The sequence below is a fragment of the Bidens hawaiensis genome, unplaced genomic scaffold (genome assembly GCF_021521415.1).
Source record: "Bidens hawaiensis isolate Kalapana, Puna unplaced genomic scaffold, B.hawaiensis_p1.1 tig00034647_1, whole genome shotgun sequence".
NCBI lineage: Eukaryota > Viridiplantae > Streptophyta > Magnoliopsida > Asterales > Asteraceae > Bidens > Bidens hawaiensis.
Window position 1 is genome coordinate 31423 of NW_027496001.1, and position 129633 is coordinate 161055.

At 38.4% G+C, this 129633-nt stretch overlaps 2 protein-coding genes and 1 pseudogene across 2 annotated transcripts; 2 read left to right on the top strand and 1 right to left on the bottom strand.

Annotated features, from left to right (window-relative positions):
* The first annotated feature begins 8170 nt into the window (after positions 1-8170).
* LOC143586408 (F-box/kelch-repeat protein At3g23880-like) lies at positions 8171-9318 on the top strand (annotated as a pseudogene).
* A 13176-nt stretch (positions 9319-22494) lies between these two features.
* Positions 22495-70297, top strand: LOC143586409 (glutamine synthetase, chloroplastic-like). The gene is made up of 8 exons (XM_077067965.1): positions 22495-22589; positions 22702-22762; positions 24102-24156; positions 24259-24295; positions 24386-24542; positions 39387-39391; positions 70016-70071; positions 70164-70297. The coding sequence occupies exons 1-8, from the start codon at positions 22495-22497 to the stop codon at positions 70295-70297; spliced, it is 600 nt and encodes a 199-aa protein (XP_076924080.1).
* A 19712-nt stretch (positions 70298-90009) lies between these two features.
* Positions 90010-92373, bottom strand: LOC143586410 (uncharacterized). Its single transcript, XM_077067967.1, has one exon. The coding sequence runs from the start codon at positions 92371-92373 to the stop codon at positions 90010-90012; it is 2364 nt and encodes a 787-aa protein (XP_076924082.1).
* Between the last annotated feature and the right edge of the window lie 37260 nt (positions 92374-129633).

The window sequence follows — 129633 nt, forward strand, 5'->3', positions numbered from 1 at the left end:
CTCCAATTTCACCAACTACACGTCGATTGATTCGTCTATCTGTTGCCGATTCATATTCAGGAGAACTTACAGTTTAGGCGAAGTTATCCATAACTTCGCCTGAGGTTTAACTTCGCCTGACAATTCATTAGGTTACAGTATATGAGGCGATGTTGTGGTTAGGCGAAGTTATCATTAACTTCGCCTGGACCTTTTTACTTAACAGTTAACAGACGATATTCAAGTTGAGGCGAAGTTGTTCCCAACTTCGCCCCACCTCTAACTTCGCCTATACAGAATAAATCACAACTTCGCTCATGGTAACAGGCGAACTTGTGATTTACGTTAACGTGTATCTAACTTAGTCTGTTTGATGCAGATATGGCAGCTGTAGGTGGTGCAGGTGGAGATGACGGTGGTGATAACCAGAGACAGTTCTTCCCGGGTCACAACATGTATATAACATTAGACCCGGAGGCGAGCGGAGTTGATGATTTCCACGAAATCATCACATTCTTACTACGCTCGCGTATATTCCACGCGATCACTACAACACTGCCGATATCCTTGCCCAACATTGAGGATTTTTGGCAGACCGTGGAATATGACTGTAGAGTCGAGCCCCCGGTGATGCGCGCAACAGTCAACAATCAGATTGTTCAGTTCTCTTCTGAACAAATCCGGGCGGCTTTACGATTTGGAGATGAGACGAGGGATGACCCGACAGATTTTGTGGCTCCTTTCCGTGATGGAGCGTTTTTGAGGATGGGATACTCTGGTCCCTTGGGGGATACGCAGAGAAGGAAAGGGTTTTTGCTTGACCAGTGGCGCTTTCTCATGCATGTCATGATAGTATGCATGTCAGGGAGAAAGGCTGGAACTGATGGCATGGGCGCGACCATGCAGTCGGCGATGACTGCTCTGACTTACAACAAGCGATACAGCTTTAGTCAGATGGTCTTCTATGAGATTGATCGTCAGAGAAGGGCGATGGCGCGTGAGAGATTCATCATGTATCCAAGATTCCAACAAATGATCTTGAATCATGTTGCTCCAACGCTACCTCAGCGCCGTCCGATCAGATACGTTGAAAGTGTGAATAAACGGATCTTCGCCCAATGTAGATCTTCGAGTGCGAGGAGCAAACCTGAGCTCCGTCCTCGCCATACTCGACTGTTTGGGTACTTAATCAACCCAGGGTATGTGCCTGCTCGTGGGGACGAGTTTCGGGACCCGACACCACAACAGGCAGGAGCACCTCAAGTTATACCTGCTGCACCTGTTGTGTCACCGGAGGAAAACGTGGACCTTGATGCTGAGTTTGGAGGTCAAGGCTACTTTGATATGGAACGGGTGGACCCTGGAGAGTATGTGCAAGTCTCGGTTGAGAGGGTGTCAACTGTGAATGTTACTAGGACAGCTGCTACGGTGGTTGGTTTTGATGAGGCAAGAAGGATTATGGTAACTCGAGAAAGACTACATGGGAAGAGAAAGAGAACTGATGATGATAGCGACTCAGATTACGAGGAAGAGGTACAACAGTTGATTCGGAGATCAAGAAGGGAACGGACAGGTGCAGGATCGGGAGCCGGTGAGAGCTCGAGGGTGGTACGTTTCACCGCACCCGCACTATCCAGTATGACAATGGTTCCCTCTACATTACAGGTTACAAGGCCAAGCGCCACAGACGTTCCCGTGGTGGCTACCTCATCTGCCTTTGGCCTCCCACCAACTTCATTCCAACTACCGACTCCGGAGATCGTTTCGTTGCCGCCTCCAACTCTTACTCCAACGGAGGTCGTGGCACGCTTTATTGAGTCGACGGTTGTGGCCACTGCAGGGTTATCGATGACAATACCACCTGCGGTTATGTCTATTTCTACTTCTGAGGTCCCGGTGACATCGGAAATCCCTCCTCAGTACACTCAAGATATATCACATCTGAGGTTTGATTTCAATGCAACCTTATCAGACTCAGAATGAATAGCAGCACTTGAATGGGTCGTGGCAGAACAATCAAGGATAAATCTTAACCAGACCCAGGCTATTCAACGCCTAGTTGCAGAGAATCAGATGCAGTCGTCCCTGCTGGTAGAACATGGCAAAATCATAGATGCTTTGAAGGAGTTCTTGGCATCTCAGGGGGAGACGAGATGTAAAGGCGATGAGTTGAGGACCAAGAGACGAAATGATAGAGACGATGATCCCAATGCGTCAAAAGATGCAGGTGGTGAGTTGCCAAGAACTGATCAAGCTCTTGGAACTTCCACAACTCAGGGGGAGTCGACAACTGCAGCTGATGATGATGATATGGTGGTAGTGGACGTAGAGGAGATGGATGATGAGTTGGTTGGTGATGATGATGTACTACCGAGTGATGAGATAGAAAAGATTGGTGAAGAGATAGTTATTGATAATGAGATTGAAGAGGGAGAGATAGTAGAGGAGAATGTGGAGCATGAGATACCGCAAGTCGAGAACGCAGATAGGAGTCAAGAGATTGGGAATGATGAGACTGAATGGGAAGAGCAGCCTAGATGGAAAGAAGGCTATGCTCAGTGGTTCGTCAAAACGAAGAAACCAGCGGTCCCTACAATGTTTAAGAAGAGTTACAACATTAGAGGCTATGCTGAAGCGAGAAAGGGGATTATTTGCTGGATATACGATGAGTAGTTGAGGCTCTTCATGATTAAGAGATATGATGGCGTTCAGTACTTCAAAAGATTGTTGAGATCATTGAATACATTGCCAGAATGTGAGGTGAAAGACTTAGCCAGATTGGGATTGATAAACCGAAGTGATGATAATATGGCTAGAGTTATTGGGAAGATTGTTTGGAAGGAAAGTATAAAAGAGAAGAAGTTTGAGCTGTTGAAACCACAAAAGGGAAAACTTATCGAAGACAAAGATCGTGGATTGAGAGCAGATGGTAAACCTTGGATGATTATGAAGTATAAGCCGATCCGGTGCCTTAAAGAAGTGCCGATGAAACAGATGCCCAATGATGTGCTCAAAGATCTAAAGTGGTGGTATGTTGATTGTGAAACAGCTGAAGCAGTGATGGAATACGAAGATGAACAAGAGCTGCTAAGAGTTTATGATCCGTTGCATCTAGTGAACTTGTCGCAAGTAGATCTGTAGGTGCTAAATGAGAAGAAAATCTTTTATATTCCTGCTTGGAAAGACGAAGCGAAGAAATATCAAAGAATTGTATCAGTTTGTGTACGTGAAGGAGTTCATGCTTAAAGATAAAGATACAAGATTCTTGAAGATTACAAGACATGTGTTTGAAGATAAAGAGTTGAAGCTACTGCCAAGGGGGAGTCTGTTGGTGCAAGATGTCAGTAGTTCAGTGTCAACTGTCTGTAATCGTGTTAGTTAGATTTATGTTTTGTATGTAAACGAAGTTGCTAACAAGTTCGCTGATATGGGCGAACTTGTTAGACAAGCGAAGTTAGGGACAACTTCGCCTGAACATGCCAGGCGAAGTTGTCGTGATTATATAAACTTAGGTTACGGCTTAAGTTTTTATAATTCAACGAGTTTCAGTTTTAGTAACGAGTCAGAGAGTCCTGTAATCAGTGATTGATATCACGTGTTTAAGGTTGCAATATAACGAGTATTTGTTTATTGTAACGTGTGTTCGATTGTGTTAACTCGTATCGTTTTCTACGCTCATAACGTATTACGTAGGGATTCCGCACCTACGTAGAACGAGATATCTCGTGTAGATCCAGCTGGGAACCTATAAAAGCATTCTTCCCAACCGATTTCCTCTTCTTGGAAACTACCAAACCCTGCTCCTTCTCACTCTCCACAGATGGACCTTGGTCTTCGACAACCTGAATGTCATCACTAACCTCAACCGGTTCGTGAGAAGATGAGGGGCCAACCGACTTCAGTAAACGTCGTGTGGAACGACGAGTAGAAGACTTCGGAGCAGCGGTCTTGGTGAACCCTTTAACGTTTGCAACCCCAACATACTCAGCATCCTCAAACCGAACATCCTTCCCCCGAGCCACCGAGTCATCCCCAACAACAGCAGCAACATCAGTAAAACCAACATCAGAGGTATCATCGCTCTTTAGGAAATCCAAAGCTGACATGACTGCAAATACAAAAGAAACACATTAACAAATATATTAACGAAATAAAGCAAATACGGGATAAACAAATGCATACCCTTATTATCCCTCACAAGCACGGGATCCCTATTAGGCTTATCCCATAGTTTGCTAATTCCTAATAACACGAGAAGATGTTTGGGAAAAGGACGAAGACGCGATAGAAATTTCCTAATTGATTTCAAAAAGGCTTCATTTAACTCGGATTCAGCCGGCTCCGGTTCATTCAAAACAGCCTCGGGTTGTCGCCAAACAGGTTTAAATGGAAGGATAGAGTCGGAAACAAAGAAAAACCGGTCCTTCCAAGTACCGAGGGTTGTAACCGCCGAGGAAACCAAACAAATGTCGACCTTGGTATGTTCAAAAGTATACCAATCACCGTTCTTTGCTAAGCAAAAGAAACAGCGAAAACTCAACAAGGAAGGGTCATAACCTAGGGCTCTACACAAAACCTCAAAATGCAAAACCCTAGCAAGCCCTAAAGGATGGATTTGACGGACCGATACACGGAAATACTCCAAAACATTCAAAACAAAAACCTAAAAAGGGTGCCGGAGATTAGAAAATTCAAAATGACGGCAATATAGAGCAATGAAGCCTGCCGGACAATGATCAATAGAAGAATCGACCGGCGGAGCAATCAGCTTATACTTTAACCCTATTCCCCACTCAACACAAAACAATTTGACCTCTTCTTGGGTCAATCGAGAAAAACTGACCGAAAGATCCTTTTTGGCAACCATAATTTTGAAGGAAAGATGAAAGATTGAAACTAACCTGATAGAAGATTGAAAGGAACTTGAATGTGTTTATGATAATAACTTTAAAAGAAATCTGGAAGAAAGTGAATAGTTATCCCATTGATAACTATTAATGAAAAAGCAGTTATTGGGAACTGCAATATGGCAGTTACCATCACATCAACTGTCACATCAGTAATTCAAAAAACAACCAAAACTGAACAAAGCCTCGAAGCTTACAATCCTTGAAGCCTTTAAGCAATAAACAAAATGTGTGCAAAAGTCAGAAGCCCTTGAGCTTATCTCTCAAACACCTCTGACTTGGGGGGCTGATGACGGGGGTAGCCCAAGGAAATAATAAAATGGTTGGAACACATTAACGCTAAAAAGGTTAAAAGGTTAAAGGCTTCATTTCCCGCCTAAACTTATGTAAACAAGTACCCACGTGCTACAGTACGATGTCAACTCAAGACTCACATCACTGTTCCCTCTGAGCAAGGGACATGCTTAGATAAAGCATTATTATTTTTAATCACAGACCAACGGTCCAAAGCTTCCCGCCCATAACGGTCAACCCTTTAAGAGAAATGGAGGTCAATTAGTTTGTACACTGGATAAAGGGCTTGGTCTCTCCTTCTATAAAAGAGGGACTTAAGCCATAAACATGGGATCATCAGATCTGGAGATAACACCTTCTCCCTGATATTCTCTTCTTCCTTGAGAAATATGCTCTTAGCTTATTTCTTTCTTACTTCAAAAGCTTTTATAGCTTCACCAAGAACATCATTCAAGAACCGATCCCAAACATCACGGTTCTTGATCCTCGGTGAACTATAAAAATCAACAACAAACTAGTGAACCTCCTTCTAAGTTTTGCAAACGTAGAGGGACACCACGACCTGCGTTAGGCTAACCTAAACCCTTGAAGCTTGTTAGCCTAACCAGCCCATTCACTATCATTGGTCTTATCTTTGTTGTAGCAACAACCAGGTTCCGATTCTTAACCCTTGGTGGCAATTCAGTCGTATTAGTGTTTACCGACCGTGGTTCAGTGTTTTACCGCCGGCTTTATGGCCTACATTTAGTTAGTTTGGTTGATAATGGATATGATCGTGGATCTAGGCGTATGATGATTCTTTTTTTGTTCGTTTAAAGGTTTATTTTGAATTTTTTACTGTTATTTTGGACACATGAATGCAGTTTGAAAGAAGTTTGGTTGTTAACGGCTATGATGATCGTTTTTCAGAGCCTACGATGATTGTCGTCTACCGTTGTCGGGTATCAATTCGGAAACCTTGGTGGCAGTCGAAATATCGTTGACTACCGGAATTGACCGTCCTAACAATGTGGTCATTGGTTTAGTTAATTTGTGTATTGCATCGGTTAGTTGTGTTTTGTTAGCATTGAAATTAAGCGCCTTGATTACAATGATGCCACTACACGGCCCAATTGCCTCATTATGCTTAAAGCCATAGTTGTTGATTATCATAACACTATTACCATATGTATATACACACAAAAAAGTGTAGATGTGGGTGAACTGAGTTAATTGAAGTTGTTAAAATGTATTGCTGAGGTAAAATATTAATTCTGATATTATATGCTAGATTTAGGTTTGATTTCTCGTATTTGCAAGAGTACAAAGAGTTCTAGGTAGGTGAGTTATATGATTAATTATTGAGTTCTAACCTTCTTTGATGGTTAATTTTGTAGGAGTTTCAATGCCTTTATGGCCCTATTTGTTGGTTTTTCCGGTCAAAAAAATACATGTTGCTGGTGCAAGGTCGAGGTCAAATGATCAGCACAAGTTCAGAAAATGTCTTTTATGATTATGATTATAAATCATATATTTATTGCATAATATTTGTACCAATATATATGATTTTATGAAGTCTAGTTATTCACCATGGTGTTCATATGTTAACAGGATGTTTACAACTTCAACGAGTTGTTAGTTTTTATCGTCTTTAACGTTCCAACACGAAGGAATTGATGTTTCGCCTTTGGCTTCTTTCTCCCGAGTTTGCGCCTCCACAGCGAAGCGCGGGTCAAAAAACTTGTTAGAGCATGTTTGGGATTGAGTTTGAAAAATGTTTATTGGCTTATTAGTATTTTCAAAAAGCCAAAAAGTTAAAATGTGTTTGACAATCATAAAAATCTTTCTTATTTTAGCTTTTTGTAATGGTTGAAAAGCAGCTTTCTAAAAGCCCCAAATCCTGGCTTCTCAAAATGGCTTTTTGAAAAAGAAAATAAGCATTTTTTAAACGCAATCCCAAACATGCTCTTAGAGATTAAAATTTAGTTAAGTGTAAGATGTTAGTTAAGTGTATGTTGTTGTTGGTTAAATTGTTATTAATAGTATTTTGATTATTCACAAGTTATGATATTCTATTAGTGTTTTCATTGTAATTAATAATATTAGTATTATTAATATAACTATATAACCATTCCACCTTGGTGGAGTGGCAAGGCTGATGAAGGAAAAGAAACTCACCTCTTTGAGGTCGCAGGTTCGAATCCGGAGGCTGACTCGAGTTTTCTATTACAGTGTACCTTCCCAGAGGGCTTGCTTTTGTGGGCGTACAACATCTGTCAAGTGGCAGGTGGCTGGAAATTTTCTCGAGGAACGCCTTGCCAAACTCGGATGGCAAGCGTGGGCCCGGTTAAGATAACATAGTCTTGGCCGAGTGGGGCGATAGGGTGCCTCTTTTGAGGCTGTGTATAACTTAACTGTGAAATTCGCCATTAAAAAAAATTAATATAACTATATCAATAACAATAATAATAATAATAATAATTATTATTGTTGTTGTTGTTGTTATTTCATTGAGTATGTAAAGTTTATGACATACTAATGCTATTGACTCGAAATTTAATTTAAATAAAACAAAATAAGCAAATAAGGAAACTAACATATTAATTTGCAGCATATCGCAATATGATTGAAATATTAACATAAACAAGTATCGTCTTGTAAATTGTCTTGTGCTGACCTTAAACACCTCTCACTTTTTTTGTCTCACTTGCCTTGTTTGTTCTCAACCTCTACTAAAATCTGTTGCATTGACCTATAAAAAATTTGTGAATGCCTCAAATATTAATATCCCAAATAAAGTGTATTTCTCAAAACTAAAACATATCAAACAATAAATCCTTGAAGCAACCTAAAGAACAAAATTAAAATCGAGTCGGTCCCATAACAAATAATAATAATGTTACTTATCTAATATCTATATTAAAAAAAAATACCCTATATTATTAGTTTCCAAAAGGCTCAAAGTACATTATTGGGCCTATCCGTATAAAACTTTGTATATTTTAACATGCATGGCAACCGATCGAATGCTTTGTGTTGTACAAACCCTCAAACACCAAACCCTAGTTATGACTTCAACAGGAATCCCATTACATGAAAGTCTCATGCTGGAGGTTATATCAAGACTTCCGGTCAAATTAATCATATACTGGAAGTGCGTTTGCAAAAAGTGGCGGGATCTTATATCCGATCCTTACTTTGTTCAACTTCAACTCTTTGTATCGCGTGGGTCTTTGTTGATTCATGACCGCAACACTTCAGATATCAAGGATCGTTTAATATGGGTAGATATCATTCCACACGGAGAAGACGATAAATTATATCGCCTTGATTTTATTAAGACCCTTCCTGTTGAGGTAATGAGTTATGGGACACTTCAAGTGGGCTCAGTGAATGGTTTGATCTGTTATGCTCATCATCTGTCAGGTGACTTTCACTTATTGAATCCTGTCTTGAGAGAAAATATGTTCCTTCCTAAACCACGACTGAATCTTAATTATATGTTAAGTTCTGGTTTTGGGGTTTCGAAGGCAGGGGAATACAAAGTGATATGGATTTGTTAGAGGGGATTATCAATTAATGAACCGGGGTACAAGATTGAAATCGAGGTTTATACCCTTGGCGTGGACAGATGGGAAAGTTTGGGACAAACACGTAATTACAATCTAATTAGCTTACCACAACAAGTGGAATCTGGTGTTTTTGTGAACGGTCATGTGTACTGGATCATCAACCGCCGAATTTATGGTTTTGATTTGGATTCAAAGACCTTTCAGTTAATTCCATCGCCTCTTAGATCGGGGAAAACTCAAGCACCGGATAAGGTGTTGGGAGTTGTGAAAGGTAGGTTAAGCTGGATCTCTTGGTGTGGTGTAAGATTGGAGGTTTGGGTGATGAAGGGGGCTCTTGGTGTAAAGAGATAGCTATCGAAGGAGGTCATGCGAACCCTTGTCTTAAATTACTAGTCACGTGTAAACCATCTTGTGTTATAAATGGTTCACACGGTACTAGTATTTTGATTTTCCATGATTATCAAAGAATGAAAGTGGTGGCGTATTCTCTTGACACAAATAAGTTTCTGAACCTGAATTTGCATGAGGGCTACTTTGTAGCGATAAAGGGTTATCGTCCTAGCTTTGTTAAACTCCGTAACTTTTGACCGAAATTCAGAGAGTTCATGGGGTGTGAAACAAACATGGTAAGGCTATTGACATTGCTTATGTTTCTACAAATGCAAATAAGTGAAGTGATTATCATTTATATTTTATAGAATTAGATTTCATTAAAATATATAGTTTTGTTCTTGTAATGAACTTATTACTCTGGTTATACTTGTTCAGGTCTGAAGAAGAAGAAATCTCTTCATGTTTGGAAAAGCGGGTACTTATGAATAAAACTCCTTTTTTTTTTGACAGATGATATCAGGCTTCTTTTTTTTTTCGATAGATGATATCAAACTCCTTTTTTTCTTTAGGTTCTTGAATCTAAACATAAAAAACAGACAATAATTCATTTTGTTGATTTAAGTTTTGTGTTGTATTTTTTTTTTTTTTTGAGCTTTCAATTCTACAGCTATTTTATATAATTTACTATAAAACGATTACAATAAAGTGGCAGGCAAACGGGCAACAAGCTGCGCCGCAACCCCCTTTTGAATAGCAAAGCCAATCCTGCTAAAAACGAAACTTTGGGACCTAGAAGCTGAAGAGGTTCCGTGTACGACGCGCTGAACCCTACTCAAAAATTTCACAGCCTCTGGAGCCAGAAAACCAAATGTATCAAAGGCAAATGGTAGAAAGACATGTTGATTATCTAAACAAGCTTTCTCGTGTTTAACAACTTTGCCCGATTCAGCCTTCAACGCAGCCTGACCCATAACAAACCCACGGTCCCTGAGCCCAACAAGAGGAGACACTCCTGTAAGATCCACACAGGCGTGTTTCCCCCCTGCCCACCCGAACACAAGAATATCAGCTGGTCGTAAAGTAGACCTCCCTTTAAGAACATCACACAGAACATCCCTAACCAGATCATGTCTGTATTTAAAGCCAGGCAATTCTTTGCAATGCACCGCATGGTCACCAAAAAAATCCAAACAGACCTTGCGACAAATTGGGCAAGGTTCATCCGTCGGGAACATAGGGATCATTAACCGGTACATAAGGATAGCCCGATACTCCAAACCCGACAGACGTTGGCCTAATCCTTCAATGGGGATGGCCGTTAGAAAATCCTGAGCCCGAGGAGCCCGAAGGCATTCAAACACCGCCTTTTGGCGAGTGGATAGATCAAACTTCACTTCTAAACTCTTGACGATTCCACTAAATAAGGCACTCACCACAACATGTTGGGCTTTAGGGGGGGGGGGCGGTGTCCTTATTAGAGAACCCGCTAAGATCAAAATCTGGAAGTGAAGTACGTAAACGATCCATCGCACACCCATAATCAGAGTCCAACCCATAAATATCACAACCCCGAAGAATATGGTCTTGCAAACACCACGACTGTGCTCTCGAAGCCACAAAAGCATATGTAGATACATCCTCGGCCGAACAGAGACCCAACCCCCCATAACAGGTCGGAAGTGATGCCAACCTCTATTGGAGATCCCTAAAGAACGGACCTCCACAAACCACGATGTCTTCAATCGCCCTTCGAAGACCATTGTCAAATATAGAAACAGCTTCCCCCACATACATAGGTTGGCACGTTCTCAAACCGAACAAAAGCTTGGCGACTCCCATACATGAGCAAAGCAAAAGAAGCTCGCATTGAGGATCCCGTACATTCAAAAAGGAATCATCATCAACTAAAATTTTGAAGAAAATAGTTTGCCTGTCAGGTGTTCGACAAAATGCTTTAATGAAATAATCTTTGTTTTTGGTGTTTTGAGGAGGGGAGGGCAACGGGTGGTTTCTCTCCTCCTTCCTCTTTGGTTCGGGTGTTCATTCCTCAAACTCAACTCGAGTTTTGTTTTATTATTATTTTTCTTGGTGTGGTACGTGGCTACCGGGGTGTTTTGTGGGTCGGGGGTGGTATGACCGGGGCTATTGAGGAGGTTGTTTGGCCGTGTCCGTTTAGAGGCTTCCACTGTTGCCCGGATGGATTACCGGGGTCCAAGGGGGTTCGATTGGCCGCACATATTAAGCGGCTTCATTTGTCATCGGATGACAAGAAAGAAACCTTACGGGAGGCGATCTCGACAAGTTTGGATTTGTTTATTTCGGTTGGTGAGGCTTTAAAGGTCTCGCGTAGGTGGATGTGTGGAGCGTGTATGGAGTCACATGCTCTCCGTCGGGGGTGCCATCATGATGACGGGTCGGTCTGGTACAAGTGTGTCACGGGAGATGTGGAGAATATATAGTGGGGATTGCGAAGCCACATGTTGGGAGGGAAGTTGTCGCGGTGGGAAGGGTGGAGGTGGATGTAGCTCTCCTTGAGCGTGTCTTCACTCTTCCTATTACGACTGTTAAAAACATTCCTCATAGTTGTCGTATGGCTTTTTCCCAAGCCTTAGTGGGTGCTCTGGGTAAGGTGGCAGCTATGCCAGAGTCTGTTGAGGCGTGGGTGAAACTGTTGTTACCACGTTGCACCTTACGAGTTTTCAGACCTTCTAATCGTCAGCAACGCAGGTCTGGCAATAGAAAGTCTGAGCAATGCCGAATTATTCAACGGTCACTATCCGCTTGGGGTGACCGTGAAGGTTTCTTTGAGCTCCTTATATCGCTTTTTAACCAACCCCTAAGAGATGCCCCGGGTGGTGATGCGTTTGTACCCGAGTCTGACAACGCCGGGTTGGGCGCCAATGTTAAACAATGTTTGCGAAAAGTTGCGGACGGGCATTTCACTGCTGCGGTCAAGGTATTATGCTCTTCAGGGGTTGCACCTTTCGGTAAGGATACTTTGAACGCTTTGTTGTCTAAGAATCCCATCATGGCACCTCCGATTATGCTTGCTTCCTTGCTTTCTGAGTCTCCCCTTGTCGTGGACGTTGATAGTGTGCTTGGGTGCATTAAGTCTTTCCCTAAAGGGACTTCGTGTGGGCGGGACGGTTTGCGAGCCCAACACATTTTAGATGCGTTGTGCAGAGAGGGGTCTCCGATTGCTGATGGTTCGCTCAAGGCTATCTCTGCGGTGGTTAATTTATTTTTGGGGGGAAGGTGTCCTAAGGTGTTGGCAGAGTTTGTTGCGTCTGCCTCACTTACGCCGTTGCTTAAACCGTACAATGGGATTAGACCTATTGCCGTTGGGGCCATTTGGAGGCGGTTGGTCTCTAAGGTGGCTATGAGGGGTGTCGGGAAGGAGATGGCTAAATACCTCGGTGACTTTCAATTTGGGGTGGGAGTCCCCAGTGGGGTAGAGGCCGTGCTTCATAGCGCGAACAGGTTTCTAAATCAGTTTCATTCAGATGGGTCATTGGCTATGCTTACTGTTGATTTCTTCAATGCCTTCAACTTAGTAGATAGGACGACCCTTCTACATGAGGTCCGGAGTCGATGTCCTTCCATTTCTATTTGGGTGGATTTTTTATATGGGCAGTCGGCTAGGTTATATGTGGGTGATACTTTCATTAAATCCACCACTGGGGTTCAACAGGGGGACCCTCTTGGGCCTCTCCTTTTTGCTTTAGCTTTGCACCCACTTGTTCACCAAATCAGAGATCGGTACAAGCTTCTCTTTCATGCTTGGTACTTGGATGATGGCACGATTATCGGGGATACTAGTGTTGGTACACAAATGTCAGTAGTTCATAGTCTAGCGTTTGTAATCGAGTCTGTAATGTAATTATGTTTAAGTTTATGTTTATGTATGTAAGCGAAGTTGTCAACAAGTTCGCTTAGGCGAACTTGTTGAACAAGCGAAGTTGTCGACAAGTTCGCCTAGGCGAACTTGTTGAACAAGCGAAGTTGTCGACAAGTTCGCCTAGGCGAACTTGTTCAACGAGCGAAGTTACTGACAACTTCGCCTGAGGCGAAGTTGTCGTGTATTTATATAGCCTACGGGTTTACGGTTTAGAAGTTAGAGTTTTGGTTAATCACGTGTGATTCAGCAAGTCGATAGACGAGAGAGGAGTCAGTTGTTGAGTTCAGTGAACGTGTCGAGAGTCTGTAATAGACGTGTTTCAAGTTATAATATATAACGTGTTCGTTTGTATCGCGTGTGTTTGTTTTACGTATTCTACGCTCGTAACTACCTACGCAGGGATTCCGCACCTACGTAGATAGCGATATCCCGTGTAAGATCCGTCCGGGAACCTACAACTAGAGAGGTAGCCAAAGCATTAGATATTATCAGGTCTGAGGGGCCTCGTTTGGGTCTTGAATTAAACGTTAAGAAAACAGAGTTATTCTGGCCAACATGCAATGGGGTGAAGGCACAGGAGGGGTTGTTCCCTTGCGGGATTGGAAGGCCGGTGCTTTGCGTGAAACTCCTTGGTGGTGCTATAAGCCAGGATGCGGGGTTTATCAGCAGTTTGTGTAACACCCCGTAACCGCAGCGGAAACGTAAACGGGATGCAACAGACACCTCTGATATCAACCACATTGTTTATAAAGAAAACTGAATACATTAATATACTTCAAATTACATTATCTCATATTTCATTATCGTCTAGGTGATACACACATCATACAATATGATACATAATTCTATTTAATATAATGTATCCTAACATCCCACACGCAAATCTTACACACATCAAGCACTTAGCACGTAAGCAATCACTTCATCTTAATTGTACCTGAAAAGCATGTGAGAAAACGGGTCAACTACGAATAGTTGGTGAGTTTCACAATTTGAGTAAACCATGATAAATCCATATCATAATATAATATTATCGATGTAATTATGCTGAGCCCACAAGTGAAACCTCTGTTAACCCAGTACTGTACCCGTTCCGGGGGCAATGTTAACCCAGAAACACTTCTAGGGACATCTGGGGACACTGTTAACCTAGTACAGTACCCATTCCGGGGGCAATGTTAACCCAGAAACACTTTTAGGGACATCTGGGGACACTGTTAACCCAGTACAGTACCCATTCCGGGGGCAATGTTAACCCAGAAACACTTTTAGGGACATCTGGGGACACTGTTAACCCAGTACAGTACCCATTCCGGGGGCAATGTTAACCCATAAACACTTCTAGGGACATATGGGGACACTGTTAACCCAGTACTGTACCCATTCCGTACGATTCCTGTACAATCAAATATTTATAAATACACGCAAATCCATGCGTTCAGTATGTACTTAAACATTTCAATAGTAACATGCTTTCCGCCCCGGGAAAATATTTAAAAACAATTCAGAAAAAGGGGCTCGTGAAACTCACCTTATCACATGCAATCAGGTAACAACAATCATTATCAGTTAACACGTCCAATCTGTAATATGATCCCTACGATCGTTATTATACAATTATTGTTTATATAATCTTTAACCGTATCAACCGGTACATCTGGGGACACTGTTAACCCAGTACTGTACCCGTTCCGGGGGCAATGTTAACCCAGAAACACTTCTCCGGACTCAGATTGTGATATCGTTTAGAGTTCCATGGTCACAATTACTATTAGTTTGTTTTCCCCGTTTTGCGTGCCTAGCACGGTTATCCGTTTTTACGTTCCAAAATTGAGTTTGGTCACACACGACCCGAAAATAGTCGTTGACTGATAATTTAATTAAAGTTGTGAAATTAGTGCTCGGTTTAGACGCCCCGATTGGCCGCGGGACCCGTTTCCGTCTTTAGTGCACCGGAAACTGTTAAATCGTTTAAAATTACCCAAATCATCCGAATTATTTTCGGATGATTTATTTTTACTTGTTTAACTCAGTTATATATAAATAGTTCATTTTTAGGGTTTTTATACACCAGTCAGCTCGTCTACCCGAACTTTGCTGGTTTACGCGTTTTATATTATAAAAGTTCACTTTTATTCCAAATAAATATCCGTTCATCCTCGGATCTTGAGATTTTGCACAAATAACATTTTGACAGTGGGGAAATTTATAAAAATATTTCCAGAATTAATTTTTATATTTAAAATTTATTTATTTATTTTTTAAACACCATTTAAACACTAAATATGTCGTAAATACCAAACGACCTTAGAAAAATCCCAAATTTTTCCTAGATGGCCCCTTCCATCTCCATAGTCCCCTGTAATTTTTCCAGAACCAGAATCTCTTTTTACATGCCATTTTCACTAAAACCGAGCTAGAAAACCCTAGAACTCGTTTAACCGAAAAGCCTACTTAGACTTCTCCAACTGACCTAAAATTTTGTGTGTGACTTAAATGTTATAAAAAGCTTATCTGCAATTTTCCAGAATTTTTCATGATATTTAACTATTTTTCACCATTTTTAGCCAAAACCGAGCATTAAATTCACCAAATATTCATCCTTTGTCCAAAAATTACCAAAACTTCACAGAACTCATATTTTCATGTATTTAACACCTCTGTAAAATTTCATGACTTAACTCTAAACCGTTCACAATCTGTCCAAAAATCCATAACCGAACATAAACCGAATATACCTTTTGTGTTCTGCCACTACAAGCTACAAACTCGTCTTTCCGCCTTATCTACCACTAAACACAGAACCTACAACCAACATACCACAATACCAAGCAAGTTACACTCACGATCAAGCCTCTTACACTATGGTTTCGGTTATTGTTCCAAAACTAAAGTTTAAACCGTAAAAATTCGTTTTTGGTTCGTTTAACTCCTTTCTTGGACCAAGATCCCTTGTATAACCCGTATGCATCACTTGATCATGCAAGAATCTGTTTTCATATTTGAAACCTCATTTTCTTGCAAATAAACTCAAGAAACGAAGATGGAAACGTAAATAACTCGACTTTTTACCTCGGTTTTCTTGCTAAAATCTCGGTTTTTAGAGGATATTGTAGAGAGAAAGATGGAATGTTGCCATGTTGTTTAGAAAAAAAGAAATGATAAAGGAATGGGGTTAACCCATGGTCCGATCGGAATATGAAGGGGGTGGGTGGGACCCACCTCTCCATTCCTAGCCACATGTTTGGATTCTCGAAATCCGGATAATGTTTTGGATAATCTGGTTCAGTTCGTTTTTCGGTTAAATGTCTAATTCGGCTTAAAACGAGGCTAAAACGGTCGTTTTCGGCTTAAAAAAATGAAATTTATATAAAACCGATTTAAAAACTTTAAAAACTTAAACCATGACATTTATTAACTTAAAACATCATATTATTAATTATTGCGCATCTTTTTCGGCTTGATTGATTGTCTCTTGCTCGGTTTGGTATTAAAGGCTTCGTTTAATGTACCGACGTACCATTAAATCGAAATTCTTTTTCTGTGCCGTACTTTACTTATCCCGAAGCATTAATGCTTCGTAAAATCACTAAATATTATAGATATTGTCTATAATTGAACCCTCGATTCGTTCGGGTTTCAAAAACTATCGATCGATTAATCGCATATTCAATACGATGAATTATATATTCACGTACAATCAATACAGTGAACCATGTATTCTCGTATAATTACTATGGTAATTCATGTACCCGACATTAAATATAACGTAACTATTGTCTACCGGTTAGGGTATAACTGGTTTCGTCGGAATCGTTACAGTTTGGCTATGAAAAGGGCATCTAGCGTTGTGGAACTGATGAGCTGTCTCCCAAGACTTCGGGATCCTCAATGCGAGCTTCTTTTGCTTCGCTCATGTATGGGAGTCGCCAAGCTTTTGTTCGGTTTGAGAACATGCCAACCTATGTATGTGGGGGAAGTGTTGTATTAGTTATTATTTAGTTTAGTGGTTTGGGTGTTAGGGATGAATAAAGATTTATGGTGAGAGATTAACCAATGTGAAACATGTTAGAAATGCAAGGAGTTTTTGAAGATTTTTTAAAATGTAACACATTAAGTTTCAACCAATCACACTACAATTTGATTTCACCCCACCACAAACTCTACCCAAACGATGAAGCCAAACCATTAGGGGTGTTTAAGAGAATGAACCCGATTCATGGAGAGGAGTACCATGGTACCCAAGATACCCTTATTATAATTATTATTTGTTACATGTCACTACAAGAAAATCCTTCAGATACGTGGATCATATAGCAACAACATTGTTGTGTTAGCATAAGAGCCCTACAACAACGACATGCCATTTACTATAGGTTGCAATAAAAGTTTTGTTTCAGGACAACCTATCTTGATGACATGTCATTGCAATGGGTTAGGAGGGAGAGGCATAATATTAGGCATTGTATGGAATACCTATATCGTTCGATATAGGTTAATTTATATTTTTTCCCTTTTTATTTAATCAACTACTTACAACGCCATAAAGCTTGTCTTGGCAACATGTCTTCACTACAAAGAATTTAATATTATTTATTTTTATTAATCACTAAAGCTGGACGACATTGTATTGAGCTACCTTATGGAGACAACATGTTGTCACCGTAAGGGTCAATGAGCCTAGTTCATAAATAGTCTTCTTAAGCTAAATTCATCAATACCCATCCATCCATTTAAGCACTCCGTTGCAAATCCAACACCGCCCATCGTTGTCTGTCACCCATATTTGCCTTAGCCATCAGCCATATAGCCACACCCGATCGTCTCCTCCAATGGGAAAAGCTCGATCATATTCCTTAAATTAGTGGTTTTTAGCTGAAATTATATATATTTAGCTCAAATTATTGATAATTAGCCCTAGTAAAGGATATGACAACAATATGTCATCGCTATAGAGGGTACAAATTTATTTCGTTGTATCAAGTGAACTTTCTTGTAGTGTGCATCCAACTAATTCAGTCTACTTTAATTTCTGCTAATGGATTATTTCGGTCATTCTAGTATATTCTTATTTAAGACTAGAAACTAGTGGCTGTAACGCTTTCGATTACGGCTAACTTTAAAACAATAACAACTGAATTTTAATAACAATAACAACCTGCATGGTTTAACTAACACATGTGTCCTAACTGTCCCCTTATGGTTTTGTACTTGTGCCATGTCCATATCAATACTAACAGTCTTAACACCCAAACCAAATTCATACTTTTTTTTAGTGCACACATACATAGATATCTACATACGCTGTTAATGATATTTAACATAGAAAATTTATATCACTGTAACAATTAGTTAATCCCAATTATAATAAATAGTCTTTTATATTAACTGAATCGAAAATTTGAAAGTGATCTAGCCTTTTAGAGAAATGGGCTGGCCTTCCAACATCCATATTTTTTTATTTGTTTCAACCTAATCCTTTTTGTTTAACAAGATAGAACGTACACCAAACTGACAATATCATAACAATATATCCCACATTTTGTTCATATATTTAATCCATAATATAATAGTATGTACATAACAATTTTGTCACGGTACAATGCCCCAAACTAAGAATCTATGTATTTGTATAAATATATACGTCAAATAATATATAAAACGTCTATGACAAAGAATGTCTAAATATAAAATATAAGCTAGAAAACCGAACTTCCACCACACATCGGAGTTGCTTATTCTTCAACTAGTCCATGTTGTAGGCGGGCTTGCAAGGTCAAGAAAATAGAAATATGCTTTTAAAAGTTCGGAAAAAGAAAGAAAAGATATAAGAAGAATAAGCTCAGGAGGGATACTGCCGACACTACACTGAAACTGTTTGTTCATGCTCTATCAACTTAGCATGGTCACTTGGAACAAGAACACATATGACCATGAGACACCAAAGCCGGTGGTTGGCTAATGCGGCCATGGCTAGGACCCAAAGAAAAAATGGTTTGGAGAAAAGGGGTTTAGGTGTGAACCACCATATTTTGAAGAAGATGATTGGGTGGTTCAACTATTTATAGAGTTGGAGAGTGTGGTAAATGGTAATAGGGTCTAAACAAAGTAGAGGATAGTTTGCGTGGATCTTTTTCAGAACCCCACGAAGGTACAACTCATAATGCATTAAAGTACAAACTTTGTTGTACTTAAATTGATCCATCTGTGTCAACAAAGAAATATTAATGTGGGTTTGACTTTGACTTAGTTGGGTGTGTAATAAAGGATGGTGTTTTGATATGTCACTTTCTACTTAAAAGGACAGGGACAGAAGGCATGATGAGGGAGTCTTTGTTTCTTGTAAGTATGATATAATAATGTCTAAATGCATGTAAATAAAACAGAAAACAATATTGGTTAATTAAACATGATTATTGTTTGTTTAAGTAAAAGATTGAAAGTCTAATGGTTTTTAAAAATAGAAAACAAAAGAGGTTATGAAGTGAGTCTGAGAGAAAGTATATACATGAAAAAACTTAGTGGTGAAAAAACATTAACCTAACATGAACACATTAGAAATTAACGTGGAGCGGCAACGACTTGACCGGTTGGTGTTCATTTGTGAATATGTGTAATAGTTGGTGATTTAGTAATAAGTTAAACAACGAATGACTCCAGATAAAACCTCTTTTGGTAATTAATATAATTTTGAATTTTAATTGTTTTCTTCCTTGTCATTCGTTCCCAATTAACAATGTTAACTTTAGATTCAGATAATTTTTTCTAGATATCAAGACTTGATAAAGATCGGTTCAACAAAGAAAATTAATATGATTACCAAAATAAATTGTCAGGAAAAAAGTAAGCTTTAATTACATGTTTCGTATATTTTTAGTATTGAGTTTGAAAGCAACTTAGTAACTTATTGGTTTTTATTGCATTGCTATTGAGTTAAAAAAATGTTTAACGATCACAAAATTGGTTTTTCTTTTAGCTTTTTGATAGTTAGATAGTGCTTAGAAATTTATAAAGCCGATAACTCAATAAGTTATTTTCAAACTTAATCTCAAACATGAATAACACATTTTAGATAGTGCTTAAAAATTTATATAGAAACTTTGGAAACATCTAAGCTTAAATGGGACAACTCGTTTATCAAACATGTCGTGTTCGTGTTAACTCATTTATTAAACATGTCGCACTCGGTTGATCCATCAAAGAAGTTATTGTAATGAACTCAAAATTGATTATTATTATTATTATTATTAATATTATTATTATTGTGGCGTGCCAAAGATTTCGATTTGATACTACTAATAAAACATACAAGAAAAGGATAGGTTTATATATACCAAATTTTTCTAAACTCATCCCTTATAGCACAGATTAAAACCAAGTACACCCTAACAAACATTCTTTATTTGTGGTAAATAGTAACGAGGCTGAAACGGCAGACTGAGATGCCAGCTATTTTTGAATTGTCCCTGTAGTGTGAGGTCAATCTCATATGGTCCTCGATATTTATTGCTCATTTGCAACTTCTTTCATTGTACTTTTCCCAATTTTCACTCTTCACCCGTAGCTTTCCACTATAGTGCATGGGCCATCCGTCAAGTATGGTAGAATGAATGACTACATGGGAAAATGACACCTAACTTCATTAGGTTACTAAAATAAGTGTTAAAATGTTAAATGTGACCACACTGGCTAATTTTTAAATTGGTGTCAATTATATGGCCAATGGCCTATAATATTATATAGTTTCCTATGGTTTTTAATTATGCTTAAAACACACTTCGAGTCTAAATAACACAAGGAGCCAGCCAGGTACGTTGTCACATAGAGTTGTCCGACATGAATTGATGATCTAGGGAAAAGTAGGGTTATGATATGTGGAAAACAGTTTCAGAAGTTCAGGTTTTGAAGGAGGTAGCGATGTTGTAGGGTTTTGACGAGTTTGGAACTAGACTGTATAGTGTATATATATTGATGTTGTGATGGTTTGAAATTTATGTAATAGTCTTGGAACAACAATTATAGAGGTGGACGGCGGTGATGATTTTATGATGAGAGCAATTTCAATGGTTGATGGTAATGGTGGATATTGATAAAACATGAAAGCTCTTAATTATAATAAACTAACTATAATAGACCAACCATTCTTCCTAGTTTTATTAAACTAATGAAACGTAATTAGTATATACATATATATATATATATATATATATATATATATATATATATATATATATATATATATTTAACAGCTAATTTTTTTTATTTTTCACATTTTTTTTTTGCTTCTCGTGAAGCTTGAACTCTAGATAACACTAAGGCTGAGGGGTGTGGGCCGCTAACCGGGGCGCTAGAGCCCCTCCGCTCGCGCCCCGGGGCGCTAACCCCACACCACCGGGGCGCGAGCAGGGGAGTGAGCGGGGCGCGAGCGCAGAAATCCAGGCAGGCGTGAGGCTGGTCGCGGGAGAAGAGAGAGAAAATGGACGTTGGGAAGGTAAAAAGAGCCGTTGGGAAGGGATTAAATTAAAAAATATATATATTTTTTCCCTAAATAATACCCCATTTCATCTATAAAATATCTCATTTCACCCATATCAATCACCACAACTTCAAAATAAAACCCAAAATCAACCCATCTTCCCAACTTTTTTTTTAAAAAAAATGTCGTCGTACTCGATGATCTTGTATTAGATTAGTGTTATTATTAAGTATTATTGTTTGTTTAATTTTTAGTATGTTTTTTTTTTGTAATTTGAATTTTAAAAAAAATGTGTGTTTTTTTAATAATTTATAGGTTTTTTTTAATAATACGTTGTTTGAATATATTTATAAAAAAATTAAAAAAAAAAATTCGCTGGAGCCCCTGCTGGAGCCCCTCCACACCAGGGCCAGGGGCTCCAACACACCCCTTATCCAGTTTCTCTCTCTGCCACACGTCATAATATTATTGGCTGGAGCCCCCACTGGAGCCCCCATTAGAGCCCCCCACACCCCTTAGCCTAACACCTTTATCCTAAATCCTAAATCCTGTTTAAGTATAATAACAGTTTTACCTTAAATTACATTTAAGAGAATTATTACCGCATGAATATCATAACCTTTTTAATTGTTGGTTTGTAATCCTCTTAAAAAATAGTAAGAAAAGGAAAGGATAAGAGTGGTACATGGAATGAGTCAGTGAATAAGAAGAAGATGAATTGGCGTGCAAGTGAGTGAAATAAGTGGTACTTTTCTCAACAAATTGAATAAAACCCAAAATTATGCAAATTGTACTCATTGTATGGGTGGTGTGTCAGCATCTCCCTTTCCATTTCATATTTTATTGCTTCCTCCATTCTTTATATAAAAAAAAGAGTTTCAATTAACTAACACGTTGCAACGGAGATGTGGTTGTAACTTGGTGGTATCGTTTTGGTTTGTTATGGCAATGCCATTCTCAATAATAACCCATGCTCGTAAAGAGACAAAATTACACTACAAGAAAAGAGAGCATTAGTGGCGACTATGCCAATATTGTCTTCGGATCCGTGAGCACATGGGCGAACTAAGAGCATCTACAACGGTGCCACTGTGGCACCGTCCGAATCTAACTGGCAACAAGCAGACGGAAGACTGTCGGACTTTACCGATGTAGGGTTAGTTCTTGGTTGCAGTGTGGAAAGTAAGTTTGCAGACACAAACGAGAGGCGGACTACACGTGGCAATTAATCTTCATTTTATATTTTATTGGATGAAATTTCAGAAGCTCGTCAGATCTGAGTTATCGGCAAGGTTGGCTTACAACAATAGCTTTCCGGGGGAAGGTTAAAAACGGATAGATCGGGTGTGTTGTACATTCAGATTCGACCAAATTAATAGATTTAGTGATGTTCGGTTTATCCGATGAGCACTCCGGCAAGCCATTTTCAGACTTCTTTTCGGTTTGTCCGATGAGCACTCCGGAACCCACTATCAGTCTTCATTTTATATAATAACTTAGATATCAAAATTGCTTCTTTTTAAACAAACAATTTGTGTAAATAATAAATTAATATTTGTTACGGATCCCAGGGTTGGTGGTAAGAACATATATAAAAATTTAGTTTATCAATTTCTATAATGACTGGCTTCTATTTTATTACAAAAATAATAATATAAAATTTATTCAACCTTTCACAAATTATAACACATACATGGTTACCTATATAATAATAATAATAATAATAATAATAATAATAATAATAATAATAATAAACCCAACGGATTGCATTAAACAAAAATTAATACATAATTAAAAAGCCTTAAAAATACATGTTAACTATTTAGTGTTTAAATAATACTTATTAAAACTAGATTATATTTAAACATATATGAAATATAAAATATAAATATGTTATGAAAAGTAGTCAAATGTAAATTAATTGTAGAATTATGTGATGATGTGGTAGTTTGTGGAGGTTTATTATTGTGGGAGAAAGTGAATGATTTTAAGAAAAGTTTTGAATCTGATGTGGCGCTGGTGTGACGGTTTGTAGAAGTTTGTTGTTGTTGATGCTCTAACCCTGACCGTTGATAAGGTAGAGATCTAAGGGCTCTTGTTTTATAATACTAAATAAGAAAAGGCGGGGTATATGGAGTTCTTAATGCACTACAGGTAATTAGATAGCTATTTTTGTGTTTTCATAGACCCGTAAAGTGTTGGTAGGATTATGCCTTTCTTAATTCATGTAACTCACAGTTCGTCAATATTAAGTCAATCGAGAAGGAATTTTCTTTAAAGTGGTTGGAAGTGTTTTTGTTATTTCATTTCATATTAAAAAAAGAGTAATTGGGCTGCTGATGTTACGAGTTGGGCGGGGCCTGAGCTAACTTATGAGGGTCCGAGCTTTAAAATTGGTTGTTTATGTTTGACTTAATTAAACAATTTATTTCTAAAATAATACATAGAATTTTGAAAGTGGTAAACCTAAAAAAACGCAAGGCTCGTGCTTGGGCTCAATAACAATAATCTAATTTTTCGACTAAAAGGTTTTATGCATTAGAAATACTCTTTGGATGTTGACTTGTAAACTATGAACACGAACCTAGCATATTCGTGTTTGACTTTTTAACTTTAACCGAACAAACAATTGAATGTGAATCTATATAATTAACTTGTTTTAGCATAGGATTAACAAGCAAGCTGGTGTTGTCCTCACACTTGACCCTAAACCAATCTAGGTAACTTCTATTCGTAAGTCAGTCAGTTGATTATGTTATCTCTACTCACTCTTAGTAATCTTATATCTAACTACACAATTTCTTAATTTTTTTGTATTGACTGGGAACTGGAATGGTTCAGGATGTCACACCTGTAGGTACCGTTTATGATTACAAGTCTAAAACCAACATTTGCATGTTTTTTAATCCTTTAGTTCATAAATATATAAATTTTTAACAATTTGCAGTACCATAACCATGAGAGATGGTGGATTTGAGGCGATTAAAGAGGCGATTTTGAACCTTTCACTTCACCACAAAGAGCACATTATTGTTTATGGAGCAGGAAACAAGAGAAGACTGACGGGAAAACATGAAACCACCAGCATCATCCCATTTTCATGGGTATTTAGTAAACATATTTATAGAGGTAGGGTAGCAAAAATACCCAAATACTCATATAGATTACCTGCGGGTGGAAGAGGACTCCCTCAAAAGTCACCCGCGGAACATTTTAATCAACCGCATAACTTAAGTCAGAGAGGAAGAATAAGAATAAAATCTAGAGACTACTTGCGGAGTGACCCAGACGTCCTCAGAAGTCATCTGCATGGTACTATTCCCACCCGCGAAGGTGACTAGAGGGTGACGTCAGAGGGACAGCTGTAATTAACTAACTTCTTTCTAGAAGATTTACAAGGATCTTTCCTTGGGAAGCACATGATGCAACAACCAATTAGAAAAGGACAGGTGGCGAGTTTGTTATAACCGTGCACATGTAAATTGAACACGTCTTATCATATGCGGACACGTGTCCATGTTGTTACAAAAGCATCTTATGGAAAAGGACAGCTAGACCAATAATATTCCCCAAACCCTTCGGCTATAAATACATTCATCATCTCCACAAGGTATTGTAGGACCGATTCGGGACTCGGTTTCCCAACGATTCACGGGGCAACGTGTTAGAGTGCGGAATCCTCTAACACGGCGATTCGGTGGTGATCAACGGGCACGTAGGTACGATTCCTAAAGGGGTTTGACGCCTAGGATTGGAGGAAACGACCAAGAACACGAAGAACAGTAGAGAGAGTTTCTGTAGGCTGCTGGTTCGTGAGTGTGTAATCTGTGCTCCCCCTTGTGAAATTTCCCAAGTAACGTTTATATACCGAAGACTCATTCGGTCGAATGAGATACTCATTCGATCGAATGAGATCTGGTTCGATCGAATGAGATCTGGTTCGATCGAATCAGTCACTGATTCGATCGAATCAGCTTCGTTTGACATTTTCAGTACGTTAACTTGGTTTCACGATCGTTGGTTTCATGTTGAACTAACCTGATAGAACTGGGGACATACATGTGACATTTCATGTCCTAACAAACTCCCCCTTGGAGCCAGTTCTATTTACCTGTAACCAATCGAGTTCTCTTGCTCGATCGTAACTCCCCCTTGGAGTTATCTCACTCTCTCTTTTCTCAAAACTAGTGGTGCATACGTTGCATCCACAAACTCCTTTCTTCATGGAGTTCTCTCTTGATCAAATGGTACAGTCAGTCAGACTTACCATAGGTTCCGCATATCCTGAGACGCTGTCAATTGGAATTTTGGATTAACATTTAAGCACAATTGTATTAGATTTGTAAATTGACATTAAAGCATAATCTATCACAATATTCCAAATCATATTTCATTCAATTCAAAACAATTACAATCAGAAGATTTAACTTTGAATTACAACAAGAAACAAGATAAACGAAAGACATGACAATTAATCTTTAGTTTCTTGGGCATACTTCTTCTGTTGTTCTTTCCAATTTGATCCTGCATGTATGTCATAGGCAAAGCAAATCCTAATGACATTTCTGTACGTTAACGCTTGCTCTATGTCTTCAGGAGCATAAAGAATCTCTGTCTTGTACAACGTATAGACATCCTCCCTTGACAAATTTGTGAGCCACATTGGATCAAAAATACGAATTGTGCTCCAGTTTCCATAGTCATTGAGCACAATAACTGCCTCATGCAGTCTTCCATCATAGTACCAATGCCTGAATGATTTGTAGAAGTCCTGCTTCATCTTTCTAAGAGGAATCTTCTTCATTGTGAGTGGTGGCATGTACTTCAAAATAACTTTTGGCCTGTTGGTGATCGGATCGATCTCCTTTTTGCTTATATATCTCTTCGGCCTTTGTGGTGTGATCATCTTCCATTTTGTGTTGTACTCTTTTCGCAATACACTCTGATAATACGTGGCAAATGGAGATGAGTTGGCGTATAGCAGATCAAGATAATTCAGACGGTTCAGATCATAAGTAGGAAGGGTCTTCAAATCAGTAATACGTTGAAATTATTCAACCCCCCTTTCTCTCTTGACAGCTACGCAGTTAAGATCCTTCAGACATGCCCAAGCGATAATTTCTCCTGAAGTTCTGCGACCCTTCATTTTATATGACGTTGTATGAGGAATGGTCGGCTTCGCTTGTCGTCTGGATCTTATCTTCTCAAGAATAGCATTGAATGCTTTCATGCATTCCTCGGTTTTCTCTAAAAAATCGGCTTGATCCGCTTCAGAAGGCTGTTCCATATTGTTTGACCTTTCTTCAGCCTTCTTCTGTATTTCCTCCTCTGTTACATTTTGGAAGAAACTTGCAGAGTTAGGAAGATCGTCATTTTGAGACGTATAGTATTCAGGATACTCTTCCTTTGACAAGTCTTCCATTTCAACGTCATCAAATTGAGAGGGATCGACGTGTGAGGGATCAGTGGCCGTAGATGATGATGAATCAGGTGTAGCAGCAGAAGAAGATGTTTGTTCTGTTGGAGGCAAAGCCAGATACTTGCCTGTTTCTACGTTGGATAATTCAAACATTTGTTCCAATTCTTCTTCTGTGAAATTATGAGAAATTTCACCTTCTTCCAAGTCTCCACTTGCGAAGTTTCGCTGCTCATTTGGATTGTCCAGTAGAAACGTGAAAAATTCTGCTGCAGTTTTTGATTGCAGCGGTTGGACATTAAACGGATCATCATCACAATATCTTCGCCCGCAACATCCTCGGCCCTAACCTCACCAGCAAAGTGCACATCTGATGCACTTGCTTCATCACCAGCATCCAGAACCTCAACGTTAAAGAATGAATCAGCCTCTTTTTCGGCATCTGTTCTGGTGTCTGCCGGTACCGCTTCCTCCTCAGTGTCAGATTCGTCGCTGGTTTTCTGATAAGGTAAGTTCTCGACGTCTGAATCACTGGCGGCATTCTTCCACTTCCTCTTCGGAGGAGCCTTGTAAGACGGATTTGTCACGTGCCCAAAGCACCTTTTGTGTGGTGGTCTTGTGGGGCGGTCCTTGTAAGACTTTAAACGGTTGAGGGTTTCGTTCTTCATGTGGTCCAGTTTCACCACATCACCCTCATTTTCTTTCAGTAGACCCGGAGCTTGACTATCGACGATCATTTGCACAAATCTCGGGTACTGTAGAAACTTCTCGCCCGCCCCTTGTTTTATTGTCAGATTTTCCACCATATGGCTGAAGGTCATCTGCGAGAAGTTGTAGGGGCGGTTCATCACTAATGCAGCCATTGTGAACTGCATGCTTTCCCTCAATTTGTCAAAACTTGTTCTTTGAGGCCCTAAGCAGTGCATCACCACGTGTGCCAGATATTTGAACTCTGGACACAGATTGGCTTTATAGAGTAGACCGGCATTCAGGTCACCGTCGTACTTCATTCTTGCAAAACATCCTCTGGTTCCAGCAGGATGTAACCCAGTAGGATCTGAATCAGCATCAGCAAACCCACAGACTTCCCTGAGGAGTTGGGCAGATACAACAATTCCGTGCCCTCTAACATTGGAGCGAATTACCGACGGCACAACAGTTTTGTCGTGCGAGGCATTCCTCCAGAATTCCTGTTGAATTGACATGATGGGTTCTACTACCCTTGAGATAGGTCCGTGAATCCTGGACCGTTTCAGGAATTTGATCATTGTTGCAAAGTCTTTCCCATGGCTTGCCTTTTCGTCGAGAAAGGCTACTATGTTGTGCTTGATTGATGTTTTGAAGGGAATGAAAACTTCTGCAACTTCAGCCATTTTATCTGCAAACATAAACGTGTTAGAACGAACAGATATCGAAAAGACTGAATGCGTTTAACATTTTCAAACTTTCTGGACTGGTTCAATCGAATGAGCAATGATTCGATCGAATGAGCTACTCATTCGATCGAGTGAGCTACTCATTCGATCGAGTGAGATCTAGTTCGATCACAGACAGTCGAATGAGATAAATATCATCTTTGACCTCTGTTTCGATCGAACTACTGATCGAGTAAGTCTCATTCGATCGAACAAGAGACTCGTTCGACCGAATAGACTGATTCGACTCCTTCAACCTCAGCCCAGAATGTGAAGAAACCCGATCGACATTTTCGATCATTTAAAGATACGCAACACACAGATAGCATCAGTTGAAGTTTATGAACATGTATCAACATTAAACTACAAGACTTAAACGGTTAAAAACAGTTTAATATCAGTTTCGTTCTAAAGTCCGTTTCCGAGAACAAAAACGACCAAAAACATGATCAAAACACGGTTAAAATCCAAAAAATCTTACATTTTAGTGATGTATGTGAAAAATCGAATAAGATGAATGGATCAAAACGAGGGTTTCGCGTAAACAATTTTGAGAGTAAATTTCTGTAAAATTTTTCGAATAATTCTGACCGATCGAATGAGTCTGAGTATTTATACTGTTTCTGGACTCATTCGATCGAATGGACTTGTTCGATTGGACCAATCGATCGAATGAGAGTCTATTCGATCGAATAAGTCTCTCGCAACACCTCTCATTCTCACAACAACTGACTCGATCGAATCGGCTCATTCGATCGATTTACTCGATCGAATAGCAACATATTCGATCGAATGAGGGAAAAACTTTGAAAAAATAAACTTTTAAACTTTTTATTCCCCGCAATCGATCGTGGTGCCTTTTGAACCTGCAAGAAAACATAAACTTTTGACACTTGGTTAGTTTTCTTAGACATTTTCCGATGATGAGAGCTTAGTTCCTGCAGAACATATAGACCATAAAACATTAGTAAACACACGGAAAAATATCAGGCACAACCATCTTTGAGTTTTCTTGTCACTTCTTCTTTCTTTCATGCACAGTCGGTTGCGCAGATAAACATTTAGCAGCCTGCATGAAGTTTTCTTTCATTCCTACACACTGGATAAACATTTAGTAGGAATAGACAGGGATCAGACTACCTGTCACGATGATTTCTCATCGATTTTCAAACAAACCGAACTAAATAAAATGAAAAATAAATAGAAATAAAACCCTTTTTTTTTTTTTTTTTTTATAGTATTTACAGGGAGGGACAGGAATCAGACTACCTGTCACTGGATGATTTCTCATCAACATTAAAGCAGAATAAAAATAAAAATAATTCAGAATAAAACTCTTTTTGAATTCTTTTTTTTTTTTTTTTTATAATATTCAAACTGAAATAAGCAACTGTATAAAATTTAAAATACAATATTTTTGGTTGAGAAGGATCTATAATAAGAAATCATACAGACTTATTTGACTATCTACTGAGACTTTTCGTGATTTTTCACATGTTTTTGATTTTTCTTAATAAAAGAGTATACAATATTAAACTAGACATAATGAACATTCTTTTTGTGAGAAAGATCCGAACATGGGATCAGTACTGACATTGTAGCACTCAGTAAGTTCAATAAAATTTCTTTTGGTCGATGCATATTACCGATGCGATTATGGGTATATTTGTCCATTTAAACTTAAACAAACATCCTCTCGTCTGTCAATGACCATTTGATAATTGCTTTTGATCACAGCTATGTATCCCACCATATTTTGATTGACTCATGTAGGACCTCACAACATATTGAACAGTCAAATCGGCGCATCTTATTTTTGACAAACGACCATAAGCTTATAGGATCCCCTTTGTTCGCTTTTCATCAAATTTTGTTGCTTTTCTCATTCTTGCGAATTTAATTAGCAACTTGATGATTTTATCATGTTTTCACATACGTGTTCGGTATTCATCTACTTGTCCCAAAATCATTTATTTTATATATATATATTTTTTTTTCAGGAGATATCCAAGTTATCAGCGCTGTCCAGGTCGATACTTACGTATCACAGAGGGAGATAATAACTTTAGATATACCAGTATGGAAGAGCGCTGTCCAGGTCGATACTTACGTATCACAGAGGGAGATCAATCCAAACCGGTGGAGCATAAGATATTTAATACAGATATCCAAGTTATCAGCGCTGTCCAGGTCTATACTTACGTATCACAGAGGGAGATAATAACTTTAGATATCACAGCATGGAAGAGCGCTGTCCAGGTCGATACTTACGTATCACAGAGGGAGATCATTCCAAAGCCGGTGAAGTATAAAATATTTAATACTCCTCCTTAATCAATGTTTAAAGCATTTGATTTAGAAGGGACTTTCGATGAAAGCAGACCTGCAACACGAAGATCTAACATTCTTTAAGAATTTAGCTTTTGGGGGAACCAATTTGGGCCGATGGTAATTCGTGTACGCGTGATAAGACATATCCTCAATTGATATTGGTCTTTAGACAGTGACGTCTCGTCAATTTATCTTAGATGTACACCCATAGCTGACAATCTAAATGATTTAGATAGGTCAAATCCAGACTCAATTCAGTAAGATAAGCCTACCAATATATCACATTAGTACTATGCATGACCAATTTTTCACTTTATATCTTTTTAACATCATGCTACTGTCAGTGTGCCATCACTTCCCAAAGGTTGGATACAATTTCTCATTTTCTGAATATATGAATGTTTTTGGATAAAAAAATTTAAATTATTTCGCCCCGATCAAGTCAAAGTCTTCAGGTAAACGGCTATCCTGACGATCCAATGGATCAGCTGGACCGACCACATACGAGTATGTGTCCTTCTAACTAAGTATGAATGACTATTTTTCAGCGAAAGAATAAAAACACATCATAAACCGCCCCGGTCACTTTCAGTCATCTGGTTAATGGTTATCCTCATAATCTACTAGTAGAAGTAAGGACCAAACATATCCGAAGATATGTCCTTCAAACTGAAGCAACCGACATAATTCTAAGCGATAGTGACGATTTTTTTTTTTTTAATATAAGGAAAATGAGAATAAGCTATACAGAAATAAAAATCTTTTTGATGTCTCAGTATGATAGCGTCTGTGTACTATCATCTTTCTTGTAACAAGATCAACTTCTCAAAATTTTAAAATTTTTGATGTTTTTGGGTTTTTGTATTTTATATTGTTTTTGGTTTTTCTTGAAACCTTTCTCCCCCTAAAAATTATAAAAACAAAATCTTTTTGGATTTTTCAAATTTTTAAGAAAAGAAAAAATGAAAAACAATTTAAATGATATCTTCAGGAACATCATCTGATTGACGTTTAACGCCGTTGATCTCTAGCAAATATAAAAACCGTGGTTTGTCAAATGATTTAGTGAAGAGATCAGCGCGTTGTTCCTGAGTGGGGATTTTTACCACATCGATTAACTTCTTTTCGTAACAGTCACGAAGGAAGTGATATCGAATTTCGATGTGCTTCGTTTTGCTAAAATGGACAGGATTTTTGGTAATTGAAATTGCAGCAGAATTATCAATATATATGGGAGTAGTAGAACATTCAATACCGTAGTCACGCATCTGTTGCTGAATCCAAATAACTTGAGAACAGCAACTGGCAGCCGCAATATATTCCGCCTCAGCTGTTGAAGTGGAGACTGACGTCTGCTTTTTGCATTGCCACGTTACTAAACGACTTCCAAAGAACTGACATCCTGCTGTTGTTGATTTGTAATCGAGTTTACAACCACCATAGTCCGAATCACTATACGCATGTAGATCAAAGTTATCATCATGAGGATACCAAAGACCCCAATCTGGAGTACCCTTCAGATAACGCAAAATTCTTTTGACTGCAATAAGATGGGAGACCTTCGGCTTTGACTGGTAACGTGCACAGAGACACGTAGCAAACATTATGTCCGGCCGAGAAGCAGTCAGGTACATTAGAGATCCGATGATCCCTCTATAGTGAGTTGGATTGATCAATTCACCCTTCTCGTCAGGATTAATCCCGTGATTAACCTCTAACGGAGTTCCTTGTGAAGAAGAACTCAACATCTCGAACCGTTTCAAGATGTCATTGACGTATTTTGTCTGGTGAATGAAGACACCGGAGTCTGTTTGATCAACCTGAAGTCCTAAGAAGAACTTCATCTCACCCATGGAGCTCATTTCAAATTTTTCTTGCATCACTTGTTCAAACTCCTTGCATAGTGTTTTATTCGTGGACCCGAAAATGATGTCGTCCACGTACACTTGTACCATAATGAGATCTCCTTCTTTCTCCTTTGTAAATAACGTGCAGTCGATCGTTCCTCTTCTAAACCCGTTGTTCAGAAGGTGTTTGGATAGTTCCTTGTACCAAGCTCTCGGGGCTTGGTGAAGACCGTACAAAGCCTTGTTGAGCAGGTAGGCTTTGTCCTTGTGATTTGGGTCTTCAAAACCTGGAGGTTGTGCCACATATACGGTCTCTTCGATGTGACCGTACAAAAAGGCACTCTTGACGTCCATCTGATATACTTTGAATCTCTTGAAAGACGCATACGCCAAGAACATCCGGATTGCCTCCAAACGCGCAACCGGAGCATACACCTCATTGTAGTCTAGGCCCTCGATTTGCCTAAACCCTTGGACCACCAGGCGGGCTTTGTTGCGAACAATCACTCCACGATCGTCATGTTTACATTTGAGTACCCACTTAGTGCCAATTTTCTTCTGTCCTTTGGGGAGATCCACCAGCTTCCACACACCAAGTCTCTTGAACTGTAATAATTCTTCTTGCATGGCTGAGACCCAGTTAGCGTCTTTCAGCGCATCGGTGATGCTGCGTGGTTCTTCTTGTGCTAAGAAGCATTCATGGGCATTTAGCGCAACTGATCCTGACTCCATCATTTCAGTGTAGAGGCCAAAATTCAGTTGTCGACGTGTTTTGACACCCTGTTGAATGTCCCCTATAATGTTGTCTTGTGGATGATCACGTTCAGTCCTGACCACCGGATTGTCAGGAACGACAACATTTTGTTCCAAGTTAGTTAAGTTCGGCTCAGGAACTGGAGCGGTTGGTGCCTCTGAAGTAGACGTTAGAGGCTGATCTGCATTTGGCGCTTCTTGATTTGACGATGAAGGTTGTGGAGTAACCTGTGTCGGTGCCGATTGTACATCATCTGCTGGTGATTCATCTTCAGATTCAGATTCGGATGACTCTTGAACTTGCTCGCTAGACTCTGTGGAGGAAGACGATGATGGACCAGGATGAGGTGAAGATTGCTGTGATTCATCAGGAGGTGCATTTTGCGCCTCATACATCATCTGAATAGCAACCTCATACAAATTGAATGACTTGAACAATTTGTCAAAATCAAACAACCAGTCTTCTCCTGACCCCTTGGCTGGTTCTGTATAGCGTTGAACGTCGACATGGTACCATTCTTCAACTAATTTTGTTGATCTGTTGAAGACCCGTTTGAGAGGTACACTGTAACCCAGAAAATAGCCGTTGATGATCTTCTCCTCGAACTTATTACCGACTTGCCTTTTAAGTAACGTGCAAAGAGCTCCAAATGGTTCCAGGTGCTCTAAATTAGGTCTCCGTCGTTGAAGAAGCTCGAAGCTTGTCTTGCCGTGGCGCTTGACAATGCCTACCCGATTCAATGTGAAACAGGCGTTGGCAATTGCCTCACTCCAAAACGTGACAGGCAACACTGAGTCTGCTAACATTGTTCTAGCTGTCTCGATTAACGTTCGATTTTTCCTTTCAGCAACCCCGTTCATTTGTGGAACATACGGGGCACTGAACTCCTAAACAATACCTCTTTCTTTGCAGAAGTTTTCAACATTCGCATTCTTAAACTCTGTCCCGTTATCTGAACGCATTCTCCGAACCTTCAGATTGTACTGTGACTCAAGAGTTGTAACTAGCAGATTTATACACCCAAATGTCTCGGACTTTGCTTTCAAGAAAAACACCCAAGAGAATCTCGAATATTCATCAGTAACCACTAGACAGTATGAGTGCCCAGAGATACTTTTGACGCTGATTGGGCCAAAAAGATCCATATGAAGGAGTTCCAATGGAATATCAATCGAGCGGAAACTCTTAGACTTGTGGGACCTTTTTACTTGCTTTCCCGCTTTGCACTACACACACGAATCAGGGAGACGGAAACTTCTCAGATTAACTCCCTCAACTAGCCTGTTGTGCACAAGCTTGTTCATGTTCCTGACATTAATGTGTCACATCCGTTTATGCCATATGACAGTATCACGTTCGGATGCCTTGGACACAAAACATGTCGCCGTTGGAGACGATGACCCTGCCTTAGCCATATCCAGAATGTAGAGATCACTCTGGCGTGCGGCTGACATTAAAACCTTGTCTTCAGAAATGGTGAAATCCTTAGCCAAGATGTGGCAGTCTCGATCATCAAACATAACTTTGAAAACCTTGTCGCAGATTTGACTTATCGACAACAGGTTGTTCTCCAACTCCTTGATGAAATTAACCTTATCAAACGAAATTCGCCCATTAGAAACAATTCCTTGGGCCGTGATGTAACCACCTTGATTTCCTGCAAAGGAAACTGCACCTCCTTTTATCTGTCTGACACTGGATAGGAGATTCATGTTTCCAGTCATGTGCCTGGAAGCTCCTGAGTCGATGATCCACATGTTGAGTCTTGGATCATACAGAGCAACCTGCACACAAAAAGCAAAAGGTTTAAATATCATTGGAAACCCAAGCCTTTATGGTCTTGGGTTTTCCATTATCATCACGAATTAACAGTTCAATCCATTTACCCTCATTAACACTGTTTTCTGGTTTGACATCGTTATCAACAGTGTTGTTTTTCTTTTGTTTCCAACTGTCAGTCTTCTTCTCAACATGTTTGACATAGCTGGTTGAAGACTGACTTTCACTTGTTGAAGGGGAAACACTTGGGTTTGAGGGATTCGGTGATCTGTGTGGTGAGGTTGACTGAGGTTTCCTAGGAGAAACCGACCGCGGTGTGTGAGACCGAGTTTGACTTTGAATGTCAACGGTCGGTCGCCTCATAGGAGTTGACTTGACATATCTAGGATCCGTGTACTTGTAGCAGAATCTTGCTATATGGCCAACCTCTCCACATGAGAAACAGTAGTTTCTCCCCCTTTGACGTGGTGGAGAGTAATATCTTTGTTGTTGTTTGTCACCATAGTACCCCTTGGATTTGACATTTTGGGGTGAAGTTTGTCTGGGAGGGGGTTTTGGAAAATTATGTTTTTTATTAAAGTTACCCTCCTTGACAAACTGGGTACCATGTTCCACATGCACTTTCTCAGATTTATGATTAAACTTGTTCTTCTGAGAATTACTTGTTGTTGCCTTTGATTTAGATGTGGATGGGCCTGACTTAGTTGTGGAACCTAAGTCTGTGGCAACAACATTTGGTTTGGTCTCAGGAGCCGGGTCAATGACTTCTTTACCCTTGGACTTTGAAATTTGTTCTGTGTCCTCGGGTGTTTTAACATTTGAGTCATCGTCTGGCACAGCTCCTGGTGTGCTCACAAATTGGTTCAGCACTGGGGGTGGGACATTGTGATATCCCACACCTCTTTCCTTTTTGCACCGGAACTCGGGGATAATGTGTTCTAGCAAATAAGAGGAATTGGAGTAACTTTTTAACTTGAAAGTCAATGATTCAAGATCAGCTTTTGTGTTCTCCATTTCCTTTTTCAAGACATTATTTTTATTGATATGAAAGTTGATAGAGTCTTGTTGATTTAGAACACATATCTCCAATTCCTTGTTCTGACGCTTAAGGCTGTCAACTTTTTCTTTAAAAGCAGACTCTTTCTGCTTCCAAGTCTTGTTTTGAGCAAGAGCGTCAGTCAGTTCAATTAAAGATCTTGAGGCTGCTTGTTTATAAGCCTCGAGATCTTCAATTCTCTCTTTCAGAGAATGAATTTCTTGTTCAGACATTTCACATTTTAAACATTTGGTATTTTCTGGTTTGGGAGTAGTAGGGTTAGAACTTACCTTGGCATCATTTGACGTCTCTGCCATGAACGCAAAGTAAAGATTCCCTGCTCTTTCCAGAAAAGATGCAGGCGTTGCTTTTGACAGTACCTTGTTGACTTCTTCAACAGTAGCAGCTTCTGCAGGAATTGTTGAACTTGGAGATGATTGAGGAACCTTTGACTCTTTTTCTTGATCCTCCATAATCTCCACTGATGACACTTCAGCTTCATGCTCTCCTTCATTCATTTCAGTAGCTGGCTCCTCGACAACGTATTCTTCATCAGTTGAGGAATCATCAGACCCAGATTCTGAGTCTCCATCCACAATGGTGATGTCAGCCATGTTAATGCTGAAGTTCCAGGACTCGCCTTCATCACCTTGAACAGCAAGAGCAGTTTCATTGTTGATGTTTGCGTTGTTTGCTGCTGTTTGATTCTGAGGGACCAGTTGTCTCTCATTGTTGACATTTGCAGCGGCTGCAGCAGGAGTAGATGAAGTTGAAGTAGTTCGGAAGGGATATTGGTGACCTTCCCTCTTTGGTTTAGAGCACTCCTTGGCAAAATGACCAAGTTCGCCACAGTTGTAGCATTTAACTTTTGTTTTATCAAAACCAAACTTGGATTTATTGTTGATTGAAAGAGCTTGGCCTGTTTTCTTAGCCCACTTTCTAGCCCTACGGAACGCGCTGCCAAGTGCCCACATGATGTCGATGCGTTCCATATCGTCTTCGTCTAGCTGTTCATAGTCATCGCTGTCCAGATGACTGTTGCCAAGTTTACCAGCCACCATTAAGCTGTATGATTCAATTATTGTGCCTAACGTTGCCATGTGTTCTTTGGCAACTTCCACCGTTACCTTTCCCAAGCCTTCAGTGTTTAACGTTGCCTTTTCAGTTGACTTGGGTCCGGAGTTAGAACTTGAATTTCCGGAATTTGATGTTGGTGGTGCAGAAGATCTAGTTTCGGTCCCCTTAGATTGATTTGACATTGAGGAGACAAACGCAGTCTTCATTGGAGCATGGTCATTTGAATCTGACATTGGTGATTTTGACATGTACAGCGACTTGTCAGATGTTGCTCTGGGTTTCCTGGAGGATGCTCTTAATTCAGCGTCTTCCTGTCTGATTTCTTTTATAAAGTCAGAAAGAAGAATCGTCTCCAATTGATGACTTCTTCTCATCACAGTCAGGAAGGTGTTCCAGCTTGTTGGGAGTCCTTGAGCGAGACATCTAACCTTTTCAGTCCCTGTTGTTTTGACATTATAGGACTTTAGCTCTGACATAAGATGATAGAACCTTGACAGCAACGATTCAATGTCTTCTCCGGATTTTGGACCAAACAAATCAAATTCACGCTTTAGCTCCCGTGCGTGAATTTCTTTAAGTGACTCAGATCCTTCGCATCGTTCAACCAGTGCGTTCCAAAGTGTTGATGCTGTTGTGAACTGGTTAAACTGATGGAAGAGATCGCTGGAGAGAGCTTGAGACAGTAAGGAGAAGGCTTTCTTCACAGCATCAAAGGCTATCTTTTGTTCTTCTGACAGCCTAAAGTAGCTCAGGCTTTCACCATCATCGTTTGTAGGATGCACCCACGATGTCTGAACCGCTTCCCATAGTCCAGGATTCACACCTGTGATATGAATCTGGAATCTTGTCTTCCAGGTAGTAAACTCATTGAGTGCCATCAACTTTGGAGGCTTGTTGAAGCTTCCAGATTCTGAATCACTCTCAAGGATCGATTGGATCCTTTTGTTTGTACTTGAACTGGCAGCCATGTTTGCTTCTTTGCTTCAATCTTTGATCTTTTAATCGAATGAGAGTTGATTCGATCGAGTGTGTTCTTTATTCGATCGAATGTGTTCTGATTCAATCGAATGACTGACTGATTCACTGTTCTGGTCTTCTGAAGCTTATCCGATCGAATACGATCTTGTTCGATCGAATGAGGTGACAGGTTCGATCGAATGGATGTCCGGTTCGATCGAAAGGGTTCTGGCAGTCGAATAAGAAAGAGATCGAATGGGTGGATCGAATATGAGACTTGTTCGATTGACTGGAAGCAGGTTCGATCGAAAGGATGAACTGATTCGATCGAATGGACTTGGCGTAAATCACGGCGGGAAAAACTGATTCGGTCAAAATTCAAACTGGTTCGATCGAATAGAAAGCTTATTCGATCGAATGAGTTCCAAAAATACGACTAGTTCGATCGGGATTTATGGAATTTCCAAACTTAGAAGATTTGACCAGATTTTCGGTTGTAAATTCACTAACACGAATCCAAGTTGATTTGGAAGCAAAATATGACTCTTTTAAGTGTATTAACACTTAAACAAATAACCAACCAAACAAAAATGGATCAAACGTTTAAAAACGAAGAACACGATGAATGTTCTTGATAAAACCCGGAATTTTAACACCAAATCTTGAGATCAAAAACCAAAATATATGACTTTTATGAGTTTTTGATAAGAACACCAAGAACAAAAACACTAGTTTTCGAAAATTTTTCAAGCAAAATATATGATTTTCACAAGAAAAACACGAATATCACCACGAATCTTTCGTGAATCAAGAACCTTAAGCTCTGATGCCACTTTGTAGGACCGATTCGGGACTCGGTTTCCCAACGATTCACGGGGCAACGTGTTAGAGTGCGGAATCCTCTAACACGGCGATTCGGTGGTGATCAACGGGCACGTAGGTACGATTCCTAAAGGGGTTTGACGCCTAGGATTGGAGGAAACGACCAAGAACACGAAGAACAGTAGAGAGAGTTTCTGTAGGCTGCTGGTTCGTGAGTGTGTAATCTGTGCTCCCCCTTGTGAAATTTCCCAAGTAACGTTTATATACCGAAGACTCATTCGGTCAAATGAGATACTCATTCGATCGAATGAGATCTGGTTCGATCGAATGAGATCTGGTTCGATCGAATCAGTCACTGATTCGATCGAATCAGCTTCGTTTGACATTTTCAGTACGTTAACTTGGTTTCACGATCGTTGGTTTCATGTTGAACCAACCTGATAGAACTGGGGACATACATGTGACATTTCATGTCCTAACAGGTATTAATCCACTCCCCACGATTTACTCTAAGGGGGTGTTTGGTTCGTAGGAATTTATGGGATTTCATTGGAATTGGAATTTAGATTCCAATCCTTAGTGTGTTTGGTTGGAAAAAAAAAAAGATTTGGAATTGGAATTAATTCCAACCAAATCATATACTTGATGGAATTCAAATTACACCACTACCTTGAAGGATTTCATAGGAATGTTGTTGAATACCATAAATAACCCCAACCTTTACCACCCGACACAAACCGTCACTGAACTAAATCAATGCCGCCACCCATCGATCGCTACTAACCACCTGTTGCCTCAGCCCCTCTCGCCACTCAGTGACACGGTTGCCATCGACGCCGGCCGATCTCAAATTGCCGATTGGACATCACTGTCACCAATTGCCACCCACCCCCACCTACCACCGACCGTCACCTCTGCCACCGCCACCCCCATCGACGGCCACCGTCACAAAGCAATGAGTTTTTATGGTGTGTTTTGTAGTGTGAAATAGTGTGTATTAATGTGTGTGAATAGTGATCTAGAACTCTGTATATGTATATTATATGTGTTTGAAGGGACAAGTTTGTCTGTGTTTATTATGAGTGTTTGAAGGGGCAATTTTGTCTCTTCGTGCACTTTTACATTCTAATTCCATAAACAAATACACCAACCAAACACACTAAGGACTTCAATAGAATCCTTTCAATTCCAATTCAAATTCCATTTTCAATTCCCATCCGAACTCCATGAACCAAACACCCCCTAAATACCTAAAGTACTTTTCTCTCTTTTAGAACGGCACTTATTCTCTTTTAGAACAGTACTTCTCTCTTGTGCTAGAATTGTAAGAGTTTTCTTTTCCGAATGATATGAGGCAATCTCTTCAAGGGCCAACGAAAACTTTAACAGTGACCAGGCGTTCCACTGGTATCACAGCACCTGGAGGTCCGACTCCAGGTGATTTGGGACACGTGACGATGGAAACTCGCCGGTTTCACCCGGAACAGGATCTGGAAGACAGATATGATAATCCCCCCCCCAGCGAGATCTCATCGTCGTAATCTCATCTTGAAGGAGTCCAATCTCCTGAAGAATGATTGCGTCTACAACAAGAGAATGCTCTAGCTGAATACGAACGCATGATTCGTGAAGAACAAATTCGTGCTCATACCTTAATTTATGATGAGAATCCTCTAAGATCTCTATCTCCCCCCCCCCTCCAACGGTACGGAGGAGCCAGATGCGTGAGAATCTCTAGACCAAGAGATTCTCTGAGGAAGAAATCGAAATGAGAGGTTGATGTCTTCTGTGCGGTGCGTAGAAATATATTAATGGATTGGAGATTTAGCTTTGCACAAGATCGTGTTTTATATTTATAAAAGTGATTTCTACTAAAACTAAACACACAAAAAAGGCAAGTGTACCTATCGTATATGTAGAATATTATTGGTAAGAACCAAGTATCGATCCTTGGACACAAATTTTTCGAATAATGAATCTTCGTCGTAATGAAATTGGAGAGTTTTAATCATTTTGGGTTGATTTTTGAACTTTTTATAAAATATAAATACTCTTATATAATATATAGGTGACAAGAAGAGAAGTTCTAAACAAGTAGTTCAATTTTATGAAGGTTACCATCTAAGATCAAGAACCCACTCCATTGTTCCTTGATGATTATTAAAATAAACATGTGATAAACTTTCCCTAATAATATATGATAGACTATATTCCTCATTTTTAATGAATATATTCTATGACATAATAGAAAATAGCATGCGTATTTTCAAGTCTATCATGTGCTTAATAGCATGCTACCACGAGAATGTCAATTTAAGTAGACAAGCAGTTGGTAAAGTAGAATGTTTAGGATTGACTTCGATTTCTCAAATACCAATCCTAACAACTTCGAGTGGTTGTAGTTAACTCACACAACCTCCCATTGGTTGATTAGATTAGGTTATAATTACACATTCCATTAACATATGATTTCTTTAACTAGCATGATAACCTAATCAATCGTGTTAATAATGTTATTTTAGAATTATCAAAACTAGAGAAACAGATCATAACATATATCTCATCATTTATAAGTGCAACATAGAGATCCATGTTTTATCTTGAATAAATTACCAAAGTATTGTTTTTACCATTTCTAGTTTCCAAGAACATGAGTGAGCATGAATAATTTTTAGTCATCAACCTCGATGTATTGAGTTAAAGTGATAAAATATTTCTTCATCAATGGATAATGGCAAAATAACCATGACTTTACCAAACTAAACCACATGTTTCACATAATCATCAAGTAAAACAAAGCTTCTTCATAGATTTTAAATTGTAAATGGAGTTTATCTCATAATGAGCATTGTTATGAACATTAAAAGAGATGATGATAATAAACACATGTTTAAACTAGAAAAATCTTACCAAATGTGGAGGAATCTCCCTTCTTAATGATGATGATGGATTATGATGATGTTGATGATGATGGATGATAATGGTAACCTCCAAGCCTTCAAACTTTTCGCAAGATCTCCAATATGAGTGTAATGTGAGTGTTTTTATAAGAGAAACCCGTATTGAGATTTTCTCACGCACACTTGATTAATGCAACATTCTCCTCTATTTATAGGCAGTCTGAGGAAGTATGCACGGCCCCGTGTCCTTAGAGGCACGGTCCATTGTCCAGGTGTCCAGTTGCATTAAATGCTGTCAGATCGTAATTGATGACTCACCACTAGGGCGTGCTTCCTGAGGCACGACCCGTGCTTTTTAGTGACATGTGCTAATTCTTTTTGTTTTATCTAAAAGGTGACCATGACCCCATGGTGGCTTAAGAACGATCCCGTGCTTCTTTGTCCAGTGTTTGTATTTTCTTGTAGATTTTTGTCTTTTTTTGTGTTCAGTAGCATGGGGGCGTGGTTGAGGGTTTTCTTTTGTTTTTATTAGTCTTTTCACTTGTTTATTCGTTTAAGGCTTGGTTTTACCTGAAATTGCATTTTAATATGATAAGTAGCCTTCTGAGATATATTATTCGATAGAAGTTGCAGTTTTAGAGATTCTTTGTTGCTAAAAAGATGTATAATTTTATGTACATCAAACATCCCCACACTTGAACCTTGCTTATCCTCAAGCAATCTACTTATAAATATTCTCTAAAAATTGCAAGTTAGGACCATAGCTTCAAATATCCCCAAAAGAGTTCTAAAAAAATGGGAACAAAATAATCAACCTTAAATCATAGGAATATATGTAGTGATATATAAAATGGTGATCTGTTTTATGAGATTCTTTCTATGCAAAACATCACGTTCTCACAATGTTCACTCACACTCGGTTTATATATTTGATCATATATGTGATGTATGTATGTGAACATTCTTAGTCAAAATGTTACCTGTGAAAAATAAGCTTGTAACAAGCTCAAATCTCCACGTTTGTGAAGGGTTGCATTGATCAGAAGGCAATATGGGTTGGTTTTGTGTGAGTAGGGATTTGGTATTTTGTGGTGGTTCAAGGGTTTAGGTTAATGAGGCTGGTAAATACAACTTCTGCTGATTTGTCAGGAGTCTTAAGATGTCTTCAATAGTCAACTTCTTTTCTCCCGTTTGTGTGATTTTTTTTCACATACCTAGTGACTCTTTTAAGGTCAGATCGTTAAGACCAGTTTTGTCGAGGATGTGAATCAGTTCTTCCTCAATCCTGCTTTGAGTATAACTCCCAACTCTAACGGATCGTTCGGCCTTGAGCCTAATAGCCCCCCCCCCCCTCATTAGTTCGGTATATTCATGTTGAGACAAAGTTTTACTTTTTCTACATCTTCCTTCGTGGGACCAGTTTTCGCATCCTAAGCATCGTTCATATACTTTTTCTTTTCTTTTCATTGTGCTTTTGGAAACTCCACAAAATGGTGGCCTTTGTCCGTCTTGGCGCCACTTTTTCCTCACCTCATTGCTAAAGAGAAAAATTATCTCCCTAAGTTCTGGAGGAAACCTAGGTTTTACGAAATGTATGCAGCAAAGAAAATTGAAATCGAAAGAATGCATTTCTAGTTCTTTAGGGTCTGCCAGTAAAAGACCAGTGTTGTATTTTACCGATGAGAGCGATAAAGTGGTAAGATTTTGGTTTAGGGTTTTCTAATTTGGATAATGGTTTGAGGGGTTTATAACAATATTACCTTCTTCATTATACAACACTTCGTACGGTCTTGAAATGAATAAATGTGACGAGTTCTAAATCAAACGAAACATCTGACTCACTCAATGCTTTCGAAAAAATATTTATATGGAAAGAGGTTTATCTCACAGTAATGGAGGAATTAGGTATAAACGTCATATTTTACATAAATTTGTTCTCAATATTAGAAAACTTCTTTTTACTTTTTCACTTTTTGGTTATAATAGATTTTTATTTTGGTTATTTGCAAAAATATTTTCCTAGACTTTCTTTTGGTTTAATTATGAAAATGGTCTTTGTTTGCTACAAAAATTTTGTTTAATAGAGAATTTTATAATTAGTTGAGCAACCAGTTGGTCAAGTAATTCCCCTCCCCACACTTGAATCTCACATTGTCCTCAATCTAAAAAGATATATTGTCACACCCCGACCAAAGGCGGCGGAACATGCCGAGGTGTAACGATTGCCCATAAGCACATGACACTATTTAAAGCGACAATATTTAAAAAACTCATTGTCATTTCACAACATCGAAAATGTCATATTACAATATTCATAACAAGTCATAACAAAATATAACAAAATATAGCAAATCAAATATGTTCATTTTTGCTAATATCCTAGAGGTGTTTGTGACGTTTTCTTCACAAGCTCCATAATCAACCAAGATGTAAACCTGTAACATTTCATAAAATAAAGTTTATCAACACAAAGGTTGGTGAGCAATTCATAAGTTTGAGGATATAGATATATAGTAAGAAAGAGCCACAAAACTAGTATACGAAACAATAAATAAAAAAAAATAATTTGGATAAGATCGCTAATAGAATTACGTTAGCGACACCTAACTATAAGGGGATGCCAATTAGTCTAGGATTTAATAGTTATCGTTAATTGCATTACGTTAACGACACCTTACTACAAGGGGATGTCAAGTAGTCTAGGATTTATAGATCAACCAACCAAAAGCGATAAACACATAGGCATAGAATCATAGAACACCAAATTGAGCAAGTATTTAAGTAAAGTATACAATAACGCTTGTGGTTTAAGACACAAGTATAAAACATTTATTTTAGATAAGATGAAAATTCACCCCCAAAATAAAATATAGAAAACGGGGTATAAAAGTACTCACATTCAAGTAATAAACTTGAATGTTGATTATTTGGAGATTTGCCAGAACGACGAGTTTAACGTCTGAAGCCTAAATAAAAGAAAGTCTTGGATTTAAAAAGGTTGTCTTGGCGATCTTTTGATAAAATAATTGTAGCGAAAAGTAAACAATTTAAAGTTCAAGGTTTAGAATGTAACTATTTAAGAATTTATAATAATAAACCTTTAAAAATGTAAGTCTGCTCGAAACCGGGTTAAAGTATCTAACCTTAATATTTACTCAACCTATGTTAAGTAATAAGGTGGGTAAAATGCAAGAATGAAAGTCCCTTGGAAAACGGGTTTTAACGAGTGTTCGGGTTGTTGGTTCGACTCTTGACAAATGGTCAAACCCAAAGTCAACTTCCCAAAATGTTATATGTTATGAGATAACTCATAAAAATCAAGTAAGGCTTAACCAAGTATGTAGATCTATTGTTTTAGAACTAACAACGTACGTTAAGCGAGTGTTCGGTTTTGTCGGTCCAAAATTTGTTATAAGATTAAGTTGGATCCAACATTTCCAAGTACTTAAGAAAATAATTAAAATTATTTTGTAAACTATTTTTAAAGAAATATACAAGTCTTGATAGCAAAAAACACACTTGTGTGTCTTAAGCGAGTAAAAGTCTGTGTAGTTCGGTTTCCATCTCACAATAAGTTCATAGATGGTTTCCACATGCCCAAATATCCAAGAAATTGTATAATAATGTAGAAATAAAAATACTTAAGTTTTACAACTAAAAAGTTAATAATAAAGTCTTTAAACAAAAGTTCAGTTTACGGTTCAGATCTTGTTTCGGGTTAAGACCAACTTTAGAATCTACTAACCCATAACCATGGAACTCATAAAAATGTTTTTACAAACTGAGATCTAACATTAAACATGTTTAAAACAAGTATTTAACTGAATCTATTAAGCAAAAGTTCGGTTTACAGTTTAGAGTTATTTACGGATAAACCGAAGCACATACCCTCAAACTCATAACCATGGAACTTGTAAATAAAATAATATGAGCAGAACTTAAGCATGGTTAGTAAGCAAAAATAAAGTTAGATAAGTATATATATATATATGTCAAGAACACGAAGTTCTCCATGAAGCCTTGCCTTACGAGGTCCGAAACCTCGCCGACCGGAGCCGGAGAAGCAACTACCAAAGGTAACAAGGGGTATTATATATATATATATATGAATATATATATATATATATATATATATATATATATATATATATATATATATATATATATATGTTGTGCCACCATAAAAAGTATTATTAAGACTATATATGTTAATTAGAATGAAAGATTAAACTCAGTTTGACTTTTAGAAGTCAAACCTTCAAGAATACATAAACAAACAACCTTGAATCTATGGAGCTTTGAGAGAGAAATGAGAGATGTAGCAGGGGAAAATGAAGTGAAATGGGGGTGTATATATGGGGGAAGGATGGTGGTCAAATATGAGTGTTTATATCAAGAGTTTGCATAAGAAAAAGGTCAAAAACAAGCATAAAACAACAAAATTTGACCTGCTGATCTGAAGCAGGTCGCGATACGCGACGAGTATAGGGGTACCCCATCGCGTGTAACGACTCATCATCATCGGTCCAGAATCCGGTAATGTTGGCTCGGTATTTGGCAGTTTTATTAGGCGGAAAGTATTTGAGGAGAAACTGTTCAACCATCTGGTCCCAGTTGGTGATGGAACAAGAAGGAAAGGATTCTATCCATTCTAAGGCTTGACCCCCTTAGAGAGAAAGGAAAGAGTTTGAGTTTGATTTGATCTTCTTAACAGTTTTAAATTTTTTAAGGTTCCGCAGATTCGTAAGAATCGAGATATATGAGAAAGAGGGTCTTCATCGAGGAGTCCATGAAATTGAACTGAATTTGCCACCATATGAATGCTGTTTGATTTGATTTCGAAATGTTCGGTGATATCGGGTAGAGCCACTCCAGTATCGTAGCCTTCGGGAGTTGGTTTGGCATACTGGCTCATGTTTGGTTCATTTTTTTGTGCTTCCATCATTTCTTCGGTTTGATTTTATCCTTATGTCGTGGCGTCTACTGACTCTTACTTGATTGCTCTGGTGGTTTTTGCAGTCCGTTTACGTGCACGTCGACAAAAAATTCGTTCCGGTTCAGAAATTGGAGAAACAAGCTCAGGTCCGAATGTAGAGGACATACATAAGGTTTTATCAAATTTAAACTATTTAAATTAAACTAAAGGTTAGGCTAAAGTTAAGCTAAAAGTTAGGCTAAGCTATTTTAAAACTAAATTAAAGTATAAGTTAAGCTAAAGTAAAGGTTAGACTAGCCTTAAAAATATTTAATAAAAGAAAATAAAATAAAAGTTAAAAATTTGTACAATTATAAACAATAATTAAATTAAAACTTGGATCGTTCTTAGAAGTGTACCGTCCTTGCAACGGTGCCAAAAACATTGATGTCTTGTGTGCGGTGCGAAAAAATATATAATGGATTAGAGATTCAGCTTTGCACAAGATCGTGTTTTAAATTTATAAAAGTGATTTCTACTAAAACTAAACACACACTAAATAGGCAAGTGTACCTATCGTATATGTAGAATAGTACTGGTAAGAACCAAGTATCGATCCGTGGACACACATGTTTCTAATAATGAATTTTCGTCTTTATGAAATAAGAGAGTTTTAATCATTTTGGGTTATTTTTGAACTTTTTATAAAATATAAATACTTATATATAATATATAGGAGACAAGATGAGATGTTCTAAACGAGTAGTTCAACTATATGAAGGTTACCAACTAAGATCAAGAATCCACTCCATTGTTCCTTGATGATTATTAAATAAACATGTGATAAACTTGCCCTAATAATATATGATAGACTATATTCCTCATTTTTGAGTGAATATATTCTATGACATAATAGAAAATAGCATGCATATTTTTAAGTCTATATTGTGCTTAATATCATGCTACAACGTGAATGTCAATTTAAGTAGACAAGCAGTGGGTAAAGTAGAATGATTAGGATTGACTTCGATTTCTCAAATACCAATCCTAACAACTTCGAGTGGTTGTAGTTAATTCACACAACCTCCCCTTGGTTGATTAGATTAGGTTATAATTACACATTCCATTAACATATGATTTCTCTAACTAGCATGATAACCTAAGTAATCGTGTTAACAATGCTATTTTAGAATTATCAAAATTAGAGAAATAGATCATAACCTATATCTGATCATTTCTAAGTGCAACATAGAGATCCATGTTTTATCTTGAATAAATTACCAAAGTATTCTTTTTACTATTTCTGGTTTCCAAGAACATGGGCGATCATGAATGATTTTTAGTCATCAACCTTGATGTATAGAGTTAAAGTGATAAAACATTTCTTCATCAATGGATAATTGGAAAATAATCATGTACTTCACCAAACTAAACCACATGTTTCACATAATTTTCAAGTAAAACAAAGCTGCTTCATAGATTTTAGATGGTAAACGGACTTTAGCTCATAATGAGCATTGTTATGAACATTAAAAGAGATAATGATAACAAACACATGGTTAAACTAGAAAAATCTAACCAAATGTAGATGAATCTCCCTTATTAATAATGATGATGGATTATGATGATGTTGATGATTATGGATGATGATGTTAACCTCCAAGCCTTCAAACTCTTCACAAGATCTTCAATATGAGTGTAATGTGAGTGTTTATATAAGAGAAACCCGTATAGAGATTTTCTTCAAGCATACTTGATTAATGCAACATTCTCCTCTATTATAGGCAGTCTGAGGAAGTAGGCATGACCCCGTGTCCTTAGAGGCACGGTCCCGTGTCCAGGTGTCCAGTTGCATTAAATGTTGTCAGATCGTACATGATGACTCGCCGCGTGGCGTGCTTCCTGAGGCACGGTCCCGTGCTTTTTAGTGACATGTGCTAATTCTTTTTATCTTATCTGAAATGTGACCACGCCCCCATGGTGCTTAAGCACGACCCCGTGCTTCTTTTTCCAGTGTTTGTCTATTATTTTAGATGTTTGTCTTTTCTTGTGTTCAGAAGCATGGGGGCATGGTTGAAGTTTTTCTTGAGTTTTCTTTCGTTTTTCTTCGTCTTTTCACTTGTTTCTTCGTTTAATGCTTGGTTTTACCTGAAATTGCATTTTAATATGATAAGTAGCCTTCTGGGCTATATTATTCGATAGAAGTTGCAGTTTTTAGAAATTATTTGATGCTAAAAAGATGTATAATTTTATGTACATCAGAGGTCATGAAAGTGATCTCCCAGTGGTGCGAAATCTTCCCGCATAATTAAATAATACTAGAGTCACGTCCATGGAAGAGAGGGAACTAGCTGCTCATGCGTGATAGTTCGTCATACGGAATATTTCAGTGATGCGGAAGAAGACTTCACAAAACCATACCGACCCACAACGTTTGCCCGAGAAGTCAAAGTTTATCCCGCGCATTGTCACTTGTCCATTACCAGTTAATGTGAAAATCCCTACTACCTTAGGGAAATACAATAGAATGTCTGATCCAAGCGATCACTTAATTTTTTGGCAGAAGGGGGAGTCAGTGGGTGGAATCTCCATTATTGGTGCCATATGTTCACGTTGACATTGACTGGAGCGGCTCGGGAATGGTTAAAAAAATTACCAGATGGACAGATTAAAAAGTTGGGACGATCTGGTAGCTAAGTTCTCCCAAAATTTTATTCTGCAAAAGAAGCAAACTCAAGATCCTTCTGAAATTTTAGACGTCGTTAGGCGGGACAATGAGTCTATCGAAGACTTCATTTCTTGGTTTAATGACGAAAGTTTAAGCATCGGAGGAATCAAAGAGGATATGTTGATAGGAGCCTTCCGCAAGAATGTGCGGAGTAATGCTTTCATCCGTTGTTTAACTGGCAAGAATGGAATGCCTAAAGCATGGGATGAGATAATGTATGCCGCGAAACTGTTTGCAAGGACATAAAAGACTTTGGGGTCTGAAAACCCTAAACAAACACTAAAGGTGGAATTCCAAAGTTCGAGGACGAACCAGTCAAGTAAATGATCAATTTGGTTAAGACTTCAACCTTCTGTTGAAGCTTCAAAGAAACCAGATGCAAGAACACTAATTGGCAATAAAAATAAAGCAAGTACTTTCACGCAGAATTACAACAGTTGGACTCCCTTAACAAAGACTCCCTCAGAAATTTTGACCATAGAAAACGTGAGTTTCAGGAAACCTCAACCGATCATGATGAGAGAATTTCTCAACCCCAAGAAGCATTGTACGTTTCATGATGACATCGGTCACAACACAGATGATTGTGTTACTTTGAGGAATGAGATTGAAGCCGCGGTAAAATCCGGAAAGTTTGGAACACTTGGTAAAAAGTGTAACGCAAGGGACTCACAAATCTCCCGCACAAGTTAATCCTGGCCCGCCTAAAAAGCAGGTCAAAGATTTGAACTACCATATGATTCAACAAGGAAGAGTTAGTGGGTACAAAAGGTAGGAGATTGATGAAGAAGAATGGAAGAATGAACCCGTAAATTTCCCATGGGTTAAAGGGGGCCCATGCAATAAGAGCCCGCTGATAATCACTGCCCTCATCGGTCACTATCGATCACAGTATGTTTTCTTCGAAACAGGAAGTACATTAGATATAATGTATGAACAGTGTTTCGAACAACTAGATGAGGAAGACAAAGTGAGGTTGAAACCCATTCATACACCAGTGTCTGGTTTCGGTTACGAGGTAATGCACCCACGAGGAGTGATTTTCTTTCCCGTTACACTCAGTAATGGGGTCCACTCGAGAACCGAGGATGTCAAATTTTTGGTTTTGCCATCCAAGTCAAAACACGATATAATTCTTGGAAGGGAAGCAATCGGTGATTTCAATGCCCATCCATCGACAGCGCATGGCATAGTAGGAGTTCCAACCCGTACCGGTGTAGAAATCATCCGCGTGAACAAATATTGTTTCACGACGGACAATTCAAAACCGAACAAAATCCCGAAACAAACAGAAAGAACTGAACCGGAAAAGTGGGTGTTGAATAAAAGATTTTTAGATTAGACGATAACAATTGGTCCTACTATTTCTGAGATAGTAAGGACATTTTTGAAACAATTGTTAACAAGAAACATGGACATTTTTTCTTTGCAAACTGTGGACATGACGGGTGTTTCAAGAAAGATTGTGGAACATAAATTGCGGGTGAATCCAGCATTCACCCCAGTTCTCCAAAAAAAATGAAAGATGGGTCCTGAGAAAACAAAGGCTATGAATGAGCAGGTCCAAGATTTATTAAATGCTGGAATCATTCGAGAAATTCATTATCAGACGTGGGTAGCAAATCCGGTCATCGTTCCTAAAAGTAATGGGACATGGCGGATGTGTATTGATTTTAAGGATTTGAATAAAGTCCGAAAGATTGTTACCCACTTCCAGAGATTGATTTAAAAGTTGACGCAGTAGCTCCTTTCAAATTCAAATGTTTCCTCAATGCTTACAAGGGCTATCACCAGATCCGCATGGCGGCAGGCGATGAGGATAAAACTGCATTCTGCACTGACCAAGACACATTTTGTTACAAAATGATGCCATTTGGATTAAAAAATGCGGGTGCCATTTACCAGCGTTTGATGGATGAAGCTTTCAAAGATCCAATCGGATGTAATCTGGAAGTATACATGGACGATTTGGTGATAAAAAAGTATTGAGGAAGATCAGATGTTGCGGGATACAGAGGAAACATTCAATACCCTGAGAAATATAAACATGAAACTTAATCCTAGTAAGTGTTCTTTCGGAATGGAATAAGGAAAGTTCTTGGGTGTGATTGTCACAAGTGCGGGTTTCAAGGCTAACCCAGATAAGGTCCAGGAAGTCGCCCTCATGCTTTCACCTTCGTCCCTCAAGGAGGTGCAAACACTGAATGGTAGATTAGTGGCCTTAAACATACTTCTAGCCAATCATGCAGCTAAATCTTTCCCTTTCGTGTCGACATTGAGAAACTATTTAATGAAAGCACATTTTAAATAGACCCCAGAAGTAGAACAAGCATTTTTGGAAGTTAAGAAGTGCTTGATGGATTTGCCTACTCTGACTGCACCACAGGCGGGAGAACCATTAACTCTTTATCTTTCAGCATCTGACATCGCCATTGAGGTTGTGCTGTTGACAAATAGAAAAAACCTCCAGATGCCGATCTATTATGTAAGCAGAACATTGACGGACACGGAAACCAGATATCCAATGTTTGAAAAGTTAGTGTTAGCATTGGTTTATGCGGCCAGACGCCTCCGCGGGTACTTTCAAGGGAATCCAATCAATGTGTTGACTGGATACAAATTGAAAAGTGTATTAAGTAAATCGGTGTTGTCTGGAAGGCTAGCTAAATGGGCTATCAAGTTGGGGGAACATTCAATTGAGTATAGACCCAGACCGACAATCAAAGGCCAGGTGTTGGCATACTTCGTCACAGAAGTCCCGCATGACAACGATTAAGAGTGTTTGATTGAACAACATGCCCCAATACCTCCTGAAAGTGATCAGGTGTGGTCATTATTTACGGATGGGGCTTTAGGTGATGAAAGGTCAGGCGCAGGTCTTAGATTGGTTAATCCGGAAGGCCATTAATTTACTTATGCCATCAAATTGGACTTCAAAAGTACAAATATTGAAGCATAGTATGAAGCCTTTTTGGCGGGCTTGCGAATAGCCAAAAAACTCGGTGTGAATAATTTACAGGCAAGTGTAGACTCGATGTTGATAGCAGGGCAAATCAACGGTATGTACAAGGCAAAGAATGATGTGATGGCCACCTATCTTTCGCAATCATAAGATCTTATTCTCCAATTCTCATCTTGCAAGGTCATCCACATTTAAAGAAGGGAAAATAAGTCCATAGACGCCTTAAGTAAACTAGCTTCAAAAAATTTCGAACATTTTGCAAAAGACATCCGCATAGAAGTCCTAAATCGTCCCTCTATACCGCAACATCAAGTGTTGGTTATAAAAATAAGAGTAGAGTCCTGGATGACACTGATTCTGGCTTACTTGACATATGGAATACTTCGGGAAGAAAAAGCAGCGGCTCAAAAAATAAGACATAAGGCCTTGAATTACCAAATACAAGATGGAGTACTATATCGCCGCTCAATATTCCTGGGTCTGCTCCTCAAATGTGTTGATGTTGAAGATGCAAATTACTTGATAAGAGAAGTACATGAAGGAATTTGTGATCTACATGTGGGTCCAAGAATGGTAGTAGCCAAATTAATGAATGCGGGTTATTATTGGCCAGGAATGAATATGGACGCAGTGAAAGAGATCAGAAAATGTGACTCATGCCAGCTTTATGCTACTAATACTTTAAGGCCAAAAAATGAATTGGTGCCAGTAACATCCGCATGGCCGTTCCAGAAATGGGCTATTGACATTATGGGACCATTTCCTGAAGCCCCGGGAAGAAACCAACTGCACAACTCTCATGGGCCCGACCATATGAATTAAACTCGGCCCACTAACTCTTGAATTCCCCCAAAAATGGTTCAGTGAAATGAAACGGGGAAATCAATCTCTTCATCACACTACGATTTCTTCTCCCAGAAATCCTCCTTCTAATTATTTTAGCCAAATTTTTAAACCTTAACACGTCTTGAATGGAGATTGAGTATGTTTCTTGTTTTGGTTTTTCACAATCGAGGTGAAGTGTCGGAAGGACCGAATCACTAACTACCTCATGGCTCTCCTTACAAAGCTCCTTATCGATCCCCATGCTTAGCTCATTATATATTAAATCTTCAAGCAGATTTTGTAAGGCCACGTTACCGGTGCCTCACATTTGGACGTTGGATTTACTCATAAACACAGTTCTACAAATCAGAGATTATTAAAACTTCGCGGAATATAAAAACTTACATAAAACATTACATAACTTGTCTTAAACAACATCTTTGTCTTTCAAAAACTAAGTAATTAAACATAAGCTGATAAACATCTCGAGTCTTCCGATGCCAGCCTCTATTCAATTCTATGTGTTCCCCTCAAACGAGCTGCTTCATTCTACTCACCTGCGTGCATACTAAAAGTCAGCTACGCTGAGTGAGTTCTAGTTAATCATGCAACATACAATTTATTCTCATATATTTCTTAACATATCCGAAGACACATATTAATACTTTATCTTTTTATAAATATCCATAAGAGGAACGTCACGTAATATCTATTAACAGAACTATTATTATTGCCCATGCTATATATTCTCCATCGAGGGAACACTCTACGCATATGTTATCCATAGAAGGAACATTCTATATATATATATACATATATATATATATATACATATATATATATATATATATATTATCCATATAAGGAACACCATATATACTTTCCATAGAAGTAACATTATACTATCCATAAAAGGAACACTATACTCTCCATTGAAGGAACACTATACTATCCATAGAAGGAACACTATACTATCCATAGAAGGAACATTATACATTATCCATAGAAGAAACTCTATATATTATCCATAGAAGGAACACTGTATATAAGCTATTATTAATATCCATATAAGGACCTAATCTCTTCCCTTGGCAATACGTGCGATATCCGAAGATCGTTCACGTAACGACAAGCATTCAATCGTATATATCACATATATCATACATGGCATACACTTACCATTTAAGGTAAGTGTATTAACTGTCAAATCGAGTATGCACACAGCCCCGAAAACAAAACAAGGAAATGGGCTAGAAACTCACCTGGATCCAGTTTCTTTCTCCGTTTATCGTAATTCCCTTCTTTAACTGCGCCCTGCTAACTGTATATAGGGTACGCGTATCAATATTCACTCTATTTTCATTCCAGTTGGAAATAACTAAGTCTGGTATGATCGGTTGGCCTTGTTTAGATTTCATTTACTTATTATATTTCTTACAATCCCTAATGTAAGGTTTTTAATTATTTTATTATTAATTTCTCTTTCCAAAAATATTTTATTATTATCTTAAGACTCGATTATTTAAATATTCTTTTAATATTCTTTCTTTATCGAGTTCACGTCCCTCCTCGTAAATTGTCATGTGTTTATAAGTATGCTCGTATTTAGACGTATGTGTGTGCATGTAATGGACACACAGGTTATCCCATACTTTTGAACCCCAAGTGAAATCTTAGGCGTATACTTAAGCGAGTATCTCTTTGTACTCTCGGGTTCTCAACGAGATCAAATACAAAGTTATCAAGTCACTTCGTAATGTAATCGAATTATAAGTGATCGGGTGTTGGAGTGTTATAGGGCTCGGGTTTGTATTTGGGCTTGGCTAAGCTTTGGGCTAGACACAAAAACAAGTTCTTGGCTGATATGGGTCGAAGAGCCCACAACTGGCCATACGCAAATCTGATATGGGCCTGGTTAGAAATTGGGCTGGGTTTGATATTATACAAAGCCCAACCTCCACATCATAAACATCTGCGCCCCTTTCTCCTTCGTCATCTATATTTTTTTTGTTCTGCTCCTTTCAACATCTCCAAGTAAATGATTTATGCGATTATGTATGTATGCGTCCAGATTGTAATCGAGTCTTCAGTGAGAGCGATTTATTAGGTGAGTTGGATTGTAAGCGATATGGCAGTGTAATCGATTTGATGTAATCGAGAGTTTATTGTAATCGAGCGTTGCCGGAGTCGATCACAATGTAAGCGAGATCTGGAGGGTAATCAAAATCTGGTTGTAATCGATTTCAACAATTGTATTCAAGTTCTTCTAGGAATCGATTACAGTTGTAATCGATTGCTAGTGTATTCGATGTCTGTATACGTATTTATTCAAGTACTGTAATCGAACTTCATAGATTATATGCGAGTCTTATTTGTAATCGAGTTTATGATTCGGCCGGGTGTAATCGAATTTCAATCTAATTGGTCTTCAGGGTTACCATCTATCTCAATAATTGTAATCGAATTCCTCTAGGAATCGATTACAATTGTAATCAAGTGTGTATGTATGTTGTAAACGATTTATTGTAATCGAATTAAGTGTAATCGAATTTATTGTGATCAATGGTGATTTGCTTGGCTGCAAGGAAGTCGATGATCTGATGGTTCACTGTATCTGGGTTTTAGGCTGGGCAGATGGGTTTTGGACCATATGAGGGTCAAGGGTTGGGTTTCAACCCATAGCTTGTTTATTATTATTATTATTATTATTATTATTGCTACTGCTACTGCTACTGCTACTGCTACTGCTACTGCTACTGCTACTGCTACTGCTACTGCTATTGCTTAACACATAATTCTCTAAGATGATGCTATCTTACCCCTTAAACGTTCTCGTGACCATTTCCGGGTAAGATTTGACTCGGGAAATCACAAAGTTTGGATCTTTAATCTTAAAACATCCAAACTTGATCTAGGGTTTCTTTTAGCGAGCCGCTCCTAGTTCATTAAGTTCCATTTTATCATCAAGTTTTCAACTTTAATGCTCGTTTATACCCGATCTACTCTCGTTTCAAGTTTCAAGGCCAAACGTTATGAAAACGTAATCTCTAAGGATCAAGAACATACCTTTTCGTGTCCGTTTGTTGTCGTTTGGCTTGGTTATGAACTTAAATCCTTGGATCTATCTTATATATAGAAGATCTAATAATAGTTGGCTTGATTTGGTCTCGGATCTCTTTCTTTCTCTCTTGGCCGTTTATGTATAGTAAGGAAGGTGTGCGTGTTTGGAGTGTGTGTAGAGATTATGGAAGAGATGGAAATAAGAATTAGGGTTTAGGATGGTTTTAAGGAGATATTTATACTCCTCAAAGCCCTTGGACCTAAGGCCCATCCCACAATCTTGATCCATTTTATTACCCAAGTCTATAATTCTTTCTATATTTATTATTAATTAACTATTAACATTCGTTTACAATTTCCTTGACTTTCTTCTATTTTATTATTTTATCATTTTATTCTTTCTCTATTAATCCAAGTAACTGTTATGCCATAAATAAATTATATATTTAAATATTATTCTTTGAAAATTCGGGATGTTACAAGTCTTCCCTCCTTAAAGAGGTTTCGTCCCCGAAACCTAGCCTATTCCTTGTAAAGGAACACTTCTAATATTCACCCACTTGCCGAATCGTCTTTGTTTTCTAGATTATCCTTCTTTCTCCTGACCTTGCAGTCACCGAGTGGTGTTCACGGGTTTTAGCTATTCGTGGTAGCTTGTTCATGAGGCCCTCGATGTACCAAGTCTCATCTCATCCCTCCAAGGGGCGTTGTTTTGCACTATCTAACACTACTAATTAAACGACATTTTATCATAACATAAGTAATCATGCATCTAAGACAATTCATATGATTAATAACACCAGTCTAAACTTCAATGTAAAGAAACACACATTGAGTCATTAATACGTCAAACATAAATTAACTTATGGCTAGTAGTTAGCCTTCTTGCATGGTCTTCTCTAAGCAAACAGAGGAAACTGTTCTCAAGCACTCTTCTCTGCTCTGCTCTCGTCCCTTGGCTTCCTGCAGTCCCTTGCTAGGTGTCCATGCCCTCCACAGTTATGACGCCTATGGTGATCCTTGCACTCCCAGGAGGAATGTCCTGCTTTTCCACACCTGTAGCAAACACCTAATCCCACTCTACACTCTCCCGGATGCTTCTTTCCACATCTTTCACAAACAGTGAACTCCTCATGCCTTGCCTTCTTCTTGCGTGGATCCTCTTCGTTAGCTTCATTTTGTTTTGAAGTTGGGTTCTTTCTCTTCGGTTCAGTCTTCTCTTCTTCATTGATGGCAAGGTCCTCATAAACCATCTCGGCCAATTCCACAGCTATGTCAAACGTTGCGGGTTTACTAGCCTTAACCAAAGTGCGAACATTCTGTGGAAGTCCCCTGACGTAACACTTGACCCTCATAGCTTCAATGCTCACCATGTCAGGTACCAGTCTAGACATGCGGTTGAATTCAGTTGTATACTCCTAGTGGGTCATCTTTCCCGCTTTCAAGTTCAGGAACTTCATCTCAGCTCTTTCAACTTCGGCATCGGCACAGAACCTCTTCATCATCAACTCTTTCAGATAATCCCATCTCATCGCCTTAATCTCATCCCGAGTCTTTCTCTGCTCCACACTTTCCCACCAATACATGGCTTCATCTCCAAATGACTGAGTAGCATACCCCACTGCTTGGTCGGGACGGTACTCGCTAATGCGGATAATCTTGTCCATAGTGGTTATCCAATGAAGAGTAGCGATTGCGTCTCCCAAACCGGTCAGCTTCGACGGGTCACATCCTTTGAAGGACTTGTAGTTGCACCCACCTCGGCCTCTTTTCCTGTCATCGGCTTTCACAGACTTAACCCCCTCGAGGCCTCCCTCTCTCCTTCCGCATCTCTCCTGCCATCACCACCCGCCCCTTCGGCAATTCTTTCACGGCTTCGAGCAGTTCCTTCAGGAGTCAGGTTCTTCACAGGAGTGGCTACAACTTGAATAATAGCTGCTTGGATTGCGGGATCCAGTTGAACTCCTTCAATGTTGTTCGAGTTTCCCCCAGCTGCGCTTCCTTCATCTCCGGTGTAGGAAGCTGTTTCGACCGAAGGTCTTTGGACATGACGAGGCCTGCCACGACGTCCAGTGCGACCTCCAGCTCTCACAATATCTCTAGTTCCCACATTTCCTCCTGTTCCAGCCATCGTATTCTAAAAGGGAAAACACAAACGTTATCACTTTAGGAATTATTTAGCACATGATTTGTAAGCTAAGTAGTTAATGACATTAGCCAAGTGTAATTAACTATTTTCATTACTCCTCAATTTCTACATACTTCCCTTTATGATTCCACTTGTGCTGATTCTAATCTCAAGCAGTTAAACAATCAATCAAGCATGAAATCCTACCTGTATCCCTAACACATCCTTTCTCTAGCAATTAAGATAACATAATCGTTTATTATCTAACCATGCATTTTACCTTTACCGAGATTGCTTGAGTGACACATGGCATTCTTGAACTGGTATCTTCTTACTTAAATTCCATTTTGTATTCGAGTCTAAGCATGTAGGACGCTTAAATCTCTCGAACTTTGCTCTGATACCAACTTGTAAGGCCCCGTTACTGGTGCCTCACATTTGGAAGTTGGATTTACTCATAAACACAGTTCTACAAATTAGAGTTTATTAAAACTTCACGGAATATAAAAATTTTCATAAAACATTACATAACTTGTCTTAAACAACATCTTTGTCTTTCAAAAACCAAGTAATTAAACATAAACTGATAAACATCTCGGGTCTTCCGATGCCAGCCTCTATTCAATGCCACGTGCTCCCCTTAAACAAGCTGCTTCATTTTACTCACATACGTGCATACTAAAAGTCATCTACGCTGAGTGAGTTCTAGTTAATCAGGCAATTTATTCCTATATATTTCTTAACGTATCCGAAGACACGTATTAATGCTTTATCTTTGTATAAATATCCATAAGAGGAACGTCACGTAATATCTATTAACAGAACTATTACTATTGCCCATGCTATATATTCTCCATCGAGGGAACACTCTACACATATATTATCCATAGAAGGAACATTCTATATATATATTATCCATAGAAGGAACACCATATATACTTTCCATAGAAGAAACACTATACTATTCATAAAAGGAACACTATACTCTCCATAGAAGGAACACTAAACTATCCAAAGAAGGAACACTATACTATCCATAAAAGGAACACTATGCTATCCATAGAAGGAACATTATACATTATCCATAGAATGTACTCTATATATTATCCATATAAGGAACTAATCTCTTCCCTTGGCAATACGTGCAATATCCGAAGATCGTTCACGTACCGACAAGCATTCAATCGTATCTATCACATATATCATACATGGCATACACTTACCATTTAAGGTAAGTGTATTAACTGTCAAATCGAGTGTGAACACAGCCCCGAAAACATAACAAGGAAATGGGGCAAGAAAATCACCTGGATCCTGTTTCTTTCTCTGTTTATCGTAATTCCCTTCTTTAACTGCGCCCTGCAAACTGTATATAGGGTACGCGTATCAATATTCACCCTATTTGCATTCCAGTTGGAAATGACTAAGTCTGGTATGATCGGTTGGCCTTTTTTAGATTTCATTTACTTATTATATTTCTTACAATCCCTAATGTAAGGTTTTTAATTATTTTACTATTAATTTCTCTTTCCAAAAATATTTTATTATTATCTTAAGACTCGATTATTTAAATATTCTTTTAATATTCTTTTCTTTATCGAGTTCACGTCCCTCCTCGTAAATTGTCATGTGTTTATAAGTATGCTCGTATTTAGACGTATGTGTGTGTATGTATAGGACACACAGGTTATCCCATACTTTTGAACCCCAAGTGAAATCTTAGGCGTATACTTAAGCGAGTATCTCTTTGTACTCTTGGGTTCTCAACGAGATCAAATACAAATTTATCAAGTCACTTCGTAATGTAATCGAATTATAAGTGATCGGGTGTTGGAGTGTTATAGGGCTCGGGTTTGTATTTGGGCTTGGCTAAGCTTCGGGCTAGACACAAAAACAAGTTCTTGGCTGATATGGGTCCAAGAGCCCACAACTGGCCATACGCAAATCTGATATGGGCCTGGTTTGATATTATACAAAGCCCAACCTCCACATCATAAACATCTGCGCCCCTTTCTCCTTCGTCATCTATATTTTTTTTGTTCTGCTCCTTTCAACAGCTCCAAGTAAATGAGTTATACGATTATGTATGTATGCGTCCAGATTGTAATCGAGTCTTCAGTGAGAGCGATTTATAAGGTGAGTTGGATTGTAAGCGATATGGCAGTGTAATCGATTTGATGTAATCGAGAGTTTATTGTAACCGAGCGTTGCCGGAGTCGATCACAATGTAAGCAAGATCTGGAGGGTAATCGATTTCAACAATTGTAATCGAGTTCCTCTAGGAATCGATTACAATTGTAATTGATTGCTAGTGTATTCGAAGTCTGTATACGTATTTATTCAAGTACTGTAATCGAACTTCATAGATTGTATGTGAGTTTTATTTGTAATCGAGTTTATGATTCGGCCGGGTGTAATCGAATTTCAATCTAATTGGTCTTCATTGTTACCATCTATCTCAATAATTGTAATCGAATTCCTCTAGGAATCGACTACAATTGTAATCGAGTGTGTATGTATGTTGTAAACGATTTATTGTAATCGAATTAAGTGTAATCGAATTTATTGTGATCGATGGTGATTTGCTTGGCTGCAAGGAAGCCGATGACCTGATGGTTCACTGTATCTTGGTTTTAGGCTGGGCAGATGGGTTTTGGACCATATGAGGGTCAAGGGTTGGGTTTCAACCCATGTTTATTATTATTATTATTATTATTATTATTATTATTATTATTATTATTATTATTATTACTACTACTTAACACATAATTCTCTAACATGATGCTATCTTACCCCTTAAACGTTCTCGTGACCATTTCCGGGTAAGATTTGACTCGGGAAATCACAAAGTTTGGATCTTTAATCTTAAAACATCCAAACTTGATCTAGGGTTTCTTTTAACGATCCGCTCCTAGTTCGTTAAGTTCCATTTTATCATCAAGTTTTCAACTTTAATGCTCGTTTATACCCGATCTACTCTCGTTTCAAGTTTCAAGGCCAAACGTTAATGAAAACTTAATCATTAAGGATCAAGAACATACCTTTTCGTGTTCGTTTGTTGTCGTTTGGCTTGGTTATGAACTTAAATCCTTGGATCTACCTTATATATAGAAGATCTAATAATAGTTGGCTTGATTTGGTGTCGGATCTCTTTCTTTCTCTCTTGGCCGTTTATGTATAGCAAGGAAGGTGTGCGTGTTTGGAGTGTGTGTAGAGATTATGGAAGAGATGGAAATAAGAATTAGGGTTTAGGATGGTTTTAATGAGATATTTATACTCCTCAAAGCCCATGGACCTAAGGCCCATCCCACCATCTTGATCCATTTTAATTACCCAATTCCATAATTCTTTCTATATTTATTATTAATTAACTATTAACACTTGTTTACAATTTCCTTGACTTTCTTCTATCTTATTATTTTATCATTTTATTCTTTCTCTATTAATCTGAGTAATTGTTATGCCATAAATAAATTATATATTTAAATATTATTCTTTGAAAATTCAGGATGTTACAGATTTAGATCACCAAGTGGGTCAAACTCGCCTTCATCTGTAATGGGCAAGTCCATTAACTTTTCACCAAACTCATCCTTAAATTCTTCCTCCCAAGAGGGAACATATTTCTCTGCTCTCTGCTCCTCCATTCCAATATCTTCAATCTCACTAAGAGTTTCAAACAAAGGTGGACTCAAAGGTGGAATATATTCCAAATCATTTCTAATAGCAAACAATACATCATCCATTATTACCTCTGATTCTGGGGTGGGCTCTAATATATTCCCTGACAAATCTTTATGTCCTAAGAAGTTCCCCATCTGATCATATGCAAATCGGTATGAAGGAGGCTTTGCCAAAAGTGATTCCATGGAGCTTTCCGTGCCTCGACTTCTATATTTCTCCTCTCATAAGCATCATGTACCCTGTGATTTCCGCCACAAACTTTGCACCATGGTTCTCCAACTTGTAATCTGAACATTTTTCCTATAAAGAACAATCAAAAGAAACGGATCACGGGCACCATATAAAAATAGATAAAATAGTTAAGAATAACAACAATAATAAAAATAAAAATAAACTTAAACTTAAACTACACTAAACTAAAATATACTAAACTAATTAAATAACCAATCTAATCTAAATATAAACTAGGTGGTGGCCCCGCGCTTCGCGGCGGGTTAAGCCTCTTTCAAAGTAAACAACCCCGTGCATTACGGCTGATCGAATCCTTAGAATAAGTAAATGCATCATTTACACCATATTATATGGTAGAGTTGAGTTCAATAAAAATAGCTTGTTGTGTTCCGTATCCTTTTTCCAACCTATATGTGTGCATATCCAAGGTAATAAGGTAATCCATCCCAATCCCATCCTTTAATAACCTATATTGTATTACTCATAGATGGGCATTGTGATTGAGTGAAAATCAAGTTTGAAGGTAATATTCTATTGTCATATATAAACAACTTATGTCCTAGTATTACTAACAATTTTAATATTAAAATGAACACCTAATGCACACCAAAAGTCAAACTAAATTACCAAATCGGAAAGAAAAATCATAGATTTCAATATCATCTGCTTTGTAAAAAATTTGAGAAAACAATTTCCCTTATTCATTAATTCTTCAGTAAGATATGGGAAGATAATACTATAAGAATTAAAACCTAAACGCCACACTTTCCGCCGCCGCCATAGACAGCCGGAACCGCCGGCAACGGCGGAGTAACGCTCGTCTATATGTTTCTCTCTCTAGAACCCATTCCCAGACCCTTTTCAATCTGTCTCTACATGCGTACAGAAACCATAAAGTCACCAGAAAAGTAACAGGTATAAGAGAAATTGAATCGTCACACTTCCGCCGTCACCATAGACACCTGGAGCCGCTGGTAATGGCAGGGCAATGCCCGTCTCTTTGAATCTGTCTCTCCTTAGATGGAGAGTCCCAGATCCACCACCGACCATAATCATTGATGGTTGTCATGGACTTGCCGGAGAAGGAACATCCGGAACACAAACTCTTCAACCTTGAGAAAGAAACTTGGGTATGAGTATGAGAAAGATAATTGAGAGAGAGAGAGAGAGAGAGAGAAAAGTAGTAGTTGTAGTTGCAGGGGTGAAGGAAATGTGGCAGTTAATAAGTCCATCAATGTGGATACTATATTATGCAGTCAAGAGTTGTACACAAAGCATAAAATAAAGTAACTGTAGCACAGTAACGTTTTGTGAGAGACCCTCAACTTCTCAATTAATATATATATATATATATATATAATACGAAATACAATAGGCAGGTCCCTAACTCGAGTCGTTCTCAATACGCCTCATACCGTGTCCCCGGCAGCGGCGCCAAAAACTTGATGTGTGTCTAATGAATGCTTTTTCTATGGAACTCACAACTAAGCTTTAAATTTATCAAACGAAACTCCTAATGAATCCACACACAACCGGCAAGTGTACCGATCACAAGTAGTATAGACCTAAGAAGTCCGAATATCGAATACAAGGACACGTGAAAACGCCTATGATTACTAAACCCTAGACAAGACCTTCCTAAGAATAATATTTTTTTAGATTGATTTTTAAATAATTTAACTACTTGACTTAAATTACTTTAACTAAATTAATAAACCGGTCTTAACTTAACTTAACGAAACACTTAATGAAACTTAGAAGCTTAACTGATAATGGAGAAAATGTCTACCTAGGTAAGAATCAAATTGAAGGTCTAACAAGCTAATGGATTGAATGATCTCACGACACTGGTATCTAAGGATGACACAACTACGGTTTCGCTCAAGCTAGATCACCTCTCAGTCTCACTAACAAACCCTAACTTACACTTAATTGATTTTAAGAACAGACCGGGAAACGAATGCTAAGTTGTTTTAATGCTGACTCTCCTCTCGGACTCACCGACACACGACCCTACTGGAAACGAATACTATGCAACCAAGGATAGAGGAAAAATTTGGTTTAACTCAAACTAGACCAACTAATCGCTCACAAACCCAAACCCGAAAAGAACCGAACCCGCTCTCGCTCTATCCTAATCCTAACAATTAAAAGCAATGAGACGACTTTACTTCCTATCACCTCTAGGTCTCTAAGAAGGTGCTTACCCACTGAATTCGATCAATTAACAATCTCAATAAAACCCTACGGTTGTACACCCCACAAACAAACTCTAAACACAACGTAAATAATTGAACATACAACTATCAATCAAAACCAATTCAATTAATCGAAGTATGAGATTATGAGATAAAATCAATAATGTCACAGCCACTAAACACAACCTAATTCATCATTAAACCAAACTTTCAATAGCAATTCAAGTCATATTAACCAAACAATCCAATAAACTCATCAAAACCTAACAATAATCATCAAACATAGGTAGAACTAACAAGTTTAGCTAATCATAACTTTCGGACAACAGCTATAACTCAATGTAAACATCATATTAATCATCAAAAACATAATCCAATTCATTCAACAATCAATGATAATCAATGACAACTCAACCTCCAACTCAATTGCAAAAGAATTCAACTTTAAAGGTCAAAATCAAAAGAGTTATGAACATAAACAAGAAAACAAAGATTATAAATATTATACTAACAATATGAGCTGAGTTTTGTGATGAAAATCAGTCCCAAGATGATCTCCCAAATCTCCTTTGGTCTCCTTCTTCTTCACTTGGTCACACAAGATGCAAAAACGACTTTCTTTGGAACCCTAGAAGCTGCCGATCAGAAGTTTTTTTGGCTTGGTTCCTGCTGATTTCGGCCAGGAATGGGGGGCTTAGGGTTTTTTATTTTCTTTTTTCTCTTTAATATAATATGCATAAAAGGCTTTCCCGTTGTGGTCTTGGGTCGGGCCTTGAGTTTGGTCTTCAAGAATCGGTCAAAAAGGCTCTTTAAGTCTTGCAAACTCGGTCTTTATTTCTCTTTAAAACTCGCAACCTACGAAAGATATAAAACTTTGTAAGATTATGCCAAAACAAGTTAAATAATTATTTATTATATAATTAAGCAATTAAAAGATGATAAAAAGGTGCGGAAAACAAGTATGTTTTACAACACATCAGTGTCAAATAAATTATTCCTGGTCTGCGTGCCAGAAGTGACCCGCATGTCAAATAAATTATTCCTGGCTTGCGTGCCAGAAGTGACCCGAATGTCAAATAAATTATTCATGGCCTGCGTGTCAAACAAATTATTTCTGGCCTGCGTGCCAGAAGTGACCTGCGTGTCAAATAAGTTATTACTGGCCTGCGTGCTAGCAGCGACCAGCAAGTCAGTAAATGTAATATTAATTATATCAAGTAATCCTTTATTGATACAGAAGAAGATCCTAAAAGCTAACACTTATATTATTTATAAGACAAAGTGTAAAGGATAAAAACTTCTTTTATTAAGTCAAAGAGGATTACAAATAAGGATGATTACAAAGCATAGTTATAATTATTCTACGGATCCTGGGCGGATGCATCTTCTGTGCCTTGGAATTTGGAAGGAGTATCCGGCTTTGGAGAAGTTGGAGGAGTGGAAGGCGTGTCATCTGAGGACCCACATAAGTATTCTTTCAGGCACTGGACGCCATCTTCTGCATACGAGAATTCGAGAAGCATAGTTTAAAGGGAGAACGACAATTCATCGTACTCCTTCATCTATTTATTATACTCCCTCCCAACGTTAAGCCCTTGCATCGAATGCTCCTCAACGGAACGTTGGGCCTTTATGTACTCCACACCTTCCTCAAAGCCAACCTTGCGACCGGCTTGAGACGAGGTGTTGAGTAAGATAGCAAGACTATCTACCAACTCCGACCCGTCCTTGATATGATAAATAACCTACCAGACAAAAGAGAAAATCGCAGTTGTTAACTAATGATAAGAATACGGGGAAAGAGTGGAAGGCGAGTAAGAAAAATGTACCAGTGCAAGGCCCTCAGACATTAGCCATTGCCTCTCCTCTTCAGCTTTTTTGGCTCGTTTCTCCATCTCTTTATAGCCATTCGCAAGTTGCAAGTTATCCTCATGTAAGGTCTTGGCACGCTGCTCTAGCTTACCATGACCCTCCACAAGTGTAGCATATGCGGCCCTAATATCCTCCGCCCGTTTATCCATCTATTCAGCATGCTCCTTCTGTAGCCTAGCCTCCTCCCCATATGTTTGGATCAAGTTACCTTGATTGGTACATTGAATATCCAGTGCAGCTTTGGCTTCAAGGGCTTTGTCTAGGTCTGCCTCCTTGCGTTTTGTCTCTTCCCGGACAGCCATAAGAAGAGCATTTTTTTTAGCATGCCTCCTCCCATTGGCGAGTTGCGGCTGCTTGTTTGTCTTTCTCTGCCTTGAGGGCAATTTCTGCACCTTTTAGCTTCCACTGAGCAATGTTAGCTTTAAGATGCTGCTCCTCGGCATTCTTCTTGGCCTCTTCAGTCACCCGGGACATCTCTCCCCACCTTTCCCCCATTGAGAGCCATTATCGCAAAATATCTTGCCCATTGGCCGCGGTTTTAGATAGGACAGGGTTAACACTACGGGCGAGATCTTGGCGGGGACACCCACGTTGAAAGGCACGTTCAGCGGGTGGGATATTGCAGCTCAGAAACTCGGCGTAGACGTCTTGATCTGTAAAACTGGACCCCTGCGCCAAAGTCCAGTGGGGTATGTACAGATGGTCATCCTTCTCAGGATTCGCCACTCCGTAATTATCGGCACTTGAGTGTTGGGAGTGGGAAGCCTCCCCACCACCCGCTTGACGCGATGGTGAGGAAAATGAAAAGTGGGGAGGAGACTGCGGCAGAGAAGGTTGAGTGTGGCGAGGAGATTCTTGCGTCTTTGGTTCCTCAGTGACTTTAACCGGCTCCTTTCCTTTGGAACCAGACACATCATCGGAAATGATGATAGCGGGAGGAGGAGATGGGGGCTTCTGCGTGGATACACCTTGATCATGTGTATCAGTTGTCTCTGCAAATGATAAATGTCAAGGTTAGAATCAAAAATACAAAGTAAAAAGACGGTTACTCTATAATTTCAAACAACTTACGAGCAGAAGCCTGCATCAATTCCTTCACACGGTCCGCAAGACGGACCTTCTGCTTCTTTGGGCCGGAGGCCTTCTTCTTCTTTTTGGCAGGCTCTTCCTTGGCATCCGCGTGGCTGGGCTCTGCGTCACTTGCTTTGGAAGACCGATGTTTCCTCTTCCGCTCCAGATCTGCCAATGCACGCATAACTGCCAAAGTTTCAGGCATGTTATCAGAATAATATCCTTCGCGGAGTGACGACTCGTCATTTGAATACAAAAGCACAATCACCCTGTCCGAAGTTAAATCAATTAATGGTCGCGGGTTCAAGGGAAACGCACCTAATTGGAATATCGCCTTTGAAATCACCAGCTCGACGCGCACCTTGGTAGGAAAGAGGAAGTGATCTTGGGTCTTGTCCAAAATGGGCAGAGCCTTTGCATCACAGATACGTTTCTGCGGACACCCCCACAGTCTTTTCCAACAGGGTGTCAAGCATTGACCCCTCGCCTAAAAGAATGCAAGCATGATATATAAACGCTTAAGGCAAAAAATGAGGAAAGAATACAACACTTACTCTCATCCATATTCTGGAAAAATGGTTCCAGGTCTGGGTATGGCAATAAGCGGCTCATACCCGCCCACACAAGGGCCTTTTCAAAGATGGCCAGCATCGGCGTCGGTTTCTGCATCAGGGTCTTGAGCCATTCCTGCCCTTCAAAAAAGCGATATTCATATTCGGGAGTTTCTCATTCGCCGTACGGTGAACCATCGTAATGGGGACAACGTCTTCTTGTATCCGGATAAACTTTGTCCTCCATTCGTAAGCGTTGCGGGGGGGGGGGGGGGGGGGGGTCGGTGCCTATAACCCTCTTGGCCATGGAGGCACAGTTGAACCACCTGTCGCGGCTGTGCATCTTGTAGAAGACTGAGAATTTGTCAACTTTGGGCACAATGTTGTTAGCCCTACACACGAATTCAAAATGACGAATCCGCATTAAGCCAAAGGGATGAACCTGCGATAGGTGTATCCCATGGCCAGTCAGCACGTTCCCCAGGAACTTGGTTATCGGAAACCGTAGATTCCCGTGCGAGAAGAAGTCGCCATAGACGGATATTTTGTTGGCCTGAGGATTGTTAGCAATCGAACCGGCAGCAGGGAACTCTGGCTCCCATTCGGTGTGATGTCGTAGGTCGTAATCAGTTTTTCGAAATCTGATTCCTTCCAACTTACTTCGATCGTTTCTATATTGGGTGAAGACGAGGTTTTCTTATCACCGTCCATCGGATCAGGGGAAAAGGAGAAACAACGAGCAATGATGAACTATAAAGGCTCAGATTTGCTTTAAGTAGGAGAAAGGGAGAAGATGAAGATTCAAAGGCGATAAAGAATCAACAGTTACCCCAAACGCCCTATCTATACCGATCGCAATTACTGCGATGGGAAGGGGTCAGTGGAGAGAGAAATATAAGGCCCAGTGAAGATATGCCGCGTCACGCGGGAAAACCAAAAAAAAACAAAAAAAGGTGTACAGCAAAGTACAGTTGACAGCCGGCACAGACATCATATCAACTATTCGGCGCCTGCAAGCTGTCACATTGTCCTTTTTCATGGTTATCCTCACAAAACAAAAAATATTTCCACCAAACACAAAAATTCAAAAATCCCCATAACATACTTAAGTCCAAAATTTCACCCGCATAAAACTTCACCCGGAAGAAACAATGGACTGGGGGGGAGGGGGGGCTTATAGAGGTAGGGTAGCAAAAAGACCCAAATACTCATAAAGATTACCCATGGGTGGAAGAGACTCCCTCAAAAGTCACCCGCGGAACATTTTAATCACCCGCATAACTTAAGTCAGAGGAAGAATAAGAACAAAATCCAAAGACTATTTGCGGAGTGACCCAGACTTCCTCAGAAGTCATCCGCAAGGTACTATTCCAACCCGTGAAGGTGACTAGAGGGTGACGTCAGGGGGACAACTGTAATTATCTAACTTTCTTCTAGAAGATTTACAAGGATCTTTCCATGGGAAGCACATGATGCAACAACCAATCAAAAAAGGGCAGGTGACGAGTTTGTTATAACCGTGCACTTGGCAATTGAACACGTCCAGTCATATGCGGGCACGTGTTCAGGTTGTTACAAAAGCATCTTATGGAAAAGGACAACTGAACCAATAATATTCCCCAGACTCTTCGGCTATATATACCTTCATCATCTCCACAAGGTATTCATTCACTCCCCACGATTTACTCTAAATACCTAAAGTACTTTTCTCTCTTTAACACGACACTTATTCTCAGGTCGGATGGTGGTTACGAGAAGACACCCCCCCCCCCTCTTGTCATTCGCGTAACGAGCTCACGGTGATTGTTTTGCAGGTTTCTGTCGTTGAACTTGAGAGATTGGACTTATATCGTTAGTTTGGTAATTTTTCGACTTGTATCCTGTGGACTCATTGATCTAACTCCTTAGGGATTAGATCCGTATTTCTTCAATATTCTTCTAAATTTTATCAAAAAGGTCAAGTTTGCATATATTTAGAACTTATATATTTTTGCGTTTGGCCAACTTTCAGGGAGTAGCTATAGCCATGGTTGCTCAATTCATGTGGGGTGTGACATTGAGAAGGCTGGCAAAGGTATTAAATTTTATTTCATTTAAATTAATTCAGACATTAATCGAAAATACTAATCGATTTTTAAACAATCGGGTTAATGTTAAAACATTTAGGTTACTTGGAAGATAGGCATCATGCGTCAAACATGGACCCGTATACGGTGATTGGATTAGTTGCAGAAACCACAATACTGTGGGAGCCTTCTCTTGAGGCTGAAGCACTTGCTGCACAGAAGTTGGGCGTGTAGACTCAAGGCGATTCAAGATATCAGAATGCCCGGTGTTCTGTTTCAAGTTTGATTTCTTCAACATTTTGTTAATAAGGGTCCCAAAAAGTCATAATCTGCTTCAACATTTTGTTTCTAGTTTGATTTCTTCTACGTGATTATGTAAAGCTCGGTATTGACATTTATGTACTTTTATGTTTTTGGAAAAGTTTGCATATTTGTTGTATTTATAGGTATTTTGGAAAATCTTGAATATCGGAAATACATTTTTTTTTATACTGGTCATTGACCTTTAGCGGCCACCCTTTTCGTATTAGCGACAACCTTGCCGGCGCTATTTCATTACCGGAGTTAGCCTAGAAAAGTATTAGTGGCGACCCAATAGCGACAACTTTTTACTTTAGCGGTAGCAGTCGCCGCTAAAAGCACGACGACTTTTGTCGCCGCTAAATCTCAAATTTCTTACAGTGAAACCACTTGAATAAAAGTTGTATATAAACATAATTAAAATAATTAAATGTGTTCGGTATGTTGTGGGGTGATAGTTCGGTTACGCACATCGAAATGCGGGTGATACAACCCAAAGACCAACTTTTGCAATTTCTAAAGATGCCTTTTCGACTTATCCAATCAGGGAATTTTGAAACTTTATTTTCATTTGATTAAAAAACTAAATAAATTAGGGTGATTGAAGGGAGTGACGTCACCCTTTAAGGTTTCATGTTAAAACTTGAGTGGTAGACTAGCAGTGCAGGATTGGGTGGATTTTAAGATAGTTTAAGAAATTTTTTTTAGATGACAAAACTTTAAATAAATTTCATTTCAATCTTTTTAAAAACATCCAAACGATTTACAATGAAGTGGCAGATAAGCGGGCAACAAACTGCACCGCAACCCCTTTTTGAATAGCAAACCCAATCCTACTAAAAACAAAGTTTCATAACTTTTACTTCTTTAATAATACAAAATCGTTAGATTTATCTGAAAAAGTTTTATACCCAACAATTGACGGTTGAGATTCACAGCATTCACCATAACCAATCGTTCATAAATTCCAAATTGTTGATTTTCGGGTCCAGAAATAAACGATTTGAATAACTTAACTTTGTTAAGAAAATTAATTTAAATGCAAATTGCAAAGGGATCAAATGGGCCAACGTTATTTTAAAATACCATCCAACACTTTATTCTAAATAATTTGCCGGAAGACTAAGATTATCAATATTTTTAAATACCATCGTTATTTTAATCATATTCAACACTCATAGAGTCATAGGACTCATATCATATACGAATCTTTTATTGGGCTTGGGATTAGCCTTGGGAACTAGAGGTGCAAAAATCAAATTTTGGCCAAACCGGTCGAAGAGTCAAAGATAGTCAAAACCAGATCAGATTGTAAACCACTTTATAAGGGGAAAACCCAGATCACATCATATTGACACCAGTTTCACTATCGGATCTTTGTAATCTAACTGAAGTTACACTGTAGAATATAGGTGGACTGTTTGCAATCTAACCAGATCAAATCGGGTTGTAATCTTATGTATAGATTATGGGCTGCTAGGATCAAGTGGGCTGTTTGAAGGACTATTTTTATAATAATCAAAGTTAAAGGGCTGGATACTTAAAACAGAAGATCCGTTGGAGAATATAGGTGAACTTTGAGAGTGAGAAGAGTAAGAATTCAAAACTCATTTTAGACATTTTTTGGACCTTGATAAACCCAAGAGAAGAAAACATCACAGTAGATCAAAAGATCTAACTAATATCATTCTATGTAAGTAAGTTTTCTATATTGTATGAAGTGGTTGTGAGTACATGAGTGAAAAAAGTTACTGGTCATGAGTAATTTAGAGAAACATTATTTATACTCTATAATTTTATAATGTATTTTAAAAGTAATTATGAATGAGGATAGATAAAAAGTAATGATAAAATAAAAATATTATTATTCAAAAAAGAAGAGATAAAAGTTGGTGTTTTTAATATATTTATAATGATGAGTTAGAGAAGCTATCGGAAATGCTCTAAGGCGTAGCAAATGTATTCTATCTAAACTTTGAGCTAAGCCCATAAGGCTATGTGTAGTGGAGGGGCTACAAATGGGGGCGAATTGTGACACGTTGCGCCCAGTCAGCAAAGGGGGCGAATTTGTTTTTTGGGTGTAATGGTGTAGGGGCTACAAATTGAGCCCCACAGTATCTTTTTTTATTATTTTCTTTTTATAATTAAACTAATCAAATAAAAACCAATTTCTTTAAATAATTATATAAAAATGCATTATATTAAAAAGAAATACAAAAAGATACATAACTAAAAAAAAATACATAACTAAAAATATAAAAAAAACATATAGCTCGGTTGGCGTACATATTTAGGTTCGGGTCAGGAAATTGAAACGGATAGCTCGGTTGGTTTAGGTTCATCGGGTTCCATTGTAGGTTCACGTTCGGTTGGTTTTGCGAACCATGGTGTTGACCGAAAGGAGGGAATTGGTGGTTCGGTTGGTTCGGGTTGTTTCTGGGATTCATTTTGCATATACATATATATACACACACACAACATATATACATATACATATACATATACATATACATATACATATATATATATATATATATATATATATATATATATATATATCACACACAACATATATACATATACCTTTACATATATATACACACACACAACATATATACACACACAACATATATACATATACAAATAGTAATATAATAATATATATACATATATATACATATATATATCTTACACACACATATATATATAATAATAATAATAATATAAACCAACCAAAACAACAAACATGTTGGGCGATAAATATACCCCGTCCCCGCCCCTTTTCGCCTAATTATCGTCGGAGGGGCGGTGTTTCACCAAAAAATCACCCCTTTTCACCCTATATTACCACCCACTACACTCGGCCTAAGGCCATAAGCATAACTAACCCCCATAATGTTGGCCCAACAGCTATCATTCCTAAGACTAGAAAGGCACATTTTGGGTTTTCTTTTAAAGCGATTCAGTTAAAAACCGGTTTCAGTTTCAATCTACAAGGCCAAAATGGTTTGGGTAAACAACTTGTGAGGTTGAAAACCCTATCCTATTTGAAACCGCTTAGATTATTTTGCAACCGACTTTTAATAAAACAAATTAATTACAAAATTTATATTTTTTTTAATTAACTTATAGATTTTAAACATAACTAGGTAGCTTACCAGGCGTGTTGCATCGGACTAATGTTATTGACACTTATATAGCTTATGATAAAAAAAAGAACATATTTAAAACGTCTTTGTATTGTAAAACACGCATGGTGCGACTACAAGTCTACGTGAATTTGATCGTTATTTGTTTACGATACTCAAGTAAAACCAAAAAAATAAATACGTTAATGACCAAAAACAACAAAGTAACATATATAAAAACATACAAAAAGCTCACGTTGCTTTTGTTAACCGACGTGAATCTTTTGGTATCGGCTTATAATACTGAAAGTAACAAAAAAATAAATTCTTTAACACCCAAATACAACAAAGTAATATATTTAGAACAAAATCCACGGCAAACAAATAAAATAAGAGCACAGGCGTTGCGGCGGCGGGCCGACGCGAATTCTTTAAGTTTTGGTTAATTAGGTTCGCCACAGTACCAAACCTAAACATAAAAAAATAATTTCGTTATCGCCTAGGTTTCCTACTTCGCCAAATTAACAATTTTATAAAAATAACAAAAAAAACACTATCGTGCTAGATTTGCACGAGAGTTACAACGTTAGGGTCTTAGGTTGACTAAATTTGAATTAGAGTCGCTAAGTGCGTTTTGGTATTGACCACCTGGTGTAAATAGGCATGTTCACGAGCCGAGCCGAGCCCGAGCCCGAGCCATGGCAAGATCAAGCTCAGCTCGATAATCAATCGAGCTAGCTCGGCTCGAGCTCGAGCTCTTAATCGAGCTAAAAATTTGAGCTCAAGCTCGGCTCGGTTTTAAATCGAGCCGAGCCTGAGCTCTTAATCAAGCTAAAAATTTGAGCTCAAGCTCGGCTCGATTTGGCTTGAGTTTACCTGTAATAATAAAAATTATATGCAACCATCAAGCTAAACTAAATAAATATGACGTTAAGATCAACACCAACCAAATACTAACTAAATAAATATGTCTAATAACACCATCGAAAACAAAATATGTTCAACAAGTCTAAACCAAACCAAATACAAAATTAAGCAGAGAAGTATTATCTATGAGCGACGGCCGATGGCGGAGGTGAATATGAGCGGCAGCCGGCGGCGGAGGTGAATATAAGCGGCTAGGGTTAGGGTGGAAAATGGAACGTATACTAATTATTGAGTGTGTGAACTATGAAGTCTCATATCTCAGTGACTCAGCATATGAAATTATGAATATGAACTATGGAGTGAGAAAGGAAATTGAGTTGGATTAAAATTAATCCCATGTGTTAAAATAATTGGGCTCGATAATTATATGCATGTATGTATGTGTATATATATACATATATATATATATATATATAATAAATTAAAATAAAATAGTTCGAGCCAATCGAGTGAGCCTATCGAGCGAGCTCGAGTCGAGCCGGGGCTAGCTCAGACTCGGCTCGTTTAGAAATCGAGTCGAGCTAGGCTCGGCTCGTTTACAATCGAGCCGATTTCGAGCGAGCTTTCTCCGAGCTTTTTTCGAGTGAGTTTCGAGCGAGCTTCGAGCCGTGAGCTTTTTGAACAGCCCTAGGTGCAAACCACACTATCGAGCATTCTCAATCCATTTTCCATCTCCATCTCTATAATTACACTAAAAACATCATCTTTTCTCTCTCATTTTAATTAAATAATATTTTGTATACTTTTATCATTACATTTTTTCTCTCTTTCACTCACAATTACTTTCAAAAAACATTAAAAAATTATAGAAGTGAACAACCATCCTCCTCTCGAAAACCACTTTTAACCATCTCTAAAAAAAAGGAAACCTCCTCACATAATTTGTAGAATGGATGGGAATGCTCTAAGGCCATTTATCAAACCATCATTTAATCATTTTTATATGCATGTGTTCCTATTTGAACAAAATGAATACACCGCAAGCGTGCTTCATTATCGCCTCTCATTTTTGTGATCGACTTATCTCAATGGACTAACTTTGGCCTTCTTCACTATTTTCTAGACACTGCTAGTATTAAAGCCAGTCAATTTGCGTATTTTACAAATTTACGCTACATTTGTGGCAAGTTAGATCGTGGTATGCAATGTTTTTGGAAGATAACTTTTTATATTGTTCAATGTTCTTCAAAGTGCTATGTAGTTGTCTTAAGATCCAATGTTGAAGCTTGAATATCATGAAGTTGTTAATGCAGTGACGACTGACGAAAGATATGTTGCTTCAAAATTTGTCACTTAAGCTTTATTGTCCATACTTTGCCACCGTAATATCGTCAATAATGACTATCTTTGACGACTTATGCATCCTTTTTCTTCTTACTGATCTACAAAACTTAGTTTTAGGCCTTTCTTTTTTGAGTGAATGCGCTTTCTTTTTCTTTAGACATTTTTTGTGTTTGTTTTTCGTTTTCATCACAGTATTGGGTATTAGTTTTTCTTACACTTTTGGTTACCTTAGACTTAGTTTTTCTTTAGTGCAGTTTTGGTGTATAGATTTGTTAGGAGGGAGCGTAGGCACTTTTAAGGGTATTTTTGCTAACCTATTCATGCCTCTTTGCTCTTTTATATATGAGAAAATTCCAATTTGCCTCCCTGTAATATATCGTCGCGAGATGGAATAACCACTGAAAAAGAATTTGTGCATGTTGTGCACCTGTATTTCTCGGGCGGGTTTTTTTACTCCCACCATTAGTTGACCGTCGGTTGACTGTTGGTATTTTAGTAATAATACCACATATTAAGGGTATTTTAGTAATCTTCTTCTAATAAATAATAAATATAATAATTATAGTAATAATATAATAATAATAACACATTATAACAAAATCAAGAAGCCTCATTATCCCTACTTTCCCATTACAAACAAAACACTTATCACTATCATTTGCTTCTGCTTCTGCTTCACACAGATCCCTTCAAATCTCAAACCCTAACCCTAATAATAATAATAATAATAACAATAATAATAATAATAACAACAACAACAACAGACGATCTTCATTTGATGTTCTTCATCAACCTCATTCAACCCCAACACACCAAACCCACTATTATTAACAACTAATCTAGTGCGGTTGATATTTGGTTCGGTGGTCGAACAAGAAACCCGTTGAAATTTTGGTGCGGTTGGTCGAACTGGTGTGTTGAGTTTGTCTGAGAGCCTGATGGGATGAAGTTAGGTGGCACGGTCGCCGGAGCAGGTGAGGTTGCCGGCGGGGGTGGTGCGTGGGTCGGAGGAGGCGGAAAAGATTAAGAGGAAGAGGATGGAGAGATGAAGAAGAAGAAGAAGAGGTTGTCGGCATTCCGGTCATCTAGTTTTTCCGCCGTCATGGATTCCGGATATCGGTCATCTAGTTTTTCCACCATGGATTCCGGCCACCAATTGCTCTTTTTTTTATTCAAAGTTTCTCTAGAGATTTATGGTCAGATTATTTTCCAACATTTATGAGATATGGAAATAATTATAAAATATATATCTTGTAACAGATTATTTTAAAAGGATAAATTAACATAAAGTGTGAATAAATCGAAGATGATGATGAACTTGAGAAGATGATGATGAAGATATGGTGATGATATGAGGTTATGAATATGGAGATAATAATAAAGATGAAGATATGAAGTGAGGAAGTGGTAATATATATTTCATATTATACAACTATACCGAACATTAGATTAGCTCATATGGTAGGTTTTGTGTTTTGTTAAACTGAAGGTCGGGGGTTCGAACCCCATCATCTACACGATTTTGAAACATAATTTTTAGAATTATTTATAGGCTTAGGGGTAAAATGGTCATTTCAACCTTTTTTAGTTAGTCAACGCGGTCAACTGACGGAAAGGAGTCAAAAAAAACCCGCCCGAGAAATAAAATGGTACAACATGCGTAAATTATTTTTCAGTGGTTATTCCATCTCACGACGATATATTACAGGGAGGCAAATTGGAATTTTCTCTTTATATATTACTCCTATAGTTTTCTCACCTTTTTTTTTATCAATGAATATACTACTATTATTTTAGTACTCTCTGTTTTGTTGCAATTTAATTTCTTTTTGCCACACTTATGTTGTTTAGATATTATACGCTACTTGTAAATAAACGTGTTTGGAGTCATGGTCTCAGTTGGAGTAACCTCTCTATCTATCTAGATAGAGAAAAATTCGTCCCAAATCCTACTCAGTACTTTCCCCTTGCCCTACCAATGGCTTGTTATGAGTGGTATTTATTGGGTACCTTTAATTTTTAGTTCGTCTTTTATTACCTCGAGGCGGGGTTTCTCTGAAAGCAGTCACTATATTCTTACGGGTAGAGGTAAGGATATATACATCTTACTCTTCTCAGACCCTACCATAGTTTTGCTATTGTTGGGATTTACTGAGTACGATGATAATGATGATGTGTTCCTTGCAGATGTTATAACTTGGATATTGACTCCACCTAGGGGCTTTTGGTTATTTCTTTGGTTTGTCATTAGATTCGAATTATCTTCAAATTCGCTGAATATTCTTCTCAATATTCGAATTTGGTATGTATTGACCCCTTAACTATAGAATAATGAATCATAATGAAAATTTTAGGGTAGGCGAATGTATTCATATGTATTCACATGGTAGTTTGTTACATAAATCAGATCCAGCAAACGAGATGCAGTCAGTAATGTATCTATAGTTCGGATCCAACGGTGGACCTAACAATATGCATATGTATTCATATTAATGGTTGTTAGTTTGTTACAACTTATGTGATGATTATGTATTACGTATATGTTATTGTAATTTATTTGTCAAATATGGAAGGCTTTTAATAAGAACCCACGAAAGTGATTCTAGAACAAAGAATATTGATTGGAAAATGCCACATAGGTCTTAGAAGAGTTCACTAATCACTATTATACAAAACAAATATAAATTAAACGAAAAGGGGTGATTGGTCATAATCAAGAGGCAAAGTATGTTTAAAGAATGCAACTTTCATGCCTTTCTTTTTCTTATTTGGAATGACGACCGTCCGTCTTATATAATTATATACTAGCTAGTAGTTGACCAACATTTAGGAATATGATTAAAAGTTAAATTACTAAAACATTGAATGGGTTTTACTCTTTTATGAGTCTTAAATAATGGGTGGTGCTAAATGTACCCCAACCTCATCCATTTTTATTAAACATATTCATTTCCTTAGGTTTTACATTAATACGATTTAGACTTTTTTATTGTGTTTTTGTTATTTTATTATTTTTTATTATCACTATTATTTTTATAAAAGCATTTTTATTTAACAACTTTTTTTCCTATGTATATTTTTATGTATATTTAAAAGCCTTTAAGAAAAATATATTTATTCTTACATAGAAAAACGTTTTTTTTTCTTATCTAATAAACATTGCTTTTCTTGTTTTAAAAAAATGTTTTTTTTCTATACTTGTTTTAATCTTTTTGAAGAGCGTTTTTTTTTAAATTAAGAGAGTTTACATTCTTTTATAAAAAATCATATTAGTTTTAATAAATAAAAAGGTTAAATAACATACAACTTGATAAACAAATTTGGCTCTTTTCTCAGGTAACATTAACTCATGTATCTAAACCTAACAAAAAAAAAATCAAATTGTTTTGAATACATTTTATAAAAAACAAAATAACAAACTAGCTAGAGAAAACATACAAAACTTTTTAATACATGTAAGGGGACATCAAGTGGGGACCGAAAATCACAGACCCTATTTCATGTGAGGGGACATCAAATGGGCTTTTAGTGCATTTAATAAATAATAAAACTTTCTGATAACTCGTAAAGCCTATTGTTCCTAATCAGTGGTTTAAGCGTGTAGCAATGATGGCATACTAGGTGTTTTAGCAGGAGAATCCCATCAAATCTAGAGAAGTTGTGAAAATAGACAGTATTAGCTTTCTCTTTCTTCACCATTGAAATGATCTTGTTGACCAAGTCATTCAGCACCTTTTTACTCCTTTCTTCAAAGGATTCAATGAATGAGTAGTCTTCACTGAAGTAGGTATAAATTAGACCATCCTTGATGTCTTTACCCGGATGAACAACCTTGAGACCACCAGCATAAACCCTATGTTCGTTATTGATCAGGATCTCGAGGTTAAAATATGTTACTATTGAGAAAAACATGTTAGTAAATACTATAATTTAAAGAAAGAAAAAAAAATACCTTAATAAAATACTAACTTTCCACAAAATAAACAAAGACTATTCGTCAAGTGAATGTACGTGGACTCTTGAAATATGCTCAAAGAGATTCGTTCGTACGTTGTGAAAGGTTTTTGGAACCCAATTCTCCAAAGCGGTCTTGGCATTTACTTGTGGACCATTTTGAAATAGAGAAGCTCGTATTCATGAAATATACATATGATACGTATGACCATTATCTTATAAGATTATGTTACGAAATACGATACAAGCATACATGATTCTTCTGATTTTTGTGCATTATGTTGGTCCTCATAGGTCTCAAAGTATATTCCAACTACTTTGGAGGATACAAACAAAAGCTCGTTTCACCTCCTACTGAGCTACTTCTAGTGCTCTCTTGATCTTTTTCGTTTATTGGTCTCTGAAGACAAAAATGCTTTCACAAAACAAGCATCGTTTGTGGATATCTCGTCGGCAAGATAATATTTGTACTTGTATTGTGACCCCCTACATAATATGAACGATCATATGTCGTTCTATTGTGCACATTCTTGTTTAATGGCGATTGATTGCATATGTTGATTTCATTGTTGGAACTCACACCAAACAATATCTGTCAAAACCTTAAATCTTGCGAGGCTACCACCTCGAGCATAATCGTATGGTGTGGGTAATATCCTCCCATGAATTGATCCCGTCATCTCGTCGGAAAATGTCTCCAAGCCCAGTGTGTATATTTGATATTAACTAGGGTATAGGCCCATGTTACACACGGATGAAAAAACATGTCAACAAACATAATAAACTTAAAAAACAAATTCAAGCAACACAAAACTTATTCAAATTTTGGAGCAAAACGTTAACCATTTACAATGTCTAGATATAAAAAGTTTAAAGTTACAATAAGTTAGTGTACACCAAACCACCAGAAAACATCAACAAAAGACCTAAACATGTTCTTTCATATTAAACTACCATGAACTTCTTCAAATATTCTAACAAAAGAAACTCATTTTGATTCAACACCTGAAAATTTAAAAAAAAACAATATCATCCAAATTAAATATACCATTAAAATAATAACATGTTTAATAATGAAAGCCCGTGTTACACACAGATGAAAATTATAATAAAAGTAAAAACTATTACATGTAATGCGTAAATTGAGTTATATTATATAATGATTTTTATTTATATATTCTATAAGAAGTTTTTGATATATTTATACACTATTAATTATAAATTATAATTTGCAAACTAAACCTTGGTGTTTGATTTATTTTAAAACAAAACATTCATGCCGATATATTATGCATTTTATGTGTATAAATAAGATTTTTAGAACAAAATGTTGGCACATATTAAAAAATGTATATCTATAACATTGAAAGAATCGGAGACGAAGACTCAAATAATAATGCAAAATTTCAATATCTTTAATGGCTAGTAGCATGTATATCATACGCGTGAAAATTGTATATAAATATATATAGCGACAATAATAATAATAATAATAATAATAATAATAATAATAATAATAATAATAATAATAATAATAATGAATTGATAGTGTAATATTTATAAGAACAAATAATTTTACATTCATTAGAAGGTATTACATTGTTGTTTTTATTAAAACAAAACAACATACATCAACAAACAAAGTTAATATACCTAAAATAAAAACAAATAAACAAACGAAGACATAAACATGTTGTAATCATATTAGCCCATCATCAACTTCTTCAACATTCCACCAAAAGAAAGTCATTTTGCTTCACAACCTGAAAAATAAAATAAACCAAGATATAATATTTTATAATATGGAACTTATTTGGAATATCAAAAAAATGATCTACAATCGGTTATACAAAAATATTTGGGTTTTATTTTAGGCATTAATCTTGAAATTTAAAAATAATTATAAAATTTATAAATTGGTCAAATAAAAAAAAATTGAAAGTTTCCTAAGATTGGAAAGTATAAAAATCTTTTAATTTTTGAAAAGAATTAGTCAAATAATGTTTGCTAAGATTGTGATACAACTACAATTAGATTATATGATTATTAATTGACAAATTAGAATTATAGTATTTCTTAATATAATTTGGAATGAAGTTCACACATACATACATGATTTGTATATGAACAAAAACATATAATTATAGAAAAACCGTAATAAATAAATGTACAAGCTATTATTATAAATGAATTTATAATTTAACTTTTGTTTTATTGACATTAAACTTGTAGTTAGATATATAATATATAAGGTTATGATTCAATTTTATAAATAAAAAAATCAAAATAATATTGTTGTATTGTACTAATTGTACTAAATAATTTTGACATAATTACAAAATACAAAAAAAGTTGGTTAAATAGCCAATTTCAAAAATTTATGTAAAGGTTTTTAATTCATGAAATATTATAATCAGAGGATTATTTTAGACATTAATTTTAACATTTAGGTATAATTAAAAAATGGTCAAATATAAAAAATTATAAAGTTCGCTGAGATTGAATACTATGGAAAGCTTTAAAAGTTTGTATTTAATTTGTAAAATTTTGTACTTAATCGGGTTTAAATATGTTATGAGTATTAACCATAAATTAAACAGTTATAGTGACAATTTAAAAATTGAAATTTAAATATAAATTTGAAATGATTAATTTTAAATTTCGTATATAAGAAACAACTTATTCTATTTTTAATAACATTTAATGAGTATGTTAATTTGAATTTCGAACAAAATATTGAAATTATTAATTGAGTGATTTATTTTTAGACATTAATTTTAACATTTACGTGTAATTAAAATTGGTCAAATATAAATAAATAGAAAGTTGGTTGACATTGAAAAATATGAAAAGTTTTTAAATTCCGTTGAGATTGGTCAAATAATGTTAGTTGTGATTTCAAGTAATTAAAATGATTATGTTAATTAATCTGAATATTAATTAATTTGAATTTCAAACAGATGATTGTTTCTAATAACTATCTTCATTTGAAATTTAAGCATAAAAATATATAAAACTGAAATAAATAAATGTACATTTTATTATAAAATTGCATTGTTAACATAAATATACAATTCACAAAGTATATTCATAATGGTAACAATCTGAAACTAAAGTCAAATTTCAATATAAAAGTGGTAATCCTGACATGTTTACTAAAAATGTTAATCATGACCGGTTAAGTAAAAATAGGTAATCCTGACATGTTTACTAGAAATGTTAATAATGACCGATTAAGGCCATATGTAATGGGGCTAAAATTTGGGCGATTTTGGGCGCGAATACCGCCCTCCTGGCGATTTTTGGGCGAAAAGGCGCGGGGTGAGGTCTTCTCTTCGCCTGAAAGAAGGGGCGATTTTCAGGGTGGTGGGGCTGGCATGTATGGATGTGTGTGTGTTATATATACATACATATATATATATATATTATATTACTAGTTGTAGCCCCTACACCATTACACCCAAAAAACAAATTCTTACCCCGTGCTGACTGGACGCCACACGGCGCAATTCGCCCCCAATTGTAGCCCCTCCACTACGCATAGCCTAAGTAAAAAATGATGAACTTGACATGTTCCTTTAACTAAAATGGTATTTTTGACGTTGTTTGTCTGTTAAAGTTGTCTTAAGTTCATCGAACCAAATTAATAGTTTACAATAACAACATATCATGAATCGCAACGCCTCAAAAGTAAACTAAAGTCAGGGGAATACTAATAACAAAATCATATTGAACATTAAAGAAATAATATTAACCATAATTAGTAATGGGTGATTTAATTCGCCTTCTATTACTCTATAATTATAAAAAAAATAACTTGGATGTTTTTGAAAGCTTTAACGTAGTCAAATCTGTTAAATTTATAAGTGTTTTGGAAAGCATTAACATAGTCAAATCAGTTATATTTATAAGTGTTTTGGAAAGAATTAATATCAAATCAATTAATTTTATAACTCTCATGAAAATAATTAATATAGTCAAATCAATTTATTTTATAACTATTTTAGAAAACATTAATATTCAAATCGTTTGATTTTTTTAAATATTATTATGATATAAGGTAAATTGTATCAATATATAATTATTTTGATAAAACTAACAATATATTATTTGAACTAAACGGAATTTGGGTTAGTAACTAGAATAATCACCAATAATGTGAACAAATGTAAAATTAATGTTATATAGTGTAATCAGAATAATTACGAATAGCCGGAAATAATGACAAAGAAAATGAATTGATAATGAAATAATGAATAGAGAATTGATCATTAGAGTATCAAATAAAACCTTACCAGAAAACCGTAATAGTTAAACATATCCATTGAATCTTGGATTTAGATATAGAACGTAAAGAGATTATAAGAAAATCATATAATAATTAAAATCAATACAAACAAAAACGAAAAAAATTGTTAATAAAATAACGAATAATATGATAATAAGCCATTAGAATATCAAATAAAACCTTACCGGAAATGATTAATCTCACTTAACAGAATAGTCTCGCTTACCGGAACAGGCGATGATGGAGGTAGTAATCCGAAAGAGAGAGAGAGAGAGAGAGATTAAAATGATTAATAGGGTTCCGATGCATATTGTGTTTCCGGGTTCCGATTGGTCTCGGAGCCGCCGGGATATCGGAGATCTGGATGTTAGGGATTGGGATCTGTGGCAGAGCAACCGATATGTGAGGGTTGAAGATGGATTCATTAGAATTGGGTGTACATGACGGTAATAGACGGCGAACAAAAAAATTAGGGTTAATATGTTTCAAAGGTTATTTGAGAGAATGATGAGTTTCAGAATTGGGTGTGGATTATAAGTCTTTAAATAGGGCTCAATGTTTCAATGTTTTGTAATTTCTGTTGAATAAAATAAAAGATGAATATGTGGAAAAGATCAATATGGAAACATGGTGAGTTGGATGCATAGGTGGACAACCTAGTTGATTGTCATGTGGACAATTGTGATGCTTTAATAGTATTGTTAGATGAGCAATCTCAAAAATCCATGCACTATTTCATGTGTCATGTATAAAATTTGCACATCGCTCACTGTTGGTTTACACAAATGTTCACGTCAAACATTTGAATAATACCGGCTCAAAATAGATCAATGGATTTACGTGAAATTCTTGAATATATCCTTAAGTACTTATGACGTGCGTCAGGAATTTTCCTATAAGCTAGTTAATGTACACTTCTGCAATTCGGTACCAATCTTATATCTCTAGATTCCAAGTATACATTAAAAAGGGGATATTGCTATTCCATGTCGTCCAAATCCGCAAGAATAATCCTCGACGCATTTGAAACCTTTCCTAGAACATGGATGGACCATACAAACAATCTTTGGTGTGATCTCGCAAAATGTGTGGGAGCAGCTACACGATCCCTATCTATATATGTTCTTGTATCCGAATGTCATGTATTCATTACAATTAATAGCATTATAATTTGGGTCGTAACCACTATAGTGTTTTTCGTAACATCAAATTCAAAAGTTAGACCGACTTAGGGAGCTACACTAAAATGACAACTTAACATATAAGTTGAGATAAATAGTCAAATTAAAAAATACATCTAAAAGTAAAATAAGTAACTCATGCTTAGTTAATTTTAAAAATATATAGATTATTTTGACTAAGGATTTAAAGGAGTCGAGTTGGAGCTCGCATAAACTCGAACTTGACTCGTTTAAATTAAGAGAATTCGAGCTTAGTTCGTTCAAAGCTTTGTTTCTAAAGCTCATGTTGAACGTGAGTAATTTTTTAAAGCTCAGACCTAACTTGTTTTTTTATGTATAAATCATTTAATAATATGTTTATCTATATCTATAATATATATAACGGAACATTTAAAAGCTCTCTGGTTGATCCCTACATTCTCTCAAGCCACCAGATTGCATTATTTGTAAATGTAGACTTCTCATGCATTTAACCCGAATTCACGGGTATGGGTCTCACCAAACCAATATATTCCTTAAACGGGTTATAACATCTCATTAAATTAAAAAATAATCTCACCAAATATTTGATATGAAAATTCTATAAAATAGGGATATATTAAAAATTAATATATAACTTCTTTAAAAAAATATATATATTATTTTGTAATTAAAAACCAATTTTATAGTAAAAAAAATAAGCGGGTGATGAGTCTTGTCACACCTCGACTTAGGGCCTAGAAGTGTGACCACGAGTTGGTACCTGTTTTGTAAATATATCAGCGTTTATAGGTTGATTTTAGCGGAAGACTTTAGGTTGATTACAATATTAATTACACTGAAAAGTTACTTGGGAATTAAACACCCAAGTACTCGTTTACAAAACAATTGTTTATATTACAAGGATTTCATTATAAAAAATTGAGACATCTTTGTCATACGAACTTCTATCTTAATGATGAATCCAATCCTTGCTATTGTTTACTAACACTTAGTTACCTGCAATGTGTGGAAAAATACACCAGTTATGTGCTGGTGAACACTTATGACTCTAAATATATTTAAGTACAGTTACAACACAAATATAGTTTTCTGTAGAAGCTCAGAAGAAAGTATACCATTTGTAACATCTTGCTTTTGAAAAGAATAAACAAAATACAATAAGTTTATTTAAAAGTGTGCGTTATTCGGTTTAGATAAATAAGCTAATAAAAGGTGGGCTTGGACATTTAAAAGATGGAATAAGGGATGGAATGGGCCTTAGGTCCATGGGCCTAATGGAGTATAAATACCCCTTAAACCCTAATCTTTTCCGTTTTTATCTATCTTTACACCATAGCCTACACCTTCAAAAACACACACCCTCCTATACCCCGAGCCAAGATCCGGAGGTAAAAACCCAAGCTTGCTAGTGCTAGAACGTCGTGACGAACACAACCTAAATCAAGACTAGATCATGTTCGTAAACCGACTCGTTTAAGGTACGTTCATTAACAAAAACTTGTTTGGATCGTTTAGTGTTACTAGATCTGTACATAAATGGTAAAAGCGAATCAAACGCAACAATTCTCAATGAAATTGGTTAATGTTTGATAGGTTAATTGTTAACCTAAAGAACCAGGCATATAAATGGATCTATCGCACCATTAAAAATGAACCGATTAACGGTTTAATTGATTGGGGTTTGTAGGCGACGTGTATACGAGTATATTGATACCAATTTTGTGTTATTTCATCAAGATTTAAGGGTTAATCGCAGATCTGGTGTATGTTGACTGTTTTGGTGTTCTTGGCGATTTTGACTTTGACCTCTGAGTCAAAGTTTTGGGTAAAACTGATGCTCATTCGTTATGTTGAACGAATAGCTAATCACTCGTTAGACAGCCATAACGAATAAGGTACATTCGTATGTTCAGGTAACGAATGAGCCTTCCATTCGTCCTAAAGGAGTCACAAATGATCTTACTCATTCGTTATCAATTCATTCGTTATGATCAGACAGCGAATCAACACATTCGTTAGGGATCTATGCGTGTAACGAATGAACCTCTCATTCGTCTCAAGGATATCTCGAATGGTCTTATTCATTAGTTACACATTTCTTCTCGTTAAGGCACGAATCAGACCATTCGTTAAAACGAATGAAGTCATTCGTCATAACGAATGAGATAGCGAATGAGGCTTATCCAGAGACCATTCGTTATAACGAATTAAATAATAATCTAAGAATTATAATTAAAGTTGTGTTAAGGCAGTTAATGAAAATAAAAAAATAGTTTAACCTCAGCCAGGGGCTCTGCCCCTTGGACCCCGTTAGGGGCTGCCATCCCCTAGAACCCCGCTCCCAGGGGCGCTGCCCCCGAACCCCTGTTCGTTGGGGGTTATATTAAACTAGAAATTCGATATGTGTAGTGTTAGTTAATTGATATGTGTAATTGTTATACAGTTAGCCGTGCCCAGTTAAAGAAAGGAGTTACCATTAACTCTGAGAGGAAGCGAGTTCAGGTGAGTTTCTAGCCCCATTTCCTTGTTATGTTTTCGGGCCTGTGTGCATACTTGATGCAGCGTACAATGAGAATCCGAAGGCTAAACACGTTGATTCTTGTAATACCCGTGAATATCCTTCCCAAACCCCCAAATTCGACCCAAAAGTCAAGAACTTGAAAAGTCAAAATTTTTTTTATTAATTCTGATAAATGATCAGTCACATTATGTACATAACATATTAATAGAGAAGCCAAAATAGGTTTGGGCCGAAATAAACAACTAAAGGCCCAACAACGGTCCAAAACAAAACACAAAAAGTAGACGAAAAACATAAAAGTGGCCCAAAAGTGTATCTAGAGGCCTTATTTTGGAAAAATAAACAGGACGGCGGGTTATCACAACATGGCCCATGTTCCAACGGTCGTTTGGACTGGTAGAACACCCGAAACGGAGGCCCGTAGCCCAAGTTAAGCCCATTTTGGTGAAGTCCCTTTTGAAGCACGATCTTGGGCCTCCAGAAACATAACGGTCCGGTCTTCTATACTTGGGCCCACATCATTCCCCCTGGATAGAAAAAATTCGACCTCGAATCAGTAGCACCCTCATCATCAGAAGTGTCCCCGTAATAAGGTAGTAAATGTTTCACATTAAACACATCAGAACAACGAATGTGACTCGGCAGCTTTAGACGATACGCATTTGAGTTTATCTTCTCCATAATTTCCACGGGTCCAATATTCTTAGCTGATAACTTGTTGTATTCCCCAACAGAAAAACGATCTTTTGTTCAAAATAGTCCAGACAAAATCACCTTCTTCAAATTCAACATGTCGTCGCTTCTGATCAGCAACCTGCTTGTACTTTGAATTGGCTCGAACCAGGTTGCCATGCACATCTTTATGAATCTCATGTAGCCCTTCAACAAAATCTTTCACCTTCTTGGGAACAGAACCAGGAACGGGAAGTGACATCAGGTCAAGGGGTCCCCGTGGCTGAGCAGAATAAACCACTTGAAAAGGACTAAACCCGGTACTTCGATTGACAGCATGATTATGAGCAAACTCAGCTTGACATAGTTTTTGATCCCAGGCCTTGACATGTTCACCCACAAGGCACCGCAGTAAATTTCCAAGTGAACGATTAACCACTTCAGTCTGCCCATCTGTTTAAGGGTGGTAGGCACTACTGAAATTGAGCTGAGTATTCACCATCTTCCACAGACTACGCCAAAAATGACTTAAAAAACGAGTGTCCCGGTCAGACACAATAGAAGTGGGCAACCCATGCAACCGGTAGATATCTCGAAAGAATAATTGAGCTACATTAACTGCATCTGTCGTCTTCTTGCAAGGAACAAAGTGAGCCATTCTAGAAAACCGATCAACAACAACAAATATCGAATCATGACCATGCTGAGTACGCGGTAATCCCAACACGAAATCCATGCTAATATCAACCCAAGGCTGTGAAGGAACGGGTAAAGGCATATAGAGCCCAGCATTAGTAGCGGTTCCCTTTGACACTTGACAGACCCTACAACGCTTCACAAAGCGGTCTACTTCCTTGCGCATAGTGGGCCAAAAGTAGGAAACTTGCACCAACTGTAAAGTACGGTCCCTTCCAACATGCCCTTCACCATGTAACTCTTGAATGATTTGAAGGCGAAGACTTGAATCTGGAATACACAGTTGATTTCCCTTGAAAAGGAAACCGTCATGCACTAGGAAATCTGACCTCTTCCCAGATTGCACATCCTGCAAAAACAACAGAAAAATAAGGGTCCACCATTAGCTGTTCCATGAAGGTGTCTACACCCGGCACACCAACCCTCATACAGACAAGCAAATTGCTCCTCCTACTCAAAGCATCTGCCACCCGATTCGAAACCCCAGACTTGTGTTTCACCAAAAAAGTAAATTTTTCCAAGAAAGCCATCCATCTTGCGTGCTTATGAGACACCTTATCCTGACTACGAATATGCCTCAAGGAATCATGATCCATAAAAAGAACAAACTCCTTATGGAACAAGTAGTGGCGCCAATGTTTCACAGCCTGGACCACTGCATAAAACTCAATATCATAAGTGCTATAACGAAGCTTAGCACTTGTCAACTTTTCACTGAAATAGGCAACGGGCCGCCCCCCCTTGACTTAGAACTGCCCTAATTCCACCCTGCGAGGCATCTGTAGTTCAAAAGTTTGAGAAAAGTCTGGTAATACTAGAATCGGCGCCGTTGTAAGCTTTTCTTTGATTAATTGAAAAGCTGACTCAGCATCTTCACTCCACATAAAGGTCTTCCCTTTCATACAATCTGTCACTGGTGCCATGATGGAACTGAAATTTCGTATGAATCGCCTATAGAATGAAGCAAGACCATGGAAACTTCGTACTTTAGTTATTGAGTTTGGGGTTGGCCACTACTTAATGGCTGCAACTTTAGACTCGTCTACCTGTATTCCTTCCCCCGAAACAACATATCCCAAAAAAAGAACTTCTGGGGCCATGAAGACACACTTCTTCTTGGCTGCATACAAACTGTCTTTACGGAGTAAGGCCAAAACCTGTCGTATATGGCTAACATGCTCACCAATATTAGCACTATAAATGAGAACATCATCAAAATACACCACCACAAATTTACCGATAGAGGGCCTAAACAACTGGTTCATGACTCGCATAAAAGTGCTGGGAGCATTAGATAAACCAAAAGGCATCACCAACCACTCATACAACCCCTCACGAGTCTTGAAGGCGGTTTTCCATTCATCACCCGGTCTAAGGCGAATCTGATGGTACCCACTTTTTAAATCCAGTTTCGTGAAAATAATGGCACCACTTATCTGGTCAAGCAAATCATCAAGTCGAGGAATTGGAAATCTGTACCTGACAATAATCTTGTTGATGGCACGACTATCAACACACATACGCCATGTTCCATCCTTCTTGGGGGTCAACAAGGCAGGGACAGCACAAGGACTCATGCTTTTCCGAACATACCCCTTAGAAATCAAGTCTTCAACCTGCCTACGCAACTCCTCATGCTCATTAGGACTTATTCTATAGTGTGGCTTATTAGGCAGTTGGGCACCTGGCTCCAAATCAATATGGTGCTGGATGTCACGCAACGGGGGCAAACCATCTGGTAATTCATCAGGGAAGACATCAACAAATTCATCAAATAATGGAGCCATTGCTTCAGGAATTTCAGTCTCCTCAGACACTTCCTTCCCTATCAACACGAAAACCATTTCTGCATCCTTTAACTCCTCTTCAAACTGACTAATCGTCAAATAATTACCGGAAGACTTTGTGGCCAACTCTTTTGGCTTGCTAGGAACAAGAGTTAGCTTCACACCACCAAACATAAAACTGTAAGTATTTGAACGCCCGTTATGTTCAACGCTACGTTCATACTCCCAAGGTCTACCCAACAACAAATGACATGCATCCATAGGAACCACATCACACCAAATATCATCTTTATATGTTGTACCCACAGAAAAATAAACAAGAGCTCGCTTGGATACCGTTACCTCGCTTCCCTTCTTAAGCCATTGTAGCTTATACGGTTTGGAACGACTCTCCGTTTTCAAAGCAAGCTTACAAACTGCCTCTTCTGAGATCAAGTTATCACAACTCCAGTCAATAACAAAGGTGCAAACCTTCCCCAAGATAGTACACGTGGAGTGGAATATGTTATGCTTTAACCAATCATCACCATCCACCTTTGGTGTATAGCAAGAACGCCTAAGCACCAAATTCACCACCACATCACCGGTCACAACCTCTTCCTCATACTCGGGTTCTTCATCATACTCTGGGGCCTTTTCATATTCTTCATCATCAGATTCAACAAACAAATGCCTCTTACCTGCCTGTTTACAGTCAACTTGTCGATGACCTGTCTCACCACATTTAAAACACTTCACCCCGCTACTACTAGCCCCCTTAGAAGTCGACCCAGTGTTGTTGGGCCCCGACCTCTGCTGACTTGGCACGACACGAGGTCCTCCACTACCCGACCCCGAATTTCCTCCAGCATGGACTGGTGAATACGAACCGCCCACCCGACGTTTTTGTTTTTCAAAAGCCAACGCCCTTTGGTATGCCTCGGCGACCGTTAACGGATCAAAAGGATTTACAGAGTCCATGATCTGAACCCTTAAACCTCCAATATACTGAGCAACGAGTTGTTCATCGGTTTCTTGAATATCATTACGAGCAATCAAATGATAAAATTCGGTCGTATAGTCATCAACCGATTTGGATCCCTGCTTCAGATTCTGCAAACGCTGATACATCAACCGTTGAAAGTTGTGAGGTAAAAAGGTATCCCACCATGCCGACGCCCTCCCACGTAGCCTGGTAGCGATTAAAGGTACCCGCTTATTTTCAGGAACCTCTCGGAATTCAAACACCTCTTCTACAATAACCAACCAATCAATGAACCCTTCCGGATCCAAACTAGTCCCATCAAATTCTGGGATATCAGTTCGGATGCCAGCAGCCCAACATCGGTTGCCATCACCAGGTTCTTGCCTTGGCCCCCTTTCGTACCCCTCTTCGGAAGACGAATCATGATGACCAAAAAATGGATTATCGAAGTCACGCCCCTCCCTGTTTTCAGAGACCTGTCTTCTACGATTCATCAGATCATCCATTCGATCAGTGAGTTGATCGATCACCTGATCCAATCGTTGCTCCACCCGCGCCATAAATCGTCGTTCCAACTCTCGTTCGTAAACCTCATCGAGCGGTCTCTGTTGTCTCCTTGGAGGCATTTTCGAGCCAGGAATTCGGCTTTGATACCAACTGATGCAGCGTACAATGAGAATCCGAAGGCTAAACACGTTGATTCTTGGAATACCCGTGAAAATCCTTCCCAAACCCCCAAATTCGACCCAAAAGTCAAGAACTTGAAAAGTCAAAAGTTTTTTTATTAATTCTGATCAATGATCAGTCACATTACATATATAACATATTAATAGAGAAGCCAAAATAGGTTTGGGCCGAAATAAACAACTAAAGGCCCAACAACGGTCCAAAACAAAACACAAAAAGTAGACGAAAAACATAAAAGTGGCCCAAAAGTGTATCTAGAGGCCTTATTTTGGAAAAAAAACGGTCACAACGTGGCCCACGTTCTAACGGTCGTTTTGACTAGTAGAACGCCAGAAACGGAGGCCCGTAGCCCAAGTTAAGCCCATTTTCGTGAAGTCCCTTTTGAAGCACGATCTTGGGCCTACAGAAACATAATTGCCCGGTCTTCTATACTTGGGCCCACATCAATACTCAATGTGATTAGTTAATACACTTACCATAAGTGGTAAGTGTATGCCTTATATTATTGATGTGATAGTGATTGAGGTTATGAATGAATTCTTGTTGGTACGTGATCGATCTTCGGATATTGCACGTATCGCTAGGGAAAGTGACTTTTATAATAGTTGCATGAATGGTACATGAATGGTTAAGATTAAGTACGTGCATTTATGGTTGTATGGAAAGAAGGGACCAGGCCCTAATAATATCTGAGATAGAAGGGACCAGACCCTAATAATATCTGAGACAAGAGGAACCAAACCCTAATAATATCTGAGATAGAAAATAAAAGGGACCAGACCCTACTAATATCCGAGATGGTAAAGATAGTTATGTATGTAGTATGAAAGTATGAAAGTATGAAAGTGTGATGGTATGAAAGAATGTATGAAAGTACGAAAGAAAGGTAACAGGTAAAGTATATAATATGTATCTTCGGATGCGTATATGAAAGTAAGTGTTTGAATGTATGTTGTCTGATTAACTAGAACTCACTCAGCGTAGTTAACTTTTAGAGTGAGACAGCTGGCTTGAGGGGGACACATGGCAGGATTAAAGAGGTTGGCATATGAAGATTTGTCATGATATTTGATACTACATTTTATATTATGTTTTAAAAAGGACAAGTTATAGATGTTTGTAATGAATGGTTGACTTTTAACATTATTCCGCGAAAGTTTTAATTTACTCTGGTATTTAGAACTGTGTTTATGAGTAAATCCAACGCCAAAGTAGGGCACCGGGGCCTTACACCATTCATGGGATTAGTACCACTACCCTATACACACTCAAAAGTGTTCCTCGAGCCACGTAGCCCCTAATAGAGAACTAATTATAACTGTTAGCCCGCGGCCACGTAGCCTTTGACTGTTTAGGCTACACAATTACGTATGGATTCAGACACATGTGTAATCGGTCTGAGTTGCTTTTATTTTCTATTTTGTATTATAACGTTTTAGAGATCACGTAATCTCATGTAAACGTTTGACTGACTCTTTAAGATAAACTGCCCGTTCGTCTTATAGAGTATAAATATGTTTTGACTGTTTGTAAAAGTTTTAACTTATTCACCTGTACCGTCGGTGTGTGTTTGAAAACCTCATTGAATGTAAATGAAAATGATATTAACATATACATAAATAGTTTCTTATAAATATTTGAATGGTGTTTCTTTATTAAGCTATTGCCCTTGAGATTAACCTTGATAAAGTTTCCAACTTTGACTTTGAATTAAAATACTCATTTTATTGTGACGTTTGATATAGCATGCTTTGGCTTAATAGGTTCTAACACGTTGGTAAGTTTCTCCACGTAAGTAAACGGGTCCCGCGGTTGATTGAGATTTATACGAATTACTAACCTTCGGCAAGAAACTCACTACTAGTGATATCCCCTTACAATTACTACACGCCCATAAATATATGGCTTTGTTAACATTACTTCGTCAAGAAGTAATGTTTTATGAAAACTCTTTATGAATGCTTTAAAACATTTCCAAGGTTAAAGGCCATAGCCATGTCTAATGTCTAAGAAATAACTTAAATAACTTAAACATAATTCCTAACTTACACTAGTACACGAAATACTAAGAATAAGAAAAGAGTGACGACTTGACGGGTAGGATCTTGATATAAGCTCGCTTAAATGATTGATAACCCGTTTAGGACTTCGATACTTGCACGTACTTCGAAAAACGGAACGTCGGCTCGTCGTAACAATCGGGAACGATTGCTTAGACTAAGCATGTGTCTTATGAATGTGATTTTGGGATGAATGAGGCTCAATCCCGTAACCTCCTATTTATAGACAGTTGCTGCACCCATCGCGATACGCTATGGAGTTTATTGCTGGCCATCACATATCGCGACGCCGCAATTTCATAAAGAATGCCACGTATTGACACGTGGCCTGTCAAAACATGTCACATGTTGACACGTGGTTGGACACGTGTTCCCGGTTGCTTAATAAGGTCATCGTGTAATGTGATGATCCTATGGGTTTGGTTACCACGTATTGCAAAGCCGCCTAAGTATCGATTTCAGTGCCGATCCATCGCGTATCGCGATGGCTCTTTAATTGTCCCATCACGTATCGCGATGGGTCCAGATTTCATATTTTTTATTTTAACTCCCTAGACTTTATGAATTGACATTTTTAGCTTAATTCTATAATGGTAATTTACGTGGTGTTACAAGTCTCAAGAAACCCAAATAACTTTTAAAATGGGTTATAACTGTCACACCCCCATCTAGGGCCTAGGGGCGTGACTCGATAGTTGGTACCACATTTGTAAATAAATCAGAGTTACGATTGTTAGTGGAAGACTTTATAAAATATAAGGATTTAAGTTGTAAAATATTTACAATACAAAAGATGGAAACAAGTTCCATTTGTGTTTACTTGTTTTAAGTTTACAAAACCACCATTTAGCTATATTAACATTTGACAAAAATTATCCGAGCCATCGGATTCTTGAGCCTTCGTCCTTTAGCTCTAATCTTGGTTACCTGCAAAAATGTTATAAAAATACGTCATCAACGAATGCTAGTGAATATGCTGACGCGAAAATATTTTCTTTTACTTTGCTACCCCTCGAGGGTTACGCGTTCCTTGGCCCATCTTGGCTTAGGAATAACAAAGTTAAAACAATGACATTATAAACTCTAGTCTCACCTAGGTCACCCCAGCAAGACACCGTAGCGTCCCGACGTACTTAGGTACCATAAATATACACAAGGTCATTCTCACTCGAACATACTTTGGTTCGGCCCATCGTGGCTGGAGGTCGTGACCAGGCGTGGTGCGATGTGCCCACCGCATTTTACGACATATGTAAGGATCCAGACAAACGTATACTACAGCCTGAGGGCTAGGCTTTTACTCTTATTCATAATGTTTTTGAGACACTTAGTCTCATGTAAAGTTTTACACATAACACGTTTGTTTATTTGAAAATAAGTTTGTAAAATTGGGGCGTATTCACCTTTGATTGGGACCGGTTTCCAACACCGTCCTTGCGTAATCTTTCTTGCTATCTCGCACCTATAGTACGAGTATAACTTTTATTAGTCGGGTATACAATCCGGCTTAAGACCTTTAGTCTTATTACCTCGATGAACCTTTAGTTCATTTCTTTTACTTTAAAACCTTTAGTTTTAAAATCAATAATAATAAACCTTTAGTTTATTATAAAAACCCGACGTTTCTTCTTTTCTAAAAAACGTATTCTTTTTCTTTTATCATATAAGAATACCCTTATTACTTATATAATAATCATAACAAAGAATTATATATATAATTCACACACACACACACACGTATATATATATATATATATATACTTTCATATTTCTTTCGTTATTCCTATTCTTTGTTATATTACTTTTCTTTTTATAAACATCGAGTATAATTTCGACTTAGGGCATTAAGCCTTTATAATATTTTATTATTATTTTAGTCGGGTAGTAAGCCTTACCTTTCCTCGGCTTAATATTTCCTAGATACTAGAGTAGCACTTCTACGCCGCTTAGCCTTTTCAACACTCGCCTTGATCGCCACTTCACTTCGGCACGCTTCTCGAGACCAACTTTTCACGGTACGCACTTCGAGATGATCGTCGGGACGTCGATACGGGATCAACTTTTTGATCGGAACGTCGTCGGGGAGTGGTACGAATATCGAGGTATGGCACGTTTATCGAGGAATCGGGGCACGGTTTTCGAGGTGGATCGTTGGCACGAACTTCGAGGTGTAGAGAGATGTTTAGAGAGAGGATTGAGAATTGATTTTGGTGTGGTTTATGAAGACCCCTGACCTGCTATTTATAGGCAAAATTTTGGATCCTATCGCGATACGCGATAGGCTCCTAGTCACCCATCACGTAGCGCGGGTAGCTACGCACAGTCACAACGTAGGTCTGCCACGTGTTGCTACGTGGCAGACGGTGTGCCACGTGTTAACAAATGGCAGACGATGTGCCACGTGTTGCCACGTATCGAGACACGTGGCGAGAGGTGTACCACGTGTGGACGCGTGGCAGTCTTGTGCCAGAGGTGTCAGGACACGTCATCGCGATACGCGATGACGTAGGTTCAACCAGCGATCGCGTATCGCTGTTGACCCTTCCAGAAGGTTTGACCAAGCCCCTTCGCGATACGCGATGGCCTGTCCCTTGTCCTCATCGCGTAGCGCGATAGGAAAAGAAAACAGATGTTTCATTTTTAACTTTGGAGTTTGAATTTGGCAGAATTAGTCCCTTAACATTGGAGATTTGTCATTTTTTGACCAAAATTCCCGTGACGTTACATCCTCCCCACCTTGAAATAAATCTCGTCCTCGAGATTGCTTCACGAGAATAAGTGGGGGTATTTCTTTCTCATTTCAGACTCGAGTTCCCAAGTATACTCGGGTCCTCTTCGGGAATCCCATTTAACTTTCACTATTTTCAAAGTTCGTCTTTTGAGCTTCTTATGTTTTGAATCTTCGATTTGAATTGGGCGCTCAACAAATTTTAAGTTCTCATTAATTTCAACATCTTTTAAAGGCATCGAGAGAGATTCATCGGCTAAACATTTACGTAGATTCGAGATATGGAATACATCGTGTATCCCTTGCATTTCCTCGGGCAGTCGGAATCGGTATGCGATGGTACCAATTCGTTCAAGTACCTTAAAGGGTCCAACGAATCGAGGACTTAACTTTCCTTTCTTGCCGAAGCGGACCACACCTTTCCATGGCGATACTTTCAAAAGAAATTTATCACCGACATTGAATTCTAACGGCTTACGACGGACATCGGCGTAACTCTTTTGGCGATCACGTGCCGTCTTAAGTCGTTCACGGATTTGGATGACTTTGTCGGTAGTTTCTTGGACTATCTCGGGTCCAGATAATTGATTATCTCCAGTTTCAAACCAACACACGGGCGTTCTACATTTTCGACCATACAACGCCTCAAACGGTGCGGCTTGAATACTTGCATGATAACTATTGTTATACGAAAATTCCATTAGGGGTAAGTGGTCATCCCAACTTCCACCTAAGTCTATCATGCAAGCTCGGAGCATATCTTCCAACGTTTGAATTGTCCTTTCGCTTTGCCCATCGGTTTGTGGTTGATAGGCGGTCCTAAGGTTTAGCTGTTGGAAGCTTTTCCAAAAGTGAGACGTGAAACGACTGTCTCAGTCAGATATAATGGACAGTGGTACTCCATGTAACGTGACAATATTGTTAACATAGATACGAGCTAATTTGTCCATTGAATACGACTCATTGATGGGTATGAAGTGTGCGGACTTTGTTAGTCGGTACACAATTACCCAGATTGCATTATGTTGTCGTGTCGTTTTAGGGAGTTTGGTAATGAAATCCATGGTAATTAACTCCCACTTCCATACGGGAAGTTCGGGTTGCTGAAGCAATCCCGAAGGCTTTAGGTGTTCAGCCTTGACTTTCAAACATGTTAAACATTTCGCCACATGAGAAAAAGCGACATCCTTTTTCATCCCGTTCCACCAATAGTTTGCCTTGAGGTTATGGTACATTTTGTCGCCCCGGGATGCATCGTATATTTAGACTTATGGGCTTTGTTTAATATCTTCTCACGCAATCCTCCAACAATTGGTACCCAAATTCGGTTTCCCATTCTAAGAATACCATCATCACCTTTGACTAACAAGTCAATGGTGCCATTACGTTTTTCATCAGAGATTTGGTTCTCGTTGATTGCTTGAGTTTGAGCGGACTTGATTTGGTCAACAAGATCGATTTGAAGTTCTAGCCTTAACGCTCGGACTCTTTTCGACTTTTCGTGTTCCTTACGACTTAAGGCATCAGCCACAACGTTGGGTTTACCTTCGTGGTAGACAATTTCGCAGTCATAGTCGTTTAAGGTTTCCATCCAGCGTCTTTGGCACATGTTCAGCTCTTTTTGATCAAAGATGTGCTTTAAGCTCTTATGATCAGTGTACACGGTAAATCTTACTCCATAGAGATAGTGCCTCCATATCTTAAAGGCGAAGATTATGGCGCCTAACTCTAGATCGTGAGTCGTATAATTCTTCTCGTGCACCTTAAGTTGACGAGAGGCGTAAGCGATTACTTTCTTTCGTTGCATCAATACGCATCCCAAGCCGGAATGGGACGCATCGCAAAAGACGACGAAGTCTTCAATACCTTCTGGCAAGGCCAGTATAAGAGCTTGGGTAAGCTTTTGTTTGAGTATATCGAACGCCTCTTGTTGCTTTGTTCCCCATTCGTATTTGATGTTCTTTCGAGTCAAGGAGGTTAAGGGAACAGCGATTCGAGAAAAGTTCTCGATGAACCTTCGATAATAGCCGGTCAATCCCAAGAAACTTTGAATCTTGGTTAGCGACATTGGGATCTCCCACTTTGAGATAGCTTCAATCTTAGCGGGGTCCACTTGAATTCCGTTAACGTTGATGATGTGACCAAGAAATTGCACCTCGTGCAACCAGAACTCGCATTTCGAGAACTTGGCTTACAGTTTCTCGGCCCTAAGAATTTCAAGTAACGTTCGAAGGTGATTTTCATGATCGGCCTTAGTCTTAGAGTAAATTAATATGTCGTCGATGAATACGATTACAAACTTATATAAGTAAGGCTTACAGATACGATTCATCATATCCATGAACGCAGCCGGCGCATTAGTAAGTCCAAATGGCATAACGGTGAACTCGTAATCGGTACCTTGTTCGGAACGCGGTCTTTGGAATGTCTTCGGATTGAACCTTAAGTTGGTGATAGCCGGAACGAAGATCGATCTTGGAAAAGAAGCTAGCACCTTGAAGTTGGTCAAAGAGATCGTCGATTCGAGGGAGTGGGTATCGGTTCTTGATTGTGACTTTGTTGAGGGCTCGGTAGTCTCTGCACATTCGCATGGATCCATCCTTCTTCTTGACAAAAGTATCGGCGCTCCCCATGGCGATGAACTTGGTCGTATAAATCCTTTCTCGAGAAGCTCATCAAGTTGTTTCTTTAGTTCTTTCATCTCGGTGGGTGCAAGGAGATATGGAGCTTTGGCGATCGGAGAAGTGCCGGGAATGAGATCGATTCTTAATTCCACCTCGCGGTCGGGAGGAATGTGTAGGTTCCCTGGATGGATCAACACGAGATATCTCGATCTACGTAGGTGCGGAATCCCTGCGTAGGTCGTTACGAGCGTAGAAGACACGAATAGATCAAACACGATACGATAAACAAACACGTTATATTATAACCAAAACACGTGATACAATATCACTATTACAGACACGAACTCTCGTCCTCACGTTACAGCTCTCGTAACTTCGATAATGATCACAAAAAAACTCCTTTTCTAAGCTAAGCCGTAACCTATATAAATACACGACAACTTCGCCTGGCATGTTCAGGCGAAGTTGTCCATAACTTCGCTTGACTAACAAGTTCGCCTAAACAGCGAACTTGTTAGTAACTTCGCTTAAGACATATAAAACATAATTAATCATTACAAACTCGATTACAGACACTAGACTATGAACTACTGACATTATGCACCAACAGACTCCCCCTTGGCAGTAGCTTCATGTCTTGATCTTCAAGCACGTGTCTTGTAATCTTCAATCTCTTGGTCTTCATGCATGTACTCCTTCTCTCACGCATACCGTGACTACTCGCTGATATTTCCTCGCTTCGTCTTTCCAAGCAGGAATATAAAATATCTTCTTTTCATTTAACACCTGCAGATCAGCTTTCGATAAATTAACAAGATGCATCGGATCATACACTCTTAGCACTTCTTGTTCGTCTTCGTCTTCCATCACGGCTTCAGCAGTCTGGCAATCAACATACCACCATTTAAGATCTTTCAACACATCTTGAGGCATAGTCTTCATTGGAACCTCTTTCATGCATCGAATCGGTTTGTACTTCATTATCATCCATGGCTTGCCATCTGCTCTCATTCCTCTTTCCTTATCTTCCACTAGCTTTCCCTTCTGTGGCTTTAATAACTCAAACTTCTTTTCTTTCATACTTTCTTTCCACACGTCTTCCCAATAACTCTGGCCATGTTGTCGTCGCTTCTATTAATCAACCCCAATCTAGCCAAATCCTTCACCTCACATTCAGGCAATGTATTGAGAGATCTCAACGTCCTCTTAAAGTATTGGATCCCATCATATCTTTTCACCACGAACACTTTTAACTGTTCATCATATTGCCAACAGATAATTCCTTTCTTTGATTCAGCATAGCCTTTGATATTATAACTTTTCTTGAACATGGTTGGAACAGCAGGCTTCTTAGTTTTGATAAACCAATGAGCATAGCCTTCCTTCCATCTAGGCTGCTCCTCCCATTCTGTATCATCATCTACTGTATCTTGACATACATCTGACTTTTCAACTTCAGGGATCTCGTGTTCAACATTCTCCTCAACTATTTCACCTTCTTCAACATCATCTTCTATCACAATTTCTGCACCAATCTTTTCAATCTCTTCGACTGGTAGAACATCATCTTCACACATAAATTCATCATCCAACATATCATCATCCAACTCCTTCAAGGCATCGATCACATCATCTCCCATCTCCTCGTCATCTACCATCACCACCTCATCACCACCAGAACCGCCAGCTGCACCTGCAGACTCCCCCTGAGCTGTGGAAGTCCCAAGAGCTTGAGTAGTTCTTGGCAACTCACCACCTGCACCTTTCGATGCATTGGGATCATCGTCTCTGTCATTCTTCTTCTTTGTCCTGAGCTCGTCGCCTTTACAGCTCGTCTCCCCCTGAGATGCCAAGAACTCCTTCATAGCATCTATAATTTTTCCATGTTCAACCAGTAGGGACGACTGCAGCTGATTCTCTGTTACTAGGCGCTGAATAGCCTGGGTCTGGATAAGATTCACCCTTGATTGTTCTGCCACGACCCGTTCAAGTGCAGCTATTCTTTCCGAGTCTGATAGGGTTGCATCGAAATCGAACCTCATATGTGAAATATCTTGAGTGTACTGAGGAGGGATTTCAAATGTAACCGGGACATCAGAAGCAGGCGTAACCGCAGGTGGTATCATACCTGATAACCCTGCAGTTGCAACGACTGTCGACTCAACAAATTGAGCAACCACCTCTGAAGGAGTAAGAGTTGGAGGTGGTAAAGACACAATCTCCGGAGTCGTCAGCTGGAAAGTAGTGATAGATGGGAGGCCAACAGATGATGATGTAGCCACCACGGGTACATCCGTGGCGCTTGAACTTGTAACCTGTAATGGTGTAGGGACAATTGACATACCGGACAGTGCGGGTGGAGCGAAACGTACGACTCTTGAACTCTCACCTGCTCCCATACCTGCACCTGTCCTGTCCCTTCTTGAACGTCTGATCAACTTATGAATGTCTTCTTCTTCTGACTCACTGTCGTCATCTGTCCTCTTTCTCTTCCCATACGTTCTTTCTCGAGTTACCATCATACGTCTTGCCTCATCCATTACATCATCAAAATCTGAGTCAGCCACCGTCGTAGCTGCTCTAGTAACATCCACCGTCGAAGCACGTTCAACCGGAACCTGAACGTTCTCCTCTGGATCCACCCGATCCATATCAAAGAATCCTTGACCACCAAATTCTGCGTCAAGGTCCACATTCTCCTCCGGTGACACAACAGGAGCAGCAGGTATAGCTTGAGGTGCTCCTGCCTGTTGTGGTGCCGGGTCCCTAAACTCATCCCCTCGAGCAGGCACATACTCCGGGTTGATTAAGTACCCAAAGAGTGGAGTATGGCGAGGACGCAGTTCAGGCTTGCTTCTAGCACTCGAAGTTCTACATTGAGCAAAGATACGCTTGTTCACACTTTCCACGTATCTGATAGGGCGACGTTGAGGCAACATGGGAGCCACATGATTCAAGATCATTTGAAGAAATCTTGGATACATGAGGAATCTCTCACGTGCCATCGCCCTTCTCTGACGATCAATTTCATAGAAGACCATCTGACTAAAGCTATAGCGCTTATTATATGTCAGAGCAGTCATTGCTGACTGCATGGTCGCGCCCATTCCGTCAGTGCCCGCCTTCCTCCCTGACATGCAGACAATCATTACGTGCATGAGGAAGCGCCACTGATCGAGCAAGAAACCTTTCCTTCTCTGAGTATCGCCTAATGGACCAGAATAGCCCATTCGGAGAAACGCTCCGTCACGGAAAGGAGCCACAAAGTCTGTAGGGTCATCCCTAGTCTCCTCTCCAAAACGTAAAGCCACCCGGATTTGTTCAGAAGAGAACTGAACTTCTTGATTGTTGACGGTTGCTCGCATAACCGGGGGCTCGACGCGGCAGTCATATTCCACCGTCTGCCAAAAATCCTCAATATTGGGTAAGGATATCGGCAGAGTAGTTGTGATCGCGTGGAATATCCGCGAGCGAAGGAGGAAAGTGATGATTTCGCGGTAATCCTCCACACCACTCGCATCTGGGTCTAACGTAATATACATATTATGCCCAGGGAAGAATTGTCTCTGGTTATCTCCCCCGTCATCGCCACCAGCACCTCCAGCACCAGCAACAGCAGCCATATCTGCAACAAACGAACCAAGTTAGATACACGTTAAGGCATAACACAAGTTCGCTTGTTACCATGAGCGAAGTTGTGATAAAGTCTGTATAGGCGAAGTTAAAAGTGGGGCGAAGTTGGGAACAACTTCGCTTCATCTTTAAGTTCGTCTAATAACTAATAAGTAAAAAGGTCCAGGCGAAGTTAATGATAACTTCGCTTCACCACAACATCGCCTCAGGCGAAGTTAAACCTCAGGCGAAGTTGCGGATAACTTCGCCTAATCCTTAAGTTCGCCTGAATCTGAATCGGCGGTTGATAGGTTTATGAAACAACGTGCAGTTGGTGATTTCGTGATTAAGGAATCCGGAAAACATGATTTTATGGTTATCTAGACGATCAATGTGTGAACGACCACGTTAAAACAAGTTTGAAACCGGGTTTAAGGATCGAACATCCGAGGTCACTAACCGGGTGTCAAAACAACCTAGGATTAACAACATTGAACATCGTTTATAAGATATAAGAACCCAAACACACCTTTAATTGGAAAAGAAATCGAAGAAAAAGAAATCAAAGATGAAGATCGAAAGACAAGATCGCCGGAAAAAAGTTAAGTTCGCTGGAATTTCGGAATAAGTTCGCTGTGTTCTTGGAATAATGAAACGTTTGACTTTTAAAAACCTTTATATAGGGTCTGGGTTAAACAGGCGAAGTTACGGTTAACTTCGCCTAGGCGAAGTTATTCACAAGTTCCCCTGTTTAACAACTTCGCCTATATTTACAAAATCAAACCTCATAATTTGAACATTTTGCAATTAACTTTTAAAACATCCTTTAAAGAGTTAAAAGATACAATCAAGACCAAGTAACCAGTTATAAAATCATAAAACTACCTAAGTACGAAAAACTTTTAACAATTAAAGTACATGGGATCAAATTTCAGTCTCGACAGGGACTACTACGTTTTAGAAAAGATCCGAACAGGAATCATACTAATTACGTGACTGTCACATAGATCCGTGTTTAGCTGTATTATGACATAAAGAAACAGGTTGTAAGCAGGTAAATAACTTAAGATGGTTTTCATTGTTTCTGTGATACGAGTTAAGTTCAATTAAGCTCAAAAATTAAGTGGGCAACAACTCAGAGATTATGATGCCTCCTATCTATTCTCAAAGCGTATTTGGCTTTCCCCAAGTCACCCCGAATTGACTTCAACCCATAGTGTCTGATTAAGTTTGTAAGTACTCTTCATCTGCTTCCCGTTCTCTTTCTTACTCCATGATTGAGAAGTCTTGACATTGTCAGCTCTAGAATGTTTCAATAACTCATAAGGTTTTTTTTTTTTTTTTTTTTTTTAATAAACATTTACATAGACTTCAGAGTAGTAAACAACTGCAAGTCCCGAATCTGGATCACTGCAGTTTCTTCACACACTATCTTTACGGGAATCAGAACACTTACGGGCTCGTGTATGACTGGGTAATCGCTTTTCTGCCTATCATTCGGAAAGATATATATGAAGACATGCAAAACTCTTAAGGAGTTTCCACGTAAAATCGAGTAGATTTAGTTTGTATCACTTCTACTTTTACGCACCATAAAAAGCTACCATGACATACAATGACTGTTCTTAAGCCTTTTAAGCCTAATAACTTCACTAGTTAAGCACACAGAATCAGTATATCTATCATTTTCCAAGGTTGGATCAATTTTCTGTTAAACATAGCAAACGAACTTCTTACGAAGTAGTAGACTTGAAAAATAATTTCACTTCCCTTAAAGAAAAATTTAACTTCTATCGCCCCGACCAAATCAAAGTCTTCAGGTCAACGGCTATCCCGAAGATCCAATGGATCAGCTGGACCGACCACATACTAGTATGTGTCCTTCTAACTAAGTATGATCGACTAATTTTAAGCGAAAGAATGAAAACTCATCATAAACCGCCCCGGTCACTTTCAGTCGTCTGGTTAATGGCTATCCTCATATTCTACAAGTAGAAATGAGGACCAAACATATCCTAAGACATTTCCATCAAACTGAGGTAACCGACATTGTTCTAAGCGATAGTGACGATTTTTTTTTTTTATATATGCACAAAAAGCATGGTTACTCGGGATTGATCATCCCATTCAACTCAACAAGGTTTTGAAATCTTGATTTGTCAAACGCTTTAGTATATAAATCAGCGAAATTATCAAGCGTATCCACTTTTTCAAGCACAGTCAGTTTCTTCTCAGCACAATCCCGTATAAAATGATGACGTATGTCAATATGTTTTGTTTTACTGTGCTTCACGGGATTGTTAGTTACTGTGATAGCAGCTGTGTTATCAATGCAAATAGGAGTAAGTGAGAAATTCAGACCATAGTCGCGCAACTGTTGTTGAATCCACAGAACCTGGGAGCAGCAGTTGGATGCTGCCATGTATTCTGCCTCACATGTTGAAATGGCGACTGATGTCTGCTTCTTGCATTGCCAGGACACTAATCTGCCTCCTAGAAACTGACATCCTCCAGTAGTTGACTTCCGACTCTGATTGCACCCCCCATAATCAGAATCTGTGTAAGCGACTAGCTCCAAGTCTCCTCCTCTCGGGTACCACAACCCCAGCTTCGGCTTGCCCTTGAGATACCGCAGTATCCTCTTCGCACCCTTCAAATGAGATTCTTTTGGGTTTGCCTGAAAGCGTGCACAAAGACAAACAGCAAACATTATATCAGGCCTAGAAGCAGTTAAGTACATTAAAGAACCTATAATAGCCCGATACTGAGTTGGGTCCACATCTGCGTCATTGTCTGTCTCAGCACCCAATTTGTGATTGACGCAGACTGGAGTATCGAATGGAGTGTTGTCCTCCATCTTGAAGCGTTTGAGCACATCATGGACATACTTGGTCTGATGAATGAACATCCCATCCTTCTTCTGATCAACCTGCAATCCTAAAAAGAAAGTTAGTTCACCCATAGCACTCATTTCAAACCTTTTCTTCATGACGGCCTCAAACTCCTGACACATGGAGACTTTTGATGCAGCAAAGATAATGTCATCCACGTAGACTTGCACCAGCAGTAAGTCGCTTCCTTCTCTCTTGAAGAACAACGTGCTATCTATCTTCCCTCTTTCAAACCCATTTTCAAGCAAGTAATCTGATAAAGTTGAGTACCAGGCACGAGGTGCCTGATGTAGTCCATACAACGCCTTGCTTAACTTGTACACGTGGTCTGGAAAGTCTGGGTCAGGAAAACCCGGAGGTTGCTCAACGTACACAACCTCATCAACTTTCCCATTTAGGAACGCACTTTTCACGTCTAACTGAAATACCTTCATCTTCTTATAAGCAGCAAATGCCAAAAACAATCTAATGGCTTCCAATCTTGCCACAGAAGCGAACACTTCATTATAATCAATCCCCTCTTGTTGATTAAAACCTTTAAAGACTAGCCTCGCCTTGTTTCTTATAATAATTCCTTTCTCATCTCTCTTGCACTTAAAAACCCATTTTGTGCCTATCGCATGCACATTCTTTGGTTTTTCAACCAAAGTCCAAACTTCCATTTTCTTGAATTGAGCCAGCTCTTCTTGCATGGCCTCGACCCACGAGCTGTCCTTTAGAGCCATTTGGTAATTCTTTGGTTCAATCTGGCTGATAAAGCAGGTGTACAAGCATTCGTTGATTATGCCTGTCTCCTTAATGCTTGTGTAAACACAGGTGTGCTCATTCAAGCTACGTCTTGTTTGTACACCGGAGGACACATCACCAATCACATTCTCCAAAGGGTGATCTTTATGAATTCTCGTGGTCGGAACAGAACCGACATGCAAATTGTCTTCCAAGTTAGAAGAGAGCTCGTCAATGGTTGTTTCTTGCTGAGAGTGAAACGGATTGAAAAATTCTTCTTCAGGAGAGGCAGCAGGGGTATCGATAGCATTTGATGAGGAAGGTTGACATTTATCAAACAGCTGTCTTTGCACTAGATTTTCTTCCTCATCAAGGATCATCTTCGTAGCAACTCTCTCTTCTTCTTCTGCACTATCCAAATACGGTATGTTAAAAGACTTAAAAAGTCTATCATATTCGAAAAACTCAGCAGGTCCGTTGCTTGGTTTTGGCGGTTTGTAACTTGTGATATCGGTGTTACACACCACCTCAACCTTGCCGGTCGATGTATTAAAGACACGTCTGTTGGGAGTCCCAACAACATAACCGACTAAGATTCCTTCATCGGCTACTTCACCAAATTTAGAATTTGTCTTTAAAATCGAACAAGGGGACCCGAATGGTTCAAGACCACTCAAGTTGGGCTTCCTCCCATGCATAAGCTCATAACACGTTTTATTAAGTCTTTTAACAGTCAAGACTCTATTCAGGATATAACAGGCTGTAGCAACAGCTTCAGCCCAGAACACCACAGGAAGCTTCGAATCAGCCAGCATAGTTCTGGCTCCTTCAATTAACGTTCTATTCTTCCTCTCAGCCACTCCATTCTGTTACGGAGTATACGGAGCGCTGTACTGGTGCTCAATCCCTTTCTGAAGGCAGAAGATCTCCATTTCAAAATTCTTGATCTCCGTTCCATTGTCACTCCTGATGAACTTAACCCTTTTATCCATAACGTTCTCAACTTTGGTAATCAAATTCTTCACCATCTGAGCCGTTTCATCTTTTGATTTCAGGAAATATACCCACGAATATCGTGAGTAATCATCAGTGATCACCAAGCAATAAGAAGTACCTCCTAGACTTTTTACATTCACGGGACCGAAGAGATCCATGTGAAGCAATTCTAGAGTACTGACAATAGAATTGACCTTCTTGGTGTGATGGGATTTCTTGTGCTGCTTTCCCTTCTTGCACGCTAGACATTTGTCTTCAAAGTTGAAACTTTTCAAGGGAACGCCCAGCACAAGTCCATTCTTGACAATGTGGTTCATCTTCCGAAGATGAATGTGCCCCATTCTCCTATGCCACAATTCGGACTCCGATTCGCTCGCTTTTGTCATAAGGCATGATTCTTCCATGGCCATTTCAGTCGACCTCATATCCATAATATACGTATTCCTCTCACGTGGAGCCTTCATCACAATCCACTCCACTGGTATCTGAAAACCAGGATGCAACACAATCGCCTCATTCTTTGTAAAATGTACGGTGTACTCCTTATCACAGATCTGCGACACACTCAGCAGATTGTGCTTCAATTCTTCGACAAAGTTTACTTTTTCTAGAGTCATCTTTCCATTAGACACCGTTCCCATTCCTGTAATCTTGCCTCCACTTTCTCCTGCAAAGCTCACTCTCCCTCCTTGAACAGGTTTCAAATCGTGTAACAAGTTTTTGTTACCCGTCATGTGCCGGGAACAGCCGCTATCCATAACCCAAAGATTATTGGCAGCCCTGTTCAACTGTTCCTGCACGATTAAAGCAAAAGATTAGAATCTAAGGACCCAAGACCAATTGGTCTTGGATCTATACATCCCAAACTTTGGCTTTCCAAAGTTAGTCTCTGTATAATTCCTGTAAGTCCTATTAGTATACCTCCTTGTAGATTGATTGTGAGGCCTTCCAAACCTTTGTGAATTGAAAGAATTATAGCTTGTGGTTTGGTTATTAGCAGTGTAAAACTGAGATTGGTTTCTTTGAAAACCTGAATTAGTCACATTTCTGAATTTTGAATGGTTTTCATTTTTACCAGTATTATTATTACCATTAGACTTATTCTCAGTTTTAGTAGGCCTCACACCTCTGAATCTCTGCTTCAGAGGGCAATCTGCAACTAGGTGCCCTAATTGATTACACCTAAAACAACACCTATGTTCAACCTTTTTATCAACAGGTGTTTTAGATGTCGAGGCATTATTACCGCCCGTTTGTCTCACATAAGGTGGGACATACGGGTTTAGCGGAGAACTCTTTTTAGTTGTTTTATCTTTCTCTCCACTATCTGGCAATACCGCCTCCTCTTTTGCCTTACCGGGCTCGGATGACTTATCCGAACTTGATGAGACAGGACTCGGATCAGAAATTTTAACACTTGAAACAGGCGAACTTGTTTCGCCTCTACTAACATCTGGTTCTTTACTAGTTACTTTAATTGGAACTGTCTGAACAACCTCAAAGTCAACAGATTTCTGAACACTAGGATTAAAAGTGTAATTGTGATTATAAGGTGGTGGAACCTCATGATAACCAATTCCTCCCCTCTTAACAGAGGAACCTTGATCACTAACAAGGTGATCAAGAATAGCAGAGGAATTTCTGAACTGCTCAAGTTTTCTATTTAGTTCCACCACTTTCACCTGGTGATCAGCAATCTGTTTTTCTCTTTCAGCTATTAGCTTGGTTTTTTCTTACAAAACTTCATAGCTTAGATCAATCACTTGTATTTTTTCAGCAAGTTTTACTTTTAGACTTTTAATATCCTTTTCACAAGCTTTTATTTTAACTTTATAGCTATTTTCTCTTGCTTTAGTAAAGTGATGATCTTCTTTTAAAGTTTTAAACTCAGCATCCAAACCAACATACTGATCAGTTATAGTTGCTAATTGCTCAGACAAGTTTTCACATTTAGAACAAGTAGGTTTAGAACATACCTCGGAGAGCTGGTCTTTAACATCTGCCATGAGAGCTTTTTCTTCTCCGGTAACCTTCTCATTTCCTTCAGTTTCAACCTTCGCCAAACTGGCCTGTTCGAAAGTTTCTTCAGAATGCAGGTTCCAGTTATATTCACCATCTTCTCTGGAAATCATGGCACTATAATCTTTACTACCCCCATTATGCTGTGCAGACTTGCCTTGACCACGTTCTACACGCTCATTTCTGCACTCCTTAGCAAAGTGGCCGTTTTGCTGACAGTTGTAGCATCTTACCTTCGTCTTGTCAAACCCTGGCCTTCCACCGACAAACTTTCTTCCGGTCTTTTTCATAAACCGTTTCACTCTTCTCACGATCATAGCCATCTGCCATTGCAGATCCATTTCTTCCATATCATCAGCATCAATCTGGTCATAGTCTCCATCCAACATAGCTGGATCAACAATCTTCCTTTGAATGTAGCTCTCATAGGAAGCAATAAAAGAAGCATAGAGAGCAAACTGCTCTTCAGCAGATTTGACACTCATATGCATCTTAGAGTAGTTGTTGCTAGGAATACTTGGAGAGCAACTACTCTTGCTTGCTTGCGGTTTAGATGCACTAGATCCACCTGCTACAAAGCAAACATCACCATTCGTGTTGACTGACACATGCCCCTCATGTGATGAGTTGGCACCCGACTCTCCCTTCCAGTAGTAGGCAGCTGATTCAGTCTTCGAACCTGAGCTAGAGTTGACTTTAGCACCATACATACCTGGATCTTGAACCTGATCCGTAGGTGTCTCCTTTCTAACCATGTTAAGCTCAAAGGTTCGGAGCTTGTTGACTGTCGTTTCCAGATCATATTGGGGAAAGTCTTTGTCTTCCCTCATCAGCACCGTGTACATCTCCCATTTTGGTGGGAGAGCATCAAGAAGCTTCTCAACTATCTCTTCTTCTCGGTAAGAAATTGAATAGTTGCTCAGTTCAGTCATCAGATGATAATATCGGGTGATGATATCATCTAGAGATTCATTCTTCAAATACTTGAAGACTGAGAACTGGGTTTTGAGCAATTTGATCTTCGAAGCACGGATTCCCACATTTCCTTCAAACCGGTTCTCAAGAGCTTCCCAAAGCTCTCTTGCTGTCTTGTACTTTCTAAACGTATGAAGGATCTCTTGTGGAAGAGCCATAGTGATAGCAGCATGAGCCTGCTCTCGGCCTCATACATCTTTTTCTCTTCATCTTCCATTTTGCTGTACTTCTTGATCTGATCACGACCTTCGTACTCCATAGTTGGTGGAATATAACCATCCTGGATGCATACCCACATTTTCGCATCCTGGTACTTGACATATTGTTCGAACCGATCCTTCCAAGCAACGAAGTCAGTTCCTTTAAGCAACTTTGGGGCCTTAGTAGCTGACCCTGCTTCTACTTCCATCTTAACTAACTCTGAGATGTTAATTGACGACATCTTTCTCAAAAACTAAGAAACCCGAAAAAATTTTTTTTTTTTTTTTGAAAAGTACTGTAGGCGAAGTTACGGATAACTTCGCTTAGACTTAACTTCGCTGGATCTTTCTTAAATTCGCGTGACTTGGCGAAGTTGAGTGTAACTTCGCTTAGGGTAAGCGAACTTAAGAAGTAGGCAAGGTTGTAGAGAACTTCGCTTGAGATAGGCGAACTTGAGAAGGTAGGCGAAGTTGTTGATAACTTCGCTCAACCTTATATCTTCGCCGAAACCCTACGAACAGTGACGGCAACTTCGCCTGATGAACACGAAGTTTCTGCAGATCTGATTTCTGGGCTTTTCGATGTTTTTGACGGTGTAAAGGGTTAAATACGATGGTAGGAGGTAAGAATGACACAAAAACACAGAAAACACGTCCCGCGAATAGTCGAAACGGGACGATTTCTACACCCGCGTGAATATCCCGAACCACACAATCGAGCCGAAGCTCTGATACCGGTTGTAGGTTCCCTGGATGGATCAACACGAGATATCTCGATCTACGTAGGTGCGGAATCCCTGCGTAGGTCGTACGAGCGTAGAAGACACGAATAGATCAAACACGATACGATAAACAAACACGTTATATTATAACCAAAACACGTGATACAATATCACTATTACAGACACGAACTCTCGTCCTCACGTTACAGCTCTCGTAACTTCGATAATGATCACAAAAAAACTCCTTTTCTAAGCTAAGCCGTAACCTATATAAATACACGACAACTTCGCCTGGCATGTTCAGGCGAAGTTGTCCATAACTTCGCTTGACTAACAAGTTCGCCTAAACAGCGAACTTGTTAGTAACTTCGCTTAAGACATATAAAACATAATTAATCATTACAGACTCGATTACAGACACTAGACTATGAACTACTGACATTATGCACCAACAGAATGCCGGGGAGTTTGTCGAGAAAGACATCGGCATAATCGAAAACAACGGAAACGTCTTTGATTTCTTTGGGTTTAGATTCTTCGGTGACATAGCCATGAATGCTAAGCATCCTTGATTTAAACATTTGTTAGCCCTTATCATGGAGATTAGGCTAACTTGGCCCTCGTCCTTATCCCCTTCGATTCGTATCGTAAGTTTGTCAGGGGCTCGAAGTTCAACAGTCTTGCTATTGCAAAGGATACGGGCATGGTTGTCGGATAACCAATCCATACCCAACACAACATCAAAACCAGCAAGAGTCATAGGTAGCAATTGAACAGGTAAAACGTAACCGGCTAATAAGATTTTACCGTTTTCTAAAGCTTCGGAGATTTTAACAATTTCACCACTAGCGGTCTCGACGCTTAGAGTTTTATTAAGTTTGATTAAGGGTTCGTTTAATAGACTACAAAACTTATAATCTATAAAACTTAAATTAGCTCCTGAATCAAACAAGACTCTAGCATAGGTATTGTTAACAAGAAACGTACCGGTAATGGTTTCCGGTGTATCGGCCGCTTTCTTCGTATCAAGAACGAACACTCTTGCATTGCCTTTCTTGGGCTCACTCTTCTAACCGCTACCACCCGCACCACCAGCCGCGGGTTTATTCTTGGGACATTCAAAGCTAAGATGTCCCATCTCCTTGCAATTGTAGCAAGTCATCTTCTTCTTCTTCCAGCAATCGGTCGTGGCGTGACCGAATTTGTGACATGACTCACAAGGACGGGGAGTTAGATGGCATCGACCCCTATGGTATTTCTTGCAAGTTTTGCATTGTGGGATGCCAGAGCCAAAGCCAGAACGTCGTTGGTCGACTTCCTTACCCTTGAAACGGGCACTTCCCTCCTTCTTCGTATCTTGCGTCGACACGACCCTTTTATCTTCTTCTTTGTTGCGGATCATTCCACCCATTAAGTATCCTGCCAATTCCATCGCGGAGTCGGCGGTTTGAGGCGAGTGCGACCTCACCATGTCACGAATTTCCCGCGGTAGCCCCCATATATAGCATGTAACTTTGCTGGATTCCGGGGTAACCGGCTGGGGCACCAAGCGGCAGTACTCGTGAAATTTGGTATTATACTCACGGAGGTTTGTTCCGACAACCTTGTGAGATATGAACTTGGTTTGAATTTGGTCCGTTTCATGCATCGGACAGAATTTCGACATTAAAAGTTCCTTAAATTCGCTCCATGACAACCCATACATTACTTCCCTTCCTTTACTCATGATTAGCATGTTCCACCACTCTAGCACTTCACCTTTGAACATTAGGGCGGAGTATTGAATCTTCTCCTCTTCCGAACACTTGCTCGTGATTACAATCGTCTCCATTTCTTCAAGCCACCTTAAAGTCGCGATGGCTCCCTTATCGTCGTGGAATTCCTTCGGCCCATAGTACTTGAAGTCCTTGAACGTACATCCACCAATCTTAAGCTTTTTGAATTCTTGGCGAACGCCTCCATCAGCGTTTGACTCGTGTACACTCTCATCTACGTGCGAGGGTCTAGAGCGGGGTTTGGAAACGATTTTCGGGACGGATTTACAGAGTGAGAATGTTTTCTTTGTCGAGATTGGGACCTAGCCATTGATTCTTCCCTAACGGCATCTTTTATCATCTTTTGAATTCGATCCATAAACTTTTCGGGAATTGGATCTTCTTGTTCTTTTTCGGGTCCCTTTCCTTTTTCTTTTTGTTTTTCGGATTCCTTTCGGGAAACCTCAACGTTATTACTTTGTTGAGACATTTATCTTTTTCTTTCTATTCTTTTATATTTTAAATTTATCGAATTTCTTTATTAAACACACATTTATTTCAACATTTGTATATACCATACACGGTATATACAAGGATTATTACAACACACACTTATATATATACATTCATATCCGATGTATATATATTTTCTTATCCATACAACACATTACAAACAAACTACATTACACACATATATTTGAGCACGCACACACTTCTTCTCTTGAAACACCCCATTACATCATCATCTCAGTCATTCAGAAACTTCTTAACAACCCTTGTCAGTTTGTTGCATTTGTGAAGAAGTTTCTCTCCCATCTTCTTCTTTTTTTTCCCTTCTTCAGCCACCTTCTTTCTCCAGTCATCAGTCTCGTGCAATGCGCGATCAAGGTGTTCCTCGTATGACTGCGGAATGACATCGGGGTATCCATATTTTGGCGGTGGGTCACGGTAACCCAACGTCACCATCTCGAAATGGTTTCTCGGTTTAGGATACGGGACTTAAGTCTGATTAGCTGCAAAGTAGAGGTATGTCTTGGAGGCTTGATTTTGCTCGCGAATCTCATCAGCTTGTTCTTGAATTGAAGGGATCCTTTCTTGAAATGGCGGGAAGCTTGATGAAGCTTGGTTCCTTAGCTGCTCAAGATACTGAACATACGGATCGACAGAACCGTAACTTGGGTTGTTGGAAGTGAGTGATCCATCAATGGATGTTGATATCTCCTTTGAGTCGTTGAGATGCTATTCTTCCGGTTCGGTTTCTTCCATAGGATCCTCTTCTTTGGGATCCTCCTCTTCTTCCTCCATAGGCTCTTCCTCCTCTTCCATATACTGAGTGGCTTCGTTGATTATCGCGGGCATCTTGAAACTATCGTAAGGCATCGTCACCCTCATTCTTGGTTTGCGGGATGATCCTTCGCCATTGTTGGGTTGTGAGTTGACTTCATGAGCGGTAGAGCTTCCAGTATGCCACCTTAGCTGGTCGGAGTGGCACTGCATCCAATCGGAGGATGGGGATTTTGGTTCTTCCTTTATGGGTCGGTTTGAAAGGAAGGTATAGGATGGGTGTGCATTTGGAAAATATCTGGTTGGGTAGTACTGTGGTACTTGCGGTAGTTGGTAGGTGGGAATTTCCGAGGGAAGGTATGCTGGTATTTTCGTGGGTTGATACATAGGCATTGTTGGTGGATGATAGCTCGAGTGTCTTGAGGGTTCGATTCTTTGTGGTGGTGGACTATCGGGTAGTTTAATTGGGCATTGCTCAGTCCCGAGGAAGTATATCGGTTTGGGTCGTTCAACTTATTGGTCGCGGCTAAAGAAGGCCTCAAAGTAATCTTCATCCATGATGTCTTTTGGGAATTTGTAGTATTTCCTTGCTCTTCGTGCTTCATTATCATAATACTCCATTAATTTCTCATAAGACATCTTTGGTGGGTGGTTTAGAATGTAGAGAGGAAAGAAAGGGTTACCAGCCAATCTTATCCCTATTCAAATAAACAAGTAAAATATTTTCCTATGCTTTGTCACACCCCCATTTTAGGGCCTAAGAGTGTGATCACAAGTTGGTACCTGTTTTGTAAAAACATCAGAGTTGCGGTTTATAGCGGAAGTCTTTAAAATATTTATATTGAAAACTTATTAGAATCTCGGGTTTAAATACCCGTTCAATGTTTCAAATACATTTCTTTCGAAAACATATTTCTTTAATAATGTTTTGAAATAAAATATCTGAGCCATCAGATAGCATCTAATGACTATACCTCCAATCTTCTATTCCTCTTTGCTGGTATAGTCTAACCTTTCTTGTTTCCCTGTAACATAGGGAAAAATACGTCAGCACAAAGCAGGTGAATAACGCTGACTCTAAAATCTTTTCAATACCTATGTGAAACCAACAATAATACCTTTGTGACTACTCATTAGGAACCCAACTAAATTGGGATCAAATTACCCTAAATACCATGTACAATTAATTATATACACAATATCATTTCTCTGAACAGTCCCGTAGACCATCAGAGGCATGTTGATGATATGCATGGCCTCGGGGAAATGCCGAGTCACCATGTATGTTTGGATCCAGACACATGTATACTCTTAATCAGAGTGTCCGTTTCTTATTATTGTACACAAAGTTTTAAGGATTCGTAAATCCTATGCAAACATTCTGACTCATATAAGAGGTTTGGTGCGTATTCACCTTGTCTGTTTATAATCAGTTTCTTTTACTGATTCCTGTTTTCTGATTCTTCTTCTTGTTTTGTTACCTCGGACCTATAGTACTAGAATAACATTTTGTATAAATAACTAGATCAACGATCTAGCTTTAGGCCTTTAGTCTATTTCGTATAGCTTTAACCTTGATAAAAGCATTTGTTTATTCAAAACATTTGGACCTTTAGTCCCTTTGTTTATTTATCATTTACACACGATGTTTCTTCTTCAAGAAGAAACATTACTTTATAATATTATATTTCTTAACAATAAAGAAATACTATTTAGTTATATCCCTTGAATAAACTTGCTTACGTTTCTTAATCAAGAAGAAACTATATTTTTTACAATAACCTTTGCTTAAGAAAAGCTATTTTATTCGTAATCGTAATCAAGGTTTGGCTATAACTTTGACTATGGTCTTAAGCCATTTATAATAATATAATAACTTAGGCAGAACCCCTTACCTCGCACGGGTATTCGGAGTTAGATTTCCTAAGTTTATACGGGCAGCACTTCTACTCTATCTGCACGTTTATCGAGGCGTTCTTGATCCACCTTTCTTGGCACGCAAATCGAGGCAATGTTCGGTCGCCGGGTCATGCACGTACTTCGAGGCGGATGTCGGGTTACTTTTGGGTGGCACGCACTTCGAGGAAAGCACCGGGTATTTGGCACGGATTACGATTTGTTTATTTGTCGGGTTGGTGGCACGCAAACCGAGGTAAAGAGAGAAAGTTGTTTTAGAGAGAGAGAGTGGAGATGTGTGTGTGAGAAATGCCGTGAGCCTCCCTATTTATAGCCAAAATTGGATCCTATCGCGATACGCGATAGGCTCCTTTCTCATGTTCATCGCGTATTGCGATGACACATGTCATCAGGTGTTGCCACGTGGCCTGACACGTCTGCCACGTGTCGCCACGTGGTCTGACACGTTCTGCCACGTGTCACCAGAGTGTGACACGTGTTGATGCGTCATCACGGCCCATCACGATACGCGATGGCCGTCTTCTTTGACTCATCGCGTAGCGCGATGGGTCCATAAATATGATTTTTCATTTTCAGTCCTTCATCTTTTGTAGCTTGTCGCTTCTGGTCTAATTCTCGTTGTCCAAAAATACTAAGGCGGCTCTCAAAGAAGGCTCGCGGCGATGCGATCGTGCGAAGTGCAAAGTGCGCCATCAAAGCGCCACATTGCGCCCAACGCCCTTCGCCGTCGCCGTCGCCATCGTCCGAGCCCGTGCGTGTGCGCGTCGGGTGCTACGCACCCTCCGCTAGGACCACTAGGTGCATGATATTCATAAAAGAATATAACTATGGAAAATCTCTTCCTTATAAAGAGCTTCCTTTTATTTACCGCTTTCCATGTGGGATGGATTCCATCTTCCTTATTTATACCTTAGTGGAATACTTCCACTTTTTTACATCTTCCAATGTGGGATGGAATTTCTTTCATGTAAGTAAACTTAACTTAGGAAATATTTTTATTTCCTTATTTTTCTTATATTTCCTTATTTAATATTTTCTCATTACTTATCTTTGAGATTATTTTTGATCCCTCAATTTTCCTAAGTTGTCAAATTTGGATCAAAATTTTGGGGATGTTACATCCTCCCACCTTGGAATGAATCTCGTCCTCAAGATTCGTTGGTTTAAGAGTGAATGGTTCTTACTTTTCTACAGTTGATTAGATTCTATCTAATCGGGTTCTTGTTGTTGCAATATGTATGTAGAATGACTAAGGTTTTTGTTTTGTTGCTAAATTACATCCTCGAATGATGTAACCAGTCCATAATTCAGAATATCATTAGTAAATATAAATTGCTAAACACATTGATCAGTTGTGTTTAACTATTTACCTTACCGTTATGTATTCTAAACATTTACTGATGTTAACTACATTGTTGTTTTGATTCAATCTGTTGAATCTATTCCACTAAGTTGTTGTTTAGATTCAGTCTATGAATCCATTCTATCCTTGATCTTGATCAATGACGTTCTCTATATTTTAACAGTACTCTTTGTACTTTATTTTCATTTGTTATACTTAGCAATTGTATTCTCTTGAATATCTTCAAGCTCTTTTTCTTTTTGATCATCCTTACTAGGTAGGTAATAATATTCCATCAGTTGTATTGCTTAAATGTCTTGTGGTCAATAACGAACTTCTTTCGTTAATATACTGACCTTGTATATTTAGATATTTTCTAACGTTTGGTATATCATCCTCCTAGATGGTAACTTTTCTCAACGTTTTCTTGTTCTAAGTTTCGCATGAACTTTTCAATAATTGAACCTCTTGATTGTTCTTTAGAGGTAACGAATATAAGCATTCTTGTGTATTAACACGATCTATATGCTAATATTTCATTTATAACTTAGGGACTTAAATACCCTTCTTTGATTACAAAACTTTTCGTTTAAGAACGAGTTACAAATATACAAAAGTTAGCTAATCCATCTTGACATTTCTTTGATATGATCTTGTCATTCATTAATCTTGATTAGCTTTTCTTTTCGGGCATTCAGTCTTAAAGTGGCCCGTTTCTCCACACGTAAAACATACTCCTAGCTTCTTACGACATTCATCTATTGTGTGTCCTGCTCTCTAGCCGTATGCACAATTGTTTGAATTTTCTAGTCGACACTTCCCAGTATGTTTTCTTCCACAAGTCTTACAAGCTGACTTGGGAGTAGTTTCTTCTTTTCCTATCTTTTCGGAATCTTTGACTTTCTTGATTTCTTTGTCTTTCTCATTTTCTTCTTCTTGATTCCTTATCATGCTGTTGATTAAGTATCCAGCCACTTCCATAGCCGAATCAACTGTTTCTGGCATATGGGATCTTACCATGTCTCTTATTTCTCTTGGTAACCCATATATGTAACGAGTTACTTTGTTATATTCCGGAGTTACTAGATGTGGAACCAGTCGGCAGTATTCTAGGAATTTAGTATTATATTCCCTAAGATTTGTGCCAACAACCTTGTGATTCCATAACTCAGTTTGAATTCGATCCATTTCATGAGTTGGGCAAAATTTCTTTAATATTAGACCTTTGAATGTTTGCCAACTTAAATTATACATCACTTCTCTCCCTTTGCTTATCAACAGAGCATTCCACCACTCATGCGCCTCTCCTTTAAACATTAAGGCGGAATACTGAATCTTCTCTTCATCAGTACACTTACTTGTTATCACTATTGTTTCCATCTCCTTAAGCCACCTCACGGTTGTGATGGCTCCTTTATCTCCGTGAAACTCCTTTGGTCCATAATACTTGAAGTTTTTGAACGAACATCCACCGATTTTGAGTTTCTTTCGTTTCTTATTCTTTGGGTTATTGTTATTAGCTGTAGAGCTATCATAAGCCTCTTCCTTTCTTGAAGGAACATATTTACTTCAACTCCTCTTGTTAGATTTTTAATCTTCTTTTGAATTCCCTCTTTATATTGGGCGGGAATTTCATTATCTTTATTAATGTTTTCTTTGTTCATAGTTTTCTTGGGAGGACTATTGTGAGAGTTTGCACTTTCTTCTCTTGACATACTACAATAAAAAAAATTAAAAGATGAGTCTAATATTCGAAGAATTCAAAACATATCTTTTATTTATTTTATTATAGTTAGAAAAGTGCATTTTATTTGTTACAATTGTAATCTTTACAATTTCTAAGGTTTTATTTCTTCCAACGGATAACTAATTTCTTAATCTTGCTATCTTTCTTGCTAGTCTCCTTTTCTTTTTCTTCAACCTCCATTTCTTCCATTATTTCTTCCTTTTGATTGCAAACAAGGTAAGGATCTTGAGTTACCGGGAAATATTCTTCTTGGTGAGGATATTTTTCCGGATAAATCATTGCTCCTTCCTTTGGCATTATTGGCTTCTTGGATCTACTTGATCCTGCTCCATATGTGTTTGAAATTATCTAAGCTAGCGGAATGTCAGAATCATAGGAATCTGAATCTTCCTCCATTTTTGTTTGACATGTACTTTCATCGCTAGATATAGGAATTAGGAGAAAGACGTTCCCATAAATCCTTTTTTCCTTAACCAGATCGAAGCTTAACGGATTCTTTGCTAGATTAACGATTGTACATCTGTAGGAGGTTTAATTTTAGGGATAGGTAGACGTTCTTATCTTATTTGTTATATCTTATCCGTATTTAGTTTTGAATGATCTCTAGATACTTTTCAACTAAGTATCTTGTTTGCTTGAATCAATATTCGTATAATAAGTTTTCAAAACTAATCCTTAATCAAAGCCTAGGTATAATTAAATACCTAATTCACTAAGATTGATGGCTCTGATACCAACCTGTCACACCCCCATTTTAGGGCCTAGGAGTGTGATCACAAGTTGGTACCTGTTTTGTAAAAACATCAGATTTGCGGTTTATAGCGGAAGTCTTTAAAATATTTATATTGAAAACTTATTAGAATCTCAGGTTTAAATATCCGTTCAATGTTTCAAATACATTTCTTTCAAAAACATATTTCTTTTATAATATTTTAAAATAAATTATCTGAGCCATCAGATAGCATCTAATGACTATAACTCCAATCTTCTATTCCTCTTTGCTGGTATAGTCTAACCTTTCTTGTTTCCCTGTAACATGGGGAAAAATACGTCAGCACAAAGCTGGTGAATAACGCTGACTCTAAAATCTTTTCAATACCTATGTGAAACCAACAATAATACCTTTGTGACTACTCATTAGGCACCCAACTAAATTGGGATCAAATTACCCTAAATACCATGTACAATTAATTATATACACAATTTCATTTCTCTGAACAGTCCCGTAGACCTTCAGAGGCATGTTGATGATATGCATGGCCTCGGGGAAATGCCGAGTCACCATGTATGTTTGGATCCAGACACATGTATACTCTTAATCAGAGTGTCCGTTTCTTATTATTGTACACAAAGTTTTAAGGATTCGTAAATCCTATGCAAACATTCTGACTCATATAAGAGGTTTGGGGCGTATTCACCTTGTCTGTTTATAATCAGTTTCTTTTACTGATTCCTGTTTTCTGATTCTTCTTCTTGTTTTGTTACCTCGGACCTATAGTACGAGAATAAAATTTTGTATAAATAACTAGATTAACGATCTAGCTTTAGGCCTTTAGTATGTTTCGTATAGCTTTAACCTTGATAAAAGCATTTGTTTATTCAAAACATTTGGACCTTTAGTCCCTTTGTTTGTTTATCATTTACACATGATGTTTCTTCTTCAAGAAGAAACATTACTTTATAATATTATATTTCTTAACAATAAAGAAATACTATTTAGTTATATCCCTTGAATAAACTTTCTTACGTTTCTTAATCAAGAAGAAACTATATTTTTAACAATAACCTTTGCTTAAGAAAAGCTATTTTATTCTTAATCGTAATCAAGGTTTGGCTATAACTTTGACTATGGTCTTAAGCCATTTATAATAATATAATAACTTAGGCAGAACCCCTTACCTCGCACGGGTATTCGGAGTTAGATTTCCTAAGTTTATACGGGCAGCACTTCTACTCTATCTGCACGTTTATCGAGGCGTTCTTGATCCACCTTTCTTGGCACGCAAATCGAGGCAATGTTCGGTCGCCGGGTCATGCACGTACTTCGAGGCGGATGTCGGGTTACTTTTGGGTGGCACGCACTTCGAGGAAAGCACCGGGTATTTGGCACGGATTACGATGTGTTTATTTGTCGGGTTGGTGGCACGCAAAACGATGTTCGGCACGCAAACTGTGGTAAAGAGAGAAAGTTGTTTTAGAGAGAGAGAGTGGAGATGTGTGTGTGAGAAATTCCGTGAGCCTCCCTATTTATAGCCAAAATTGGATCCTATCGCGATACGCGATAGGCTCCTTTCTCATGTTCATCGCGTATCGCGATGACACATGTCATCAGGTGTTGCCACGTGTGGCCACGTGGCCTGACACGTCTGCCACGTGTCGCCACGTGGTCTGACACGTGTCCTGTCATGCTGACACGTGTCACCAGAGTGTGACACGTGTTGATGTGTCATCACGGCCCATCGCGATACGCGATGGCCGTCTTCTTTGACTCATCGCGTAGCGCGATGGGTCCATAAATATTATTTTTCGTTTTCAGTCATTCATCTTTTGTAGCTTTTCGCTTCTGGTCTAATTCTCGTTGTCCAAAAATACTAAGACGGCTCTCAAAGAAGGCTCGCAGCGATGCGAGCGTGCGAAATGCGCCATCAAAGCGCCACATTGCGCCCAACGCCCTTCGCCGTCGCCCTTAGTCGTCGTCCTCGTCCTCGTCCTCAGCCCGAGCCCGTGCGCGTCGGGTGCTACGCACCCTCCGCTAGGACCACTAGGTGCATGATATTCATAAAGAATATAACTATGGAAAATCTCTTCCTTATAAAGAGCTTCCATTTATTAACCACTTTCCATGTGGGATGGATTCCATCTTCCTTATTTATACCTTAGTGGAATGCTTCCACTTTTTTACATCTTCCAATGTGGGATGGAATTTCTTTCATGTAAGTAAACTTAACTTAGGAAATATTTTTATTTCCTTATTTTTCTTATATTCCTTATTTAATATTTTCTCATTACTTATCTTTGAGATTATTTTTGATCCCTCAATTTTCCTAAGTTGTCAAATTTGGATCAAAATTTTGGGGATGTTACATGCTTGGATCGAAGCTTGGGTATTGTTTTATGATACCCAATTCGCTAAGATCGATGGCTCTGATACCAACCTGTCACACCCCCATCTAGGGCCTAGGGGCGTGACTCGATAGTTGGTACCACATTTGTAAATAAATTAGAGTTACGATTGTTAGCGGAAGACTTTATAAAATATAAGGATTTAAGTTGTAAAATATTTACAATACAAAAGATGGAAACAAGTTCCATTTGTGTTTACTTGTTTTAAGTTTACAAAACCACCATTTAGCTATATAAACATTTGACAAAAATTATCCGAGCCATCGGATTCTTAAGCCTTCGTCCTTTAGCTCTAATCTTGGTTACCTACAAAAATGTTATAAAAATACGTCAGCAACGAATGCTAGTGAATATGCTGACGCGAAAATATTTTCTTTTACTTTGCTACCCCTCGAGGGTTACGCGTGCCTCGGCCCATCTTGGCTTAGGAATAACAAAGTTAAAACAATATCATTATAAACTCTAGTCTCTACCTAGGTCACCCCAGCAAGACACCGTAGCATCCCGACGTACTTAGGTACCATAAATATACACAAGGTCATTCTCACTCGAACATACTTTGGTTCGGCCCATCGTGGCTGGAGGTCGTGACCAGGCGTGGTGCGATGTGCCCACCACATTTTACCACATATGTAAGGATCCAGACAAACGTATACTACAGCCTGAGGGTTAGGCTTTTACTCTTATTCATAATGTTTTTAGAGACACTTAGTCTCATGTAAAGTTTTACACATAACACGTTTGTTTATTTGAAAACAAGTTTGTAAAAGTGGGGCATATTCACCTTTGATCGGGACCGGTTTCCAACACCGTCCTTACGTAATCTTTCTTGCTATCTCGCACCTATAGTACGACTATAACTTTTATTAGTCGGATATACAACCCGGCTTAAGACCTTTAGTCTTATTACCTCGATGAACCTTTAGTTCATTTCTTTTACTTTAAAACCTTTAGTTTTAAAAGCAATATTTATAAACCTTTAGTTTATTATAAAAACCCGACGTTTCTTCTTTTCTAAGAAACGTATTCTTTTTCTTTTATCATATAAGAATACCCTTATTACTTATATAATAATCTAACAAAGAATTATATATATAATTCACACACATATATATATATACTTTCATATATCTTTCGTTATTGCTTTTCTTTGTTATATTACTTTTCTTTTTATAAACATCGAGTATAATTCCGACTTAGGGCATTAAGCCTTTATAATATTTTATTATTATTTTAGTCGGGTAGTAAGCCTTACCTTTCCTCGGTTTAATATTTCCTAGATACTCGAGCAGCACTTCTACGCCGCTTAGCCTTTTCAACACTCGCCTTGATTGCCACTTCACTTCGGCACGCTTCTCGAGACACCAACTTTTCACGGTACGCACTTCGAGATGATCATCGGGACGTCGGTACGGGATCACCTTTTTGATCGAAGGTCGTCGGGGAGTGGTACGAATATCGAGGTATGGCACGTTTATCGAGGAATCGGGGCATGGTTTTCGAGGTGGATCGTTGGCACGAATTTCTAGGTGTAGAGAGATGTTTAGAGAGAGGATTGAGAATTGATTTTGGTGTGGTTTATGAAGACCCAGGACCTGCTATTTATAGGCAAAATTTTGGATCCTATCGCGATACGCGATAAGCTCCTAGTTACCCATCGCGTAGCGCAATGTAGCTACGCACAGTCACAACGTAGGTCTGCCACGTGTTGCTACGTGGCAGAGGGTGTGCCACGTGTTAACACGTGGCAGACGATGTGCCCCGTGTTGCCACGCGTCGGGACACGTGGCGAGAGGTGTGCCACGTGTGGACGCGTGGCAGTCTTGTGCCAGAGGTGTCAGGACACGTCATCGCGATGCGCGATGACGTAGGTTCAACCAGCGATCGCGTATCGCTGTTGACCCTTCCAGAAGGTTTGACCAAGCCCCTTCGCGATACGCGATGGCTTGTCCCTTGTCCCCATCGCGTAGCGCGATAGGACAAGAAAACAGATTTTTCATTTTTAACTTTGGAGTTTGAATTTGGCAGAATTAGTCCCTTAACATTGGAGAGTTGTCATTTTTGGCCCAAAATTCCCGTGATGTTACAATAACATCTCATTTATTTGTGCAACCCTTTCATCATCAAATACTAAGTATATTATTAACTTCTATATAATAAACAAAATTAAAATCCAGACAATATATAAATATTATAAACGAATAATGTAAAACAATCTCCGTAATAAGGGGGTAAAAATTAGTTATATATATATATATAGTTATTACATAAATATTTTTTTATTTATTTGAGTAAACTACAGTTTTCGTCCCTATGGTTTGTCCTAATATGCGGTCCTAGTCCAATAGTTTCAAATTTGTGATTTTTGTCCATGTGGTTTCATTTCACTTGCAATTAAACCCGAATTCATTGATTGCCATTAAGTCTGGTTGTTAAACCCATCTGCGTGCCCCTCACGCGAGGGGGCAGTTTTGTCCTTTTTTCCCCGAATAAACCCTAGTCCTAATTCGCAAGCCCACTCACGTGAGGGACTGGGGTGTATTTGGGAAAAAAGGAATAAAAAGGACAAAACTACCCCTCATGTGAAGGGCACACTGATGTGTTAAACGACCAGACTTAACGGGATTAGTGAATTCGGGTTTAATTGAAAGGGAAATGAAATCACAGGGACGGAAATCACAAATTTGAAACTATTTGACTAAAATCGCAAATTTGGACAAACCACATGGCTCGAACCGTAGTTCACTATATTTCTTTTTATTATATTTTTATATATACTATTAGTTATGTAAATATATATTTAAGATATGAGAAAATGATTCATATATTGAACAAAATGATCAAATTATAATAGAGAGTTGGTAAGCGGGCAATAAGCTGTACACTCAATCTCTCTTGAATGGCAAGTTATTAAATAAAAATTAAATATATAAATAGTAGGGCCGGTTAAACTCGCGCATCAAGTTACACTTAATATGTTAAGCTCGAGGTCGAGCTTTATAAAAAATTTGAATATAAGTTCGGCCCAAACTCATTTAAACTCGACTTAATTTGTGATTTATCGATCTAATCTCCGGTAATAATGCATGACTCATTCTGTTTATACTCATAGTTTTGACCTTAATAGCTAGTTTCATCGAGCACCTTTGATTTATAGAAAAGTAAATAAACTTAAAAGTACAAAATATTTTGGACCGCCAACATTTGTTTGAGAAGTTTGAAGGACAGTGAAGAAAGGCAGAAAGCGACCAACAGAAGTACGTGGTGCGTAGGTTTCGCACTAACAACAATCGACAAAGCAGCATATTCTGAGAATGTTCTCTTTAGCATCCTTTCTTTTAAAATTAAAAAAAAAAAAAAAAGCATTTATCATGCAAAAAGAAAATACATTATTTATATAAAGTAATCATTATATACCTTATTAATCTTGGTGGTCGGTGTCGGCTAGGGACAACAAAATTTAAAATCCGAATAACCGATTTTCAAACCGATAACACTCTTGGAGTTTGCATTAATGTTTCCAATCTCTTATCTTTTGATTCTTTTCATTGAGTTCAACACCGTGTAATTATTTAGCATTAGTTTATGAATGTGTGTATTACATAATCATGGTAGTAAAAATCGCGTATATGTTCCTATTAGTCGTTGGTCGGTACCCATCGACTAGTCACCGAGTAATCGCTATTTGGTCATTAATTAAAAAAGAAAATTTTATATATAAAATTTGATGTATGTATGAGTGTGTAAAAGAATATGTTTTTAATGTTTGATATTGTGTGTATTAGTCGTTTTTATATACCGTACACGATTACTTTGTGAGGTTTTATGTTTTTAGGTGTTTGGAGGTTAAAGGAGTTAATTTGGAGTATTAGAGATAATAAAGAGTCAAGCTATAGATTAATGAAATCAACCGGAGGCTTGGAATGGATGATGTTCGTCAAGAAAATGAAAAAAAAAAAGAAAGAATTAAGTTCAGGGACTGTCGTAAGTTACGGCCTGGCCGTAGCTTACGACCTTGACGAGGCATAAAGAGAGGCCGCAAGGCAGACTTTGGAGATCGTGAGGGACTTTTGGCCACCGTAACGACCACCTGGACGCACAAAAGGTTGATTTTCACGATTTTAAGGAGTATTTAAGGCCCGTTTTCACATTAGGTCAAAACTTCTTCATATCCTAGCAGCCTTGAACAATTTTGTGGTTATTCTTGACCATCTGAACACTTCCCAACCAAGATTTCATCCATGGTGACTCTTCCAAACATCAAGTTTACCGTATTTATCACGTTTCTTTGGCTAAACATCTCTAGTAATCACCCCCCGGGTTTAGTATTCTATGTATTAACTGATTGATTTGGTTTTGTTCATTTATTGAGAGTGAGTTTTGTTTGTTCTTATGACTTTATGAACTTATCATGTGAGATTGAAAATTGATTATTATCTATCTTGTGTTTCAATATCATAAGGTTCATGGTTAGGACTTCATGACATGTATTACTTGATACATCTTAGTTAGACGGGTGGTCTAGTTAATAGAACCCATAAAGTTTGGTTTCCTAATATCACTTAAAATTATTTCACGTATAGAATCTCCGTTAAGGTTGTCTCAACGAACAAATCTAAGCTATTAGTTAAATAATGAATTTGAAACCCGGGGGTAGTTGCTCTTTTCCCACAATCGCTTACAATCAAAATTATATGCTTGCTAATTTTTTTCAGTATTAATCTCTTTCAAATCCGCTTGATCACATCGACTGTCCAAAATTGTTTAATAAAGATAATGAGTTTTACGAGCATTTACATTGGTTCCCTAAGAAGATTACCTTACTTGTCCGTACTAATTACTGATAATTAACACATGATAATTACTTTATTTAGAGCACGACATCGACATCAATGTTATTTGAAAATTTAAATGTTAATTCCAATCCAATAATCCTGATTAGTCATTAATTCTGCCCCACCGTCTGACTAGCGCTTACAGAGTTTTACAACACTTCATTATTGCATATATCGCAGGTGAAGAAGGCCATTGAGAAATAAATATGAATGTTATGGCCCTGGTTGTCAAGTGGTATATTGAAACATAAGGTAACTTTGTATTGTTCATGTACTAATTATGTTGTGGTAACTGATATTGTGCACACCACTCTTTACCGGAAAACGGTTGATCATATAAGAAGATTTTATCTACTATTATACAAGAGTTAAATTTTCTGAAACCCCTCCCCCCCCCCCCCCCCCCCCCAAGCCACCCAAACCCACTCACCTACCAAACCACCACCAATAAAGTTATTACCCAAAATCGTAACCAACCTATTATTGATCCCATTTACATAGCTTCCTAGTCAGTTACTATTAAGGATTAAGTTGACATGGCTCAGTAGTAACTTATTAATGAGCACACTTGTCACTGCTAATTAAACCAAGTTGCCATTGATGATTAATGATAACAAAGTGCAAATAATCAATTGCTATTGAATATCATTCCCATGCAACATTTTAACAAGTATGCATATCCCAACAATTTTCAATGCATGCTTAACAAGGAAGATCATTTCTATTCCTATCAGGGACGTTGCCCTTGGTCCCTAGTCCCCACTAGGGGTGGTGGAAATCACCCAGTCGATCTAGAGGGGCGACGCCCTTGAAAACCAAAATTATAATATCAATAATATTTTCTTTCCAACTTGCTATTAAGTATCTCTAATTTTAAATAAATTGATATTGATAACACCGGAATCAAACATTATAGTCATCACGTTAACTATTCTAATCTCATCACCTTTGTTGAAGATGTCATGGCTAATTATCAGCCAAACGTATAGGGAGATGTCCCTATTGGTGTGGGACACTTGGATCAATTTTAATGTTGTAAATTTTACATATAGGATAGTTTCGATTGTATTTGATGACGTACAGGTTTTTGCTAGCGCTAGCTATTTGGTTAATAAGTATGTGGTCGATGTTTTTTTAACTAAAAAAATCACACATAGTTTAATAAAATTATTATTATTATTATTATTATTATTATTTCATTATAATATTTTATTGATCAGCTTTCAAAGTAACATAATATTTTCAATCTTAATACAAGTGACTAATTTCAAGCTAGTATCACATAATTAGGTGTAGAAAGTTTTAACTATTGTTAGTTTTACAAGTAGTATGTGATTATAAAGATTATAAATAGAACCGTAGTTATTAAAGTATGCAAATTGAATATTTGATACCGATGATGTGACCAGTACGGTTTTAAATTTCATTTTCGATTATAAGGGTAATCTCATTTTAACATAAAAGTAACTTCGTCTACTTCATAAACAGTTTATTAACTTTTCTCTCTCGATCAAAATTCAAAATGTTGATCGTTTTGATGCAAATAAAAAGTAAATTGATTTACATAAAACAAAAGATAGAAGTTAAGGGCATAACATAATTTGTCACATTGACGTTATATGTATATATTATTATAGTTCAATA

Bases quoted from the DNA above. Each gene is read 5' to 3' on its own strand.
- LOC143586409 (XM_077067965.1), top strand. From the start codon at position 22,495: ATGGGCGAACTAAGAGCATCTACAACGGTGCCACTGTGGCACCGTCCG. The intron at 22,590-22,701 runs GTAGGGTTAGTT...ATGAAATTTCAG, and splicing joins GACTGTCGGACTTTACCGAT to AAGCTCGTCAGATCTGAGTT. The intron at 24,157-24,258 runs AGGTAACTTCTA...TTTTTGTATTGA, and splicing joins ACTTGACCCTAAACCAATCT to CTGGGAACTGGAATGGTTCA.
- LOC143586410 (XM_077067967.1), bottom strand. From the start codon at position 92,373: ATGCCTCCAAGGAGACAACAGAGACCGCTCGATGAGGTTTACGAACGA.